Source organism: Amphiura filiformis, chromosome 9 (genome assembly GCF_039555335.1).
Source record: "Amphiura filiformis chromosome 9, Afil_fr2py, whole genome shotgun sequence".
Taxonomy (NCBI): domain Eukaryota; kingdom Metazoa; phylum Echinodermata; class Ophiuroidea; order Amphilepidida; family Amphiuridae; genus Amphiura; species Amphiura filiformis.
Genome location: NC_092636.1, coordinates 38,486,497 through 38,603,420, shown reverse-complemented (window position 1 = coordinate 38,603,420; position 116,924 = coordinate 38,486,497). Strand labels below are relative to the sequence as shown.

The following is a 116,924-nucleotide window of genomic DNA, read 5'->3' as shown; positions in this document are numbered from 1 at the left end:
ATTCACTCTTTCTTAACATATCTATCACTTACCGGTGTGTGGGGGTGGTGTACTCTTCCTCAATAGCTATCACTTACCGGTGTGTGTGGGTGGTGTGTGGGGGTGTGTTGTGTGTGAGGGGTGCGATTGCGTGTGCAAGAGAGCGCTGCTATATAGAGGTATGCGATTTGAAGAATGTCAAGTTGTGTTTGAAACAGTATAGAAGTGGGCGTTTGTAACATCATGTAAACGTATGTCATGGGGACAATCTGACTACATAATAGATTATTATGACATATTCTCATCACTTGACATGTTATTGCAGTAAGTCATCATCTACTCTTGTTGTTATTTTCATAATGTATGAGGATATAGCATACTGCGATAAGATGCTAAGCTGATAGGTTTGGACACTAGTTTGTCGAGAAATCTATCCATGATATGAAATGTGCACGGAATTATTAAATAAGCGTATATATGGTGAGATTGCGCGCGTGTGTGGTGTGTTTGTTGGTTGGAGTGGGAGGGTGGGGTGCAAAAAGCGACAGAAAGGAGAGAAAAGATAATGGCGATTTATATGAATGTAAGGAAGGAGACATGTGTGGGGTGTGTGAGGACATTTCGTATAGGAGTTAACATGTAAGTTGTACTTTCTTTGAAAGGGAGGAGAAAGAAACGCAAGCTAGATAAAAGCGAGAAGGTTGATGGTTGGTTTGAGGTACATTGAATGAAAACAAGATCTTTGTCTGTGTGTGGGGGTGTGTGGGGTGTGTGTTGACTGTGTGTAGGGGGTGTGTGTTTGTATGTGACCAATAAAGAACGATGTGCCATGTGTGCTTCAACATTAAAACTTGTATTCAATGATTGTATTGGAGTGGTTTGTGTAAGGCAGAGTGTAAGGGTGTAGATGTGAGGGGTGTGTAGGGGTGTGTTTGTGAGGTGTCGGGTGTGTTCGTGTTGAATGGATATGTGGATGTTTGTAGGTACGTGTGTTATGTGCGTGTTTGTACGTAGTTATGATAAGTCTGTTTGGTATGTATGCCGTGTGATTGCTTTCAATTGAAAAAAGTGAGCACACAAGGAGATCAGTCAATTGACCATTTGCCCATTCCCATAATGCAATGCATCTTATAGAATACTATTTTCGGTAAATCCCACAAGCCTTTGGGTATTTATCCTTATGACGTATCAGCAATGCACACATCCTCTACTACGCATGTTGAACATCGATGACACGTCATTAATTCTTATTGGATTTATCGAAAAGGTGAATACGTCACTCATATAAAGTGGCGGACGACATGTCACTAATTTACAGGTTATTATTTGAACCAATATCAAGATGAGGTCATCAGAAAATATTTTCATATTGAACTAACACCTCAGCTATTTGGCACTTCACGATAAGACTGTAATGACAGAAAACTGCAAATGTTGTCACACATATTTTAAATATTTGACAATATGAACATCAATCTCCTACACGTTTGGCTGCACAATGAGTATGCAGAAGTCAAAATCAAGATACATTATTATTAGGCAATGGGCAAATGGTGAAGTCAAGAAAAGCAACATTGTTCAAGTTTTAACGGTCAGTTTCAATGGTGCCGTAGGTATATGGCATATAGCAATAAGTCAAATACAATTAAACACTGAACTTTCAATGTATATTAGAATCTCAAATTACCAAGCTGCAAATGTACGAGCTTATTCAAATAATTAACAATTGCTTTGTTATTTGTGGCTCGCGGTACTCGTTTTAGAGCATTGTATGACTTCATGAGACAGAGTAACAACTTAGTTATTTTAAGAAAGCAAAAATATCCGGCGATAAAAATTAAAAGAAACAATCAGTCATGTCAAAAACAAAAGTATTTCAAGATGCGTTTTAGTGTAAGAGTAGGCGTGTAAGATATGATGATTGTTCATCAAGTGCCTGATGCTATCAAAATGTATTAAATTGCAAAAAGAAGCCATACATTTTGGAAAGTTAAGAATAAAGTTCCTCATAAACTGGGGCAATTTCAAAGACAATAATAATCATCAGTCACAACAGGTGTGTTCAAGAGATATAAGTGGACTGTTGTTAAGGGGGTACTACACCCCTGTGGTAAATTCGTGACTATTTTTGCATTTTTATCAAAAAATAATAACACACTGGTAACAAAAGTTCTGTATATTATTGGGGCAAGGAATCCAATTACTACACTGAAATTTCAGTGACTCAAGACAAGCGGTTCAGTATATATGATAGGAAATGAGGTACATTCTAGCGGTACCTCTTTTCTTATCATAAACAATGAACCGCTTGTCCTGGGTCACTGAAATTCCAGTGTAGTAATTGGATTCCTTGCCCCTATAATATATATAACTTTTGTTACCATTGTGTTATTAGTTTTGAAAAAATGCAAAATAGGAACAAAATTTATCGAGGGGTGTAGTACCTTAAATGAGACAAACGAATTATCTACAAGTACTGTAACAGTAGAAAAAAGATCAAGCAAAACGTGTTTGCGATAATAATTATGGAATTGTTTCTTCTTTGTCAAGGTATTGGACAAAGCTATTAGATATTACAGGTATTATATTGAATTCACTTCTCATTAAAATAAAATTTAAAAATCAAGAAAGAAATTAATAATTTCTACCTAACTGGAGAGGATCTCCTTTTAGATGTCTGCATGAGGCTGCATATGTTATTCGTCGCCCAAGTTGACAGATGAACATCCAGATATTTTTCAAATATACAATTTCCTCTAAACAAAACCAAATTTTACTCACTAATTTGACGGTTTCGCTTTTCATGGTCGCAAAAAAATCATCAAAATATTGATTGTTGATCACTTCTTCCGGTTGGACGATTCCCGACCACAGAGGGTGTAGAAATGTCACTCAGTAGAGGATCATATACGTGACTTAGATAGTGTGCCCCGTCGTCCCTATTCATTTCTACACCCTCTGTGGTCGGGAATCGTCCAACCGGAAGAAGTGATCAACAATCAATATTCTGATGATGCTTTTCGACCATGAAAAGCGAAACCGTCAAACTAGTGAGTAAAATTTGGTTTTGTTTAGAGGAAATTGTATATTTATTTATCTTCAAACCTGATGAATCTATTGAGTGAAGATATTTTTCAGTTTTAAATTGGTTTGAAATGCTGATTGAGATCTCATGGAGTTGATTTTTGTACTTGGTTCGGGACAGCACGTCTTGATAAAAAAAACCTCATTACGTTTTCTAACGTTATAACAACAACTGAAGAGGGCAGTGGAAGAAATACCCAGGTCAAACAAATTGTTATATTGAAAAGGAAGGTCATGCTTCAAAACATTAACTTTTTTTGGTTTGAAACTTGTAACATTAACAGTTGTGCATTTTTATTATGCCTACAAATATGTTTAAAAAGACAAATTTTGTAACGTTATACAACTATTTCTAAGCACTACAATTTATTCGTCTCACCTATGTGGTATTTCTTCCACTGTATTCTTCAACTGTTTTATTTCTTTGCAATCGTAATTCATATTGGTGTGAGGAAAAGAGGCTTTCTATTTTACAAGAAACAAAAAGAATTTCCATATTTGATATACTTTATTACATAAAACAATCTTCTAACTATTTCTCTGATCTAGCCATCAATTCCGCGCCAAAAACATCGACCTTTTTGTCGAAATATGCCAGGTCTGAACACAGTAAGCAACACAGTAATAAAAACCTCTTTGTTTCCAAGTATGTATGCGATATTTATGTAGTAACCATTGTGCAATCTGTAATATTTTAATTTTATAAGAAAATGTAAAAAAGTACAAAAATATATATAATGAAACCGCTGTATATATTGTTTTATTAATTTTTATCAAATTTATCAGATGTGAAGATTTGAGATGCATGTGTAAAATATATTCCCACATTGGGCCGTAAAAAGATGTGTTGCGTGTGTGTGGGGCGTGAGGGTGTGGGGTGTGTGTGAGGCGGCGTGTATAATTGTAAATTTCAAATATTCTATTAAATGCTTTAAAAAGTGTTTTATCCATCTATATTATATGTTATGATTTTATTTGTGGTGCTGGATTACACTACACATACAAGATAAGTATACTACTATGGTATGGTAAATTTGACACTAAAATAATTCAAATCATCAGTCAAAACCACCAATTTAAATAATGTTTGTAAAGTGTATAGAGTAAACACGATGCTGTTTTAAAGTTTGAACCAATACCCGATATCAGTGTAATATAATACTATATTCAATTCATAGGGTGTTTCTGAAAGTAAATTTGATGATTTCAAAAGGATAGTATTGGTAAGAACCTATACTTCGTGTTTCTGTTTTTTAATTTGGATACGTATCCTTGTAAGTAAGCAAATGAACACCCTGTAGTGAGAGCATTATTCAAAACCAGCTTCAAATCTATATAACGCACCTACAATCAATAAGCCCAATCGGCATTGAAAGTTTGCAATGCATTGTAGGACAGTTTTTGCAGTTTTAGGACACTTTGTCCTTTGACCTTTCAGAAAATTCAGAAATATTCGGTTTTTGTACGTAAAAAATATAATCTAAAATGTTTTACAATATTTAAAACAAATATAAAAAATATTAGTGTTTTATAAATTAATTATTTGGTAGTTTTAATGATCAAAATTGTGACAATAATAAGAAAATTAATAATAATTACGTAAATTATCCCGATATGTCAGAGGTCAAAGTGTCCTAAAACTGCTCTCAAAAACCGGAAGTTAGAATGGCGATTGGGCTTATTCTACTAAATTAAGCCTAATTTGATCTGCAGTTTAACATTTTAATCCTGCAACGCAACCAAACAATAAGGGCACAGATCCCAGCTCATATATCTAATACCTTTATTTTCATAAAAGAAATTTCAAATCTGGCACTACTGAAGGATTTAATGGGTTATTTCAATCAGGTTTGCCATACAACTTGAACTTGAGGCACTTTAACTTCTTACATGCACTTTTGAATAAACCTCCTCAATCAAATGTATACCTGTTTTAGAAGTAAGCGTTCAATCTCCGAGTGATTCTGTACATGTTTTTGCATTTGTTGTCTTTTTAAAATTGTTATGTATGTAATTGTTTCGTATAGCAAAAGAAAGTTTGATGAAATTGTCATTTGATAACACAACTTTACTTCGAGTGCAAGCGTTATAGCTTTGATAATTATGTTTTCGGAATGCCTTGGCGAACAAATTCCTGGAACTGAAATCTGAATTTACAATCGATCTTAATTTCGACCGATCACAATCTTTGTGGAATTTACCCAAGATTTCCCCAGAGGGAGTAGATCAACCTTGTTTGAATAAAATTTAAGACGCAGTCCGATTGATAAATGAAGCAGTCCGATTGGTAAAAGAGAGACACTTCATGGTATAATGATAAACCAAGGTTCCCACCAAACACAAAACGTTTTCTACATTATATGCATAAGTTTAGAAAGGTTGCCAGAAAACTTTTAAATGTCGGTTTATATAAAGGGTGTATAAAGAGTATAACACGTTTTCATAACATTCAAAAACAAACTTACAATAAAACATTCTAACATAATGTTATTGCAGTGTTGACAAAATATTTTGCCGAAACATGTTTGCAAAGAATATTTTACAATGACATTTTGACATCATTTTAAAAAGTTGTTGTAACGTTTTTTCATACAAACGTTTTAAAACCTTTATCAAATCCGACCTTTAATATGTTATCAAAACGTTTTGACCAAAAACTATACCAGTGTTGTGTTTGCATATGTTGCATATGAATGAAATTTTTTATACTGAATATTGAACATACAAAATATTAAGCGTATAATTAAGTAGACATGGTACCATACCGACGCCTCTTGATGGGTACCTGATTCCAACTTGATAGCTTTTGCTCAGTTCTAATATTGCCAAGTATTGTCAATTGATTGTTCAAATGAAAGTAGTTTTCAGTGGCGTGCGCAGCACATTGAAAGTGGAGGGGGGGGGGGGGGCAGGTTGTTCAGTTCCCCCGAATGGAGTCTGATTAGGAGCAAATGTTGACGTCTTTAACGTTTTTCCCCCGAATCCCCCGAATGACCAACAAAAGTGGGGGCCATGGCCCCCTGCCCCCCCACTTTGCGCACGCCACTGGCAGTTTTACCACTTTGTCGGAAACCCGCAATTGAATATCGCACTACTTCATGTAGATTTGCAATGGGTAGTTTGAAATCTAAGTCTAACACCCGGTCATTCAACACATTGGCCGATATTAAACAAAAAAGAAAACTACTCTATTGCAAGTGAATTGTTTTTCAAAACAGAATTTACAATGTACCGTCAGTATGAGGTGAAAACGTTGTGGCATGTGTGAGGGGGTGTTTATGGTACCATTTCAAGAGTAACCAGCATAATATTTTGTATGTCCAAGGTAAAGGATTTAATACCCAGGCGTGGATATGCATCCAAGGAAAGGATAAAGACATTGTTATATCTTAATATTTTGAAATGATTAACTACAATTGAATTTTGTAATATTCTCCGAGCACCATAATTTTTATTAAATAATATTTATCTATAACAACGCTAGGTGGTCCTTGCCTTTCCAAAAAACAGTATTACTGGCACGACCCTCTGGTAAAAATATCTCTATTTCTTAATCTACAATTGACAGTACCATATATTATTTACATGTTTACCACCTGCACTATGGACCACAATAGCCTCATTCCAGTGGCATAGTTCAATAACCTCAATTAAACAATCATAGTGCAAAATTTGGACTCAAGTTGCAGAGTATGAGTTTTTGTACACAAATTTTCAAAGGTCATTCAATGAATGTACAAATGTATTGGGGGTTAAAGAACTGTGCCTTGATAGATGAGCATGTTGTGGATCCTAATGCTGGTTATGATAAACAGACACGGTTGTATTTCCTTGTATTGGTAAAACGTGATCATCTTCCCTCAAAAATATCTACTTCACATACAATCTGAGCAAAGTCAGTGGCTTCCTTCCAATCTATGCGTCAATGCCAACTTATTCAAATGGTTAAGCAACCACCTAGTCGAATCTATGATCCATTTGGTCCTATCTGCCTTTGGTGTGCAACCTAAGTAAATGCTATTGAATTACTATTGGCATTCGATAGATCCCCCTCTCGTGCGATAGATAATCCATGGAGAGCAATTTTTATATTAAATACCCTTGGCAAACCACGATCCAACGAGCAATTGTATGGTTTGTTTATTTATTCAAATTGTATATGCTTTCCGTTTTCTGCTATCCAGGAATACAATCTTATCACATGTACAATTAAAAATGATTTAAATTCTAGCACAATTATTATAATTCAATACTAAATAAACCTAGTTAGCACTCGTTTTAAAAGAATTAAGTATAATAATCATTTCCCATGATACATGAAGCAGAATTGACGTGTGTCGTTCATGAAAAAATAATTATGTGAACATATAAAACAGAAATCAGACAAATGATCAGAGCGTGTAATTAATAAACTTTATTAACATGAAACTTTACGGGGAAATTGTATCGATGGGATTTTAGAGCAATTTCCTGGTTCAAAGACATACCGTAGTATAAGTATTATATTTTAATGAATTGTTCGCATTTTATTTATTTATTTACATTTACAAAAAATCATTGCCATTTTTTAAAGATGGTTATAATACTAAAAATCCGCACACGCTGTACTCGTATGATAAATTGTATTGACAATCCCTGGCCTGGAATGTGCACTCTAATTGCACAATAGCTTCAATATTTACTAATACAAAATAAATTGCGCCTTGAGCGTACCCTATTATTATTATTATCATCATCATAATTATGATTTTGTTGATATTGCTCAACCTATGAGATTTTCGACATTATAACAACATAGGCGACCCTGGGTTTTGGAAAGCGTACACTGCTGCCGCAATTGTTTTCCTTGGCCTGGAATTCTTACCGCAGTTGTTTTTCTTATATTTACGCGTGCAAAGTTTTCGGTATTAAGAGTACCTTATTGTAAAACCTAGTCTTATTATTATGATTATTATGAATAATATGATGATGAAAATAATAATAATAATAACACTAATAATAATAACACTAATAATAATAATAATAATAATAATAATAATACCGAACCGTCTTTGTCAATTTAAACAAAAACATGTTTTATATATTCTTTCCAGATGTTAATATCATCGCTAATATTAGAAACAAATCACAATATTAATGGAAATGTCTCTAATAATGCTTTTTTATTTCCAAAATGTCACGTTAATAAATCTTTTGCACCAGATGTTGTACTGGCTGTATAAGCAAAATACGTCAATAAATGGCGTCAAATATCCATATTCAATTGATACCACGCATGTACTTTGGGTTGAATGTAACTTCTTCCATTTATTTACCGTGTTTCTTCTTTTTTATTAGTTTATTTGCCTTCCGACACATGTCTGGAATTGGTTGCATTGTTTGTATTTGAGTGTAATCTAATGTCGGCTAATCCATATTTATTTTTCACTATTTATCTATTTTCATTGGTGAGTATATATAGTTCAAAGTATTATTATTTATGAAAGTAGCTTTTCATGTACCATTTTCTTGATTTATTACTTTTGTGTTTTCAAATCAGCTATTAAGTGTGCCGAGAGATAATTGTCGAATATTAACAGTATACACGTTGACTACAGGGTTGTACCAGTCTCAGTGATAACTCACACCAGTACCTGTAGTTTCTTCACGATATTGTTGTACATTACGTAATCTGAGACTAGAGAAATGATAACGGTTTGATTTTTAATAACTTAACGTAAAACCTCAGTTGCATTTGAATTAGCACAGGCATAATATAAAATCTCGCCATGTGCAAGCTATGACCCACCTTATGAGTATTTGTATAATTTATACGCAATTTTAAGTATGAAAACTGTTATTTTCCGTTTGTTTATCATTGAAGCTATTTCTTACATTTACAGCAGAAAAGAAGGCAAAAAACCGGTGCGTAAGAATGTGTCAAAAGGGTTGATCTGAAGTAGATATGAGCTGCAAAAAGTTTGAATAGAATGTATAATAGGTTGCGTGCGTTTATGAGGTAGGATTTTGGGGTGCGACGGTTGTGTGTGGGTAGAGGTTGTGTGTGCATTACTATGTTGTGTGAATGTGTGGGGTGTGTTATATATAGATGGGTGTACATATGAAGCTGTGCATTTCTGTAAATGGTTTGTGGATGGTGGTGTGCAAGTACGTGCCAAGTGATATAAAGAGGAGTGTGCTGAGTAGATGATGACTAAGGGGGGGTGCGTGGGTGTGAGAAGGCAATGAAGCGGAAGAAAGAGCAGTTTGGCATGCAGTGATATGATAGCATCATGATCACATAGCATGTGTGATTTTATGGACTAAATCGTAGTTGTAAGAAGAAAAGAAGTATGTTTTGAATGTAAGGCACGAAAAAAAACCTGTTCTACGTTCGGACAGACCTTTCAAGTAGGGTCGGTCGCTCAGGCTTTTTTTTTTTGCAAAGAAGACGATCCAAACAATTATCAAAATACGTAAATATTTTGCAATTTGGGGAAAAACAAAAAATTGTTCCTGATATTTTTCGAAATTTGGGTCGGCATTAATTTGCACAGGCAAAAGTTGATTCCCAATTCTGGTAAAATCTGGGTCTGTCGGGCCCGTAGAACAGAGTTTTCCTATTTCGTCGTCTACAGAGATTTAGTTGGGTGTGTGAGTAGGTATCTGGGGTGCGTATGTATGGGGTGGGTGCACATAGGGGGTGTGTGTACAGTACATAATGTACATTTGGAATGTTAAAATGGAGATTTGAGTGCTATGAGATGATGTAATGTGCATTGAGTAGATATGCGTGTAAACCACAGAAAATATATGTGAAAGTGTTCATATACGAGTGGGTGTGCTTACAAAATATGATAAGATACGGCATTAGAAAAAAGGCTTCTCTTATAACTGCTAATTGTATGAAATAAGGAGGGTTGAATCAGCTGCTGAATAGATAATTATGAAAAATTAATATAAAGAATATAACTTATTGAAGAAACTTATGTAGAGGAGCGAATGAACTAGAATAATTCGATGAAGGAAACCAATATGACTCCTAAATTGAATTTTTTACTAATGAATTTTCAGTTTATTTTGATTGCTTCTACGTTGTATGAAATTTAACAATGTACTAATTTTTAGTGGAAATTATACGATTAAAATTGTCTTTCGCACTGTTTTGTACCCACTTCTTAGTTTGTTATACTTACAAACTGAAATGTGGGTGTTGAATCTCTTGCACACTTAGATACAAAACGAAATTCTGTATCCATTTTAAAAGACAACACTATTGTAAAACAGGACGAATCCTTGAGACCTGGCTATTCCAGTTGAAATAAATCCCTTGTGAAAGACACGACCTTCCACACAGGGGTGTGAATTTCAAATAAAGCCACCCATTCAGGTAACCCCATTTGAAATGCACGCCCCTGTGTAGAAGATTAGGGTCATGTCCTCCATAGGGGATGTATGGATTTCAAATTGAATAGTCCATTGTATCAGCAATGTAAATGTGTTTTCTGAATGTATTTTACGTGATTCGTACTGAAATCTCTGCACTGGTTGTATTCACAGCAAATCTAATGACTGGATTTTTAAAACTAAAACAGCCATTTTGATGTTGCTTTGCGCTGATAAAACACTAGCAACCTGTTGTAGCTATTATAGAGAAGAGTTTCTTATAAGTTGGAATCACTAGAAACATCATTCGTGTATTCAACTAAACGTTTCTTCATTTTATCACTGTTCTCGTCATTCTTTATATACTTCAATAACAAAGTATGAGACGTAATACTACTACTAATGATAATTCTGGCAAGTTCATGACAATACTTATACTGGAATAGTGTATCTATGAAGAATGTTATAAATGTGTTTTCAATAAGATGAAATAAACTAGTTGCTTTTTGAAGCAGATTTTCTTAATAATTTGGTATACTGTGAATTTGTCTATGTTAGTTTGAAAAAAGAGAGGTTATGAGCCGCGCACTACAATCCGTCTATTTCCGTTCTTTGGCATCCGCAAATTTACTTTATAATGTTGCGCAAAAGGAAATAAATGAACCGAGAGCAATGTATTTTACGTTTAAAACAACCCATCTTAGCATAAACTATCTACAGCGGTAACATAATCAATCGAAACCATATATGTCCTTATGCAAACTATAGAAAGGTGACATTTGCATTTGCATGAGACGTGCACCTGTTTCGTGAAAAAGACGGCAAAATGGTAAAAACCTAATTGATCAGTTTGTGGCAAAGTGTTTCAAGATTTGTTTTAATATGTAACAGAAGAGGTCTCGCTTTTTTCTTTAACGCCTAGATCGATAGGCGGCGGCTGATATCAGATATGCATATCCCATAGCGTGTTCCCACTTGTAAACATGAAACAAAACCTCTATTATTTCACTTGGTATCAAATACATCGCCAGACAACTAAAGCCATGAAGCAGGCCCTTTCTGTGCAGGGTAGATGACCAGACGTTATTTAACTTCCCGTCTCATTCCCTTTTACGCAGAACAAAATCGACAATATGGCAAACTTTGTACACCCTGCGCTAGGTTGAAATTGCTTTTAGGTATTTGGACTTAAAATAGCTAAATACCGGCTCCCAGTCCTCGAAAGGATGACCCAAAAGACCTCCCTTAACACGCCGTTGGTTACTATAAGGTCATTGCCATTTTAGAACACAAATTAATTTGCTAAATGTTTTATAGCGCATGCTTAGAATTGCAAGATTCGTCTTAAAACATTATGTAACACCTCCAGACAGTTGGATACATAAACTGTGATTGTTCTAGAGAATAGAGAATACCCCTGAAATCATTTGCCAATCATTTTGATGCCTAGAAAAACATTCTACTATAGCATTGGCAGAGGTTGAGTAACCGCTAAATGACGTCAATAACATCGTGACACTTACTGTGAACAATGTTGCTATCGAATGCTCGTATTATAATTAATGTTCCTGTCTCACGTCTTCCAGAATAATGTACAAAAGTGATATTTGGTTCAAGAGTCCTAATAATATGAATTGAAATTATCTGGTGATACTATATAACTATTATAACCAATAATGTACAAAAATAATTTGAGAGTAACATCCGCTGGACATCGATTTTCCAAATTCACTGATGTGTTTCTTTCAGGTCACAAAAAAGAGGGCGCACTGTAAATGTGTTGTCTTTACACTTCAGTGGTTTAAAATAAGAAAAAGTCTCAGTTTATCATAATCATTTGGGGATACACTCTTCTAACTTGATAATAATGTCTCTTTGTGAGAGTTCCATGTATCAGAAATTCATACTTGAAATTACATACCGTATTTCCATTGAAAAATATGTACTAGAGAATAATGTGACATTTAAACAACCTGGACTCTCTAATATTCAGTCTAAATCGCACTGAATCACATTCGATATTCAGTCTATATGAATATACCACATAAATAGCGCCCTCTGTTGAGGTTCAACTATGGAGTTCAGCTATTAAACGTTAATAAATAGAATATAGAAACTAATATTTTGTTAAATGAAATAGCTGGATAAGGTATGGGGCTAGTTGGGGTGGCTACTAGACGTTAAAACAAGAACCATTAACCACGAAATGGGCATCATTAGGTTTTCACTGCCTGAACTTGTCTAACCTTCTTTTTCAACCAAATTAATGGTAATAATTCTTGTAGTAAGCTACCACCATTTAACCACTTCCTGGGATCTAAATACCACACAAAGTCATTTTATGTAACTCAAATACCCATGTGTGTCACATACTACCTCAAGCTATAATGGCAGCCTGGTGATCTTGTTAATTCATTGACAGATACTAACCACAGGAGGTAATTCAATTTTTGATCAATCCTCTTCAGGTAGTGAAACGTAATGATATCCAACAAGTTTGCCACGCAGGGCTATAAAAAACCACTAACCACAAGATATGGATATCCAACTAGCTTAAATTATGAATTATAAATTACCCGCCCCACCCCACCTGAAGAACATGGCAATTTTGGGGGTCAAAAGTAAAAAAAAGTAAAAAGTATGAAATGGGTGAAAAATACCATTATTGTTATCGCCAGCCCGTCACCCAGTAGGTTACTATTGCTTTCTTGCCATGCGTGGCCCTTCTATTGAAGTTCCACTTGGACCGTTAAGTCGTTGTATGGGAGTCGCCGGCCTCGGGCCTGCCGGCACTGCAGCCTTCATGTTTTTTGTTGATCCTGGGCCCAGTGCGATATAGACTGAATATCGATTATGATTCAGTGCGATATAGACTAAATATTAGATAGACCAGGTTGATTTAACCTACTTAAATGGCTAAACTGGAAAAATATGACTCCTGCCATTCCACTCACTCTAAAAGCACAGATTTGTTTGACGATGAATTTTCTGGACGTATTTTAATATTTTTACTCGTTCCTTTCACTCTTTCTTGCAACGTAAATTGTAATATTGTTTTATATATACTCTGGTGTGTCGAGTTAATGTTTGTATTTCTTATATATAAATTACCTATAAATTCACCTAAAATCTTTAGGAAGTGATGTGGTGCTTGTAAAACGAGCTTGTCGTATAAAACGAATCTGTCGTACGCGCGTGTGTGGGGTGAATGGGAACATTTTCTGAGGGGTTGTGTTTGGTAAACGTACGTTGACTTTGCTTAAATGTATGTCATTGTCCCCTCTTCTTCCAAATGTCGTTCACTACAGCCTGCCCCGTTGGGGTGTGTGGGTGTACGTATACGTGTTTGATTGGCGTTTACTTTAAATTACTTTCAAGAGTAAAACCTACCAAACTAAGAAGCTAAATGAGGTGCTGATCCAACGAAAATATTTGCATTATATAAAAACAATATTTACACTGTCAGGGAATGAATTTGTTTTTGTTCGTCCCATCTCTTTTGGTAGTATCAGTAGCAAGTGGCGATGAAAATCATCTTTGTTTCTTTGTAGTCTTTTGATTGGTTTTTCTTCTTCTCCCTCCCCTCTCTCTCTTTCTCGAAATTCTTTCTATCTCTTCTATTCTTTTCATCACCCATATTCTCTATCTCTCGCTCGTTCAATGGTATGTCGTACATGGTATCTGGTAGTTCCTGCCAAGATTATACATAATATTGTAAAATTTGTTGAAATTTATCATCCTTTACATCGAAATTTGGAGTTAAAACTTCATTATCAGTGACGATCGGCAGATTGCTACACTATCTTAAGTGCAGTTGGACAAGTTTACAGGAGCATATTTGTGTTTTGTTTTGTTTCCAAGTTGCCATAATTTTAATAATATAAACTGTTAAAGATAATAAACAGATGAATTATTTACTGATTTAGATGTCTTAAGTGCCGCATACGACAATGTTGTACTCAAACAGAAATGAGTGTAGAGTGCAATACTATCGTATGTGCACATATGATAAGTGTAGCATCCACTGCGAAGTAGCATATGCGTAATATCGGTTCAAATGCCCATTATGTTTCATTTTATGTTACTTAACAACTGTTAATTTTATTTTGGCACATAATATTTTGGCACATATTACATTTACACGAAATCTTTTTGCACTCTCAAGATTTATTACTGAATCTAATAAAAATTAAAGCACTTGTCGTCTCTATTACAAGTCATGGAAGCTATGGAAACTTAGCCAGCTTGGTGACAACGTCTACAGCCGTCAGCGTTACAGTTAGTGATGTATTAGAGACTGTTTTGCACTTACGATGGTGTAGCATTCCGCGATTTTGTTATTTAGATCCAAGTAGCGTATGTGGAACATAATTATGATGTTCTTACAGCAGATGAAAAACAAAATTAGCTTGCAAGACTATCGTAAGTGGCACATACGATAGTCTTGCAGGCATTAAACTGCATTGCACTTACGATATATTATTTTATTAATTAAAAACAATTAAGCAATTTTGAAGCTTAAAACCTGGTTTAAAATGTGTCAAAATGTGTCAACATCTCAAATTGACCACAAATGTCACTTACATTGTAGCGTAGTGATAATGATAATTACTTTCTGCTTTTCAAATAATATACATATTCTCAATTACTCTTTACCTGTCTTTACAATAATACACTGCAAGCATCACATAAGCTACAACATATATAATGGGGTCCAAATTACTTCAAAGAAATACATGTAGTACGCTCGTCCGGGCGCTCTATTATCTGAAGGTACTGAATGAAAACACGCCTGTAGAATAAAACTTTGTCTTTTCCGACAAATTAAAACAGGCTCCTCGAGCGCTTTAGCATTAATTTAATTACTTCTTTAAAGTCGACCTAGATTTTACCTTTTCTGCCAAGGACAATTTATTCTAAATATTTATTCTCAGGCTAAGTCATTTTCTTAAATCATGAGATAATCAGATAAGAAAATGTCTTGGAGTAATAATGCTGGAACTGGTCGTGGCATGCTCGATGTCGGAGATTGACCACTGTGATAATAGAGCCATTTATAAAAGATGAATAATCCTGAAAACAGAGTTAAAAAGAAAAGGATGACAATACCGAAAAGCGGACAGGATATTAATCTTGTTTTTCTTCTTCGCATGTTCTGGTATGGAAATCTTCAATTGGGAATATTACATGAGGGGAACATTATAATTGATGACCTTTATGAACAGTCAGAACCCAGGACCAAGATAAGTTTTAATCATCATGTTTGCTTTCATCATAATCAAAATAAAGTTTATAACTCGAAAGTTTAATGTATTTTCTTTCTTCCTGCATTTTATTAGTTAGTTTACTCTGTTTGTTAGTATACAAATATTACATGAGTGTGATAGTACAAAATATATCATGAGGTCAAATTTTGACTTTTCTATTTCACGAGGCGCAGCCGAGTGAAATAGATCAGTCAAAATTTGACCGAATGATATATTTTACTATTACAATATTAATATTGGCATGTAATATTGGGAGCGATTGCCGAATAGGGTGCAACTCTACTAGTCTTATTACAAGACTGCCCTACCCCAACCCTAAACCCTAACCCTATCACATGGTTTCTTTTCATGCCATGTGATAGTATACAAATATTACATGCATATGAGTGTGATAGTACAAAATATATCATGAGGTCAAATTTTGACTTTTCTATTTCACGAGGCGTAGCCGAGTGGAATAGATCAGTCAAAATTTGAGCGAATGATATATTTTTACTATTACACGAATATTGGTATGTAATATTTGTTTTATATCACACGGCTAAAGTCACTGCAATCATGATATAATTTATTCTATCACACTCATAGACATGTAATATTTGTATATTAAATTGTCCTATTAGGTAAATGAAGTGTTTTGTTGAAAAATGTTTGCCCAAAATATTTTCAATAACGTTTTAAAAACGTTTTCATGACCTTTATATAACCCGACATTTAAATGTTATTAAAAGGTTTTGAAAAAAAAACCATTTAAGAACATTTCTGGTGTTTGCTGGGTTCATATATTTTAACATAATGTTATTGAAGTATTGACACAATATTTTACAATAACATTTTTTGAAAACATTAAAAAATATTGTTGTAGTGTGAAACGTTATCATGACCTTTATATAACCCGACATTTTAATGTTATTAAAACGTTTTTACCTAAACCAAAAGCCAAAATATAACTTATTATAAACGTTTTTAAGACGTTTTTGTGTTTGCTGGGATAACATAACTTTAAAAATAGATACTTCTAAAATGACAGGTAGTGTACCATTGGCATTTTTTGCAATTTCTTAACGCATTAAATCAGAACCGGTTAATTAAAATGTCACCATGTACAGATACAGCATCAACGGTAGATCGCACGAACACATTTGGCTGCTGTGCCTCATATCGACCTGCTATATTTGTTTCTTTTACTCTTGTATATTTATACTCTTTACTCTTGTATATATCGAGGGTTGACAAACAGAAGGCCTTAACTCACTTTTGGCCATGTTGAGATTTTGGTACCAAAATAATCTGTAATACCCACAGATTCTTAAAATCATAAGCCTTAACTCAATTCAACTGCCTATTGCATCTATAGCACATTCGTAGTCAGTGGGAGTGGTCTAGTTCGTAGACACATTTTTGATTGGACAATCGCAAGATTTCGGGTGCCGTTTATCAGGCCGTAGACGACCCCACGTCATCATGCGTCTTGATAATGCCTTACACGCTTGTAGAGGTGCGCGTATGTATTGCGCTGTAATGCGTAGACTAGTGCGGAATACGCGACGCGCTAGCAGTATGCGCACAGGACCGCGACACTCCGGCACTTGTTGGAAGACATCTAGTACAGCAGACAGTACATGTACAATGTGATTCTTTCATTTATAATTAGGATTACGTCATTGCCAGAGCTTGTTTATTTGTTCATTAGAATGATTGACAGCGGTGGGCGGACTTATACGCTTTGTACCGCTCACAAAACAAAGCTCTGGCAATGACGTAATCCTAATTATAAATGAGAGAATCACATTGTACATGTACTGTCTGCTCACTCTGCTGTATTATATGTCTTCAGCTGCGGTATAGCACGGTATAGGCAGTTTGCAGAGAGTGTCGCTTCTCTACCTATTTTTCTCGGATGCGCAACAGAATACGTGAAGTTGTAAACAAGTTTCGTTCATTTTATAATGAGGGGAGTAGTGCACTTGAGTAGTGGATGCGCCGGCATCCACTACTCAAAATATTGGACCTGCCTGTCGTCTATCACACGGTAGAGGATAGGAAAAATAAAAATTCCTATCGTTTATTCTCTAAATAATACTTGGTCACATCTCAATGCAAAAATATTATTTTACTCATTTTTCTCAAAAAGGCACTTTTTGAGTTAAGGCCTTCTGTTTGTCAACCCTCGATATATACTCTTGGATATTTAAATAATTTTGTTCGATATCCGATAAAAAATTTCCATTTAAATTTTTCGTGACAGATGAAAATAAACTATTTTTATACGTCGTGTTTCCGGCTTTGTTTATTTTATGTAAAATCTATCAGCATTTATCGCACGAGTCTCAGGATTAAGTAGCCGCTTTGAGCCAAGAATGATGGTTTCTAAACCATTGTGCGTTGATCAATATAATCAACCAGTTACTTTTTGTTACAGTTACTTTTAATTTTACTTACAGTTACTTTTTGTTCAAATATTAAAGTCCTATTAATTTTGTAGTCATTCTTGTTTATTAGTTTATACCTTGTAGCTGTAAATTATGACACAAGACAGCTATTATCATTGAGAATAATTCAATCAGGAGGTATCAATTAGGCAAGCCACTCTTGTAATACCGTATTTCCCATATTATTTCTTGATGTTTTCAACGTTCAGCGTTATCCACACACGATTCCTCTAAATGTTACAGTCATTTTATTCGAACGTGGTGCTCGATCATTACCACTGCAATCTACAGAATACTTTAGATGGGGTACATACCTCTCTGGTTTCTGTCCCGTGCACTGAAATACTCAAATAAGTCACCAAATCACTTTGACTACTTGTGAGACCACCCATCCTTCGCGTTCTGCACCTGCTCGATTTCTGGCTGGCTCTGAATTGAGTAGTAAAGTAACTCTGAGGCTGACCATTAACCCTTGAGGGTTTCGGTGAAGCCAGACGGTAAAAACAAAATATCTAGATGATTTGGCATCCACAATTAGTTTTTATAATAGTTTGGTTTTCCCTTATTGGGATATAACATATGTGGCAAAGAATGATTGATTATTGTATATTTGGACGAAACAATTAAAAAACAAATTTCGATGGACTCAAAGAATTCGAATACCGTACTCTTGTGGTTCTTCAGTTAAGATCACTATTATACTACAAGAGCTGAAATAGTTGAACGTTGAAAAGAGTTGAAAGTGCATTGTTAGAATTTTTCATAGGAACCAGTAATATTTTCCTAGTGTAAATATGTAAATCGACGAACTCATAAAAATTAATAATGATTTACATTGGATTGGCCAAATCCACAAGCCTATACACATTTACAGATTGTCGCTACTTTGGCCCAAAAGCATTCAATTAACTACAATTACATCTAAGATTCACATACCCTGCAAAACTACAATAACCCATCGCAGCCAGGATAAGCTTCCAAGGATCTTACGGGTACACAGGGATAGTTTACAGTCAATTCTTTCTTCATGATGAGAATTTCAAGGCATACATAATTTTTAACATCTCGACACTGTGAGGTACAGCAGGTACTTTTAAGGACCAGATTCTCACCAATTGAGATATTTTGACTGCTTTAAACCATTTTAAACACTGGTTTTATACTGTCCTGTCGCTTTGACGACGATTTTCCTTCATTGAGCAATCACATTAGAAACGATAGCGATGACCAGCGGCAAGCCGATATATCGATCACTCCACCGTTTTGCCCAAAGTGGCAGATCACTAGGAGTTGCATTCAGGTCAACTCAGGAGCGGTGCCGCTCTGACGTATGAGAACACTATAAACATCTCAAAAAAGTAGCTAACCCCCCTTAAATAATGACCATTATTCACAAACGGGAGATTGTATTACAAATCTGTAAAATGCGTTGGAAGCAGAATTTATTTCTGCACATTTTGACACCTCATTTGTAGCAATTGACTAAATATTAACGGCACAGCGTACATTTAAATCAATGCCCCAAGATTTGAAAGTTGCAGTAAATTGTATTGATTTTGTATTCAGTATAATGAAAGGAAATCTGTGTAATGATATCTGAGTGTTTTTGTACGTAAGTGCAACTTTCAAATCTGGACCTTACTACATTAAATCGATCGGTGTTGTATTGTTTTCTAAGCTATCAAATGAGGTGTCAAAATGGGCAGAAATAAATTCTGCTTCCAACGCATTTGTACAGATTTGTAACACAATAGTCTCCTTTTGAAAAATGGTCATTCTTTAAGGTGGGTTAGTTACTTATTTGAGATGTTTTAGATATTTTACGGTGCTGAGCGGTAACGTTGGCTTTCATAGTCATGCCGCTGCCACTCAGAGGTGTGCCGCTCCACTTATAGAAAAGAGCAAGCGGCATGACGAAGCGTCACTCCGCTCAGCGGCAAGCGACAGCAAATAGCATCTGTAAGAAATGCATTTGAAAGTTTGATTGATACATCAATAAAAAAATTTGGGCAATTATTATATCATTCCTGAGCTATACTACAATTATTAATTAATGATTCATATCAAATACGTTTTAAAATTTCATCTTTTATTTCAAATCAAACATTGTGGATAAAAATGTGATTTCATAATAACATGCTTACGCCAAAATAAATTATAAATACATTCAACTTATTTGGGTGGCTAGAAATATTTGTCCTCTATTTAAAGTGACATTCTGGAGATCCGTTACTCCTAAACTACACTATCTCTACACGTGCAAGTTTTGTATCATTAGGATGTAGTAAATAATCGAATAAACGAATAAGCTAGAAAGTGTGTTTTAAGATGTATGTAACACTATTTATTGTTAACATTATTTTTGTTAATATTTCTGAGAACAAAAAGACGATTTCAGTCAATTGTTTAGTCTGCAACGGATCTCTGAATGTGCAATGCTAAATATGATTTGATTTTACATACGGTATAGATATACAAGGAGAAACACCAAAATGTCATTGTCTATAAGCAACAAATATGTAATAATATACAGAAGTATATAAATATATGTGTTATACAGTGTGGTGGCTAACGGGTAATAATGTACAATAGGAATATTTTGGTATACAGTATGGCGTAGACTGGGGGATGGAAGTTGGCTCGATCCCAGAATGACTTTCCTGGAACAAAACCCGCGTGGTTTGCCATTTGAACTTAAAATGGATAAATATGCCATTTAATTCTCATATTTGGAATTTATAAAGCTAAAATTGTCAAAATGAGGTTAGTTTGTACAACATCAAGGGATGGGTGGATAAATTATTCTATGGTTTAATATGGGGGAGGGGCTATCCCCCATTCCCCTGGATCTACGCCTATGTTAACTCGTATTACTAACACTAACTACTTGCTTTCTGTTATTTACAGGTGATAACTAATTTCTACAGTATATTTTAAATATTCATGTACAGATAGTAATTTATATAAATCCTTTGTTATTTGCAACATAAAAAAACTACGTCACCTAAACCAACCAGCAGACAATGAAAATGTTGATATTGATGGTATCAAATGGGGATGACCAATGAATATCTACAAACTACATTAATTTGTGCCAACGAGATGGGGTCCGCACGAATATGAGTACACAATTTATCAGTGAAGGCATTAAACTTTAGAATTTCGAAATATTTTTGCCCAAAATGAAGGTAAATTTTAGTATTTCAATTTGGTGAGCAAATGTGTATCACGGTTGTTTGATGGGATCATTTATTCATTTTTCACACAAAATTTTATATAAGTCTCAATCTGGATAGATCTGGATACTACCAGCATAGCAGCTATCATACTAATATACACATATATTTTTTAGCTATTTATATTTTTATTTTTCTGCCTTTTTGTGGTAATTTTTATTGTATGAATTGCACATTTGTGTGCAAATTGAGGGCGCTATTTACATATATTTTAAGTTTAATTTGGCCCACTTATATGAGTTACTCCCTTCATTTCATGATAAAAAAAATGTTTAAAAATGTCCTTGCTATCTGTTAAATAAATGTTAAATAAATGTTGGTATTTATACAGCGCCTTTCACATGTGAACATGTACCAAAGCGCTTTACATTTATTCCGCCGTCATTAGAATATGTCAGCTGCCATACAATGCCCAAGGCATGCTCATACCTTTGGGCGGCGCTCAATGGACAGTATTCATAACAACTCCCCATTTCACACCTGGGTGGAGAGGAGTAATCGAGATAAAGTGCCTTACTCAAGGGCAAAACACGATGGCGTCGCCGGGGCTCGAACCCGCAACCTTCCGATTATGAGGCCTATAAGTGGATTATAAGTGTCTATCCCTTGTTCTATCCATCAGTGGTCAACTTTGCTTAAAAATTAATAGAATTCTACATTACATGCCATCAAACAACCGTGGTATTCCTTCTTGCTCCCCCACCGCTTCCACCGCCTATGTAATTTATGCCGCATTTTAACGTGTCATAAAGCGTTGAAATCAAGAACAAGTTGGTCAATGAACATTTTCATTGCAGACTTTGGCCTTCGTTTTGAACAAAATGGAGTTTCCAAGTGAAATTGCCATTGACATGTTCGCCATAATGCTGCCTATTATAACATAATATTGCCCAAGGGCCTATCGCGCGTGTTCTGGGGCCAACATGTCAAATTAAATACCCCCCTGAGGGCTGCATATAATGAGAAACTAGTATTAACTAGTATTTATTATTGTTTATTTACATTCATATCAAAATGCACATGAGCACCACAATAAGCATGTTTTCATGATTAACCCATTTTGAATGTCACCCTCATTAGTGACCAAGGGGTGTCCTATGGTCCCAACCTTATTAAACTGTCTATCAGTGAAATCAACAAAAATTGTAGTTTTATTCTGATTTATCGAATGACTCTGATAAAGCCTTTAACGCATCATGCGATTTTACGCGGAATACCCACATGTTGGATCCATAGGAACCACCCCTCGGTCACGTTTATTAATTTACAACAACAAATATGAAAGTAGAAGACAGGATCTTGTGGTGGGATTTCACCATCCACCATGCTATAATTTTATGCTTTAAACATCGTACAAGAACCATAAATGCATTTATAAAAACCGGACTACTCTGATACTCTCAATTCTTGATTTGTTTTATATAGATATGGATGCGGCATAACACTTGACATTTAATATAAAAGTTGAGATACATTTTGCCAATTTGTGCTTATTGCCTGAGCCATTAAAATACATAGTTAATGGTTTAGTAAAATACATCATGTTCTTCTTTTATTTGAAAAAAAACCCCATTTCTTAACACAAATGCACAGAAACTAGTTTTGATTTTCACGATTATATGACCTGAGGTCCATTTCACTAAACTTTTAACCTTCGTAACACAAGTAAAACCATTCGTAAAGTTACAAATACCCAATACTGGATGTAACTTTATGAAGGGTCCCTGTAGTAAATTAAATCCCTATTACTTACGAAAGGTACCGTTCGCAAGTAAGTTTAGTGAAGTTACGAACGATTTCGAAGCTTCGTAAAGTTAAGTCAAATGGACCCCTGTTTCCACAAATCAACATTGGGAAATGCTCTGGTAAGTCATAGAGACACCACATCTTTAAACATTAAAAAACGACGCAATTTGAGATTTGAGGATGGGGGGGAGAGGGATATGATTTACATGTTCCCTTTTAAAGAGACCTTTAAATAGGTCCTACAGATATGTTCCTGAGCAGGTCACACATTCTATATAAACTGTATCAACAAAATAAAATGTTGCCATTTAAATGCTGGGTCCATCATAAAAATACAACATTTAATTGTCGGAAAAAATAACTTAGAAGTATAAACCAATTACTTAACGGATTTAACTGTTATCACAAAGTAAACGGTACCGCTATACATGATTGCGCATCATGATTCGACTGTCAAAGGAAAACTTTTAAACACATAGCCGAAAAATGATTTGAAAAATTTATATTAATCATTTTCTGATACTTAAAGGGAGCAAAGAAACATTTTTGAGGTTTTATTGTTGACATTTGAATTTATCACTATTTTGACAATTGATATCAACATTTTTATTTAAACACCTCAAAAATATTCGTCTTCATCAAGAAATGCATGTTTATATGGTTTACTACGACACACAGCGATAATGCCTGTAGAAATTTGCTTTTTTAATTGTCCGCGTATGCGCCAGTTTCTACCCATTCTGCGACGAATCAGAGCTTTACCAACTTGGCGCTATTTTTAATTTTTATTTTCAATTTACACCCTCTAAGGGGTGCGAGGTGTCGTTAACCCTGCGCAGGATACACGCTTACCTTCATGGCGACTTCTTAGGTAGTTGAATGATCAAAATCGATACAATACATTGTACGTTTTGACATTTTATTTTGTATATTCACTGATTTTTTCCGGAAAAAACTATATAAAAAAAAATTTTTAAATAAAAAAAATGTCCGCATTTCTTTTTCTTCAAATTGTGCCATTTTACAAACGCGCGCGCAAGCTTTGAGACAAACCTTAAGTTTAAAATGATAACATTATGACTAAAAGTTAAGGTTATGTGGCATAGCAACGGGGTTGGGTCATAGGTCAAAAATGTGTCGATGTATATCCAATTTCGCTGCGCACGTAGTCAGGATGAAGTACGTAGACCTTCTGACCCCGACAATCAATGCAGAACAAATTTCTACAGCGTGAATTCGCCGTAGAAGTAGTGATGTAACAGGATTAATTACCATAGCAATAGATGAATGCAATTTTTGAATGTTTTGCCCTGCACTCATCACCTGTTATGTATGTGTATGTGTGCAATCATAGATTAAATACAATACGGATCTTTTCAAAGACACTAATCGTACAGGTGTGAGTAATGTCAGCATAATTTGAAATTGGTATAGAATTACAATCCAGGTCTTTATGTCTATTCTTTGAAAATTAAAGGTGCGGGGGAATATCGCTATGGTAAATAATCCTGTCACATCACTACTTTTACGGCGAATAGGGAAGTTATTGCTGTGCGGCAGATATGTATTGCTAATATGCCCAAATATGAGCTCGATGTACACTGTTCAAGTAAAAGTGCAATAACTCGTGTTTGGTAATATTTTGGCAAAAATCCGACCAACTGCTTTCTATTCGTTCTTCCTTGATACCATTCCGTACCCATTACATTCATTGCTATTTTCCCGCTCAATTCAAGTCTTCTTTATATTTTACTCAGAGCTATATTTCCTAGATACTTTTTCCCTGTTGCAAACTTAAGCCCTGATCACTCCAAACCGTATTATTTTACGGTCTTGCACAAGTTAGAAACAAATCAGACTCAGAATATATGGATTCTCAAAATAAACACCGTTGTGTTGATTTTAGTATTTGGGACATTAAGACATCCGTCGATCCTAATATTCACTATCCCCCAAAGTAATTTTGTTGTTCTTGTAGAATATTTACTGATGTATTAAGTACCTTCTACATCATGACATGAATAGCCTGCAGACACTGTTGTTTTCATTTCAAGACAAACAAACAAAGGAAATACAATCTAAAAGACCTATCCATTTTGTTCATATTATGTCGATATATTTTAAAAGAAAATTGTTTAAAGGTATTATCAACTATTTCTAGTGACTTCAGAAGATGTTACAAACTTTTGTGGTCTCTAATTGTCCATTTAACACCATAATACTTTTGGTTTTCTTGAGCCTTGTTTTGTGGTGTTCAACATACTACAACACGATCAAACAACTGTCTGCTCTCCTGCTGTTTTCATCTCCGAGCCTTCAGGACGCCCTCGTATTACCTGAATAGGACAAGAAAACTGAATCAAATAGCATAAAATTAGCATAGATTAAACAACAAACATAACAAGAAAACAAACACCAACAGCAACAACTTTATACTGTACCATTATAGGTTCCGACAATATTTCCAAAACAATTTAGAGCCATTCGCATTTCATACATACTAAGCAATTTTTCCAATTTCATAAAAGCTAAGCAAGATGCATCACAAGTCCAATAAAATGGCTTTTCGTCCAATAGCCCATTATCTGGAAAGTTGTCACGCTTTCATTAGGCGTGGCATTGCATTAATTAGGAATGGAAAGGAACGATCTTTATACTGTAACTGTAAGGTACGGTCGTATTCTGATTGACTATGCTCTGATTGGCCGCTGCAACTTTGTTCTGATTGGCTAATTGAGCTGCGCTCTGACTGGCTATATTTGAATGTGCCTGGTGGCTGTCTGAGTAGCTCTTTTCAGAGCATCCAAAAGTTCGTTGCTGGCTAATCAAACGGCTGTTTTCAGAGCTACCCATCATACTTTTCTACATGCGACAAACATCTTCGTTTATCCTGTTTATGTTATATGTTCCAAAAGTTTCTAGGTTAAAGGATTTATTCGATATTTTTCATTCTTTGAAATAAAAAAGAAAATGTACTTGTGGTCATAGGTATGCAGTCATATGTCATATTAGTTTTACTTCGATCTTGTTTATTCTTTTACCTTCGATCTTCGATCTTGTTTATACTTGTGGTCATAGGTATTCATGCATATATCATATTAGTTTTACTTCGATCTTGTTTATTCTTTTACCAATTGGGGTTATTTTTGTCTGATCGATTGTATAATTTCTAAGTCGGCATAAATGTTTGCGTTGAAGCAAACACAGGCGGACTTAATACTTCTTCTAAACCAATTATTATATTGATAAATCGTTTTCCTAGAGATTCTAGGCTCGATACGTGGAATAACTTCAGAGGGAAATCATATCGCCTGCACTGAAAGCTAAACTGGAGTCAGGGTGACTCTAGAAGCAGAGTCCAGCCACTCTGTGACTCTATGTCTAAACTAAAATGACTCCATATTGGGAGTCATCTGACTCCCTTGAAGAATCATAATTTGTTGACTCCGATAAAGAGTCGCCGTTGATGACTCTACATAGGAGTTATTTGACTCCCAATATGGAGTCATTTTAGATATAGAGTCACGCAGTGGCTGGACCCTTCTTCTAGAGTAACCCAGCTTATTATTATCAGCTTTACATCACCGTCAGGTTAACAAATTTCTGCTGAATCCAGCTCAAGACTAGACTTTTCCGTAGTCCACTTGCCCATTTGCATACTTGGCTATTATATTTAAGCATAAAACTCTATTTGTATTAATTTGTGTGCAATTGATAAATTTTCACATCTGATCTTTTCAGTCACCGTACTCCCTCTGTTTGTTAGCTTCCCAAGTGGATTTTTTACTCGGGCTTTCACGAATAAACTGGTAGATTCCAAAATCAGAATTGTTCAGTATTAAAGTGAGCCATTATGCAAGATAAGTTGCATTCAATAACATTTATACTTACTTTTACTATCACTAATTATAAAAACTCTTTATGACCATTTTACTATTAATTACAATACACATCAGTATAAATTTGAGTTCCGACATGATGCGTTTATCATGATTAAAAATAACATTTTTTTTAAAATCAAAATTCGATTATGCATAGTCTAGCTCAAGACCAACACACCGTGCGAATGACCAGCATGCTAAACAGCAGCAAACATCAGCATAATGCAAAATGGCCGCTACCACAGCAATACACGTGTACCGCGTCGATGACTCTGAATGTAGAGTCAATTACCTCCACGGGTAGAGTCAATTGACTTAGTAGTGAAAGTCAGGTCCGATTCCATTTAAGAGTCAGTGTCAAATAACTACCACGTCGTGTGCGACTCCACAGGTAGAGTCGATTGACTCCACGGGTTGAGTCAACTCTCCTTTTGAGAGTCAGTGCTAGTTTACTCCACTTTGAGAGTCACTTGACTCCATTCTGGCTATCAGTGTGAATATAACAAGAAATCTGAATCAAATAGCATAAAATTAGCATAAATTAATTAAATAGAAACAATGACAACATATCAACAGCAACAACAATAGTATCGGCGACAATTTACAATGACAACAACAATAGCAACGACAACAATAACAACTTCATAAAATACTGAGTAACGTCAATTCTAATTTTATTTATACTATTAATACGGATTGAATCACAATTTCAATAAGGCGCCAGAAACAAATTTGTTCGATCTTTGGATCGACCGTCGATGCTGCTTCGATGCTTGTTATTAATGAATAATCAACTAATTAATCAGAATTAACGCTAAATTTATATTGGACAATATCACTACATGCACAAAGAACTATTTTATCGCAATTAATATTAGTAAATTAATTGATTTCAAAAATAATAAGGATCGACCAAGCATCGATGGTCGATCGAAAGATCGAACTAATTTGTTTCTATTGCCTAAATTTGTATTTTTGCTCACTCTACCATCTGAGTGTTCACATTTCAATGTTTGAAAAATGAACACTTTTCAATTGTATTTGAAACAAATGTTCTGCTTTTTCATATTGATATAAAGAGCACACGTTTTCAATTTAATAAATTGCATTTACTTTATACTGATACTATCGGGTGAAGACTTTTTTTGCTGACGACAAACTGTATTTTCAAGCAAACAACGCAGTCTCTCATTGAAACCGTTCCAAAGAGAAGGTAATATGGAATCCAAGTTTTGAACTTACATTACCTAGTAGCATTTTGTTAACGCGTCTCCTCATGGTTTAATGGCCTGATACTCCGAAATAACATGGTATGTAAAAAAACGCTAAAATGAACGCAAAGAATGGTCCAGCAATTACTTCAAGTCATTTGGTGGTATTTGAAAGCGTTTTAGCATGTCCGATGGGAAACCCTAGGGGTGGGGCTACAACCGCCCACTCAGTCTCTTAGACTCGGATTAAACATACAAAAAACAAATATTCAGTAGAGAGGTCTCTCACCTTTACTTTGATATTGTATTTCTTATACCTCCTTACGGTTAGTTCTGACGCAGCTGCAATGACAGCGAGTGATAAACCTCCCAGTAATATGTAGAATATCCCTGCAACGCTGCTCATCGTTAATTGATGTGCTTCCTGTTGATGTAAATTAAATACAACATAGTAATTTTACTGATGGCTCTTGTTGTCTGATTAAAGACGGTAACATCTGGGAAAGTTTGGATAAGATGTTTATATCCTTTTGAATGTAATAACGATGAAGTCGCTAAAAGGCGTGTAAAGTTTCTAGCTTATGGGAAAACATCAATAAAAGCACGTTTAGATTACACTCAAACATATGTTATCATTATTCAGTCTGTAATTTAAGCTACGGAGTGATTTAAAATGAATTTAGTAGTTGTACAAAAATGTATTACACCTATACTCATGAGTATCAAAGAGATCAAATGGATTTAATAAAATCATACAGGATTCATTTAATTCCGTCATAAACTGATTATTTGCGTTTGATATGCAGAGGGATGTAACATCATCCAGCCGAAATGAAGTTAATATGCGAATCACGATGATAGCGAAATATGCAATGAAGTGATGGCGCTATCATTAAAACCAGTGTGGAATAATGTGAGAAATGTTTTCAGTAAAATGTCATTCACCTATAAATTTACAAATCTACAAATGCCTGTAAATGGTAGAATATACCATGTATACTGTAATAATGTTTTTGAAAGAAATTTACAACAATTTTGATGTATTTTGAACAGCACTCTATAAGATTTACACGCATTTGTTCACCAGTTAGCTAATGACATTTTATGTTAAATGTTAAATAATTTGATATCATAAATGACAAAATTTAAAAGAATAGTTTGCGTATGACGTCCAAAAGTCAGCAACCAATCACACCGTGCCTTTGCCCTGACGTCAGACACAAACTAGTCTCTTCAATTAAATAGTTCGTTTTACTCGCGGGTAAAGTGTAAATTGAGATTACTAAAATCATTAAAATTTTTTTTTTTTATTTCAAAATGAAATGTAATTTGTTTTAAAGTTTTTCATGGCCTTACATAACCCACCTCCCAAACCTTACTATAACTATACAGAGCCACCCAAGCCCAACTAACCTAACACCCTTGCACCAAACCCAAAAGGGAAATTAGAGATAAAATTCAACATTAGTGTTCAAATTTCTAACCCAAGAAAATAAGAAGGAATTTGTTTTGAAATTTCGAAAATTCTTTGAAAGGATTGTCTTTTATTTTATTAGCAATAAAAAAGTATCAATTTCGATGAAATGAGGCAAAATAAAGTAATTAAAACGTTATTAACACATTCATGCATTTAAAAACATTAAAGGTCCAATTTTCAGGTGAAATAAATTTCTCCCCCTTTCCCTTGTCGGGATAAGGGCAAGAGTTTTGGGTTACATTAAAGGTTAGTTGGGCTTGGGTGGGTTTGTATTGTAAAATCTTCCCAGCATTAATTGCTATAAAGCATGAGAACAAAAGTTGGAACAATTTCCACAAATAAAATAATATATATATCGACCTACCGACCCAAAAAGGGCTGAAAGGGCAAACAGACCTTTTTCTTTGGCCTAACTATGTGTTAACTAACACATAGTTGTCCCGAAAGTATGCGTTTGTATTTTCGGGACAATTATGTGTTAGTGCAATATAAATAGCCAAGAAATTACTTTTACCAATTACGAACCGTTTTCCAAAAGACAATTGACACCTATGTTGCCCTTTCATGGCAAAAGGGCATAACAAACACTTTCGTCAAAATGGAGTTATGACCACTAGTGGGTCCAGGAACATAATTCCTACACATAGAATGTCTAAACTATCCCAATTTTAATTCCCAAACCATAAATTTTACCTTTCCGATATTGGTTTACATGTACAAGTCTATTCTGTCGGTCCGTGTCACGTCACTTCCGGTTGATGATGTTCGAGTGAAAACAAGTCCCTGATTTGATTTTTGTTGATGATTTCTGTCATTGGTGTTATGTAAATTTCGACCGCAAATAGTGGAATCACACAACCGTTTCTAAGTCTTCAGAGTGGAAGAAACTTACTTGATTTACCGTTTATATACTGACAAACTTAAAAGTAAATTCCATGGTCGAGTGTTGTTTTTTCCGAAATTGAATATCACTCCAACAACATCGCTATGTAGCCTCCTTCACAGTCGGTTTCTGTTGTTCATAACAAACCGTGAGCCACATGCAGTTTGGGCCCGAGACTAGAGATAGCCCGGATGTCCGACCGACAGAATGGGAGCAATCAACAGTTTTTGTCAATTATCTCAAAAAGATCAATATGTAAGTTATGCCCTTTTGCCATGGGAGAGCAGTATGGTTGTTTGATTGGATTTATATTGTCATATAGGCACTGTGGTACACAGGTCTATTCAAAGTACGTAGCATCAAGACAGTGCAACAAACATTTCAGCCATTTGTTCACATATTTCCAATTTAACATTAAAGACAACACGTGTTTTCTGGCACCATAAATACAGTAACTAGTATCAACTTTTTTTTTAACAAGTTCATTAGGAATGTAGATTTCAACTGTAAATTGTGTTCATTTTGAACAATTCCTAAGTAAAAACGAAGTTTTTGACTCACGTTTTAGTAACGTTTCACCACTACACTAGTGGCTTCATCAGACTGGCAACTCATCACATCTGACTGTTTCCTTTTATGGGTAACAGTAGGCACCGTTGAGGGCGCGATGACACTCTAAACAAGGACGAGGGGGCCTACGCACTCAACAACATCTTTGACCAACTCATCACGCCCTCAACGGTGCCTATTGTTACCCATAAAAGGAAACAGTCAGATGTGATGAGTTGCCAGTCTGATGAAGCTACTAGTGTAGCGGTGAAACGTCACTAAAACGTGAGTCAAAAACTTCGTTTTTACTTAGGAATTGTTCAAAATGAACACAATTTACAGCTAGTTTCAACTTGTTCATCTTATTTAACCGATATTTTGGGTATAGATGTGTTTCCATTGGGGAGAGAGGTGGCACAGGAGAGGGAGAGAGAATAAGAATAAGGAAGGCACACTAGAATGAACTTGTTTGATTTATAAAATTCATTGAGTTGCAAATATAAATGAAATGCCTGTAAACCCCTAGGAATAGCAGAGTTAAGGTTTGATTCCTCAATAATCACCTTGCAGTACATGTAGAATGCAAATGAATGTTATGTAATACACCGAGATCAAACAATGGGGTCTACAAAGTCATTTAAGTATGCTCCACATATCATAATTTTCTTAGAAAGGTTAGTTATTCTTCATTTCCGCAAGTGTTTGCATAACCAGCAATTTTGGGAAATTAATCCCAGCGAGGAGTTGTCTTATTCTAGTTTTTTTGACGATCATCACCGGGAATCATAAGTTTCTACTAGAATATGTTGTATTGTTTTTACTACTTTGGGATTATTTTATACTAAAACTGCATAAAATTTATCAAACAGCTTTTTGTCTTTCTTCATCTTTTTTAGTTTATTTAAATCTAAATAGAATGCAAAATAAAACTTCTGCGCTACCAAAATGTTGCACACTTACCGTACCGCTTTCATCGACTCATCCGACGTCTTCAGCGTCTTACAACATCAATGTTACTAGCAACAACAATATTCAGAACAATAACATTCGCTAAAGACGCCGGCTGAGCCGGTAAAAGCGCCCCGGTGAGTGTATCAAATTTGAGTAGCGTAGAGTTTAATTCTGCTTTTTATTTACATTTACCGCAGAACGCTTTATTTTTGCTATTTCTAGCAAAAAAGACTATTGATTTCGTGCGAGTGCCCTAGTCCATTTTCAATTGTGCTAACTCACAGCTACCCTGGCAACGCTGATACACGCGCGCGTATAGCGACTCGCCATTTATTATAAGCGTGGGTGTTGCTTCTAAAATAAATATAGTCTAGATATTGTAAAATTTGTTTTGCTTTCCTGGTGATTTATAGAATTAAATGAAAGAAGACAAATTTATAGATGATTTAGTTAAAACAAAATATTGAGTGTTTTTATTTGTTCAACGGAAAGAATATTCTCATTCGGTGAAATATGAACTGTTCCATTCAACTCGGCAAAGTCTCGTTGAATGGAACAGTCCGTATTTCACCTCATGAAAATATTCTTGCCATTCTACTCATGAACTATCAATATTTATATACTAGTTTAGGCAAATAAGTTAAAAATCTTTGAGCTTGACAATAATATTTCGATAACCTACACAGCGGGAATTAAGTCGGTTTCATATATCACATTAAAAATATTTTAAACAACTCGAGTTCACAGTATTTTGTGGGACATGAGAGCACATATCAAATTGTATCTGAATACGAGGTATGTCCTTCTGATATCAAATAATTCGCGATATAATACAAATTTTATGGCAAATTATTAAAAATTTGTATTTTTTACATTTAACAGATATACTTTTCCCCTTCCCCAAAAGAACTAAACATTTTAGCTATTTTGGGGAAAAATGTAAAAACGAAAAGTCAAAAGTTTCAAATGAAGGGCGCATTTAACTCCCTTCATACGCTTTCAATACATGTTATTAGATTGATAAAGTTTACTTCGAAGACTGTTAAAAATGAAAAATATAAAAAATATCAATTTTTAATAATTTGCCATAAAATTGGTATATCGCGAATTTCAAAAAAATCAAAATCCGATTCCTTAGGTGCCACATTTAAACAATAAAACAAGTTGTTTAAACCTGGAACTTGAACAGCCTGGTATTTTAAAATTATTTTTGCTGTGATATATAAAGGGTTAACCCCCCTGAAATTACAAAACATTTCTTTGCATAGCTTGACCTAAATTTTGTTAATTTGAAAAATTAAAAAACCTGTGAATAGAGAAATGTTCTGGCTACCCTGCCAAAGTTCTTCCTTCTCAATATAATTTTTTCCACGAGTTTACATTATGGTGTTCATAATATAATGCATTTGCATAAAAAGGCTTTCGGACATTATGCAACATTGTTATGTTATTATCAAATTCATTGGGGTTTGAGGTGACATTTCCTAAACTTCGTCAGCATTCGTGAGTGCTGCTTGCAATGTACCAATTTTTTTGCAAATGGGAGGAGCTTAACATCTGGTTCTTGGAACGTACTCAGAGAGTTTGAATGCCCCCGGTCAAATGTTATAAACTTACGGTACACAAACAACTGCGCGAATTCTTGGTTGTCCAATGAACTCACGCTGTTTCTTTGTGTACAGTAAGCTTATAACAAACGTCAATATATTGAAAAAATCATAACAATTCTGCCCAAATTCAGTTATTTAGCCCCACAAAACTCACATTCAGTTTCCTTACATCCGCCGTTTTAGGCTAATTCATTACATTATGAACACTAAAGTAACTTATGGAACGTAATTATCTTATTGCCAGGCGAGGTGCACAACACGTCGGCGCTACAGGGACTCGAACCCACGACCACAAGCTACTCGTGGTTATGATTCGAAGCCTTATCCGCTGCGCTACAGGGCCCTTTATTCGTTAGTATATTAATCAATATTAAGCTGTTAATTGTGTTAAGTGAACCCTTCATATTTGTACGTATGAAAACAAGAATTGTACCTACTTTCTTTTCTGTTACAACTGGGCACTGACTTCGTTTGTCCCACCACCTATCTCTTAGTTTATCTAAGACGGCGTCTTCGTTTAATTTTAATATAGCAAGTGTAAGTTTCTCTCTGAAAAAATAAAACATAGTAAAAGAAGGTACGATTAAATCACATACTACTAAAACCCCAGCACACACAAAATGTTTTCATAAAGTGGCTGTACGAAAACATAAGGTTACTTACTGTCTTTGCGTAGATAAAATACTTCGGATAAACGGAGAAGGGATAAATTGACATCACTGTTACCAAAATACCCAAATTTACACAATTGTATTACAGCTATAATGTCAAGTTATTGCAGCTATTATGAAACATTTTCATTAAAAACATTTTTCAAAAACATAATATATTGTCAACATTTGATAGTACAATTGTTTTACAGTTCTCATATGGAGGTTTTTTTTTCACCGACGGAAAATGCAAGAATTTGCTTCAGAAATTTATGATGAATAGATTGGATTATGTTTAATAATCATATTTAATTTCTAAAATATTGCAATAAAACACATACCCTTCTGAGACCGGCGTTTGAAACAGAATAGTCTGCTGGAGCAGAGCCAACATGACCCGTGACGTCATCATGTCGAGACGGTCAACAACAACACCGATCGCACACGTTGTTGACTACATACAAAATGGGATAGCGCAAATGTTACCTCATGCCTTTGCAAAACACCCTAAAAGCAGCAATATCACAGAGGTTCGTAGGTTTTGGATGGTACTACATTTCAGAAGTTCATTGTAGCATATCAAAAGAGTAGTTCCTGATAGATGCACAAATCCACTTGAGTGTGAAATTGATTATTTGCGCATTTTTTTGGCACACATTTATAATGTAATAAAAGATACCGGTATGTCATGATTTGGTCTGGCTGAAAACGGTAAACTTTTACGTATGTGGCATGTACAGCACACTATGTATTCTGGGATGATGTGAAAAATTTCTTTGGGTGCGAGTATTTGTTTCTCTCGCATAATTATTGTTAAACTAATCGGCTCGGATCCTGATTGGACCAAGCCAAATGCTAAAACTAAGCTTAAATGCTTAAAAGCATGCTATAATGAAAGACAAAGATAAAAAGACTAGTTTGCGTCTGACGTCATCTGTCAATCAAACTCCGAGCACGGTTTGTTTACAAGTGTCGTGATGATATGAGTTGCTGAACACGGCGGTAAAACCGGGCGCCTTATTGTTAATTTTGCACCTTTAAACATACAAACCATCTCAAAAGTTAGGTCTTTATACTATGAAACTTTCTTTGGTGAAGGCACCATGTCAACAATGCCTAGAAAAGTTGCTTTTTGCCTTGTAAGAGTACGTAATTTTTCGAATTTTTCGCCATTCACTGCTATTCCTTTTCTCCGATCGGCACCAGTCAGATGAATCGACCTTCCTTATACGCGCTATTAGCCAATCAAGGATCGTAGAGAATTTGATTGACAGTGACGTCAGACGCAAACTAGTCTTTTTATCTTTGTCTTTCATTATAGTATGTGAACCACGAACAGATTGGTGTGGGAGGGAGAGGATGTTGGAGAAAGGTGTAGGCTTCACACCAACGTAGACCTCCATTTTAGCAATTCCAGAAATAAGGCCATAATAAAAGTGTACGTTTTCAATTATTAGTGTCACAGCACACTTTGACGAGGAATGTAGGGCAAACAACAGTGTGTCTCTATTATTTAGGATATTTTCTGCTTCTTAACGTCAATTCCACAGTATAACCTGTACGATCCACCAACGTTCATATTTACACGACAATGTATTTTTGCAACCATGATGGCGCTCGTTATATTTTGTGTTAAAACAGAGCGAGCCAGACGTGATTTAAGAAAATGTTCTTGCTGCTTTACCAGTGTACTTCAGTTATATATATAAATGCGCTTTTATAAATGCGCACGTGACCACCTCTGCGCTGCCATAACAGCTTATAGACAGTAAGTCTCGAAGTGACCTACATAGCGAGTGGTCTTTCTATACATTTGAATGCAAAGGCGGAACAACATGAGACTGCTGTGCAGCAAAACTGTCTATTTTTTCAACTTTGTGATTATATTGTAAACGTTTCCGTCGTTGAATATTTTTTCAAAATACTTTCAAAATTTTTGTTTTTGACAACATCTTATAAATTCGGATTTGCAAAATGTGTAATAATTTTGCAATTCAATTAATACTTAAATTTGGTGATATTTATCTACAGAGTTCATATCCTTTCTGTATAGTGGTCAATGCAGGGGGATGACACTCTTATTCACATTTTCATTTTACAACGCAAACCTATATCGAATCCCGGTGGTTTGTGAATAATGAAATGTCCGCATCCCAGATCAATTAAACCCTGGTATGAATTATTTATTAGCTTTCGCCACGATCCGTTTTGCAATAACATAAAAGCACTTCAAATAACAGCCCGTTGAGTTCAATGAACTACGCCCTGAAACCGATAGTGCCCCGTAAAGAATCTCTAGCTCCCATTGACCTCTATACAGGTCAGTGAGCTCTCCATACACAAATGAACAAGTACAATAGGACAAGGCCAGCACCTATGACCTGCTTAGTGACATGTTATTTTGAAGTCTTCTAAAGCTTAATATCTTGAAGATTAGTATTCGTTTGTACATATGGACTGCGCATTTATGATGCAAAATATTAGTTCTTATATAAAATTACAAAATATTGGTATTATAACACACGGTATAGGTGATATAAAACGACTAATAAAATCATGTCATCATGGCGTCATGTCAAAGGTTCATTATATCCCGTATGTTTGTCTAAATTAATTAATATTTTCAGAACAATTTCTACACCCATTTAATATGTACTCAGGTGGAACCCGACTTTTTTAAATTTTCATTTCTTTTTATGTAACAAATTCAGGTTTTTCCATTGCGCGCGCTGCCGGGCAATACAAATTTAATGCTAACATTGAATAAACGCGGAATTAAGAATATGCGTTTCTAGTATATACAGCGTCTGACTCTACCTGAGGACCTAGCCTGAGTCCCATGGGCTCGAAGAATGGCTCTCCATACACAAATGAACAAATACAATGAAGGGTCGCCATTGCTCTCCATACACAAATGAACAAATACAATGGAGAGTCCGACTGCCATGCAAATGAGCCAAGTGTCCTCTCAAGGTATGCTCTGTGGTCAATGCATGAGGATTTAGTCACGCTTGGTGGTCTTGGTATGTCGTGCCCATGGGTCACGTGCGTATTTAAAAAAGCGCATTTATAGATATAACCGAAGTACACTGTTTACCTTAACTCGGTTAGATGTTTATTCACACCAAGTCCATAACCATGCGATTCCAAGTTTTCCCCAACTCTCGCAGTGTCGCAAGGTTGTTGTGTATTCTCGTAGTCATTCATTACACTCTCTAGAAGAAATAAATATTTCCCGCCACTCTTTCGTACTCGTTGTATACCTTCTCTCGTCGTATTTGCGTACGGTGAGGGGTCCCTATTCTCCATAAATTGAAACATCTTCCGATAGACGGGTAATGTCGATGCCTGTAAAACGAATAAAAATATTTACGATTTTATCTCTTATAAGCTAATTACAGGTTGTCCGTAAAAAGAACTGTATCGTCAGAAACTTAAATGCTTAGGTATTTTAACGCCACACCCAAACATTAACTGGCGTGGTTGAGGAAGGAATCGGCTATCATACATGTATTCAAAATCTTCTTTTGAATGTATGTATAAAGCAATATAAAATTGTACAGGCCAAAAATACTTATCCCAGTGCTTGGCCAAATTGAAATCGGGCTAGAAGGACTCAAATCAGAGCAGAGGCTTTCTGGCTAACTGCAATTGGCTATACTGAGACTTAGCTAAGTAGAATTGTGCTATATCTGCAATATGAAGTTTGATTAGGTGTTGGTGATTATTTTGGTCACTTTCTTTGTTATGATGTACCAAAATAAATCGCCCAAAATTCACTTTCTCCATTATTGTTGTTTTTACGAAAGCAATTTAGATTCCTTGATGCCTTTAAAAATGTTTATTCTCATTATGACTTGCGTAAATATCTCCCTTGAATACTTAATCGATGTACTTCGGTTATATTTATAATGCGCTTTTGTAAATACGCACGTGATCACCGCCGCGCTGCAATAACAACTTGTAGAAAGTGAGTCTCGAAGTGACCTTCTACATAGCGAATGATCTTTCTATACATTTGAATGCAAAGGTGGAACAACATGAGACTACTGTGCAGCAAAAGTGTCTATTTTGTTCAACTTTGTGATTATATTGTAAATGTTTCCGTCGTTGAATAAATTTTCCGTCGTCAAATACTTTCAAAATGTTGTTTTTGATAACATATTACAAATTCGGAATCCCACCATGTGTAATAATTTTGCTATTCAATTAACACTTTAATTGATTGATATTTATCTACAGAGTTCCTATCCCTTTCTTTACAGTGGTCAATGTATGGGGATTTTTTCACGCGTGCTGGTCTTGGTATGTCGTGCCCATGAGTCACGTGCGTATTTTTTTATTTGATAAAAGCTCTTTATAAATATAACCGAAGTACACTGTTAATAATATAAGTAATACGCGATCCACATGCCTTGAATTATGAACAGGATCTTTGACGTATCTCCATCTTAAGTGAAGGTAAGATAGATAAGACCACTTACTGAAAAGAACGTCATTGTTGATCCGCCTTTTCTGACACCATAAGTAAGATCTGTGCGTTCTACAAGATCTTCAGCTGATCCTATAGGAGAATCCATGCGAGCGTTAACTAAAAATGCAGCCAAATTCGCAGTATACGAGGACACTATAATGAGAGTAAATAACCACCAAACACCACCGATAATTCTACCCGATGTTGACCTGTAACAGAAGATTGGTCAGTAAAACAGAGATACACTAATGGAAATTTATATTCAATTGTAAACAAAAACAGTAAAACTCATACATGTATTGTATCTTTGACAAAAAATGCGATACAATACATCAAATCAAGAATCCTCAATACATTTGACAATATGCGTGAATCGTCGGCGCTTTCGGAACTATAATAATGGTCGGACATAAAACGAACTACTTGTCGTCTGACGATCCTGTCAATCAAATTCACGCCCCATGATTGGTTTATAAAAGGCGGTTCATTCATCTGATACCTTCATCGGAGTACCTTACAAGGCAAAGAAACAACTTTTCTAGGCATTGTAGACATGGTGGAATCAGCAAAGGAAGTTTCCTATCATGTGACCTCACCCCGACTTATTCTAAACACAAAAGGCATAGGCGTACCAGCCCGGTGAGGGCAAGGCAACATTTTCAAATCGTCCCGCTAATCCGCAACTAAATTGACTCGCAAAAATATGCAATATTAATGCTGAAATGGGCTAAAAGAGGATAAATATTGTAGCTTCAATAAAAGGAGATTTACATTACAGCTTGAGGTTAATTTTGTTCTAGTATTTGGAGTCCGGGATATCTACAATCCATCCATGTGGTGGAGGATCGTACCAGTTTGATATTCCAGTTGAATCCATACACCCCCTATAGAAGACATGTCCTTAATCTTCCATATGCACAGGAAGTTTCATACATGAATGGGTGATGTCATTTGAAATCTACGCCCCCTGTGCATGCTGTGTGTGTGAGCCCAATAAGCCCATTTTATGAGGATTGCACTCTATATTGGTGACAGATGTGATGGAAATTAGTGAGATTGAAACCATGATGATTAAAGGAAACCCAATTGGGAAATTAATATTACACCCCTGATGATGGAGCATGGTTACTCTGTAATTATTCGGACAAAAACATGAGTGTTTTTGAATAGCCAAGGGGATTACTACACGTAAAATTGATTACTGACCTGCTATAATAAAAATTACTTAGCCGGGATATTTGCCTCAAACTGGAACATAGTTTGTGTCAGTTTTACTAGGACATTTTTAAATTTCAGACAGATTTTAGTACAAAATTAAGGTTTTGTATTTGGTAGACCAGTGCAGCGCAAAGCAGTCATAATTGTTGCAATTTTACTCATTTTGGCCCAAATTTTGGCCCAAATTTTGGCCCAAACCACGATGTCTTTTAGGCTTAAAAAGGACGATGCACATGGCAATAAGTATTTTATTTAGGATTTTTAAGGAGGACGTCTCCCCATGAAAAAAAATAGGGAGCACGTATCCCCCGCCCCCTCTTTCGCCACCTATGATGCACATAACAACATTTGATCAATTTTGTCCCGGTATTTCGAGCCAGGGAGCGTCTTGTACCACTACCAAACACCCCAGGCTCTCCTTTCCTAGAAATGGATGAGAAGCGGACCAACTGTCGGCGTCGCCTGAAAATTTCGACTATACAAGTGGCGTTGTGAGCCAATTTGCGGTTGAATTTTAAACAAATATTATTTACTGAGAGGAAAACTACTAAATACCATTTTTGCATAGGGATTGCGATCTTACTTTGCGGAAGGACTTCATTTCTTGGTTAGTGGACCGGTTGGAACTTTAATGACATAGAAATATTTTAAGCACGGATTTTCAATTCTCACTGCACGGATTTTTAATGTCACTGCACGAACAGGCAGATATGTCCGGAGATTGTTATCTGGTTTATCTATCTATGCATATTATGTTTCCATTGTAATGTCATTTTTTATTGTGCTAGTGTGCGATGCGTGAGTCTTCTTTCCCCTGTCTATCGATATATGGTCAAGTATAAATTTGATCTTGTGCACTAGTTTGTAATGTTCGAATGTTTCTATGCCCCAGTGTATGATGCATAAACCTCTTCCCTTGTTTCATGCAAAAACCCAAACCAATATATAATACTAATTTGTAAATACCTTGGGCATATCTCTACTCCTTGCTGCATAAGGGCACCCAGGGAAAACCAAAAGCTGTTGAATATTCCAAAGTCATTAGTCTTTTGATTGGCTAGTTCGTATTCGTCTCGCTCACTTTCTTTGGCTGAATTAAGTAAAGGTTGATCGTCGTCTAAATGCCATTCTTGTATACTAAATCGACTAACCTGAAAATAAAATTATGAAAGACAATAGACCATTCCTGTAATTTCAACATTCATGCCATTTATGAAGTGAGCATCGATATCACGCCCTTCTTGGCCTCGTTTTTGTTATTTTATAATTACGTGATATACTTCTTGTACTTGCTTTTGTAACCACGTCAACAGCAGGAAAATGTCATTTATAGAAATGGTCTATTACTACTTGAAGTAGTTATGAAGCGTTTACATAAATTAGTATCCACTTCAACATGATTATGAAATGGTGTGGGATTGGAAAAAACATTGTTGTTGTAGCTTTTTGTATTGTTGTCTTATACCTGTCCTGTATTTCGATTTTACATCGACTTACACCACCTGGGCGCAGCCATTTGCAGTTGGTGCCAGGATGTCTGGCTTGTGGCTTGAAGCTCTGCGAGTGGTCTTCCTGTAGTTTTCAATGGCAAGTTAGTAACTGTGGTCATTTTTCTGCTTAGAAAATTGTATTTTTTGCTACTTTATAAAACTCTTTTACAGACAATCCTCTCGATAACTTTTAAAATCTCTCGATAAAGTTTTTTAAAATATTGTTTTGTGCATTGTATGTGAAACTCAGAATCACCCAATGCTCAAAATGTTTGCAGTAAGTTGTTTATCAAAAAGTCATGATTTATTTTCATAAAATATCATTCAAATCATACAGTCATCTGACAATGGGTGGTCTGCTACCCCGGGGTCTGCTAATGGCTGCCTCCATAAGCTGCACTCATATTATCGACTATGTAAAATCGAAATACAGGACTCTGCTGTTAAACAAGTATGCAGGTTTGTACCCAATTTGTTCATAAAGATGAATGTTAAGGTTAGTATCTATTTTAACTGTTGTGATTTGGTAGTTCACAGCATCTTGAGAATTGTAGTGAGCTTTGGCAAAAAGCATTGATCAATTCATAACGAGTGTGTAGAAGAATTCAAATATCATAGATATACTTTTATAGGTCATGTGGTTCTTGAGTTATGCTGTAAAGAGCTGAAACAACAACACTTTTGTAAAACATACATAACTCATTAACAACAATAAATCAAGCAAGTTTTCGAAGTTTATGATTTGTAGAATTAACATGGCACTGTGAACTTTTTTGTATGGCGCTGATGCTTAACACTTTATTGTGAGAGCGCCACCAATATCTTTATATTAAATTTCATGCGCGATTTAAGAGTCTGTTTGTTGTTCGTTTTGTGTGCGTTGCTATAAACGCAATGGACTATTATTTACACTACTGACATACCTGAAACAAAGCCACGCTTACTCCTACCCATGCAAATACGATACTCATCCAAATCTCTTTGGCTAATGGTAGCATAAACGAAAACACACTGGGTTCTTCTACTGCGGATTTCTTCACCATTATACTCACTCCCGTTGTCATGTAAGGCTTAGTAAAGCTTATCACACGTTCTCTTTTAGCATTTATCGTCAGAGGAGCTGCTGCTATATCTGCATTCTTAAAAGAGAAAATATTCTTTAAATAACGTTGAAAATGTTCAAAATTGTAGATGAATGATTGCACTCGCCTGCTAATATAGCTCGGGCACTTATATTACCATATCACCTTGAACATGTGCATCTCTCTGAAGGCATCGTGAATTGTTTAGTTTCATATTGAACGAGCTAAAGATTAACCTTCAGGATTTTTTTTCTGGAAGTCAGTTTTTCCGAAGTAAAAGGTTCATTATGTGCAGTTACGCTCCTCAAAAGAATTAAAGGAGCGGTTGAATATAATCAGCATTTTTGAAAACATTGGATATGATGATAATATTATTGATGCTTGTGCTTGATCTTTCGTTACATCACTTGTTCCCTAGGCTGCAGTCAAAATCACTCATTACAAATATCCGCCATCACTCACATCGTGAGGGGAGGGAGCCAAATCATTTAATTCTTTTGAAGAGTGTATTTAACATGCATTACTGTCATATAAATGAAAATACAACGTCATAGACACCATTCACTAGGAGACAATAATCCGTGATCGCTTGAAAAATTCGTGAAAATCGGTAATCCAACACAGATATTTCGCGGACCTTTCAACCAGTCGCAGATTTTTCACAGAAAAATGTCTCCAAGTGATACAAATCAAAACACCAATTGACACATGGTACCTACCCCATAAACTAGCTCACCAATCATTCCTTGCCACCGACCATTTTGATCATGGCCCCCGTATTTGTTGTCTGAAACGATTTGAATATCATATTCGAAATCACTAAAGTCTTTAGTCTGTTTTATTTCATTTAGCATGTCCATGATGAACCCTTCGTATCTTTTATTTCCCGTAAAATTACCACCTGTTCTGAGCATTACAAATGGTGATTCCTGTGAAAAGAAAACATGTACAATGTACAAGTAAATACTAGTCGATTACCCGGCTTTTGCGATTTGATATCGAAAAGAGTACGGCCTGCTACACGCTTATGTCAGAAATTAAGATTGCGTTGTTTATGAAAAGTAGTTTACAATTTAAAGCAATTTCCGGTTAAAAGCACACTATTTTCTTGTAAGCAATTTGGTTTAACAGGTTTAAACAGAGAAGTATAAGATCCGTTAACTATTTAAAAGTTAAAGCCTTTAAGGTAGCATGCAGAATCACTCAAAGTAGGAAATTTTAGACATTGTTTTTGCATTCTATCTTTAAAAGTAATAATGATAAGTACATAAAAATATACATTTTTGAATTTTTTTCTTCGCTTTCAAAATATAGGTCAAAAAGGATCAAAATATGTCTTTTTTTTCAATTTTGACTAAAATGTTGGATATTTAGTCTTTAGAACACAAATAGTCCATTTACGTTATTTTGGATATTTGGGGTAAGTTGTTATAACGGACCCATAAACTTGGCATGGAAAATAAATGTTGGCGTTTTTCTTCTCAAAAACTGCTCATTTTTACTTTTAAAGATACAATATAAAACAAAACAAAACAAAACAAAATAATGTCTAAAACTTCTCACTTTGAGTGATCTTGCCTGCCCCCTTAAGCAAGTGGGTTTGTTACGGAAAAATCCAATTATCTGATACTGTCGATAAAGTAACAGTCTAAATTTTGAGAAAGCCTGCAATCCTAAGAAAGGAATAGTACTTTACTTGCAATCATTTATGTGCCAAACTTATGAAGTTTGTACACTATAGGGTCGATCATCTTTAAGGTTTTTTGTTTGTTTTGCAAACATTGAAACAAAAATATACCTAAATGCCCCTTTGCGGGCACGTACGTAAAGGTTGATCGTGTAGCGTACATCCTCCTGAAAGTTCATTCAAATAGGTAGGTTTTGAGTCATTCAAGTTAAACCAAACTCGAGATTCGTGCATGGACTTCTTTGAAAATTGAAGGATATTTATGGGTTCATTTGCTACATTTAGCGGCCCGCGAAGAAATTGAGTTGTGACCCTTTTTACCCAAGTTGAGTAAATAATCTTAAGAGTTTAGGTCCTGGAGCAAACGATAATGATTGGACTATTATCAATAAAATGTGGATCTTAAGATTACTTTTTGTAGTGACAAAATGATACTCCAACAGAAGTTGTCTTTAAATGCCCAGAAATATTAAATTTTGGAATGGGAACATGGCGCACTTACCAGAATTGATGTTATAACCCATGTACGACGTAATGATGGGGAAGGGTCTGGTTCGCCTTCATCAGAAATCACTGGTTCCATTATGATCCGATTGGGTCTGCTAGAGTACCACGATCCGACCTATTATGTAGCAAAATATGATCGATTTTTGTAATGATAAATTGATGAACTTCATAAACGTTGAAGTACAAGCAAACCCATTTCTCAAATTTCTATAGAAACGTCATGACAAATGTGCTGAAATTTGCTTGTTGAAGAAGCTTCACAACAGTAACACACAAACCAACGTGTAAAAACAATGGTATTGTCTGCATTTTTAGTCTAGATAGAAATATCTCCGACTTTTGCATCAGCAGCATTTTTAGTAGGTTATAAATTTCGACTTCTCTTTTAAACACATCTGTTGCATACTAATATTCAATTCATTTTTTTTTTTCGGGCAATTACTTTACCTTATTTAACCTAACGTATCCGTCAGTATCTGCTCGTAAACCAAGTACTTCCAATGAATAATTAGTTCTTTCACCTTTTTCGTCAAACATTATTCGACCTGTTAGTCCAGTCATGTTAACCTGCAAAAGTAGATTTTAAAAAATAAAGCTCAAATAATCACCAGGGCAGTTAAGATAGCTGACGCGGTAAGACTATAATCAAAGCCATAATGTACAATCTTATAGATGGAATTGGTTTCTTTCAAACCTACACCTAAATGGAATAGAACAAATTTGCTATGTTTGTAGGTCAACAGAGCATTTTTGACACACAATGTTAAACAACTAAAATAGCCTGCGGGGTTTCTTTCACTTTGCGTTGTTACTTCTGCTTAAAAGGGGCAGAAATTCTGAGAGAGAAACAAGTTCTCGTCTGATGTCTCTGTCAATCAAACTCAGCGCAGCCTGTGATTGGTTGAAATGGCGTACCTAGGACCCACCCTGTATCTCTCTTGTTATGATGCCGTAACTAATCACGTACCGCGCTGTGTTTGATTGACTATTATTTCTCTCTTTTATGTTGTGCATATTAAATGATATGACTAAGCACTATGCCTGTCCAGTGAACATTAAACAAGCTTGAATTTACAAGGAATTTACTTCAGAAATTGTTCCAGTTTACCCATTAGAGCTAACCCTAACCATTAAAAAAAATCGGACCGATGGTGGGTTCGGACTGACGGTATTTCGGACTGACGGGGAGACCCACTCCAGTCAGCATGTACTTAATACATTGGCGAATGGAAACGAGATACATGACAGGTAAAGGGTGTTCCAACATTTTCACACATGATTGAATGTTTACATCATCTTCCTTGAGCTCATTTTAAATACTTAAATCTATGCTAGTAATATGGGTAATATTAATTATTTTGATTTGATTTTGGGATATGTGCTATCGCGTGTTCACTTGACAAGCTTGGTATTTTTTCTGAGCTGATCGTATTTTCATTGCAAATAAGCAAGCATTTATAGCGAATTTAACTCTCAATTCAGTTTAAAGTACTTCGATTAACCACTTAACTGCTTAACATTGGAACTAGGTTAGAGCTTGTGAAGATGAATATTTTGAATATCCAAATGTCTTATTTCATGGAGATATTGGGAGTATAATCTTTCATGATAATTATTGTGTAATAGACCGTTCCATGTAATTACCATACTTTGTTTTGGATATCCCCAGCACACAGCACATATTATGGAGTCATATGGTTCCTATTAGTAGGTATGTCACAGTGGCTGCACAATAATTCTGCCACACTGTGCATGCAAGCATAACAGTGAATTAAAAAGCGCGCGCATCAAAGTCGGCTGATTTTTGGAAAACATCAATGTCAAAAATGAATTTCCTTAGTATGTTCCATTTATCCCAATTGTTTGAATTTTTAATATATGGTAAGTGAAACCTTTCTGAAGCTACCATTGAATCCGACAAAATTAAATTTTGCTTTGTTCAAGAATTACTGCCTGTTTTATGGATTTTTTGACGATCGCTCATAAATCATTAAATATAGGCCTATTGAAATAGTCTGACCTACCACCAGTTAGCTAAAATACTAATCTTTCTTAGCATGTAAATTATTTCCGTCGACATTGAATGAAGCACTTGAGGAAAACTAGTTAAAACATTATATTGTCAACGATATTCCATAGGGAGTAGTTTTCAAAACCACAATAGCTTTAAAGCTATTGTGTGTGTCCAAGGCCATACTAGTTTTGTATACGCGCTAGAGTGCAATGGTGATTCCTTTTACCATTTGCCCTCCCACGTTAATCCAGATAACAAAATGTTAATTTAAAGTCTCATTGCAAATGAATTTTATTTTTACTTTTCGGATTTGGCTTTGAATAATGGTGACACATACCATGTTGACAGTAAAAAAGAATATTCTATTCCAGACACCATCAAAATGTCAAACTTTGTATTTTTTTGTATTATTTTTAAGTAATTAACTGCAGTTTCTTTATTCAACATCGTAACAGGTTCATACTTGACAAATTTATGTTGAATGAATAGACTTTCATTAAATATTTAAAAAAACACCAAAATTACTCATGCCTAATTTACATAATAATATCATGAATACATAATTAGCTGTAATTAACTAATTTGCATAATTAATTACTTTTTGTGTATTTTTTGTTATCAATTGAAAGAACTTTGTGTACATATGTGTGCAAAAAACCGCACCCTGATATCATGTACGGTTTGCTATTGGCATCAATTTTGCATATTAATTAGCCTGACTTGGTCATTTTTTCAGCTTTAATTTGTCTGCAGATTGGCCGAAATTGCTAAAATAGTACATTTGGTTAATTTATTATAATTATTCAATGATAGATTTTTTTAATTTGTTTTCTTTAACGAAGTCAGGAAAGATAGGCATTTAAGGGATCTAAAATGAGCGTTTATTGCGTTTCGACAGTACTTTTTGTGGGACATGAGAGCACCTCAGACCTATCAAATTGCATTCTGAATACGAAGCAGGTCTTTCTGATATCAAGTAATTTTCATTTTTTGAAAATCACAATATAATACAAATTTTATGACAAATTATAAAAATTTGATATTTTTCAAATTCTCGAAGTAAATTATATAAATCTAATGACATATTCTTAAAGTGTATGTAGCAGGAGGAAAAGCCGACGGTCAATTGAAAATTTTGACCTTTCATATTGAAGATATGGATTTTTTCCCAAAAGACCTAATTTTTTTTTGGTGTTTTGGGAAAAAAAATCCATATCTTCAATACGAAAGGTCAAAATTTTCAATTGATCGTCGGCTTTTCACCCCACCTACATACACTTTAAGTATAAATCATCAGATTTATAAAGTTTACTTCAAGTACTGTTAAATATCAAAATATCAATTTTTAATGATTTGCCATAAAATGTGTATTAAATTGCGAATTTCAAAAATCAAAATTATTTGATATCAGAATGACATTCTTCGTATTCAGAATGCAATTCGATATGTCTGATGTGCTCTAATGTCCCACAATAAATACTGTCCAAACGTTCATACCCCATCCCTTAACCTGCGATACTTAAATTAACGCTGCTTTTCAAGCAAGCGTCCAAATAAACCGTCAAAATCTCGGAATGTGCCAATTTTGTCATTACAGCCATTTTGTGGCAGGTTTTTATTCCATTTACGAGCATCTTTAAATTGACACTACATCACAATGCATTGACCGATTTCAATTTCGTTTTTTGATTTTTGATGCTTTAATAAAGCCCATTCATGTAGACACATTAAATAACGTGTTTCTGCTGCGCTTATTTTTGAGGTGATATGCCTACAATTAGTGTTAGGGGACAGTCAAGCGCAAGTAACTATGTTTTTATTATGCCGATAACTAGCTCGCTGATTGTGTCCCGTTACTTAAACAATACAAGTGTACAATGGATTGGTAAAAATGTAAAAAGTCCGTGTAAACAAAGAATGTGTAAGAACAGATCTTGTATAAGAAGGAAAAGAAGATAGTAGAAGATAGTAGTAAGATTTAATAAGATTTAGTGAGGTTTAATTACTTGATACTAAGATCACCGTTTAAACGGGTATTAAACAGGTGCTTCTCGATCCTTTTTTATTTTTGATCATTACCCTTTTTATATAATCCAAAATTCGACGTCCATATCTGTAAGGCCTTAATTCCGGGTCCATACACGTCCTTGTCTTCTTGTCGATTGGTGGGACGAATTTGTCTAGTCTCATCATATTTAGCGCTTGTAGTGAAACTGCCATCATATCTAGAGTCATAGCTGGTGCGCTCTGAAAATAGGTGAACAATTTAATGGCCGTGAAAACTCATACATATCCAGCCCAATCCCTCCAATAAAGTGCTAATATTAAGCATTGTACAGCATATCTTAAAGTGCTAATATGAAACATATTTTAGTTCAGTTACATATATTTAGAACTATCTATCTAAATTTATGAATGTGCGACTTATTCTATTAAATATATCCCCTTCCGGTTCTGCCCTTTTTACGACTTTATAATGTACTTGACGAATTTATAACCTTAACCCGGTTAAGGTAGCCATCCACATATACTTCTTTGGCAATCTAATCATATTGCATTAACAGTTTTTGTTGTATTCAATACTATTACGAAATCAGCTACATAATAACAACAGAGGACTATTCCAATGCCTTGATGATCTAAACTTATTTTATGAATAAATTTTCTATTCAATGTTGAATAAGCTACATATGATAACAACAGAGGAATCTCTAGCTATGTGTACTAAAGTGCTTAATATTAGAACTTTTCTTTCTAAACAAGTTGTTAGAAATTGAGAGAGTAAAATTAATATGTCGCTGGTATTACGTGGTTGTTACTTTCTCAAATACTATTAACTCGTGTATAATTAGCTTACATTTTGTATAATATAATCGTTTTTATGCATTATTTGTAAAAGCGGAATGAGGTTCCCGCCTGTGCGCACTGAGATGTATGTCTTTTATAAATATTTTGGATGAGTGAAGACAACCTGTATTTTTAACAACTTAATATCCACACAACATACCCGATACAGATCTTCTACCTCTGCGTATGTATCATTTGTTATTGCAGAGCGCCATCCTGCGATGAAATCCACATATGGGTCGCCATCTTTATCAACCAGACGAAAGCCACTGATGTTTAAACCCCACAGTGGGTCTGCTATTTCCATTTCTCCTATGTCCTGTGGTTAAAGTCAAAAACTACGTTATTTTAAAAGAATTGAAATATATTTTCAGGGCTCTGACTGTACTTGACTTGGCTGGTCGTTTGCTAGTCACATGGAAAATATATAGTGCCGACATTTCATTTTTTGTTTTAAAAGAATGTTTTTTATTTTATTTAACTCAAGCATTGTCGTTTGTCTTACCTAAACGTATAGTTGTTGTTCTTTCATGTGAGAAGGTATAATGTGTTTATATGCATTTTCATATTTAAATATCAATTGAAAATTAGTATGTGGCAGTCTCTACATAGTTGATTTGTTGATGGCAGGCAAATAACAAGATACATGTTTCGTGGGTGACCGGCTGATAAAGAGCACTGGGATATTGGTACAAGCGTATATTTTAAGTCACATTGTCCATATTGTTGGTGCATGTCTTTTCCTGATAATAGATACTATAAAATAAACTATTGGGCCAATATGGGATAGTATGAGGACGGTCATATTAGAAATAATTCTACCCCTTTGTATTATCATTCAATTTGTCCTAAGTATGATTTACGTGCGTACTATCTACATAGAAAGCAGGACGGTGACTGAACGACCACTTCAGTCTAGTCCGTTGTGCTGCTTAACCGGGGACATTAAGAAATGAGTAGTGTGCATTATCATGTCCAGAGGCATTATTCCAGGGAATCATGTCTAACGTATGTTAACGGATATGTAATATGCAAGAGGAGTTTGAGTGTATGAATAGTTTGACTGCACTAGCATATAGCATTAACGTACAATTTGAACAAATACCTTTATATATTTTCTATTATTAAAAATAAGATACCAGTAGTTATGGTAGTAGTGCAAAATAACTGAATAGCTCTTAAAGCAAAACGATTAAACGATTCATTTGAGAAAGAAAAATAAGTGATATTGTGAAACAAGTATGCAAAGGGGTTGAGTGCAGGAATAGTTTTAGTACACTAGCTTATAATCAGTATCGTATAATTTGTACAAATACCTTTATACGTAATATTGTTACATGCCTGTGGGCAAATATCCTACGTCATAGAAAAAACACAAAAGATGCACAAAAGGGTCTCTACCAGAAGCCATACCACCAATACAGATTATATAGATTTCATTGATATGCAATCAATTACTGTACAATCAACGTATACAAAGAAGTCTAGTATTAGGCATAGACGCAATCATTAATGCGGAAAATATAAAACAATGTCGCCAGTCGTGCACTTTTTGAGATATTAATACAGCACCGAAGACTACATCATTTCCGAACGTAGCCACAAACCCTATATCCAGAGGTAAATTTTGATGCTGTTACAATGAATTTATATCATAAAAACACCCACCGAGAGAATTCTGTTGCCAGAAATTTTAAAAGGAGCATGGCCAGATATCGGGGTTAATTTCACGGAAAGCTTAAGACGCATAGTAAACGCCAAAATGCAGTTACAATTTATAATATTCGTAAATCCCCAAAACGAATTGTAACGTAGGTTGCGGAAAAGAGTTGTATTATCAATAGCAAAGCATGTGCCCAACGATTTGTCTTTGGCATGTAGCTTTCTTGAAATATCACCAAAAATATCAAATTTTGGAAAAATGCCCCAAAATTTAAAACAAACATGAACATTCCAAAATAAATACAAATTCGCACTCGGTGGCCCGGTCATTACCTGGCGCTGTGATTTGGGGTAGCTCATTGCTTCCCCTTTCCAGATACCTCTCCTTTAAGTTTGCCCCTGCTTAATTGTTTTCACAATATCACTTTTTGTTCTTCGAAATGAAGCGTTTTTTCAATCTTTTTTGTTTAAAGCTATTCAGTTAATCATTTTGTTCAGTTGTTTCCTGTTGTGGATGTTGTTTTTCTTTTTTACAGATGATCTCATTTTAAAGTTGTTAAAATGGTTTTACCAAAAACTAAAACCCAAATATATACAGTTAATGTAAAAGCAGTCGAAAAATAGCCTTTAAAGTTTCAACCACCTTGGAATAGGCAAGATACGTATGTATTGGTCGCGTTATAAATTCAACCTGAAAGCCCTCTATAAGAGGCACCGTCTTCTAGTGGGCTCCACAGAATCGGCAGCGTATAGCCTTATTCACATGCATTACAAAACATTGTGCTGAGATAATATAGAACGCACGAACTTGCTTTCTTATTCGATCAAGCACGTGCATCTCACACGATTGAATACACGTGTGAAGTAGAATCAAAATTACAATTCAACTCAACACCTACTATGACATGGTTTGTAATTATGACGAGCAATATTTTATCCATCAATTCAAAGGGTGATGCAAGTAGTACCTTTGCACAATACCACGATGCCCGTTCCTTTAATCATGTTAATGTTGACATAATATTACCCAAATTACACCTCAACTTTGAAATGCCATGTCACCTCATTTTATGGGCAGCCTGTGATAGCGTATACAAAGCTATTCCCACCGCACCGTCATTGATAGTTAACAGAGCAAGGCCTTAATTATAGAGAATTTTGTTACATGACAAGTTTTCAATGCTTGAACTGAAGATAAGAAAATATATTCTTTACACACACACAACGACAATAAAAGGTTAAATTTAAATCTTATATTGAAAATTGCTCTCATGAAGGTTAAATATCGATAGCTTTTTTGTTTAAATAAATAATACGAACTTAAGTTCCGCCAATTTCAAGCGCATAATGAAGTTACAACAGCGAGTTTACATGCATGCTCTTTCCCGTGGTTAACTAGCCCTTTAAAGTAAATCTTAATTGCTTTCTTACCAAATCCATAAATATATAATGATATGATGCGGTAACCATTTGAAGTTCTGTTGCCTGTAAGTATGAGCACAAAGGAAAATATATATAAGTCATTATACATGACTCGACTAATATGGGATGATCTAATGTCTTACCGTTCACCTAAACGGCAAAGCAAAAAGTAATATCATTATATAGAACATAATACATCTAACTTATTCTGTGTACACTTTACGTTAAGAATCACGTCAAGCTTTCCCTTAATGTCATATTTGAGATTCTGATGCAAAGATGAATAAATGATGACAAGGAGAAGCGAGTGAAGAGCTCTAGACTGTATAAGGCATTCATGACCCGATGACAGCAGTATACTTGATGTCATCTATTCGATATACCAGATGGTGAATAGCTTGCAGTGATTTCTTTAAATTTTTAAACACAACTTCAAAGTTTCATATAAAAGAGCGTATGATAGTTAAGGATTACGAAAATCCCTGTATACTATATATAGTTACTACTCATAAAACGTCATTTGGTGGCCCATTATTATTTGATTTTTTGATGTATTGGTGACCCACTATTATTTGATGTTTTTATATATTGGTTGAGAGTATACATTTATAGTGAAATAGATAAGGAATAGGTATATTTCCGTTTGATACTATGACATGTATGTTGTGATATATTTCACCCCAATGAATGCCAATCAAACTTGAGGCTGGTGAGGTTGTTTCAATTTACAGCCTCATTCCTACACCAGCGCAATTTGTCTTGCCACATGTAAATTTCATAATTTTTAAAAGCCGATTCTGGACCTTAGTTACCAAAAGCCCACGGTTTTCATCATCTTGACTAATACCTTAACATTGAACTGATGAAAAAGAAAACAAAAACAAAAACAAAAAACTTTTATGGATGAAAATTTATTTGTTGAATGAATCTGACAGTTGACAAAGATATGATCACCTCAAATAAATGTAATGAATTATGTTGTAAAATAACAAAAAAAGCAAAGAAAGCTCAAACCCCACATACACACCGGCTAGTCAAAATTATTGCAACATCGCTGAAAAAAAAGAATAATTCGGCAAACTGCAAACTTTCATAACCACTTGCCCGATACTTTACAGAAACAACTAACCCATTTGGCGACCATTCTAATGGCATCTGGACATTTTATGGACTAACGGTTCACCGTCTCTGTGTTAAAACGGATACCCATTATTCCGCTATTGCAAACACTGGAACATGCGCATGATGTCACTACATTAATTAGCCCCATCGTAATTATTTGCAAAGGACATTACCACCTGATACATAATATGAAATCGACATCATTGGATAAATGTTCATACCTTACAATTTGTCGAATTCGTCTTTTTTCAGCGATACTTTGATACTTTCGGCAAGTATGTGGATATTTTAGCAATTTATTGTTTACATACTTGACATTTAATATGAAATATCATTTCGCAAAATTCCAAGACTGCATCTAGTCTGGAAGGGGTTTGCATAATCCACACGGGCTAAATATTAATTGGGATGTGTCGGGAGATGGGGTAAAATAATTGTTTGAAAATGTGCTTTCCATAAGTTTACATTATGGTACTCACATTGTACCAAATTTGCCAAAATGCTGGATTTTGGGAGGCTGAATTAGCTCTGAGAGGGACACAATTTCGGACTTTATGCAACATTGTTCTGTTATTATCAAATTTAGGCCCTATAGGGGTTTGAAGGGGTTCTTAAACTTCGTCAGCAATTAGCATTCATCATCACAACTGAAATCCACTTGCAATGTACCAATTTTTTGGACATGGGAGGAGCTTAAAAATAGGGCTCTTAAATGTGGTACATACTCAGGAAGTTTGAATGGCCCCTGGTGTCAAATGTTATAAACTTACGGTAAAAAAACAACTGCGCGGATTCCTGGTTGTCCAATGAACTCACACGGTTTCTTTGTGTGCAGTAAGTTTAAAACATTTGGCCCAGGGTAACATTCAAACCTTACGAGTGCGTACCACTTTTAAGAGCCATATTTTTTAAAGCTTCTCCCACTTTCAAAACTGGAGATTACAAGTGCAATTCAGTTCTGACAACACTTATTGGTTTTTAGGTTCAGTAAATATCGCCTCAACCCTCAATAAATTTGACAATATCAGAATAATATTGGTCAAATTCAGAAATTTTACACTCACAAAAATCAAATTTGCGTGCGTTTGGCCCATTTTCCCTAAAATTTCAAACATATGAAATTTGGACTTTTATTAACTAGAGGATTAGGATTTAACCGTATTTCATTTGACAAAATAGGATAAAAGGGCTTAACGGGGGGCGCATGCGCAGTGACCGTTAAGACCTGATTAACACGTAGACAAGCATAAACATGTACACTCGTGTGTGTGTGGCACATGTGTTTTGGAGTTCCGACCGTTTGGTTCGCTAACGACTTTTCATTTTAATGTTATTTAATCCCAAACAATTACTGCTGTATTATTGTTGAATAAGGAGTAGATGCTGTACTCGATTGATACATGTTGACATGAACAAAATTCTTTTGAAATCATTTTAAAATTCATTTGTTAAACGCAAATAATAGCAGAAATAAGAGCAATTTTAGTGGACAAGTTTGTTGCTTTGCGTGTAAAGATACTGTTCTCAATTACAAAGGTGGGAAATTAAGGTAAAGAAAATAATACGAAAATAAGTAATGAACACAATATTCCTTTAAGGTTAGCAACAATTTTAAACTGTTGCGATTTGGTAGTTCACAGCATCTTCCTGTGGTTCTTGAGTTATGTTGTAAAGAGGGTTGAAACAACAACACATTTGTAAAACGTACATAACTCATTCACAACAATAAATCAAGCATATTATCAAAGTATATGATTTGTAGAATGAGCTTTTGCAAGACATCAAAGTGTTATTTTTTAATAATATATTGATTTAGATAATGAAAATCGATTTTTTTTGGCTGCGCTTCGACCAACAATGTCTACCCTTAAGGAGCCGCTGCCTGTTAATTAATGATTTGTCAGGTTACACTATGTAACACATGGGTCTTATTACAATCTTCAAGAGGCTCAACAGGTCTGATAGTTCGTGACATATGTATCAAAATATCATTAAACAATCCTTGACCTTCACATACAAGGCAACGGTAATTTTTTGATCTTGAGTCAGAAATTTAACCTGACTTTTAAAGATTATCAATGCATAATTTCTTTTACCAAGTGACCATTGTAGTTAAATGGTAATCCCTGTCTGACAAGGAGGCTCTATTCCCCTGATGGGACATTAATCCCATCTATATTGTTACCGTCAATACCGTTATATAAGCAAAGAATACTTTGATATAAGCGTGTGCAATCTATAAATAGATCATTGGGCCAATATGGGATAGCAAGAGGACGGTCATATTAGGAAATTATACCTCTTTGTATTATTCATCCTGTTTGTTCTAAGTATGATTTACGTGTATATTGTGTAAAGGAACAAGCAGGACGGTGACTGAACGGCCATTTTAGTCTAGTCCGTTGTGCTGCTTAACCGGGGACATTAAGCAATGAGTAGTGTGCATTATCATGTCCAGAGGCATTATTCCAGGGAATCATGTCTAACGTATGTTAACGGATATGCAATATGCAAGAGGAGTTTGAGTGCAGGAATATTCAGGGACGGTTGTCGACCTAGAGGGTATGCGGCTGGTAACAAGGAAATACTATGATGCGTAATTTTGTTCTGCACTCACCATGCTATCGTATATATATATATATATATATGGTCGACAGTTGGGTAAACAAAGTTTGGCACAGCGCCTGATAATAATGTAAAATACATTAAATTACACGACGTTTCGGGTCTAACCCTTTTACAAGTGTGAGCAAATGCAATGATACCTTACAGAAGCAAGCAAAAAATGTGTGAGGCCATGAACAAAGGGAAGAAAATAACCCATTGGTAATGACCAAACACTTACATAATGAGATAAAGAAAGAACTTCGACCTCTATATATATATATATATATATAGCATTCACGTATAGTTTCGAACAAATACGTTAATAAATAAGTTCATGTTAATGTTGATTTACTGAGGGCACACAAATTATGGAAACTGAGTCATTAGAGCATGCTCTATTGTTTTTTATTGCTGCTATTGTATGTCACGGGTTCTTTTATACCTGCAATGAAACCTTTAAAGATCATAAGGTAAAAATCATGTTTTTGCCACACACACACACTTTGAAGAGTGACAAAATGGATATTATTTTATTTTGGAGAAAAATATTTCCTATGGTGTTTACACTATGCAAGGATGTTTGGTTTGTGCAATTTTAAAGTGTCACTTTTAAGTTTTAGCAAATGTAATTTTTCACATTTGGGCCACGCTTTGTGTTTGCAGCTGATTTTCACTCGTCAGTCAGTATCAATATACAATTCTGTGTCCTTGAGTTAAAAACATTTATACACAACTTGTGTCCTGAGGAGGCCCTACATACATATTATAAAACCTATTTTGAAACTTTTTTCCTTTAGTACCCTACAGATCTCGTACTTGACTGGGGCCGGCTGTACACTAGAGTATATAAGTTAGGTTGTTATTATTCTCTTTGCATCAGAATGACCTCAAAATATTTCCAAACAATATCCTAAAAGTGACTCACAGACTACCATACCTTCCAATAATTATAAGTAAGTTTTATGAGTTCAAAATACAGTCTCAGGTGTGGCAAAAAACCCCACTTTTTTAACGGATCGACTTGCAACTCTCGGAGAATTAATTTTTATTAGGGTACATACACTGCGAAAAGATTGGGATTGAGCAAAACTTTGCCCAACTTTTCATCAATCGTGTATTTTCCAACATTGGGCTTTGATCAATGTCATAAATTCCGATTCGCATTTGTTGAATGTTATTTAAACAACAAATTAATAAAAAGACGTCGCCAAACAATTTTGTGCAGTGTACTGTGCTGAAATATTAGCAATATTATTTGCTATTACTTCCTGTATAACTCTATCTAGAGAAATCAGTGAAAATTAGATTCAGATAACATCATAGCCAATATCTTGATGTATCCAATTTGTCCCTTATAATTTGGCTGATCCAATTTATGGGGGGGGGGGGGGATGTCTGTAGGGTAGTGTTTGTGGAGGGCTGATAGTTTGGATGTGGGTGTATGTAAGATGTGGAGATGTAATTGGTGTGAGCTGTATGAGTGTGGGTGTGAGATTTTGTCTCAGCAAGTGCAATTAATTCCTTTGAGCAATTTTATTGTGATTTTATGTATATTTTATGTGTTTTAATGTCTTTTAAAGTAAACAATGGGAATGTAATGTTTCATTTAATTTGGCCAACAGGGCACGAATTTGAAATAAATTTAATCTGAATCTGAAACTGAATCTAAATATTAAGCACTTTGGATAGTTTGTTTGCACCGTACAAAACACCACCAGGTAGTAAATAGGCTAAACTTGGTTTCAATTCTTGTTCGCTACAGATAGCATGTAGGTAAATATCTATGGTATTAGAGTTGCTAAATTAAGGGGTATTATAGTATTATGGATAATTTTCCCAGTTATACTTTGTCAATTGCCATAGTTTTGGTATTTTTGCATAGATATGAATTGCAAAAAATAAATGAGATGATTTTAGCGCAGCTCTGACTTGACCAGGGTTTAAAGGGTCATATTTTTTGCAGTAATTTTCAAGGCCATGTGACCTTTTGACCTATGGTCAAGACATAGGGTATATTGCTGATCCATTAATTATCCTTTTCTGGTGCATTGTGGGATAGAAAAGGGAGCAAATTAGCGATCGATTTGCCCCCTTTTCTATCCCACAATGCACCAGAAAAGGATAATCAATGGATCAGCAATATACCCTATGGCTAGCCGAAAGTCATATATCATTTATTTTTGCTAATGCCGCAGTTCATATCGATGCAACAAGACCATAATGCTACCCCTACCTTAATTTAATAACTCAAATGTCATCAATATTTAACTACATACTTGTCTCTGGTAAAAAATAATGTTAGCCAATTTGAGTCTGCTTGCTATCTGGTGATGTTATATGAACATCCAAACAAACTACCCAAAGTGTTTAATATTGGCTGGGATGTCATCTGAATGCCCACCTTTCCTAGATTGTACTAGATACCTACATTAAGAAATCGCAAATAAGTAGAGATATTGCGAAAATCTACCTGGGTAACACCTGCTTCGATATTACTAATAATTCAGCACAACATGTATGAACCCCAGTAAAATTCTCCGAGAGCTCCAACCACACTCTAATTACTCCCTTAAATATGTAAATGTCCCTTGAACCCCCGAAGTGGTTCTAATCCTCCTTTGGTTAAAATGGCTATAAACCACCCAAATGCTTCAGCTAATCGTGGCGCCATCAATTGTGCTTGCTATACATAGATAATGCCGCCAATAAATTTTCGCTGCGCACTGAGGAGTATACTTGATATAGTCTTTTTATTTACGATCGTAATTACAACATTTTCTTTTCCGTCAAAGGAAAGACGATCTTAAAGTTTATGTTCAACCTATGATCTGTGTTTCCGTAGGTTTCCAAAGTACTTCAGGCTCAGAATATGATTTGACAGATAATTTACAACTCATGAATAAAATGAGAACCATGCATTGGTAACAAATTATAACAAATTAAGACGCCGCAGAAGGTTTCCTTCGGTTACAAGTGTTGTAAAGAAGGTAGGTTAAACAAATTATCGCGGGATTAACATAGTTTACTCTGTGAAATTACTCCAGATTTTCACTTATTCCTAATGACAAATTGACTCATTTTATTCTGAAACACGCCTCCTTGATTTGACTCTTTCCTACAATTGATATAAATCATTTTGTGTAAATATCTGTTTTCTTAGGGAAACGTTACTATTTCATACAGTATGCATTTCTACGTATTCCACAACAGTACATTTATTATGTTGTCTTATTGTCTTTTGCAATATTTGGTTGACTAGCCTGAAAGAGTATAAACCGGAATTTGCGGAGGTAAAAAAAAGCTAATTTGAATCCGCTTGTTGGAGGCAAATTCTTTCATTTGATTGGAAAGTTATGATGCAATATAATACGGAAACAAAAATCAATACGTAGAATAATATTGATATGTTCCACCAGAACGAAAGATTTAAAACAACCCATTGTACACCCGATTTGTTTTCAATTAATTCTTGCTTCCCGCTAAGATCACTTTTGTTTGCAACACTTACTTAAGTTACTCTTTCTTCCGTATTAATTACCCTAACCCTAACCCTAACCCTATTAATTATAAAAAAAAAGTGTTCTGGGACTAACCACTAGTATTAAGGTTGGAAAATAAGGATCATTAGTCCAAAATAGTTTTTTCTAGTCTCTGATTTGATATTTGGGTATTTGATAGTTTGCTATAGTGCGGTAGTTAAGGTGGTATTGGATGCATTTTCTAGAAATTAGAAAATGCTTTGAGCATATTTTAAACAGATTAATTGAGTAGGGTAAAGTACACTGATCAATATGCCTTTTGTTTGAGCAAATCGGACATACGGTTTCCAAAATACATCAATTTATATTTTCTTTGTATCCTATTGTTTTTGTCAATAATCAATATAGTTAATGAGCTAAAAGGACTGGAAAGGCTCATTAATATGTAATTTTGCCAATATTTTGCTAAAATCAATGCATAAATGTTCAGGGTACTTTTATTTTGCATACTTTTGCCCTGAAACTTGGTCAAAGTGTTTCTAATATGTTCTAATGTATTATATAGTGAAGCCGCCCTCTAATTTGCATATTTGCATAATTAATGAGCTAATTTGCATAAATGCTAATTAATTATGCAAATATGCAAATTAGGGCGGCTTCACTATATAATATATTAGAACATATTAGAAACACTTTGACCAAGTTTCAGGGCAAAATTATGCAAAATAAAAGTACCCTGAACATTTATGCATGGATTTTAGCAAAATATTGGCAAAATTATATGTAAATGAGCTTCTCCAGTCATTTTAGCTCATTAACTTGATTGATTATTGATAAAAACAATAAGATACAAAGAAAATATAAATTGATATATTTTGAAAACCGTATGTCCGATTGACTCCAAACAAAAGGTATATTGATCAGTGTACTTTGCTCTACTCAATTAATCTGTTTAAAACATGTTGGTTAGATTTAGTGTTAGGGTATTAGCGAACCGTTACGACTAGTGGACCTTCATGTAGATAGTTTGTTCTAGGTCAGATAATTATATTGCTTTATGAAAATGTTATTTTCAGCTCATTGCCGGTTCAATTATCTTAATATGATAAAATTAAAGGGTACCCAAATATTTTACATAATACAATACCGTTTTACACTATCTGTATTACAATGAATTACCTTTAACAATACCAGTTTTGCTGTCTCTACACTGGTATCACAGACAACATGATGCAAGTTATTTTTGCGAGCGGTTTGTAGAATAACAGTCATTGCTGCTGGATCCATACTTTGTATTCTAGTATGACCTACGTCGAAGCCAGAACGGAGAAGAATTCGATGTAATGTCATAAATCGTAAATATCCTAGAAAATGAAGATATGATGAAATATTAATTGGTGAGATGAAAGAGAAGATTATGGTTGGCGTGAACAGCTCGATAAACATAAACCACGAATCAGATTAAGCATTGCCTTTTACTATACACTATTTGCTGAATTAAATTTTGATGGTAACCCAGCAAACACAAAAACGTTTTAAAAACGTTTTAAATAAGTTATATTTTGACTTTTGGTTTAGGTAAAAACGTTTTAATAACATTAAAATGTCGGGTTATATAAAGGTCATGATAACGTTTTAAAACGTTTTGTATGAAAACACACTACAACAATATTTTTAAATGTTTTCAAAAAATGTTATTGTAAACTATTTTTGCAAACATTTTTGCCAAATATTGTGTCAATACTTATATAACATTATGTTAAAATATTTGAACCCAGCAAACACAGAAATGTTCTTAAAATGTTTTTTTTCGCAAAATATTTTTTCAACCCCAAAATAACACTTTGTTTAGAATGTTTTTTAACAAGTTTTCAAGAATGTTTTTGGACTGTTATTAAAACGTTTTTATACCCTTTATATAACCCGACATATAAAACGTTTTCTGTAAAACATTTTTGTTTGCTGAGCAGTAGATTATCAAAAATGTTTTTAAGGTTATGAAAACGTTTTATACTCTTAATATACCCTTTATATAACCCGACATTTAAACGTTTTCTAACAACCTTCTATAACCTTTTGCGAATGATGTCGAAAACGTTTTGTGTTTGCTGGGAATGTATTGACAGTAAATATGTAAAACTGTGTGCAAGAAGTGGCAACGTTTTAAGCAAACTGATTTATTGATAGTCTCAAGTTAGTATTGGTTGGGCTATATAGTATGTGTAGAGTCTCATTCATCTGGCAAAGTTGAAATTAAAATTTGATTTAAATCTGGTCAACCAGACATACCTATTTTATTTTACGGAAGAAACAAACGTTGCGACTGTAACCTTCAGTATTCAGCTAGGTTGTGATGCAAATGACCTTGCTTACGGATAACTTCCGGTATAGATAAACAATTTATGATTTTCCTTTATGATTCTGTCCCCGATGTGCCCGGATCAAAATATTGATTTTTGAAGACAAACAATTATGCTACCCTAACTTGCTTTGTATGATTTTAAAGGGTAAAAAATGAAGATTTTAAATCTGGAAGATCTCAGAAATTTATTTTGTCAACTTTATGCTCATTTTGTGAGAGCTGGTCATTATTAGTTCAGGCTTACTGGTTCTCAACCCTCGGTTAGTATGTCTGTTTGTTTGACCAGTTTTAAATAAAATATTTACTTCCAAACGAGCCCCCCCCCCCCTCCCCCTTTTTTTTTTGTCATTGTGTTTGTCAAATGCAAACAACAGAATAATGAATAGAAAAAAATGGAACAAGCATACAAAAATCATTACACATCAATCATATCACAAAATCACATCAAACACACACAAAAATTCTGTGACCAAACATAATGGGATTGAACCATGTGAAGATAATACACACGACTTGCCTGTCACCACAAATATGCGGGCATACTCAAATTACATGTACAGGAAGAGCATGTAAATAGTGATTAACAAACAATGCTTCCAACCAAATAGTGAAATCAAAAATCAACACTCCATTTATGGAAGTGTTGAGATAGTTTTCCCCTTTTCAGAGCAATTTGATACTCAATTTTACGTTTGATAATGATAAAGGATTTAAGACTACTAGGAGAAGCATTTTGGTATTTACATTTGTAAATGACCTGAAACGATTGCAATTCAACCGTCCTCTATTTTGTCAACTTCGTCAATCTATGACGAATGGTCTTACAATACCCTATTCAATACCTATATAATACCTAATCCGATAAAAACCACAAATCCTACGCCCCTTCAAAGGGCGGAGAGGGTAACTTAAGCAACGTCCCCATCAAAACCACGTAACAAAACAAATCTAAAGTGTTAGAATTAAGAAAAACAACCCAAAATGTTGTGTTCTGGATGTAGTTCTCGTTTGATTCGGTCACCGAATGAAACATCCTATGAACAAAATACATACATAGCCAGCTACATTTTAGTACATTACAGCCTTATACACTATTCATCATGTTCAGTGACTATCTAATTATCAGATCATTAAGGCTAGTGCACACGAAAATGAAAAGCTAGCTACTTAAATTATCATTGGGTGAATGTCCTTAGGAATACAACATGGCAACATTGGGCTGAGATTTGCAAACTTGTCTTTCTTAATTGAACTCCATTAATAATTTTATTTAAACAATGTGTGACTATATATAATGTTGTCCTGGGTTTGTGCTTAGTCTGTATGGAAAAGAACTTATGCATTTTAAAATGTATGAAGGTGTAATAGAAGTGCTTCAAAACACACATTCAGATAAAGTAATTGATCCCAAAAGCGTGAAGAAAATAATAGAGTAAAGAGTATAATAACTACTACAATATGGGCTAAAAGTTGATGGACAATTACGAAAAAACCGAATACCTTGACAAAAATTATAAGACAAAAAGCATTTGCCATGAAAAGGATGCTGAAAAATGATTTCACACAATATTTGGAAGTTACATTCACCATGGGTTCCTTTAATAGTGCTTATGGTATTAAAGTTGGATGATGGTTACTCTGTTTTCTGGAGTACAGCACTCCTTGTTATTTTTGTGAATATTTTTAACATGAGATGCTTTTAGAGTACCGCATGTTTATTACATGCCCTGCTAGATATAGATTAGGTATGGCATTGGCAAGAAGACGCCTTGTATGAACCGTTGCAGCATTTATCATTTTCTAGACAAAGTAAAGCAATGCCGATTGTTTTTCACATCTCTGACTCAATTATATAGAAACACTACATTGTTGTTAATTACTTACCTTCCTGAGTGTCAAACAAATATAACAAATCATTCCAATTTAGATACGTTATAAGGTCGATAAGCGGTTGCAGTAGAGATGGTTTCATTGATATCATAAACTTAGCCGATATATCTGGATATAGTTCATGAAGTGAAACACTTGGTGTCAAATACGGTATATTTAATGTTTCACTGGTTGAGATGACCGCATTTAACGTGCGCAACCCAAGTTGACCAGTTTGGATAAGTACGTTACGGTTATATGAGGAACACACTGTTGAGAGAGACATAAAACATTATGTTAATTATTAAAGACCAATACAAAGCTGTTTATGGTAAAAATGTGTTAATAAAAGAAGGACACAGTATTCGTACGTGCAACTTTTCCATGAATTTTAGAAACATTAATCTGAAACTCATTATTCTATTAAAGCTGTTAAGGTTCAATTTGACACGGTGTCTCTAGTTACGCGTGCTGTATAATATATTTCTGTGCTTGCTGTATACTGTTAAATAATCTATTAACATAAAAGGTTAATTCTATCACAACAACTTAATAAATTGTACTGTGGAGTAAAATGAGATAAGTAAGCAACAATTTTGTATGATTAGTGTTTAATTTGACAAATCACATTTTGAGCAGTTTTGTTCTGACTAATCGCCTTTGGCGAAATCAGAATATAAGAATACCCTTGGAATTAAACAGCAATGGTGTCAAATCTTCTACCTTTCCACTTTGATAAACCACGTAGAGTTATGAGCCATATGAAATATACCCAAATTATGTGTCATACGTATAAAAATTCTCACTGGTAATCTGTTTGCATCCATCAGTCAATATGACACTGTTTGCTTTATTCTTTCTTGATTTCACGCAAAATGTGAGCAAAAGGTGTGGATATTATGTGGTACACTCGTAACCAGATATCTATACCCAGCTCCTGGCGCAGTGTATTATGATGTATATAGTATATGGTCAATTCCAGCGAAAGCGGGACAAAATTCTCTCTATGTTAACTTTCCACTTTAAAATGTCATTAATAAAGGAAATCACGTTATTGATAGAGCATATCATGTCACGTCCAATGTGCTCTCTTTGTGCATATAGGCCTTTACAAGCAAGTCAAACCAGGGGACAAGTTATGATGGCTTAATTGAATTGGCGTTACCCACGAATTCAAAGATAAAGCACCATATATGTCATTGAATGTCCTTCAATCAAAATGAAATTATTACCGTTAGAAAGACGTTTGCATGATCTCTCATCATATGTAAAACGATTGAATTCCACCAAAGTTTGTGGACTCTAGAGGCCATTAAGTCAATTTGGCTAATAATTTTGTTACCCGCGTATCAAAAATAAAATGATCGTTCTGAAAAATGTTAAGTGAATATGCCATAAATGACTATATCATGAAACGAAGTTTCGTTCTATAATTCTGAGGTCCAAGTGATTATTTTATGCAAATACGTTTTACCCATAAAATTCCATAAAATCAAATTTGACGTTACCCACGTATCAACTGTTACCCACGAGTCCAGCTAATGTAATTGCCATAACTTAAATTAACATTTAATGACTTTGGACACTGAATTTAGTTTGACAAGCGCTTAAAATTGTAAATCGTAAAAATAAGTTCACCGCTTTAAAAAAGAATCTACGACGTTTTAAACTTTTGTTACCCACGAATCCCGAATAGATGCTAACCTTGAAAAACAAGGAGATTGTTTATTTTAAGTTTAAATCAGCACATATTCACGCCATGGGTATGCTATAATTTTTACAGTACTTATAGTTTATGCACCTAAGAAACACAAACCCCAAACGGTACTACAGTACTTATAGCTTTACCCACGAATTCGGCGTTACCCACGAATCCAAGGATTTACTCGTAAATTATATGTTTCTTATGCATCTTAACATTTTGAAAACATGCGAAATAGGTTCCAAAACAGTCATGTTTAATAGCGTCCTCTTGAAGGTATACTGAAGCTGTATCATGAAGTTTTGATTGATTATCCTAAATTACCATTTTTGGGTAAATGCAATTGGTTAGAGAAACGGGAATCATTGAAACACAATGGAGGAATAACCGCATGATGGTTTCCAACCTTTTGTAATATTTTCTATTTTGCCGCTTACCATATACATACCTTCAAATATGTGTTACCCACGAACATTTTGGTTACCCATGAATCCCTACTTAAATTGTAGTTAACAATGTATTGATAGTGTTTTAGTTAATAGGAACTGTCAAACACGAGCTAATAGAATATTGCTGCATGAAAATATGGAATGATTTTACTAAAATAATAATATAAAACTGTTTGCTCTGTCTATTTGAATTCGGCAACTTCATTATTCTCAAAATTTGTATACCCAAAATGCCATAATGATCCATTCTAAATATTCCATGTAGTTTTTATTTTGATTAAAATTCATTTTAGTGCCATTGCAGCCTGAATTATTGACATACGGAAAAGTATTTTTTATTTTTATTAAAAAAATAATAGGAATTGCTATTTTCAGACGCTGTTACCCACGAATCCATCCGAGATCCTCATCCTGCGACGAGATACAAAATCTAACTTTATATTTATATGAAGCATTTATTCTAATCTTTCGAAATAATACAGTAATGTTAAATGACAGCCACTTTGGAAAGAGTTCGAAGAATTGACACAATCTTAACTGTTCACCTGGTTCTTTCTTAAAATTTGTAATAACCAAAATATTTCTTTGTAGATATATGTAATAAAATTTTATTTTACGTTCAAAGTCTTCACCGATTTTATAGTGTATATGAGTCACACATAAAATATTGAAAGATATTAAAGAAAGTGAAATTTTATGGCGTACAACATGTGAAAAAGGCTTGAATTCGTGGGTAACATGCATATGCGCATTTAACACTTTATTTGGTATAGCAAGAAAAGTTATTCTTCAATCCGATGGCACTTCCACCTGATGATTCACTGGATGTGATCGTCTCATTTGATAAGTCTAGAATTGAAAAGGAAATCATTTTCAAAATGGCCCCCAGAGAGAATTGTGTCCCGCTTTGGCTGGAATTGACCATATATATAATAATTACCATACTCTTCATCGGAGAGTAAATCCGGTGAGATAGGATATAGTTAATCTTCATCAATCATTATCAAGTTAGAGAGAAAATTATCCTCTAGCTCATTTGGTTCCCCAAAAAGGGAGCATTCATGACTTAGTAATTTTTGAAATCTCGGCATTGAATAGGTTAAGCTATTTTATATTTATTTCATTTTTGTAATCAGTATAATTTGAAAAAATAAAAAAAGTGTATTGGAATTGAAATCATTTCAACTTGATGTGAATCCGTCAAGGTCATTATGTATTGTTTTTGATAATTACTGTTTGAATGTGTTGATTTTAGTTTTAAAGTGTTTAAAAATACTACAGCTAACATAGCCTTCCACGAGCTATTGCAATGCTTCTTCCATTATACAGCGTCAAAGTTCGTCAATCGTCATGGGACCAAGAGGTACAAGATTAATGACCAGTTTCAGGAAGAAGTCATGATATAATTCTGAATAAAAGATAAGCCACTATATTGCCTTACTAAGTCGATGTCAAGAAATCCGTTATCAAACTGTCGAGGAGTTGCTCGATCAAGTGGAAATCGGTAGAGTTATGTCGTTCAGTTTTTCTTTTAAATATATTAATAATGCATAGTTGCACAACTTTAAGCAAACATGTCCATATTTTGTTCCATTTATTTGATGCCACGTGGTCAAAATTGTTAAGTGATTATTGAATGATAATTACTATTTGAATGTGTTGATGTTAGTTTCAAAGTGTTTTACTGGTAAAAATACAAAAGCTAACACAACCTTGCACGAGCTATTGCAATGCCTATTCCATTATACAGCGTCAAAGTTCATCCCTCCCAAACACGTCACATGGGACCAAGAGGTATAAGATTAATGACCAGTTTCTGGAAGAAGTCATGATATAATTATGAATAAAATATAAGCCACTATATGCCAAGCAATCCGTTATCAAATTGTCGAGGAGTTACGCGATCAAGTGGAAATCTGTGGAGTTGTGTCGTTCAGTGTTTCTTTCAAATATATTGATAATTTATATTTGCACAATTTTAAGCAAACATGTCTATATTTTGTTCTATTTGTTTGAAGTCTCTTGGTCAGAATTGTTTAATTTATTATTGATTAATGAATATATTATGTGTATGATGAGATAATATTACTATTATACATATTTTTTTATTAACAGAACTAATCTTGCATATACAAATACCAATAATATTGCATTATTATTTGGGCCAAGCTTTAAATAATTCAAAGTTAATTCCCTACAAGTGTTGTTCTACCAGGTTAAGCCTGAATACACCAATGGAAGTGCACTAATTGACTAAACAGATTTGTTATTGAGTTTTGCGTTAACATAATTATATATTATGTGGTGGTGATAATGATGATGATGGTAGTGGTACGTGGTGATGGTGATGGTGGTGGTGGAGGTGGTGGTGGTTGTGATGGTGGTGGTGGTTCAGATTCAAATTTCAGATTTAGATTTATTATATATTTTACTCAATATGATAAAAATAAGACAATAATGATAAATTACAAATAAACCATAACGAGCTAGTAACCCCCAGTTAGGCACTGAACCAATATGAGAGAGGAAAATAATGGATATTAGATAGAAAGCAACAGACATGTTGGAAGGATACGATTAAATAATCTATAAACATATCTAAATACAACAACTGAGTAAATCTACTATTATGAGACAAGCAATATTATGTCTTATGGTCAGCAGTGTTCCATACGTCAGATCGCATCTCTGTGTAGTTTGATTTTGAAGAAACGTCTTTGGAGAAAACCATCCGATCAGAATATGTGTTTGGTAAACGATTCCTTTCAGAATTAAACAACACTGGTGTCAATTTCTTAACTTTCCGCTTTGTAAAACTATGTAGAGTTATGCACCCTATGGAAAATATCAAAATTGCCTGTCATACATATTGCAATACTCAGGGCATGCTATTTTTATACCAATCATACAAGATACTGTTTTATCCACATTGTTTTATTCTGTCTTGATTTGACACACCTATGCAAAGAACAAAATATGCGCACAAGGTGTTGAGATTTTGTTCGTGCACTCGTAACCACATACCTATGCGCAGTCTCTGGCACGGTGTATGATGTATATAATAATTACCATACTCTTCAGAGGGGAGTGACTCCCGTAATCGTTTAATCTGTCTTTGTAATAAAGTAATTTTCTGCTTGTTTGATTGTGGGAAAATAAAGTTGAAGTTGAAGTTGACGCTCAGCCTCTGGCACGATGTATGATGTATATAATAATTACCATACTCTCCTTGGGGGACTATAGTGAGACTAGGTTAGATATTATGTGGCGGTGATGGTGGTGATGGTAGTGGTGGTGGTGGGGGTGGTGAGGGGTGTGTGTATGGCGTGTGGGTGTATCGGTGTGAACTCTTGTTATAATATACACCAGGCACAAATAGAAACTCGTCAGTTATAGTCATCCTTGTTGGATTATTCTGAAATATACATTCTGTTAATTAGATTTTGCTTTCTCATTTGACATCCTGTTCGTGAAAATCGAAAAAGAAATGAGCAAGATATGCGCTTCCAAACCCTCACCCCCTAAAATCAGAAGTTGCAATTTAACGATTTTCAATGGGAACGCATCGTTGACTTGTATTGCACACAAGCACCACGGCCAATCAATAAAGCAGACAATGTAACAGGCACAATTGAATCGTTAAAACTGCAACGACTTAACGTGTGATTTTGGGGTTTGAGGGTTTGGAGGCGCATATATTGGTCAATTCTTGCTCGATTTTCACGAACAGGGTGTCAAATGAGAAAGCAAAGTCCAATTAGCAAAATGTATATTTCAAAATAATCAAATATTATCAGGTTATTGAACAGCATGGATGACTATAACTGTCGAGTTTCTTTTTGTGACTGGTGTACAATGATTCCATTGCTGACAATAGGTTTGGAAAGTATACACTAATTGCATTATTGCATTTGTTTTATTTTTAGTAGTGGGTGCAATTAGAATACTGCTGTTTCAGAATCAGATTTCAGATTTGGATTTATTGTATTTTACTTAATATAACACAATAATGATAAATTACAAATAAAACAATGAGCGAGTAACTCTCAGTAAGATACTGATCCGATATTATATGAGGGAGAAAATAACTGACATTAGATAGAAAGCAACAAAAATGTTGGCTGGATACTTTTAAATAATCTCTAAACAAAACGCTATCTCTTGATACATGCAACAACTGAGTAAATCGTACCGCGTATTGTTAATCACACTATTGGAGTACATAACGCAGCAATGTCTCATGGTCAGTGTTAAATTTGTCAGGTCTCCGGAAACAGAATCCCTTCGGAATTAAACACCACTGATGTCAAATTTGTTAAGTTGTCGCTTTGCTAAAGCATACAGAATTCTGCATCCTTAGGGCAATATTCAAATTGCCTGCCAGACATATTGCAATGCTCAGGGACACTCTTTTTTTTCTATTCTATTTTTTTTTCATACAACGTGACACTTTTCTAACCCGCATTATTTTATTCTGCCTTGATTTCACACACCTATGCAACAAACAAAATATGAACACAATGTGTTGACATTTTGTGGTGCACTGGTAACCACATATCTACACTCATAAATTGTTCGTTGGCATTACTCAGTAAGTTGATGTAAGTCGTTGCGTCAACTTTCCGAGTAATGCCAACGCGTACAAGTAACGCTGACTCGATATCATTATGTTGGTCGCACTCATTTGCACTTACTTTATTGAGTTGTTACAACTCAGAAAATGAAACTAGGTTAGCATCATTTTCTAGAGGTGTGCTATAGTATACAAATTTTGCACTGATTACAAAAATAAATATTTGAATACTGCTAATTGTGCAGAAAATGATCCAATTACGTGAATTAAGTAACAAAGTACTAAATTGGAATAACTCAAAACAATAAGTACCCAGCAAACACAAAAACGTTTTTAAAACGTTTTAAATAAGTTATATTTTGGGTTTTGGTTTAGGTAAAACGTTTTAATAACATTAAAATGTCGGGTTATATAAAGGTCATGAAATCGTTTTAAAACGTTTTGTATGAAAACACACTACAACAATATTTTTAAAATGTTTTCGAAATGTCATTGTAAACTATTTTTGCAAACATTTTTGACCAAATATTTTGTCAACACTTAAATAACATGATGTTGAAATATTTGCACCCAGCAAACACAGAAATGTTCTTAAAATGTTTTTTACAAAACGTTTTAATAACATTAAAATGTCGGGTTATATAAAGGTCGTGAAAACATTGTAAAAACGTTATTGTAAATGTTTTGGGCAAACATTTTTTGCAAAATATTTGTTCAACCCCAAAATAACATTCTGTTTAGAATGATTTGTACCAAGTTTTCAAAAATGTTTTTGGAATGTTATTAAAACGTTTTTATACCCTTTATATAACCCGGCATTTAAATGTTTTCTGTAAAACATTTGTGTTTGCTATGCAGTAAATTACCAACAAATGTTAATTAAAGTTATGAAAACGTTTTATACCATTAATGTACCCTTTATATAACCCGGCATTTAAACGTTTTCTGACAACCTTTTATAACCTTTTGCGAATGATGTCGAAAACGTTTTGTGTTTGCTGGGTACTAGTAACTTAATATGAACGAGTTACATCAACTTACATGTTGAGTTATAATAACTCAACTAATTGGTTCTTTGAACCTTGTTTATTTTTCCCTGAACTTGAATTCAGAAGTTGACATTACTTAAAAAGTTGACACAACAACTTACATCAACTTTTAAAGTAATGCCAACAAAGTTGATTAGTTGACGGAACTTTTTGAGCTTTTCAGCATTTTTTAAGTTCGGATAACTAAAATGAATTTTGTTTTGGCAACTTTTAGACTATTTTTGAGTTGTCCAAACGTACTCCTTTTGAATTGCGCCAACAAGGCGAACAAGTCATTTCTATGAGTGTACGCTCAATCTCTGGCACGGTGTATGATGTATATAACAATTACCATACTCATTATGGGGGTGGGGCGTAAGTCTAGATGAGATAGGATGTAGTTAATCTTCATTAATCATTATCAAGTAAGATAAAAAGTCAACCTGTAGTTCATTTCATTGAAAAAAGGAAGAAATCATGACTAAGTAGTGTGTTGAATGTCAGCATTAAAATGTTAAACCACTATATATTTACTTGATTTATTACGATATACAAGGATAAAGAGTGTATTGGAATTTAAATTATCTCAACTTTATGTGAATCCATTAGGGTCAATTATGTATTGTTTATTATAATTACTGCTACAGTGACACAACCTTGCACGAGCTATTGCAATGCCTATTCCATTATACAGCGTCAAAGTTCATCCATCCCAAACACGTCACATGGGACCAAGAGGTATAAGATTAATGACCAGTTTCTGGAAGAAGTCATGATATAATTATGAATAAAAGATAAGCCACTATATGCCAAGCAATCCGTTATCAAACTGTCGAGGTGTTACGCGATCAAGTGGAAATCTGTGGAGTTGTGTCATTCAGTGTTTTTTTATATTTGCACAATTTTATGCAAGCATGTCCATATTTGTTCAAAATTGTTTAATTGATTATTGATTAATCAACACATTTTATGTATGACAAGATGATATTACTATTATACATATTATTTTATTAACAGAACTAATCTTACGTAATATAAATACCAAGCAACATTACATTATTATTGGGGCCAAGCTTTTAAATAATTCACAGTAAATTCCCTACAAGTGTTATTCTACCAGGTTAAGCCTGAATACACCAATGGATGTGCACTAATTGACTTAACAGATTTGTTATTGAGTTTTGCGTTAAAATATATATTATGTGGTGGTGATGGTGATGATGATGATGATGATGGTGGTGGTGGTGGTGGTGGTGGTGGTGGTGGTTCAGATTCCAATTTCAGATTTAGACTCATTTATAAAAATAACACAATAATGATAAATTACAAATAAAACATAATCAGCGACTAACCCCTGGATAGATACTGATCCGTTATGAGAGAGGAAAATAATGGATATCAGATAGAAAGCAACACAAATGTTGTATGGATACGTTTAAATAATCTGGAGTAAATGAGGCACGCAACAATGTCTCATGGTCAGTAGTCTTCAATACGTCAGATCGCATCTATGTGGTGTAGTTTCATTTTGAAGAATTGTCTTGGTAAACGATTCCCTTCGGAATTAAACAACACTGGTGTCAATTTTTTAACTTTCCGCTTTGCAAAACTATGTAGAGTTATGCACCCTATGGAAAATATCCAAATTGTTTGTCATACATATTGCAATACTCAGGGCATGCTATTTTATACCAATCATACAAGATACTGTTTTATCCACATTGTTTTATTCTGTCTTGATTTCAATGCAAAGAACACAATATTCGCACAAGGTGTTGAGATTTTGTTTGTGGACTCGTAACCACATACCTATGCGCAGTCTCTGGCACGGTGTATAATGTATATAATAATTACCATACTCTTCAGATGGGAGTGACTCCCGTAAGACCAGATGAGATAGGGTGTAGTCAACCTTCATTTATAGTCATTATCAAGTTATATAAGAAAGTTAACCTGAAGTCCATTATAATAATAATAATAATAGCTTTATTTATACACGGTAAAACATGTTCAATACAGTATTGTTCTTCCACATGTCCGTGTGGATATTAAAAATATTACTAACAAACACAAGTTAATTTAAAATATAATATATTAGTGTACATAGACTAAAAACTAAAATTAATACGATCTTTTACTAAAAGACAAATATTATAATAAATAAAATAGTAACCCTGCATTCTTCCTCATACAGTCACACTCTCACATGCACTCCTCTCTCACCCTCTCAACACACATCCTCCATACATCTTTCACAATAAAACGTTATAATATGATTTATTACAAGTTATATTTAAATTATTAAAACACATCATCAAGACCACTATTGCACAAAAACATACAAAATGATAAATTATTCAAAAATATTTTTAGGAAATAAATTATTAAAACACATCGTGATAATTTGCAGGCCCACTATTGCACAAATACAGAAATTTCATATTAATATAAAATACTATAAAAGTAGCACCTACGTTCATCTTCATACAAGCACACACATTCCCACCATGAAACAACATACACTCCACTCACCCCTCACATACACGCACACCCAACTCACCCCCACCCTTTCATCCCCTCAACACGCGCATCATCCATACCCAAGATCCATACATCATATACGATTTATATACAAATTAAATTTAACTTATTAAAACACATCAAGATCACTATTACATAAATAATACAGATATTAAACAATATAAAATATACAAAATGATAAATTATTCACAAATATTAAGAAATAAGTTGTTTAAAATGTTTCACATTGCACATGCTTCTAGCATTGTCATCAATCGAGTTCCACAGTTGAGCACCTCTATAACTAAAGCTACGCTTCTTATATTCAGTATTTGGCTTATCCATGATAAAAACATCTTTATTTCTGGTGTTATAACAAGTTTCTTTTTTAACAAATCTATTGCACAGATATTTTGGTGCTTGATTGTTTACAATTTTATGCATTGTAACTGCTTCGTTTATGTATAACTTTCCTTCAAGATTTTTCCAGTTTAAAACATTTAAAGCTTCTGTACTTGACTCATATCTACTTACACCTGTAATAATTTTGGCTGCTCTGTTTTGTAAGACTTGAAGTTTATTACTAAGGGTTTTGTTACATCTTCCCCAAACAACATTGCAATAGTCAAAGTGAGTGGCAACAATGCTTTTATAAAGTAGACACTGATGGTGTTTGGGGATAAAATTAGCGGCTCTCCTTAGAAAATACAAACCAGTTAAAACTTTCTTTCTCACTTGGTCAATCTGATTGTTCCATAACAGTTTATCATCAACTTCAATGCCAAGGTGTTTACAATGATTAACCCTTTGAAGACGAGTTCCTTTTATGTTTACATTAAGATCATCATTACATAAATTTGCAAGTTTTTGTGGAGTACCAATTAACATAAAATGGGTTTTGTCAACATTAAGACTTAATTTGTTACTTGCAAGCCAGTTGTCAACATTGTATTCCCAAAGGGAACAATTCAGGACTGATTAGTGTGTGCAGCTTTGAAAAGGTTAAATTACTATATATTTACTTCATTTTTGTATTTAGATATAAAAGAATAAAGAGTGTATTCAATTTGAATCCTCTCAACTAGATGTGAATAATAACTACTGTTTAAATAATTACTGTTTTCTACATGGACTATTATATTGTACTATTGTGTAATTGTGTTTTACTTTAATGGTGGGTCCAATTCGAATACTAAGTACTGCTGTTTAAGATTTGCAGATTCAGATTTAAGATTTGGATTTGTTAAATATACTCAAGTGTTCAATATGTCAGGTCGCATCTCTGAGCATTTCATTTTGACGAATCGTCTTTGGAGAAAACCATCCTATAAGAGTTTGGAAACAGAATCCCTTTGGAATTAAACAACACTGGTGTCAATTTCTTAACTTTTCGCTTTGCAAAACCATGTAGAGGTATACGCACCCTAAGGAAAATACACAAATTGCCTGACATATTTCAATGCCCAGGGCATTCTATTTTTATACCTATTATACAACATGACACTGTTTTATCCACATTGTTTTATTCTGTCTTGATTTCACACACCTATGCAAAGAAAAAAATATGCGCAAAAGGTGTTGAGATTTTGTGGTATACTAGTAACAGCATATCTATGCTCAGCCTCTGGCAGCACGTGTATGATGTATATAATAATTACCATACTCTTCACAAGAGAGTAGAACCTCACCTAGTCTTAAAAGACTAGGTGAGATAGGATGTAGTTAATCTTCATCAATCATTATCAACTTCGAGAGAAAGTCAACCTGAAGTTCATTTTGCTCTCAAAGGGAAGAATTCATGACTAAGTAATATGTTGAATCTCAGCATTGAAAAGGTTAAATGGCTTTATAATTACCTTATTTTGGTAATTAGATATAACAGAATAAAGATTGTTTTGGAATTGAAATCAGTTGATGTGAATCCATTAAGGTCAATATGATTATTGTTGTTTATAATGTTTACATGTACTGTGTTTATTTTAGTTTCAAAGTGTTTAAAATATACTACAGCGAACATGACATTGCACGAGCTATTGCAATGCTTCTTCCATTATACAGCGTCAAAGTTCATCAATCTCAAACTCGTCACATGGGTCCAAGAGGTACAAGATTAATGAGCCGTGTCTGGAAGAAGTCATGATATAATTATGAATAAATGATGAGCCACTATATTGCCTTACTATAAGTCGATTCCAAGCAATCCGTTATCAAACTGTTGAGGCGTTGCGCGACCGATTGGAAATCGGTAGAGACATGTTGCTTAGTGTATGTTTTAAATACATGACAGTACGACGGTAACTCCATGCCCTCTTTTGCTCGATGGAAAGTTATTACGGGTTGTGTTAAAAAATATGTAATTATTATCATTATTATTATTATTATTATTATTATTATTATTATTATTATTATTATTATTATTATTATTATTATTATTATTATTATTATTAGCGCAAATGTCATGTCAAGGTCATTATGGCCCAAAACGTGTTTTTCACTTAAAATGCTACTCCTTCCCCATATTACATAGCACCGTGACATCACTTGCACACATGCATCATCTATAGCCAGTGTCTACAAGTTGTACACAGAATTGGGGGCAAAGGTCATTCAGGTATGTAACCAAATACCTTAAATCAGCCATCGTAGCCATATGCTTTCTGCCATTTTGACCATAGTTGGTCACTAGGACCATTGGGTGGTGCCACAAATGTCACGTGATCATTTGCGGTCAAAGTTTATCCACTTACGGTCAATGGCCAACAATGTAATTTTCACTCAAATTGACTATGACCCCCCTCCCCCATGATAGATTCATGCACACAAATATGTCATCCATACAGCAATGGTATATAGAGTCAATGAGCCATGTATAATTGATAATTGGGCTGATCAGTTCACATTATGTTTACTTTAAAGTAGACATAGGTAAACAAGCTTCACAAAGCCTTCCAAGGAAATTTCTGTGTATTTACGTAGCTGAACTAGGTCCCGTTTTTCTATTCGATTCTTTTTCTTTCTTTCTTTCTTTCTTTCTTTCTTTCTTTCTTTCTTTCTTTCTTTCTTTCTTTCTTTCTTTCTTTCTTTCTTTCTTTCTTTCTTTCTTTCTTTCTTTCTTTCTTTCTTTCTTTCTTTCTTTCTTTTTTCTTTCTTTCTTTCTTTTTCTTTCTTTCTTTCTTTCTTTCTTTCTTTCTTTCTTTCTTTCTTTCTTTCTTTCTTTCTTTCTTTCTTTCTTTCTTTCTTTCTTTCTATTTGGGGCTAAAATAATCTGAAATTGGAATAAACGAGCGCAAATAAAGTCACAGTAAAACCGGAACAAAATATGCTTGTCCCACAACCCCCCAATAAATTTGAATGTGTTTCTCGTCATTTGATAGAGTGGAAAGATCTCAATAAACTTCTAATGTTTTCTAACACTATGGCTTTATTGTGTTATTATTAAAATTACGCAATCATTTGTACCTGCGTTCTTAATACTTGATATATCAGGGCAAGGACGGATAAAATTTACATGTCTGCGGTGATCTGTAATGACGGATTTCATTTTACTGATTCGGGAGGAGAATAAGAGATGCAAGATAAAACCTGCATCCCAGTGGATAGAAAAAAAAATATATATGCATTCAGCGACGATCATCGCCTTAGCGAGTGTAATAGCAATCTTATATATCAGATTTCGCATAATGCATGGGTCATGTATTTTTTATCACATTTTTGTATAGTATCTGACAATGTGCTAAAACACCTTATATAGGAAGCCCCGGCACTACAAAAACACTTCGTGACATCATGTCACCAAATAGACAGGGTAAAGGTGGTCTTCTGAGAATGATGAAGTTAAACATGTTGAAATCAGCTGCAAGGAATACGTGTAACAATACAAAGCTGTCACACTGAATCAAAGATCAAAGATGCGCTTAAGGTGTAAGAAAGACTGTCAAAATAGATACGGATTGTATATCAGAGGATAAAAGCGTATGCAAATATTGAGAAAGATTCAACAAATTTTAACAACAGGCAAATATTGTATAGATGAATCTCACGAGCCAAGTGATGGTTAGAATTTTAATATAGTCGGCAATGACTGGGTCCCCGGCGCACCAAACCGGTGTTGTGACTACCCAATTGGGTGGATTAAAGCCGCTTAAAATCAATGTTACGTTGTATTGTGTTGTAAACTTTCATCATTCTATTGTCTACGTGTAACACGGGTGATGAAATGCAGTTTAAAATCCCCGCCAAGGACGTATCATTTCATATTTAAAGTGAAAATTATCCGACGGGGACCCAGCTATAGCTGCCATTGAGGTGTAGGAATGCGTGAAATGAGATTCGTCTATACGAGTATTCATGTTTGAAAACAATGTATTCGTTTGATTTGCAAAATGATGTGGTAGAAAAGATGCATCCTTACTCCAAGGACTATATAGCAGCGGTTGTATTCGTCATCATGACAAGCCATTTGTTTGAGGCATGCGACTTAAAACTTATCATTAGAAGTGATTTGTGGGGAATAAAAATCATAAAACAGACGTTCCGTATACAACAACACGTTTTGTGTATCCTCACGTTAAGTTTTTATTTGAAACTATTAAGGACCGGACAAGAGGCCATTAAAATGTCTATGGATAATCTATAGGGTTATTACCACTCATTCTCTTTTCAAACACAATTTTCAATGGAAACATATGTAATTTCAAGTACGATTTTCTCATGCCTGGAAAATATATTTTTATCAATTATACAGGGTGTCCTTGAAAGAACTGTATGGTCGGAAACTGAATTGTTTGGGTATTTTAACGCATCAATCGAACATAACTAAATAACTGATGTGGTTGAGAAATATATCAGCTATCACATACTTTTTGAATTTTGACAATTAATCGTTCCGTTTTTGAGATAAAAGAATTTTATGAAACAACCTAATTTTCAGCCCATTCCACAGAGTCAAATATGATAATAGGCGCCTCGTGCACCGATGATGCGCAGTGATTAGTACTGCAAATACAGATCATCGATTGATATTTGGATCCGTGGAAAGGTTTGAAAATGATGGAGTTTCGTAAAATTCTTATATTTCACGATCGGTGAGGTCAATTGTCAAAATTCATTTGTGATAGCTGATTTATTTCTCAACAACACCAGTTATTTAGTTATATTCAGTTGTGGCGTTACCAAACAATTTTAATTTTAACAAACTTAAAAGTTTCCGACGATACAGTTCTTTCAGGGACACCCTGTAGTAGAAGGTTGAATCCTCATGCGCATCGGCGTGACGTCAAATGACGACATCTGGGGTCTAACCACAAGGATTTATGGGATTTTCCGAAAAGGTCAATAATTTTACAAAGAGAAATGTTTTACTCAAAAAGAAATTTACACGGTGAAAACTCTTTACATAAATCGTAATTATGTAATTATGTAAGAGTACAGGGTGTCTCAAATGTCTTTACCATTTTGAATTATGGTAGGAAAACTATTAGTGTGATACCAAACATATTTTTCCTCATTGAAAGCATTATTTCACAAGTTCCATTTCTAAACTAAACATATTAACTTTTAGATATCCAAAACAGGCTGCTGTTGTTTAAAAACTTAAAAAGTATCCAAGTTTCAGCTAAATGACCATGATTTATCAAACATTGCTTCAATGGCAAAGCCTCTCTAGTTTTTCATGTTGGACCTTATCTTGTATACACTTATAAGATTAGGTACATGTTAGCATGTATATTTGAAAATATTTCATATGAGACCAAGGAAAGGTACATCTATCAGAGTACTTGATTTCATTTTACTCATTATATGAAATGTTTTTCCCTTTTGTTGCAATGAAAAGCTACCCTGCCAATTTTGCGATACATAAAATTAAGAAAATGTTTAACCTGGTGCCAATCTTGTAGTTTTTATTTTATTTTATAAATTGATACTCATTACATGATTCATAAGTATTTGTTCTGAACATCAAATTTGAAGTTTCTACTACATTTACTTTTATACTGTGTTTTACTGTCTTTATAGATCATAACAATTATAATGTGTACAAGAGATGTAGTATTTTAGAATGGTAAAGGAACGTTTGGGACATCCTGTATTTATATAAGATAAAACATGTGTAAAAGCTTTACAATCGTGTACAACTTACACATCTTCTGTTATCAATAGAATTCTCAGGTTTCATATAATATATGTATAATGTATAAAGTGTATAATTTCTCTTTGTAGGCGGGATAAAACTAAACGTTTTATTAAAATAAATATTAAATCAGTTTGTTAACGTTACGATTCTTTTGAAACGTATCATTATCATCAAAAACAGTTTGTGAACAGGAAAATGACATAAATTGATATTGATAAACATGAAAAGATGATCCTATGATAACAAGGGGTTCTTAACATTCAACTAAATAGTTTACAATTTTGTCGTGTAAACCATTCACATAAACTTTTATATGTAAGACAGGTGTCTACTGCCTTCTCGAGACGAATATACGATTATCACCGCCATATTTTGATTTAATTTACTCAACAATCCCTGCGCTGAAGTCAATTTCAAACATCATGATTCCCTTTAACCGGCTCATTACGGAATATGAAATCGTAATGCTGGTTTCATACTACCCTGCCGCTTGCCGCTGAGCGGCGTGTCGCACGCGCATTGCAGACAAATGGACACAATCAAGGCTTGTCATTGGTTGAAACGCCCTGCCGCTTGCCGCAGCGGCAGGCGGCAGGAAAGTATGATGGGGGCATAAGAGTATAATGTTTGTGTCTTACCTTACCATATGATATAACAAATAATATTTTAGAAATACTAAAAGAAACGATGCGATCAAGGACAATAAGTCTCATGTCGAATCAAATAACTTTATACATTTCAATATTACCGATGTTGTCCCTTGATTTCACTAACCCCATATTTCTATCACCTGTTGTTATTGACAGTTAATCAATGTTTAATTATTATCATAAGAACAAAGGAATTATGTAGGAAGTATTTATACATTTATCCTCATACCGGCAAACTAGAGTTTCCGACTTCCGACTCATTTTTGCTTGAGCACATTTAAATTAAGGTACTTAAAACACGACTTAATGACAAGAATATTACTTACTTTTAGACATAATTTCTACACTGTTGTTCAAGTTCGCTGTCTCTAAGAATCCCATTACAGTAAAATTCTTCTCTGATGAATTGCTGTATATGTTGTGTCGTAATAATGATTGTCTGAAACTCAATCTCACCGCATCCGGCGGAGGGTTGTCACTAAATATTCCAGCTGAAAAAAAGGTTGGTAATAGAGATAACTTTAGATGAAACGTGTATTGACTATTGATGCATAATTAATTTAATATTATTGAATTTAATAATCTACTAATGTGCGTGCCATATTACTGCAATATAATAACTATTAGTCTACTACTATGTAAATAGTACTCTTAAACTCATTGCAAAGTTTCCAAGGTCGTGTATATCATGATTAATACATTAATATGTGCAAGTGAGAATCCTTTTGTTTTTGAGATATTTTGCAGCCAAAGTTATCCAAGTATCTAAAAGAGCTTTAGGTCATGGTGGTATTTTTAAATCACGAAATGAGTCGACTTCATGTGAAGCAAGAATTAATTTTGAAACGTCGCAAGCTGAACGCGAAATTTTAGCCTCAGTGCTCACACTTTGATTTGAAATTAATGGGAGTTTAAAAGGGAGATATACGTCTCGTTAAAATCACATAAGACAAAATTTGCCTGATTTTATCCATGTAATACTTGATTCAGAGGTTTTTTTCTGATGGAAACAACACCCGGAAACAACAACACAATGCATTCTATGCATTGACTGTGTTGGCCATTCTCTCACAACGTTCATATCACAACGTCACTGTAGTTTCACGGACACATCTGTCACGTTCGAAGAAACTCGCTCGCTTAAAGTGGGTTTTTGCGGAATATCAATTTTAAACGACTTGTTTTCTCAAAAAAGCAGTCATTTTTATTATCCTCATGTTATTAGTTTTATTATATATGCCCTTTGATGCAAACGTATATTTAATTCGTGCACCCAGATATAACAAAGCCAGACAATGGAGAGTGCTAACATTAGTGGTGACCTTATACTGCCCGGTAAACATGTCAGTAAACCTTAAAGTAAAGATTAGAATAAACCCATCTTGTAGCTATGTTCACATTGAACCATTGTGAGGGAAAGTCCATAAACACCCCAAGCCCCTGTCCTTCATTTTTCATCCCTTACTTTCCAAATATTATGTTTGCTTGTCTGACTTCCGAGGCTTGTTGACAGCGTCTGCTATTTCCTTTATCAATCATAGAATTGTAATGTGCAAACCTCCGGTTTGTGTCTTGACATCCCGTGGATGAGAGGAGAGGGGAGAATAGAATTGACATCCCGTGAATGAGGAGAGTGAAGAGAGGAGAATTTACATGGATACGGAGATAGGGGAGGAGAGAATTGGCATCCGCGGATGAGGAGAGGAGAGAATTGACATTTGTTGGTGGGGACAAAGTTCAAACAGCTTGCCAATTATAAATGAGCATTCTTTGTTTCCAAAATGCATTCTTTTGCATTATGTTGTCATTAATGCAAAGTTATGATTCATCTTTGGTTATGATTTTCGCATACTGTTACAAAAAGGTACTTTTAATATCATTATATAGAAAATTATTCTTAACAAGGAGAACGAATAAAATTGATTTTTTTTTACCAAACTGCAACTTGTCATGGATGTATAAAAAGTAACTTTTTCAAAATAGTACATCTTAAATGATTATGAACGGGGATACACTGGTTTAGTTAACTCACGAAAGATCTGTGTTTAGCCACTTATATCCAGTGCGTTTTTATACTATTTTTGCCCAAAATATAGGTAACTTTGTGTCTACCAGGCCAATTTTAAATGTTGCATTGTTTTAAACAGACAAGGTATTAATTTTTTTGGGTTGGTGTTAGAGGGGTTGAAATGTTCTTTTTTTGTTGTTGAGATATCCATCTGCTGAAGGTATGATATCACTAGAATATGTTGTTTCAGAACACAATTCTGCACGGCCGTATAGTACGAGTGTAGCAGTAAATCATATAATTACGTAATATTTACCAGAAATAAGTAGCTTGTTTACTCTATAAAAGTGAAATTCGAGCTTCAATATAAAGCAGTTCTACTTTCTCTCATATGTGACCGTACAGCACGAATGAGCCGTAAATGTCCTCAATTGTATTCTGAGTTACAGTGTAAAATGGGCATGAAGGTCATATTCATAGGTATTTCAATTTGGTGCTACGTGTATCTCATTAAATGAGGTACACGTAGCACCAAATTGAGGTACCCATGAATACGACCTTCATGCCCATTTTACACTGTAACTCAGAATACAATTGAGGACATTTACGGCTCATTCGTGCTGTACGGTCACATATTATATCATTATCAAATGCAGTCTCAAACGCGACAAGGTTAGTTCGTGATAAATTCTCAGAACGGGAAAATTTTCAATCAAATATGTTTTAGAGTGGTTAAGTATCAAGTATATGATATCTGTAAGCGGATAGACTAACTGTGAGGTACCAAGACTGGTGATGCATAATTTTTCCATGCATGCCTAGCACGCACCTGTCAAATACCTTTTGCATGAATTAACATGGCAGTATTTTCATTGGCAGTATGTGACTGATTTCTCACCTTTACGTAATTGATTTTGGCAAAATATCTTTAGAATGAATGACTTCGGCAGATTTAGTGTGAAGAATGCATATTTATACTGAGGAGGAAATCACGCGCTATTACTTTGAAGAATACACCTCCACTACAAGATAAGAATCTTGATTAAGATGAATTACAATATATTTGTCAATTGTTTTACTTAGAGACCTGCAGATAAAAATCTCCTCTATCCGAAATGAAGATCAATTGATTTGAATAAATAACAATTTGAAAAGTAGCCTCAATAGCTGTCAACAAATATCCCCAAACAAGTAATAGATACCTTATATTACAATTGAATAGAACGAAGACAAAACAGAGTGAGTAAAGCTGTCTTCAGATGCTATCTTGATCTTCCATTAACTAGTTTGTGTCTTTGGGGATGACACAACATGTTCTGAATATAATGAACAACTTTACCGCCACGTACCATGCGTATATAGCCACTGAACAGTAACCTTCACCATTCTAAATCAGCAGACACGAATATACGCATGCTTGAAATAGCCTCACGATAGCGTCAAAGTAATGCATTCAAAATTAGGTTTTTGAAACCGTTTATATACCAGACATGCACACATGGTAAGTTGAATTGTATAACTTACATAAAGCGATGAATCAAATGCTACAATTTCCGATTGTAACATTTATTCTGGTTGTTTATTTCATAACAGTACTTATATAATATAGAATATGAGGTGGCATGCAGCGACGGCATCAGGTGTTGCAAACTTGCATTTACTTGGGGGTAAAAACAGGAAATGTTACACTACGTACAAGTTTCAGCCAACAGCGATTTTATACTGTAATACCACCTTTGACTGAAGCAAATGTAACTTAATTTACTCACATTATGAACCCATTAAGCACTGAATTGGTAATTTGTTTTTAATATTATGTTATGGGTATTTTAGATAATATGTTCCTTTTTTATTGGTAGAAATCATCAAGGTATCAGATACGTTTGTTGTTGTTGTTGTTGTTGTTGTTGTTGTTGTTGTTGTTGTTGTTGCGTGATTCTCTTTTTCTTGTATCATCTTTTCTATACCATTTTTTCACACTGATGTGGCAGTAACGTCAGTGAGTTCGCTCAAAGCGCTGGTGTACACACGCGTTCACTTAAATATCTGCTTCAACGCGTTGACGTCACTGCCACATCAGGGTGAAAGATAGTATGTACAATTTTTTATTGTGTTATATTTCATTTTCTAAATTCACTTTTTAACCATTATAAGAGAAATCCAGAAGTACTACTAAGCCACACCTTTCTTCCTTGTTGTTCGAAATGTAATGTTTGCTTGTCTCACTGCCGGAGCTTGTTGAGAGCGTATTTTATTTCCTTGATCAAGCATAGATTTGTAATGTGCAAGCCTCCGGGTTGTGTCTTAACATCCGTGGATAAGGAGGGGAGAGGGGAGGAGAGGGGAGGAGAGGGAATGATTGGAGAGGAGAGAAGAGAATTAACATCCGTGGATAAGGAAATGAGATAGAAGAAGAGAAGAGGAAGTTTAAAACAGCATACCAGTTACATATAACCGCTCTTTATTCTTAACAAGGATAAAGTATCAATTTGTAAATTGGTTATTTTTTTACACACAAGCAAAACTCCGTCATGGATGTATAAAAATTACCATCTTCAAAACGGTCTGATACTGGATGGATTATAGGAACACGGATACACTCATATAACAAAACCTATTTTTAGTAGCAATGTATATCCATCTGCAGAAGGGAAACTGTGATATCACCTGAATATTTGTATCAGAACACAATACTGCACTACAAAACAAAATGATATTATATAATAATTGGAGTAACTGATATGCAATTCCGTTGTATTTGCCTGAAATGAGTACCTTATTTACTCTTATACGAAAGTGAAATTTGATCTTCGTTATGTAGCAGTTCAACTTTTTCTCATATTATATAATTACCAAGTATAGTCTCAAACACTGTGGAATTTAAAGAATATTTCTTTTTTTCTTGTATTATCCTGTCTCCACATTTGTTTATGCTTTTATAATTAATATGGGATTTTATACATGTCGAAAAGTAAAACCAGTTTATAAAGCCTGGTGTTAAATCTTCATTTGAGCGAATGTTGTTGTGATAGCAAAGCATAATGCCTGGGATGATTGAGCATTTCAAACTATCCATATGTCTCAAACAGCAAGGTTGATGCAGAATAATTACCATTGCATCTTTCCTACACTGTTTTCTTCTTTTAAATTTTTAATGACATCTGCGGAGTAACGAAGGTATAAAGGCCAAAATGAAGGCTATTGCAGTCGAAATCATAGAATATTAGAATCATACTGTTCTGATTCTTGAAAGCAAACAAGTTTCAGTGATATCTAATACCTTGGTATTCAGGGAATCATCATTGACGCCTTCATGGTCGTGGGCTTCAAAATAAATGTTATAACATTCGAAAATCGATTCGGTATTATGAATTAATAAAATCACAAACGACTTTCGCGACAGGGTGATTACTTGGTCTAAACTCCAATTATAATAAGCTGGTGACATACTAAATGTATATTGTAAAATGAACATTAACATAGCTTAGCATTGTAGCGTTAATGTATGGACTTCACAAACTCGCCGCCAACTATTATAATTGAACTCGGATCAAATATTATGTTGCAGTAAAAAGAAAATCAGAAGCATTCCTTGTTATGTAATATTTCTAACATGATTATCAACTCTATATTCAAATTGGATTTTAGTCCCAGACTGGTCCTTAATTAGACATTCAATATTTCAGTGCTTTAAATTCACCATGGGATATTGCTAGAATTGTTTGGGTTTTTGTAAGTCAAATTCATCAGAATTATATGACATTGAGATAGTTGCCGCTACTATACATCGAAATACTAAAATGACATATTTTACGAATATTTGTGGGGCTGTGGATGCATGTGAGACCTGAGCGCAAGAAGACCGTACGTCCTCTTGGCCCCTCAACATGTATACACTAAAGTTGCGTATAGTTTCGTATAATTTGGTAATGTTTTATACATGTTCAGGGGCCAAAAATAATCTTTCACAACCTTTCATGATGTTTTCACCCTGGAACATGTATTAAACATTATAAAACCCTAAGAAACTATACGTAACTATAGTGTATGCATGTTGAGGGGCCAAGTGGACTTACGGTCTTCTTGCGCTCAGGTCTTCATGTAGATGTGGGGTAGGTAATGTGTGGATGGGCTGTGCGTATGTGTGTATTAAAAAGTACACCCTAGCTGTACTCATATACAATTTCGGTATATTATAGCATTACCAAATTGGTCTTAACACAGACAGAAAAAGAAAAAGAATCAAATTGGTATTTTTTGCAAACTGAAATGAGTAGGAACACGGATATACTCTTTTAAATATTATAAATCACAAAACCCATTTTCATGATTTTAGTAACAGTGTATATCCATCTGCTTAATCACCAGAATATTTTATATCAGAACACAATACTTCACCACAAAAGACAACGATGATATAGTAACTGATATACAGTTTTGCAATATGTGCCGGAAATAAGTAGCTTCTTTACTCTATGAAAGTGAAATTTGAGTTTCGTTATCTAGCAGTTCAACTATCTATCATATCATTATCAAATATAGTCATAAACGCGGGCAGGTCAGTTCGTGATAAATTTAAAGGATGGGAACAATATAAGTCAAATATCTGTTAGGGTGGTTGATGCAGATATCAAGCATGATCAATGTCAGAAGGATAGACTAACTGTGAGGTACTTATTTACTCTTTCAGAATGACATTGTGAATTTGATCTTCGGTTCATATCATAATTATCATATCATATCATATCATATCATATCATATCATATCATATCATATCATTACCAAATTGTTTCAAACGCGGCAAGGTCAGTTCGTGATAAATTTACAGAATGGGAACATTATCAGTCAAATATCTGTTAGCTTCTGTTAGGGTGGTTGATGCAGATATCAATATGATAAATGTCAGACGGATAGACTAACTGTGAGGTACCAAGACTGGTGATGCATAATTTCTGTCATGCATGCCTAACGCTCACCTTTTGCATGAATTAACATGGCAGCATTATCTATGGCAGTATGTGCCTGATTTCTCACCTTTATAAAATTGTTTTTGCAAATTATCTTTAGATGAATGACTTCGGCATATTAAGTGTGAAGAGTGTATATTTAAACTGAGGAAATCGCTCGCTATTACTTTAAAAGAATATACCTCTACCGTAAGATCAGAATTTGTTACGATATATTACGATATTTAGACTTTTTATAGTGCCTGAAACAAATCTCCTCTACCCAAAATGATGATCAGATTTGTAAAGGTTTGTTTCGAGATCATGACAATTTGAAACGTAGTCTCATTACCTCTAGTATTTATTTTAATTCGAGTTAACATATTTCGCTTCTAGTTTGATTAGATTCCTGTATATCTTTTTGTTTTGTTTTGACACATTAATGTTTTCTTTTGTCAGCGTTACCGTTTCGTCAGCGTTATTTCCTAGATTTCAGCTGTTAATGCCTAGATATGCTCGACATAAAAAAGAAAAGAAAAAAGAAACCCTGAATTTGGGAAACAAATCCAATGATGCAACCAAAAATGGCAGAATTTTGCCCGCTGAAATTCACAGGATAATAAAGCAAGATTATGAAATAGCACACAATGTAAAGATTCCCAAACAGTAATAAATACTTTATAACAATAGATTAAGAACAAAACGAAACAAAAACACAAAAGCTGTCTTCAGATATCTTGATCTAGTTTAACTAGTTGCTCTTCGGGAAAGGTCAATGTTACGGTCACTACAGCCACTGAATAGTTGAATTATATAACATATAGCAAGTGATGAATCAAACATAATTTTTTTCTTATTGCAATATTTATTTTGGCTGTTTATTTCATAACAGTACATAGAATATGATGTAGTATCTGGCGACGGCATCAGGTGTTGCAAACTTTCTGGGGGGGGGGGGATAGGAAATATTACACTACGCGGTGCAATTGTCAGCCAACAGCAATTTTGCCTACCTTTGACACGTGGATATGTCAATCGAAATTATGAACATACCAAGCAGTGTTTTGTAAATTTAGGTTTTAATATTACGTTTATTTTAGATGATAGGAATATTATTTTCTTATTGGGTGAAATCGATTCGAATAATTCACATTGCATTGAAAATGTCGAGAGGCCCTGTGAACAAGAAAATAAATCAAAGTTACAGATGCAATCGATTTGCTAAAATGCAACTTTCCTGTGTCTTTTTTTCTTTTTTTGGCGTGGTTCTCTTTTTCTTCTTCTTGGTGTTCAATCATCATTTGAGCGTTATATTTGCAATAGAATACCATATTGGAGATAACTGATCATTTTATCCTAACTCTCCATATGTCTCAAAAGGTTTCTTCTTTCCTATATTAATTGTAGGAATTTTTACTGACGTCTGCGACTCACCAAAAGTACAAGGTCCAAAATTAATAAATAATTAATTAATCATGATTTGAAAAGCCAAAAAAAATGTCATTAACAACTTTGATATTCTGGGAATTATCATTTACGCCTTTATGGTCATTAGCTTTAAAATAAATAAAAGATTCCAAAATCGATTCTGTATTATGAATTAACAAAATCTCAATCCTGTTGTTTTATGACTTTTGCGACATTATTTGGGCGACATAATAAATTTATACTGCGAAAAAACCATTTAGCCTAGCAATGCACTCTTACGGTATGGACTTCTCAAACTCGTCTCCCAATGTAGCTGAAGAAAAACCTTATGTATCAAATCTCATGCTATAAGATAAGCAGAAGCATTCCCGATTAAAGGACCGTTTTGACATTGTTCTAATTGGATTCTAACCCGGGTACTTAATTATAGGGTCCACAACTTCCCCCTAATACTTTTTAAAATAAGTCGAAAAATATTTTACGAAATGTAAAAATGTATGTATAGCCCTATTTGTTTTACACATGTGGACCAATTTATAGCGTCACACATCATTGCGTTCAGTCACAATGGTAAATTGTGTAAGAAAATAAGTCGTTTTAAAAGTTGCACCTGAGTCCATACATGTAGTTGTCAGATTTAGCATTACGTTTGGGTTTTGGAAAGAACCTTCTGATAAATCATGCATGACTCAATTACAAATCTCTACATCCCTTTCTTCTTGTCTATTGATATTTTGAATAGTGTTTATCTTTCCCTAATAGATAGCACCCTGATCGATTCTTCCTGCATATCAATATGCTTCATTTACATTACATTACAGAGATCGGACACTAATCCCTACCATAACAAACCATGTAAAGGGGATATAACAGGTCTATATTACAGGATTAGATTAGTAAACTATGATCTATTTGCAAGTATTATAATATATTGATTGAGCAGGAAAGATGTGATACTATTTTTTTTGTATAGTAGTCTAGTTGCCGGCGTGCGATATTTTTTTTCCTAGTCAACATTTGCATCACATAATACATTTACATGATATAGGCCTATGAGGCTGGATTGAGCTGTGTTCAGTTTTATACGGCGGATTTATTGCCATAATTATTACCTCTTACCAGAGAAGATGTAATAAAGAGGAGGGTCAACGGAATTATATCCTTGAGATAATCCCGTAGGTAATCCTGTCGCATCTATTCATAGTCCTTTATTCTCAAGTAGTTAGACATCCACTTGAAATATCCTATGATGTTATGTGTGTGACCGCCCATGGTTGACCAATTTTCACTTCAGAATTGAAAATATTTCCCATGTTTCTATAAAGAATTTGTTAAAAAGTATGAAACGTGTGTGTTAAGGACCTGCTGCTTGGATGGGATACCACATGTGGGTAATACAAGAAAGAAATCGAGTGCTGTAAAATTTCCCCCAAATCCACCGTTTTTGTAATTTCTAAAGAAGAAATTTTTAGGATTTTTTAGAGAGGTGATGATTGTTGATCATTTCTATTTTATTATTTTATATATTTTCCTGTCATTTCCTGCCAACCTAATAAAGATATTCTGATAATTGTGACCCGTTACAGCGAAAGGTACCTTATGTCGGCTGCTACAAGTGTCTCTTTTTCCCCAATGTTGGCAGAAAATATCAAACAATAATGACAATCTGAAGTGGCGGTCATTTCAAATCATCTACAAGTCAACGAGGTTCAGGAATGTCCTCTCATTGTTAGTGGGTGGCTAATACATACCTATACAAATACATTACAATGCTTTTGTAACCCACCACTCATGCCACTTGAACAGATATTAGCCATATCAAATAAAGACTAGAGCTGTATAACAAACAGTTCTATAGACAGGTACAAGCTTATTATCCTCTACAACAATAGGATTAATGATTGGTTTAGAATGCATTTGTTACTAGCAAAATAAGGCATATGTAGCTCCCGACTTAAGGTACCTTTTGCTGTAACGGGTCACAATTGATAGCATTCTTTATCTTAAATAATAGAGTCTGAAAGTGGCAACAAGTAGCAAAAATTATAATTTGCCATAGAACTTCAGTCATATTTTATCTGAAATATGACTAGATGACAGGGTCTGCATGCATGCTGTGTATAGCATGATGACATGCACACACTGACCTATCCCTAAAAGCAGTTAGCTGCAACTTGTGTATCACACCCATCCTGGGTTCAAACCCTATTGTGGTATTCTATTGTTAAGCAGCTAAATAGGGTGATTCATCATTTACTTTGAGTGTAACGGTCTCACACATATTTTGTTTGAGGATAGCTTGATCAACCTCCTCTTTATTACATCTTCTCTGCTCTTACTTAACAAAAGAAAAACAAATTTATTCCAATTAAAATTCTACCAGGGTTCGAACCCACAACCTTTTGATTAACAGTCGAGATCGAATACCACTACGCTGTGAGTGCTTCTGCCAGAAATGCGTTTGTTCATCATACTTATTGATTACGGAATAAATCGCAAACACACGATATATGGTCGAATCCAACCAAAAGTGTACACGGCATGTTCAGGGCCACAACTTAAAAGTATTAATCAATTGGCATTCGTTTTTATATTGTGTTTATTCGGCTTGATCATACGCTTCGCGCCATATATAATAAGACCCCCTTCTGTGAAAAATTTGGACACAGAGACCCCAAAACATGCTATTTTTACCCATTTTTTCAAAATATTTCTTAAGGTATTTTTAAAAACATCTAAATCAGTTATGAAAAGAAGTCATTGGATTGAATCTAAATTGATTTCCTGAAAGGTGTGTATTCAAAGATTGCCTGTTCAATTTTTCACATATTTGTACATAATTATGAATTTTTTGTGATAATTTTTTGAGTGGTATTTTTTACATTACCTACGAATACAATTTTTCATAGCACTAGATATATCTTTTAAAATGGAAATCACTAATAAATGCGCAATTGATACAAGCTTTGATATGTCCAATACTGAAATGCATTGCATTCGGACATCTTTATTATTGTGTTTAGCTGCCAGAAATTCTAAATGGCACAAAGGTAGGTTTGGTAAAAATATGCATTACCTCCGAATACATGTTAAAAGCTGTGTCATTTCCACAAAGTGAGAGAATAGTAAACAATAGTTAAGCAATAGGTGCAGGGTAATACACTCTTTATTTCTACCAAGTTTCAATAGCCTGCGTTTAAATATTTCTGAGATGTCAACAATAAAAGCAAGTATTCGTAGGTAAATTTCGGTAACCGAATGTTACCTACGAATATAATTTGACATCATGACAGTATTGTGAAACACCGCCATTCATGCCAATGCCCATATTGGTACATAACGAAGGCCTGTATGTTTGCTATCAAATCATATGTCAATGAAAGTTGCGAATTCACATACATGCCCACCATGCAAAACTGAATACGGCTTAATTGTTGAAAATGTGTACTGAAATAGACGACGGTCTGCTCATTTGAAAGAAAAATCAGATTCAAAGAAGATTAGAAGGGATAAATACTTGGATTTGTCAACTGTCATGTGTGCTTCATTTTAAATGTTTACCGACCTTCTGGTTTCTGAGTAATTTGTGTCCAAATTCATTTATTCGAAGGTAACTTTTGACGTTTTCGCTAAGGTTACCTACGAATACCATGGAAAAAACGACTGTTCTCGTTGTCTCATGATCTAGACAACACAGTGATGGACCCTGGTATAAAGCTAATTGTAGTTGCCCTCAAACGAAAGGCCACAAGACGTAACTGACTCCAAGATGGACTTCACAAAATGAACTTTTGATTGCGATATCCACCAAAAGTCTAATTCTTACCTACAAATACTGAAATGTTACTTACGAATACAGCATAATACATGACATGTGTAATGAAGTGTCCCTACCAATGGAAATTAATTGTCAAAAACTTTAAGCGGTACCCCAGGACACTATTATTACCCATATACGGATTCATTCAACAATTATTTATTATGTAAAATTGCTGATTAACTACTTGTATATCAAAATGAAGTGGTCAAAATCTTGCTAAAAGCATCAAAATTTTTGATCTAAGGTAATAGCATTTATTCATTTGGACGTACCATCTGAAAGAGATCTAAAACTACCATTTTATTAATTCATTACCATAATAGCAAAATTTAAACCTCTAAACTCAATATAGATTTTGTTAAATCGCTCATGTTACCTACGAATACCCGGGTTTCTTCACCTTTTCATTGTATAAAGCGTTAGGTGTACGCGTATAATTCCTAATATTCTTGAAAACATATATCCTACTCGTTCTTATACAATGTGTAAATTGATTCATACTCATTTGATAAATAAAATACAGAAACTGACCTAAACTTCATTTTCAAAAATAAACTAGCATAAATTGACAAAGATCATATTGATCGCGTTATAAAAATAAAAACAAATATTTTCTGGTTGAGCTGGCATTTTCCTGACACCCTGTGGTCTACATTACACGAAAAAAGCGTTAATGGGAATATTCCATTTGTTTTAGGTTGATTAGTATTGCGATAGTGAAAGCATCCTAGTGGTATTCGTAGGTAACATTGGGTTTTGATATCACATTTACTATCACACGTCCTGGATTTATTTTTCAAGATTAGTAATGGCACCTTTGGTTCCTATAAGGCCAATATGTCATCAATCAATGGGCAAAAGGAAAAAATTGTGGAGACATTTTTATTTCGGACTTTTATTTTTGCCCCGTGGACACTTTTGGTTGGATTCGACCATATATATATTACTTGTCTATTACTAATAAATACGTATATGGTCAATTCCAGCGAAAGCGGGACAAAATTCTCTCTATGTTAACTTTCAACTTTAAAATGTCATTAATAAAGGAAATCACGTTATTGATGGAGCATATCATGTCACGTCCAATGTGCTCTCTTTGTGCATATAGGCCATTACTAGCAAGTCATACCAGGGGACAAGTTATGATAGCTTAAATGACTTGTCGTTACCCACGAATTCAAAGATAAAGCACCATATATGTCATTGAATGTCCTTCAATCAAAATGAAATTATTACCGTTAGAAAGACGTTTGCATGATCTCTCATCATATGTAAAACGATTGAATTCCACCAAAGTTTGTGGACTCTAGAGGCCATTAAGTCAATTTGGCTAATAATTTTGTTACCCGCGTATCAAAAATAAAATGATCGTTCTGGAAAATGTTAAGTGAATATGCCATAAATGACTATATCATAAAACGAAGTTTCGTTCTATAATTCTGAGGTCCAAGTGATTATTTTATGCAAATACGTTTTACCCATAAAATTCCATAAAATCAAATTTGGCGTTACCCACGTATCAACTGTTACCCACGAGCCCAGCAAATATAATTGCCATAACTTAAATTAACATTTAATGACTTTGGACACTGAATTTAGTTTGACAAGCGCTTAAAATTGTAAATCGTAAAAATACGTTCACCGCTTTAAAAAAGAATCTACGACGGCTTAAACTTTTGTTACCCACGAATCCCGAATAGATGCTAACCTTGACAAATAAGGAGATTGTTTATTTTAAGTTTAAATCAGCACATATTCAAGCCATGGGTATGCTATAATTTTGACAGTACTTACAGTTTATACACCTAAGAAACGCATACCCCAAACGGTACTATAGTACTTATAGCTTTACCCACGAATTCGGCGTTACCCACGAATCCAAGGATTTACTCGTAAATTATATGTTTCTTATGCATCTTAACATTTTGAAAACATGCGAAATAGGTTCCAAAACAGTCCTGTTTAATAGCGTCCTCTTGAAGGTATACTGAAGCTGTATCATGAAGTTTTGATTGATTATCCTAAATTACCATTTTTGGGTAAATGCAATTGGTTAGAGAAACGGGAATCATTGAAACACAATGGAGGAATAACCGCATGGTGGTTTCCAACCTTCTGTAATATTTTCTATTTTGCCACTTACCAATACATACCTACAAATATGTGTTACCCACGAACATTTTGGTTACCCACGAATCCCTACTTAAATTATAGTTAACAATGTATTGATAGTGTTTTAGTTCATAGGAACTGTCAAACACAATTTAATAGAATATTGCTGCATGAAAATATGGAATGATTTTACTAAAATAATAATATAAAACTGTTTGCTCTGTCTATTTGAATTTGGCAACTTCATTATTCTCAAAATTTTTATACCCAAAATGCCATAATGATCCATTCTAAATATTCCATGTAGTCTGAATTTTGATTAAAATTCATTTTAGTGCCATTGCAGCCTGAATTATTGACATACGGAAAAGTATTTTTTTTTTATTACAAAAAATAATAGGAATTGCTATTTTCCAGACGCTGTTACCCACGAATCCATCCGAGATCCTCATCCTGCGACGAGATACAAAATCTAACTTTATATTTATATGAAGCATTTATTCTAATCTTTCGAAATAATACAGTAATGTTAAATGACAGCCACTTTGGAAAGAGTTCGAAGAATTGACACAATCTTAACTGTACACCTGGTTCTTTCTTAAAATTTGTAATAACCAAAATATTTCTTTGTAGATATATGTAATAAAATTCTATTTTACGTTCAAAGTCTTCACCGATTTCTAGTGTATATGAGTCACACATAAAATATTGAAAGATATTAAAGAAAGTGAAATTTTATGGCATACAACAGGTGAAAAATGCTTGAATTCGTGGGTAACATGCATATGCGCATTTAACACTTTATTTGGTCTAGCAAGAAAAGTTATTTTTCAATCCGATGGCACTTCCACCTGATGATTCACTAGACATGATCGTCTCATTTGATAAGTCTAGAATTGAAAAGGAAAACATTTTCAAAATGGCCCCCAGAGAGACTTTTGGCCCGCTTTGGCTGGAATTGACCATATAATCTCCAATCTATGCGGTTCCTATGCAAATGTTGACTAGTAAATTAATATAGGCTGCCGGCGGCGTCAGGTATACATAGAATGTGTTTTTTTTATGATGATGACATGTATGATGCAAACTCATAGGTTTTGTGCGTTTGGCAATTTGGGAGGGGTGGGGATGGGGGTTCAAAATGATCCCATAGGATTATAAAATCAAAATTTCAATTGCTCAAATACCTCTTTCAAATATATCAAATTATTTACATAAATAAACAAAAATAAATAAATAAATAAATAAATAAATAAATAAATAAATAAATAAATAAATAAATAAATAAATAAATAAACGAAAAAAATTGAACAAATTGTAGCGTAGTATTAAAATCATAAATATAACCATTGCTGGCAGGAGGACTCGAACCAACGATATTGACATTAGCAGTCTGATGCTCTACCATTGAGCTATGACAGGATCTAGTGATAAGTGTCGAATTTTTAGCTTATACAGTGTTTGTCAGTGTTTGTCCGCCTCATGAAAGAAAGAAATATAAAATCTCAATTTTTAATTTAAATTTATTTGATAATTTTCTAACCTATATTTTCTTTAGAGCAGGGACACATATTTCCCCTTTTATTGAATTTGACCGCTATATAAGAATCTACTTCTTTTATTACTGATTTAATTCCACGATTTGTTCCATTAAGCAATATCAAAGATTAATGTCACATCTCACAACAGATATTTAGTTGGCTTAGTGGTCTTCCACAGTGCTGTTTAACCTGGAGGTACCGAGATCGATTCCCACCTCTGCCTGCAATTTTTTTAATGACTTTTGAAATAATAACCTGACATTCGCCGCTGACATTCGTACTTCAGTTATATAACTTCGAGTTATAACTTGTTAAACTTTGCTCCTTCCGTAAAAGGGTACATTATTTTGACACTACATTATTTCTTTTCTTTTTTCACATTGCTGGTATTAAATATCAAATGGTCATAATTGGCGGTCACTTCAAATCATCCCCAACTGAACTAGGTTCAGGAATTTCCTCTCATTGTTAATTGTTGGTTAACCCACCACTTGAGAATAAAGGACTATGATAGGTGTAACAGGATTACCTACGGGATTATCTCAAGGATATAATTCTGTTCTCCATCCTTTTCTTACATCTTCTCTGATATGTGCTAGTGTCAATGGTTATTGTTAAAAGGCAATAAGGTGTGTAATTGCAATATTTCCTCTGAATAGGAAAGACTCTCTACATCGAGTTATGTATGCTGGTGGTTCGCAATACTGTTATTTAAGAGAAGGTATCATCCAAATCCAAATCCAAATGGTTTAACAAACACATGAATAGACCTGATTTACTGTACATAAGTATTGTTTGAGAGTTGACTCCTATGGACTCAGATGCAATTTTTAACACTGTTTAAAAGGGTCTCTTTTTTACATTATGAACCATTGTGACTGAACGCAATGACGAGTGACGCTATAATTTGGCCCATATGTGTAAAACAAATAAGGCTACCCATACATTTTTACATGTGTGCATTTCGTCAAATATTTTTCGATATGTTTTAATAAGTTGTGTACCCTATATTTTAGTCCCTTCAAATTCAGCATGGGAAAATGTTAGACTTAATTTCGTTTTGTGTTTTGTAATTCAAATTCATCAGGATACACGTTTTGCGAATGTGTGGGGCTTTGTGTGCACGTGGATGCGGGGTGGGTATGCATTAGGTAATGTGGATATGGTGTGTACGTAGGTATGTATTAAAAGTACACCCCAGCTATACTTCAATTAATTTTATTGGCTATTTCAGGCTTAGAAAGCGCACACTATTGCACATGTAGTGCGTTAGAATACATGTAATACATCGTCTTGCATTATGATTCGATACCATCAAATAAAAGAAATAAAAATGATTACAACTACATTTATTAAACTTCATCATTAAATGTATCAACATGTTTTCTTACTCGCGTTTGTGTATTATTGGTAGATACATTACATACAATATGCAGATTTGTCTGCTCAACTGAAAGCAACAACATTGATACTGACGATTACATACGCCGTAATTCTTTAATAGCGTGATTATTTAATGTAATGAGAAGCATAATTTTCTTTAATCACGGCTAGGTCCTTCAGCGGTCTGCCGATTTGGCGCAGTAAACACGGAAGTGGTGTTCGGACTGGATAATGTTATACAAAATGATATTAGTAGATTATGGACTATGCTCACTTTGAAACATTTTGAGGGAAAGTCCAGAAACACTCCTAAGCCTTACCCAAATGTAATGTTTGTTTGTCTCACTGCCGAGGCCTGTTGAGAGCATCTTCTATTTGAGAGTGAAATTGTATATACAAAATAATGTACGCGTACTGATATGTTGATGCGTCTAATGCACAAGCTCCGCAGGGGGAGTTCATTAGTACAAGTGCACTATTTTGTACAGCCTCTCGCGCAACAAGTGATATGCATTTATTAACTTATTACATACAAGAGAAAGAAAATGATTTTTTTGCTATTTTTGTAACAATTTTTATTACCCGGAATAAAAATGAACGATGCCGAAAGAACTGCGCGTGGTTGGTTCTCACTATCTCGGAGTGTAGGAATCCCAGATCAATCATAGAATTTTAATGTGCAAGCCTCCGGTTTATGTCTTGATATCCGTGGATGAGTGGAGAGGAGAGGGGAGTAGAGAATTGACATTCCTTGAATGAGGAGTGAAGAAAGGATACGGGGAGAGGGGAGGAGAGAATTGACATCCGTAGATGAGGAGCTTGCCAGTTATAAATAACCGTTCTTTGCTATTTGATAACACTCTTTCTTAAGGAATCGGATAACAACGTTTGCACAGTATTTTTAGTGGGACACGAGCACATCAGACATATCGAATTGCATTCTGAATAGGTCGAATGTCCTTCTGATATCAAATAATTTTATTTTCTGAAATTTGCAATATAAAACACAATTTGTTGAAAATTAATAAAATTTATATTTTCTATTTTCATATTTAACAGTAAAATTTATAAATCTACTGATATGTACCTAAAGTGTATGTAGCTGGGAGGAAAAGCTGACGATCATTGGAAATTTTTGACCTTTCGTATTGAAGATACACATTGGTTTTTTTAAAAGATTGTTGGGTCTTTTATGGAAAAATGTATCTTTAATACGAAAAGTCTAAATTTTCAAATGATCGTCGGCTTTTTTCTCAGCTACATACACTTTAAGTAAATATCATTAGATTTATAAAAATTTACTTCGAGGACTGTTAAATATCAAAAATATCAATTTTTAATAATTTGCCTCAAAATTTGTATTATACTGTATCGCGAAATTTAACAAATCTAAATTATTTGATATCAGAAGGACATTCTTCAATTCGATATGTCTGATGTGCTCTCAAGAACTAAAAAAATACTGTGCAAAGGTGGATGACAGAGTCCTTAAAGGAAATATTTTATAAGAATTGGTCTTAACCAGGAAAAAGTATTTAAATGAAAATTGGTATTTTTTACCCACAAAATAAACCGTCATAGATGTATAAAAGTAACTTCTTCAAAATGGTCTACAACTAAAATGATTAGGAACACGTATACATTCATATCACAAAATCCTAAAATCTCAGAATCTTCCTTCCTATACTTTGTACAGAGTTGAAGAGTCCAATATAATCAACGCTTGGACTCAAAACTTGGACTGTGTTGGATAGGCTCACTTTTCCCCAAAAAATTTTGTTTTCTACAATTTTTGACCAAAACTCATTTTTGACTTGCTCATTTGACGAAAAATCACATTTTTGACCAAAAATCACATTTTTGACCAAAAATCATATTTTTGACCAAAAATCATATTTTTGACCAAAAATCACATTTTTGACCAAAAATCACATATTTTGATCATAAATCACATTTTGGACCAAAAATAACATTTTTGACCAAAAAATCACATGTTTTACCCAAACTCTTGTTTTGACCAAGAAAAGATTCTGAAAACATAATAATGATAAAATTTAATGGTTTAATTTTCACCCAATACAAAATGTATTGGTCTCGATATGAGTTTAAAAATATTGGACTCGACAGTAAACGATACGGCGCTGCCAAAATAAACGATATTATATAAAAGCTGCAGTAACAGGGACTGTGATATGCAATTATGCAGTATTTACCAGATATGAGTAGCTTATTTACTTACTCTTTGAAGGTAATATTGTGAAATTTCATCTTCGGCTCATATCACATCATTACCAAATATTGTCTCAAACGCGGCAAGGTCAGTTCGTGATAAATTTACAGAATGGGAAAATTATCAGTCAAATATCTGTTAGCTTCTGTTAGGGTGGTGTTGCAGATATCAATATGATAAATGTCAGACGGATAGACTAACTATGAAGTACCCAGATTGGGGATGCATAATTTCTGTCATGCATGCCTAACGCATACCTGTGAAATACCGTTTGCATGAATTAATATGGCATCATTATCTGTGGCAGTATTGCCCGATTTCTCACCTTTATGAAATCGATTTTGGCAAATTATCTTTAGATGAATGACTCCGGCACATTAATGTTGAATGACCCCCTCACCTCCGGGCATGGACTCTGACCGAGTCCGGACTCGAGTCCGGACTCGGGTCTTATTTTTGCTGGACTCGGACTTGGCTCGGACTCGCACCCCCGGACTTGGACTCGAGTCCGGACTCGGACACAAAAGGACTCGGACTTGGCTCGGACTCGGATTCAAATGGACTCGGCTCGGCTCGGACTCGGACAAGCTGGACTCGGGTACAAGTCTGCAGACGGATAGACTAACTGCGAGGTACCAAGACTGGTGATGCATAATTTCTGTCATGCATGCCTAACGCATACCTGTGAAATACCGTTTGCATGAATTAATATGGCATCATTATCTGTGGCAGTATTTGGCCGATTTCTCACCTTTATGAAATCGATTTTGGCAAATTATCTTCAGATGAATGACTCCGGCAAATTAAGTGTGATGAGTGTATATTTAAACTGAGGAAATACACGCGCTATTACTTTGAAAAATACACCTCTACCGTAAGATCAGAAGATATATTACGATATTTAGACTTTTTTTTTTATAGAGCCTGATACAAATCTCCTCTACCCAAAATGATGATCATATTTTTACAGATTTGTTTCGAGATCATTATAATTTGAAACGTAGTCTCATTACATCTAGTATTTAATCTGATTCAAGTTAACATTAGTTTACGTGCTTCTAGTTTGATTAGATTCCTGTATCATTTTGTTTTTGTTTTGACACAGTGTTTTCTTTTGTATGAAACTGAATTTTGGAAACAAGTCCAATGATGCAACCAACAATGGCAGGATATTTAACGCTGAAATTCACAGGATAATAAAGCAAGATATGTGAAATAGCACACAATGTAAAGATTTCCAAATAAGTAATGGCTACCTTATAACAATAGTTTAGGAAAAAACGAAACAGAAACACAAAAGCTGTCTTCAGATATCTTGATCTAGTTAAATTTATACTGCGAAAAGAACATTTAGCCTAGCAATAATATTACGGTATGGACTTCTCAAACTCGCCTCCCAATGTAGCTGAAATAAAACCTAACGGATCAAATCTCATGCTATAAGAACAGAAGCAGAAGAAGTCCTGATTAAAGGACCATTTTTGACATGATTATGAACATTTCTAATTGGATTTTAACCCGCGTATACTTAATTAAATATTTCAGTCCCTTCAAATTCTGCATGGGAAAACGTTAAACTTTGCTCATAATTTTGTTTTGTGATTTGTAATTCAAATTCATCAGGATACACGTTCTGCGAATGTGTGGGGCTTTGTGTGCATGTGAATGCGGGGTGGGTATGGATGAGGTAATTCGTGGATGGGGTATTTCAGGCTGGGAGAGCGCACACTACTGCCGCGATTGCTTTCATGTAATAATGCGTTCATATGAAAATCGTCATTTATTATATATGATTCGATACCATCAAATAAAAGAAATAAAATTGATTACAACTACATCTATTAATTAAACTTCATCATTAAATGTATCAACATTCTTACTCGCGTTTGTGCATATATTACATACAATATTCAGATTTGTTTGCTCAGCTGAAAAAACAACAACATAGATACTGACGATTACAGACGCCATAATAATAATAATAATAATAATAATATGTACACTTGTAAAGCGCGCAGATCCGCAATAAACGCTCGTGGCGCATACAGAGCAAAACAAAATATACCAGCAGGAAAAATTGAAACAAGGAAAAAATGCAATCAACAATAGTACATTTCAAGATACATGAAGTAAAAAATAACATAGTAAACTACAAATTAATCCAGCTCATAAGCAAGTTCGAAAAAATGTTTCTTGAGTGAGGATTTAAATGACTCGATTGACGAGCAACTGCGAATAAAATTGGGAAGACTGTTCCATATGCGAGGGGCTGCCACAGAGAAGGCGCGATCACCCCATGACCGAGATGATTTAGGTTGAACAAGGAGGGTTTTATTTGCGGAACGGAGACCGGGGCGAGAAGGGTTGTAAAGTCAAGAAGTTCATATATGTATGGGGAGCAATTCCATTGAAAACACGGTAAGCGAGCAACATAAGTTTGTATTTAAGCCGGAAGTTAACAGGGAGCCAGTGTAAGTCAAACAAAACAGGAGAGATGTGTTCAGAAGGTTTTGTACGGGTGACCAGTCTAGCAGCGGTATTTTGTTTGAGTTGCAATCTGTGAATTTGATCTTTTGGAAGTCCAAACAGAATGGCATTACCCATGTCCAAGCGAGATGATACAAAAGCATGGACCAATTGTTCTGTGGCTTGTGGGCTTAGGTATCTGCGAATCTTGCCAAGATTTCTGAGTTGAAAAGAGGCAGATTTGATAACAGATGAGATATGAGGAACCAGAGTCATTGTACTGTCCATAATAACACCAAGGTTGCGAACTTGTGAAACGGGAGCAATAGTTGAATCACCCATTTCTATGTGTGGTATGATAATCTTACTGAGATTATGTTTAGAACCAAAGAGTATGAACTCCGTTTTATTGTCATTAAGTTTCAGGTAGTTGTCTTTCATCCAATGACGAATATCTTCAACACATGCTTCCATTCGAGAAATACAGTTGTTGGCAGCCTCTTGGTTTGGGTCAAAAAAAAAATATAATTCTTTAATAGCGTGATTATATAATGTAATGAGAAGCTTAAATCACGTCTAGGTTCTTCAGCGGTTGAACAATGTTATACAAAATGACATTAGATTATGGACTATATGTCCACTTTGAACCATTTTGAGGGAAAGTCCAGAAACAATCCTAAGCCATACCCTTCATCATTTTCATTCGAAATGTAATGTGTGTTTGTCTAACTGCCGAGGCCTGTTGAGAGCGTCTTCTATTTGAAAGTGAAATTGTACAAAATAATACACGCACGCGTACTGAGATGTTGATGCATCCAACATCTCAGTACAAGTGCATTATTTCGTACCATTTCTCGAGCAACAAGTGATACGCATTTATCAACATATTTCATACAAGAGAACAAAATCACGTGATTTTGTCTATTTCTGTAACCATTTTTATAACCCGGAAGAAAAATGAACGGGCCGAAATCACTGTGCGTGATTCTCACTATTTCAGAGTGTATGAATCCTTGATCAGTCATAGAATTTTAATGTGCAAGCCTCCGTTTTGTGTCTTGACATCCGTGGATGAGAGGAGAGGAGAAAGGAGAAGAGAATTGACATTCCTTGAATGAGGAGTGAAGAGTGGAGAATTGACATCCATGGATATGGGGAAGAGGGGAGGAGAGGATTGACATCCGTAGATGAGGAGCTTGCCAGTTATAAATAACCGTTAGTTGCTATTTGAGAATACTCTTTCTTTAGGGAGATATTTTTTAAAGAATTGGTCTTAACCAGGAGAAAGTATTTTAAAATGAAAATTGGTATTTTTTACACACGAAATGTATAAAAGTAACTGCTTCAAAATGGTCTACAACTGAAATGATTAGGAATGTATACACTCATTATCACAAAACCTATTTTTAGCAACAGTGTATATCCATCTGCTGAAGGGAAACTGTGATATTACTGGAATATTCGGTATCAGTAACAATATTGCACTGCCAAAACAAATGATATTATATAATAACTGCAGTAACAGGAACTGTGATATGCAATTTTAGAGTATTTACCAGAAATGAGTAGGTTATTTACTTACTCTTACTCTGATATTATGAAATTTCATCTTCGGCTCATATCACATCATTACCAATTATTGTCGTCTCAAACGCGGCAAGGTCAGTTCGTGATAAATTTACAGAATGGGAAAATTATCAGTCAAATATCTGTTAGCTTCTGTTAGGGTGGTTGATGCAGATATCAATATGATAAATGTCAGACGAGTAGACTAACTGTGAGGTACCGAGACTGGTGATGCATAATTTCTGTCATGCATGCCTAACGCTAACGCATACCTGTGAAATACCGTTTGCATGAGTTAACATGGCAGCATTCATTTTGATTAATAAGTTGTTAGTTCATTACTAACAAGCATCGAAGCAGCATCGACTGTCGATCCAAAAATCGAACAAATTTGTTTCTGGTGCCTTACTTTGAAGGAAATACCTCTACCTGAAGATCAGAATCCTCAATCAGATATTATATTGCAATCGCTTAGGCTGCTATCGCATAGAAGTATACTGTATACGGTATACGGTATTCGCTATACGATATACGCTCATTCGATCAGGTTGAGTTCACATAGTACATACAGTATACTTCTATGTGATCGCAGCCTAAAGAACAAACCACACGAAAGCTAATTACCTCTATCTAGTTCCTCTTCGGGGATTACATAACATATTATGAATAGAATGATCAACGTTACGGGCAAAGCCACTGTACAGGTGCCTTCACCATTCTAAATCAACCGGTAAGCATTATACGTGTATTTGACATAGCCTCACGATAAGTGTCAAAACAATGCATTCAAAATTAGGTTTTTGACACCTTTTATAGACCAGACACACATGGTAAGGTGAATTGTTTTACTTACAGAAAGTGATGAATCAAACACTATCATTTCTTATTGCAATATCTTATTTTTATTGTTTATTTCATAATACAACATCATAAAATATGTACATATAATATGATGTGGTATGCGGCGACGGCATCAGGTGTTGCAAACTTGCATAATACTTGGAGGTAAAAACAGGAAATATTACACTGGGTACAATTATCAGCCAACAGCGATTTTATATTGTAATGCCCACATTTGACGCAGGCAAATGTGACCTAATTTAATCGAAGTTATAAACACTGTATTGGAAATGTTTTAGCATTATGGGTATTTTGAATAATAGCAATATTCTTTCCTTATTGGGGGAATCGATTAAAATAATTCACATGACTTTAGATTAAAATCGGTTGAAGGGCGGTCAACAACAAAAGAAATCAGGGATCAAATACAATTAATTTGCTGTGCTGAAAACAAACCGGAAACAACTTCTACGCGCGTTTTATTTTTTTGCGTAGTTCGTTTTTTTATGATCTTTTCTCTACAATCATTTTGATGGTTATATATTTAATACGGATTTAAATAAAGTAAAACTTAACTCGCAAGATAGAACCAGTTTATAAAATCCTGGTGTTAGATCTACAGTGAATGTATTTGAAATAGAATAGTACATAATTGGAGATGATTGAGTATTTGAACTAATTCTCTATATAATTATCTAAAAATGGTTTTGTGATGCAGAATAATTAGCATTGCATCTCTCCCACACACTGTTTTCTTCTTTTGAATTTTTAATGACGTCTGCGGCACAGCGACGTATAACGGTTAACATGAAGGTTGTTGCAGTCAAAGAACTCTCGATTTGAGTCATAATATTCTGATTTTGCGAAAAGCCTAAGATTTAATACCTTGATAGCATTAACGCCTTCATGGCCACATTCTAAATAAAATGGTCAACGTTACAGTCGCATAACATGCCTACAGCCACAAATGCCAGAATATTTAATACCGGATTTTATATAGTCTATAAACTCTGGTGTTAGATCTACATTTGAGCGAATGTATTTGTTATAGAATACCATATGCTTGGAGATGATTGAGCATTTCAAACTATCCATATGTCTCAAAAGGTTTAGCGATGCAGAATGATTAGCATTGCATCTTTCGTACACTGTTTTCTTCTTTTGAATTTTTAATGGCTTTTGCGGCACATCGAAGGTATAAGGGTCAACTTAAAGGCTATTGCAGTTTAAATAACTATCGCTTAGAATCATAATGTTCTGATTTTGAAAAGCCAAAAGTGTGATTAACATCTAATATGTTGATATTCAGGGAATCCCTCGTCCTCCCGGGTGAGGAAGCAGCCCTGGGGGCATCTGGGTGGCTATGTAAGAGGTATGTGTGAATTTTTGGAAGGGGTGTGCGTATGCGTGTATAAAAAAGAATTCCTTGAGCTATACTCAAAAAAGGTCTTGGACTTTGAAAGCGCACATCACAGCGAAATTGTTTACATGTAATTGTGCAAGAAGAAACATATCTTCGCGTGTGCATCAAATAAAAGAAATAAAAACTATTACAGTTACATTTCAGCATTTATAATATGACACACACTGTACCTTATCAAAAATATGTTCCCTCTTAGCGTCTGGGCGTAATTGGTAGACACGTCACATACAATGATCAACGGGAAATATCCCCGGAAATATCAACATTAATACCGACAATTATTCGTAATTGCCCTTTCATCAGACGCGAGATGTGAAATAATCTTTCTAGTTTTCATGCATTGTATTAAAGAGGCGGAGATACTCATTATTCACAGTAATCTAATAGCGCTGGCATGAGCTGAATATTTCACACTGTTTTCCTTAGAGCTGAGAAGCGATTTAACATAACCAAAACAAAGTTGGCGACAGGTTGATCATATTAAAAGAATAATAAAAAATAGTTCTTTACATTATGGTGGTGAGCAATGGAAAATTACATTCATGTATCGTTATTTCGTGGCAAGAGTTAATAATATTATACAGATGTTGCATAGTCTGAGCACTGTGGTAAGAATATTTTCGTGAAATAAAATATTCTTTTCATTGTACGAATAAACACATTAAATATTTATCTTTGAACAAGTTCATTAGGAACAAAAAGCGGAGGCCATTTACGAGATCCCCTGCGCAAAAAGAGGTTGAGAAATTTGAGTCCAGACCATTTACACGTGCAAATCGCAAATCATCTGTCACAGATATTCACAAATCTGCCATCACTGATCATGTAGCCTCTACAAATCACCCCATCAATTGGGAGGAATCCAAAGTCATTGATCGTGAAGCTGATAAGACCACCAGGTGGCTCAAAGAAGCCATTTGGATCCGCAGAAAAGGACATGAAACTCTAAACAAGGACGAGGGGACCTACGCACTCAACTACAACTCATCACGCCCTCTATAGCGGTTCCTGTTGCCCATAAAAGGAAACAGTCAGATGTGATGAGTTGCCAGTCGAATGAAACGTCACTAAAACGTGAGTTAAAAAACTTCGTTTTTATAGGAATTGTTCAAAATGAACAATATTTACAATTATATATTTATATTATACATCTTCGTTTTCTTCCAGTTACTTTCATAATTCACCAGGACAACGAAATAAACAAGGACTATATCAAATATGTCTATTTTAAAAACAACACCAATACCTTTAATAGGTCCATTTCACTCAACTTTACGAATTTTTATAAGGCTCAAAATTAATCGCAACTTACAAGGCATGCCCCATGAGATTACGCAGCGTAATAAAGCGTACGCGAGTGTCATTACGCTCGCGAAAATTCACATAAACGCTCGCCGGTGACATAAATTACGCAAAGCGCAACTAGGGTAAGATCAAAAGCTGAAACGTTTTTTTTAATCGGAACATTTTGAAAACGTCCATTGTCAAGCCCAGGGGTATATTTCAATTTTTAATCATTCGTACCTCAAGTAACAGTTTGCATGTTACGAATATCCTTTTACTAGACGTAACTTTGCGAAGGATCGCTGTAGTAATCTCCTATTACCGATCGTATACGAAGGATACCGATCGTAAGTCATTTGAATGAAATGGATTTTACGATGCGGCGTAACTTTCGATTGATTTTGAGACTTACGAAGCTTCATAAAGTCTAGAGAAGTGGACCCACAGGTGGTCACCGCGAGCGAAAGTAAACACTACTGGCGCGTTTATTGGCAGTGCGTACGACCTCATTCCAGCCCTGATTATGCTGATTAAATATGTTCACTCACGTGGTATGGTGAACACAATACATTGATCACTCTGTGGATCGTGGAGTACAATGGAAAATAAAAAATGGATTCGCGCAGTCGTTTTGCAGCTGACGCTAGACAATAGACCAATGAAACTTGATGACCAGAAATCTTTGTATGAGTTACATAACACATTATTAGCAAGTATTACTGGATGTTGTTGTTGGTGCATGGTGGTTATGATTGTTGTTGTCATTGTTAATCTATACAATGTGGAAATGAACGGGCGATGTACGTCTCTGTTGGTGACCAATATCGGGATTAAAACACTACTCAAACAGCGTGTTCATAGTGGGAACAGATGTTCGGTACATTGACGTATAAATTCTATCCAGTCAGAAATTATCCGGCAACTTGCTTACTATAAACACTAGCCGTATTTCTATGTACCGTAAATTGATATCCTTCTCAACCAAAATATATTTTGCGCGAGATATTTGCACTATAAATACACGAGGATAAATAGTAGGCTGTATTACCGGTATTAGCAGCCTCTTCATGATGCGCGCAGGACATTCGGAACGCTTCTCACCTCCAAGAGTGATCAAAACAGAAGCTACATATTCGCCGCCATGATCACACTGTTGAATGGACTGTTTATAGCTCGCGCCATAATATTTTTACACATTCCCCGTGCTTTTCAAGTATGACCTCGGGGTCACTGCAAATTTTGGTAATATTAATTGGTACATGATTTGTGCGGTAACCGCGTGTGCCTCACTATTATATAAACAGCAAGAGTTTTGGTGTTCAAAACTTGGTGATACTGATGATTGTGTTTGCTGATATCTGTGAAAAATGTACATTTGCGATGCGATTTTGTTCTTGAATGATATTTATTTGAGCTTGAAGTATTTTATTTGTAAACATGATACACTCATTCACTTCTTTAAGCTCCTTGAGACAGCGATGTGTATTATAGAGCCAATCGCAGTGCAACCCTATGTATGATGGCACATGGGGATGTTCTGAAATGTCCGATTACCAGGTGAACCATACAATTGCTGGTTAAAAGCCATATTACAACATTTCTATAAAAACAGATAGTATTTCTTTTCCATAAAATGTTAGCTTTTACTAGTACGGTTGTTTGATGCGATCATTTATAAAATTTTAAAATAAGGCATTATTAAAATGTTCATTTGTTGACCTGGACAATACTAACAACTATCACACAAATATTTGCATAATATTTCCAGCTCTTTTTAATATTTAATAAAGTTTCGTTTCTTTTCCAACTTAAATTCATCTTTTGTGGTATTTTTTTATTCTATAAACTGTATATTTGTGTGCAAATTGAGGGCGCTATTTACATATATTTAAAATTCAATTTAGCCAAATAATATAAGTTATTCCTAACATTTCATGATAAAAAGTTTTTTGAAAATTTTGTTGTTATTTATAGCTCTTTTTCTGATGTTTTAATGCCATTATACCAGTGTCTACCCCTTAATAAACTACAACACCCAAAGTCTTGATTTTTGCTGAGTATCTTAGTTTACTAAAGTACGTTACAATCATGTAAAAACCACAATTTAAAAAATATTGACGATTGTCTGCCTCCGCAACTGTTACAATACCGTATGACTTTAAACAATAAAATTTTAACTAGCAATTATAGGATTCACCTTTTTGGTTAAACGTTTTACATGTGTAGTATGTGTTCTAACAATGTGGGGACCAAGGGGTCTTTCAGACTCACAGATTACGTTACTGAATGGGGTCCTTCATCGACAGAGTTTGAGAAATGAGGATCTTTCAGAGACAGATTCAAAAAGATTTTACTTAAAATTGGATCATCCGGTGATGTTTATTGATAAATATTAGTCGGGCGAAAGAAGTATCAATTTCCTATTCACACTGAGGCTTACTAGCAGGGGTACATGGGTATTTAAGAGCACGTTTAATTTTATTAACACATGCGAAATTGTGCGTGTATTTTTCGTACAACCCTATATCCATATTCTCACATTTAAATATTAAAACTTTTATATTAAAAGTCTTTTCATGAACCAAAAACGAATAACGTGTATGTTGACTATCTACACCCGAAAAAACAAACAAACATTGACAGTTAAGAAAACTATAAATCATAACTTACATAGTCGAAATTGTATAACTAGATCCACAGTTGGTACAAAGATAGCTAAAATTCCAGCAGTAAATATCCATGTTATGACAGACATCTTCGTGATTTCTGATTGACAGGTCACTTATGCGTAGCACAAAACTGATAATGTAGCGTCACGTTTTCAGAATTATGAATACTCTGAGTTGAAGATTGGAGCAAAGATTTTAGATGTCACATATGCATCCAAGCGTGTTAAACAGGTTTATGTCATCCAACTTTCAGTAGCGGCATACACTATTCAGATGATGTCGACTGTAGTAATGATACCGAAGCCATGCTGCTGATCGAAATCCAATTTACAGGTAATTCTGTCGCATAAGCCTCTCTCCGACAATAGAAACCAAGTAAAAGCTTAAGCTTATTTCCGTGCACGAGTGTTACATGACAAACATCATTTATTTGCGACGTTTGGTGATTATGTGCATTTTGGTCGCTTCACGCTTAACCATGCGATATTCGATCTCAGCAAATCACTATAGACTTCATGATTGTCATGTATTATTGACGATGTAATTTAGCCTAGAGCGAGCGCGTAGATGAGCATTTGGTCACTAGGGGTTTGTGTACTGCCACCTTAAGAGAGGTGCTGTTTACAGATGGCGCTATGGTAGTGTTCAATTATATTTGACTTCATTGTGCTGAAACATATAAAATATCTGCTAACGATCAATGAATATGTTTGAAGAAACACACCTTCGGCTCACGATATCTGTACTTTAACCTTTCCCCGTCTTTGCAGTTGTTTAAGAATAACACATTCAACTTTCATGTTACTCATTTATTTACTTATTAAAACAAAGAATTGAGGTGTTTTATAAAAGGTATAACTAATCTTGTATTAAGCTTAAAGGAATCAGATAAATTGGACGTTCTTTAGTTGTTCGTTCTTTCGGTTTGCTGATTTCCAATTGGCAAGCCCAAGAAAGTGTGAAATCTCATTTTAATTAGCCTAGGCTGATTACGTTTCATTTGATTGGTAAGATCCGATGCAACCCAACACATAAGCAGAAATCAATATGTATTACAAAAACAGGACAAAAGATAGAATGAGGTTGACTCACTGAAAGCCAGTAACCAATTTGCTCATCATAATATAAACACCTCAAAAAAAGTAACTAACCTCCCTTAAATAATGACCATCATTCAAAAACGGGCAATTGAATTACAAATATGTAAAATGCGTTGGAAGCAGAATTTATTTCTGCACATTTTGACACCTAATTTGTAACAATTGACTAAATATTGAAGCCACAGCGTACATTGAAATCATACAATGTAACCCAAGATTTGAAAGTTGCAGTAAATTGTATTGATTTTGTATTCAGTATAATGGAAGGAAATCTGTATAATGATATCTGAATGTTTTTGTATTGTACAGGGTGTCCCAAAAAAAAGAGGCCCCACATTGCGCCCTCTTTTTCTCCTATTTCTGAAACGTTGATCAAATATATTTTGGTATGTAAAGAAACCCTAAATCGTTAGCTTTAATAAACCAAAATAATTCTTTTAATCGGCTCACAATTTTTGAAGATATGCACTCTTTAAGAAATGTACCCGTTTTTCACTCTGTCCACGGATGAGGTTTGGCTACATCAAATATTTAAACGAAACACACGGTTAATGACATAGATAGATAATAGCATTAGTCTTGGGAAAGCATTCACTATAAGCGAGGATCACCAGTTAGCCTCATCCCGTATTACTGCTGCATTCGCAAGTATCCGGCGCATAAGGCCTTAAGGATGGTACGCAACGCAATTAATGCAATGAGAACTAGGGCTGAAACCTGTGTTCGTCATGGAGGCAACCAGGTAGAGGGCAGAGCAGCACAGTAAACTCACTTCAAAAGAACCAAAGACAAACTAAACAGCCCTTTTCAGGGCTACCTTTTATTCCAAAAAGAGAAATGACTTATGTTGTCAATAAAAAGAAAGCAAGAAACGAGAAAAACATAAATAATTGCAAGTATAGCAAAAGAAGTCCCATCCCACATCAATTTCGCCCAAATTAATGACACGTAACAAAATCCATAACCCATAAGCCCACCGGTAAAGCCCATTCCCTTAAATAAAGTTGTTATTTTATAAAGTTATCATCGAGGAATGTCTTATATTCATGCATGGTATATGCACTTTTCAATCTTTGAAGTAGCCAAACCTCCTCCGTGGACAGAGTGAAAAACTGATACATTTCTTTGAAAGGACATATCTTCAAAAGTTATGAGCCGATTGAAATAATTGTTTTGGTTTATTAAAGCTAACGATTGAAGGTTTCTTTACATACCAAAATATATTTGATCAACTTTTCAGAAATAGGAGAAAAAAGAGGGCGCAATGTGGGGCCTCTTTTTTTTGGGACACCCTGTATGTAAGTGCAACTTTCAAATCTGGACCTCAATACATTAAATTGACCATTGTTTTATTGTTTTCTGTTATCATATCAAATGAGGTGCCAAAATGCGCAGAAATTAATTCTGCTTCTAACGCATTTGTAATACAATAGCCCGTTTTGGAATAATGACCATTATTTAAGGGGGTTAGTTACTTTTATTGAGATGTTTATACAACGTCGCCCTTCGTAAGTTCGATTTGGAAGTTAAAAAATACTAAATTGATGCCAGAGTCTGTTCTTTATCAGTACGGACAGATTGAAACAACCGATTGTATAGAGCTACAAAAAGTAAGCACAGATTCTCATAATATGAATCATATCAATTGTAAGTTATAGACATTCCCTTTTCAGGAAGGCGTGAAGGCTTGTTCAAGAAAATAGTCCTGAAGATAGTTGTAAGGAACAAATATTATCTTACCATCCGGAGGATAGACCCACGGTACTTTGTATATGCCTTCACAGATTTGGAGTCGCATCATAGAGATCAGCACTCATATCTATATACAGTAAGCAAATGAATTAAGGTAGCAGTTGTGTTCACCCCTGTTTATTCTAAATAAAGACAAACGTGTCAAAATTAAAACAAGCAGCCGATGCCTGTAATTTTTTAGCTGTGATTTAAGACCTTATTTTTTTTAATTGGTTGAGAATTAAAGAAACGGTAGTCCAAAACCTGATGAAGATACGAAATAAAAAGTTGCACTTTTGTGATCTAATCAATGAAAGCACGATGCTAGTTTTTCGTGCTAATCAATGAAAGCACAGCGCCATTATCTTGTTCGCATACGCTTTGTGTACAGATCAATAGGGCATGCAATGTGGCAAACTGCAACTTTTATATTTGCATCTTCCTTAGGTTTTTGGATCGTTGTGTCTTTATTTCTTGGACAATGTCAACGAATGAGGTCTTAAGTTCGAGCTGAAAGATGCAGCTATTGGCTGTTGGTTCAAATTATGACATGTTTGCCTTTGTTCAGGATATACAGGGAATGAACGTAACTGGTACCTTAATTTTTTGGCTTACTGTATTGCGTCCTATACAAGTCCAAATAGTGCCCTCCAATCTTGGAACACCTTTTTGTACCGTCACTCATAAAAAGGAAACCTTTTTATGCAATAACCTCTCCCCTCCCTGCAGCTGTCAGTTACAATGCTAGACCACGAATGCCGTGCCGGATTAAATCAGTGATAGAGATTGAGAAACTACATACTGTGTTTCTAAAAGGCCATTAGCATTATATGAATAATATAGGCACATCTGTTTGACCTCGCAATAAAACCTCATTTGAAACCATCGTGATCTCAGTCAGTGTTACCGATGCCTTATAAGCAGTGAAAGTACAAAGGCATGGCGAGTCTTCGGGTTAAATAGTTAAATAGTGATATGCAGCCGTGGTAAGCGATCGTATGTTAAAAACTGAATTTGACGGCTTAAACGTAGTGTTGGCAATATTTTAAGCTATTGTGAATAATAAAGCTTTTGTCTATAACTGATCAAGATCCCAGTTGTTAAAATAACTAGCACTCATGTTCATACAATCCAATGCATTAACACGTGATTGTTATTGTTGATAGGCCGATGGACGAACAGAGACTGAATACGGCTAACCAGGATATGACAGATGAAACGATAGAATGAATAATAACCCGTAACAACCCCTGCATTAAAGTTTAAACTCCACCTTAACCATCTTCTAACAGACGTGTAGCCATCTCATCTCAGATCACTGGTCTTTAAATTTTAACCACTTGACATTTCACCGACTCATTATTTGCCTCAGAGAATAAAACAGGTAAGACCAGAATTTAGAGAGCCTGGGTTCGAAACCCAGCTGTTTCTGAATTTGTATTTCCCTCACGTAGTATATTATGCTGGATGATCCGAATTCGCTTAATATTCTTACTTTATTTCTCGGGTTTGCGTCCTTTATTGTGTTCCTCGCATTTACTATAATGTGTGGCATTGGCTTATATGTGATATTTTCGATTTGTTTGACAAGATGTCAGACGCAAACTAGTCTTTTAAATTCCGTCTCAGATTATCCTTCTAGTAATTTAAATGTAAATAACTGCCCCTGTACTGGCATTGGGATATTCCATTTATTATCCACACTACCCCTGTGGAAGATTTTGGAAACATCTGCCACAGGGGGAGTACGAATGTCAAATGGAATGAGCACATTAGGCAACTCCAAATGAATTTAATACACCGTGACCCTCTGAGAAAGATTCAACCTGAATCTTCCCCTGAGGGAGAATGGGTTTCAAACGGAGCTGCTAATATGTTCATTCAATTTGAAATTCATACTCCCCCTGTGGAAGATATTTCCAAAATCTTCCACGGATTGAGTGTGGATTTTAAATGGATTGCCCACTCGCGAATGTATGCAAACCACGGGTTCCAATTTCAGCAGCCCTACCTTGTCCATGCGTACTTATCAAACCATGTCTGGTCTATCAATGCATTGTAGCACAGCATTGCATTCAAAATCCTCCGATTAAAACGATCGCTTTATATTAATAAGAATCTAACACAATCCAATTCTGACGTCACAATTCATTCTTGTTATGCCTAAACAAATCGATCTAATTATGATCTAAATATTAAGTTTAAACTCAATATCAACTGTTTGTAAAAGCATAAATAAAAATCGTGGACCTCAACAAAACTTACCATAAAAGTATGATTAAAGTATTGTCTGCGTTGCACGAAGCATAACATAAGTACATGCGCAGTGTAGACGACTGATGAGTAACTGTGTGCTTTGAATAATTTAATTGTTATGTATACAATTGCTTTAACCTATCATTTGCCCCGTTAATTACACTTGTTCAAAAGTAGTTTAGGAAATTTAGAGTGTTCTGGAATTTTTATTCGAGTAAACCTTACTCATCTATAAAAATAAACAAACCAATTACAATGCATCTCTAAAATTGATAAGAAATGTGTTTAAAATAAAATATAGGTGGCGCTACATTGCCCTTTAAAACACGAGCAGCGGGTAGACTTCTATGTAGTCCACTGGCCCATACTGCTCCAAAAAAGAAACTTACCAGGTAAGAAATTTGTCTGTCAAATTCAAACGACAAATTGTGTTACACTAAATGGGATATGAGTGGAAGCAGTGTTAATTGACGCGAATTTTTACACCTCATTTGTTGCAAACGGATGAGTATTTTTGAAGTTATGCTTATTTAACCGAACCTATCCACTGGAATGAAAGTTGCACTCATACCACTTGAGATGGTTGGCAGTATACAGGTGTAATCAGTGCTCTCCTCTTCTTCTTTGCATGACTACCTTTCCTATTGCTTCTTGTGAGGATGAAGAATGATCAAAGTTCAATGACAATTGTCCTTATTCAATCATCTGAAGAAATTAAGTCGAATGAAAGAATCAATATGATGACCAGGGATTTAGGGGACCTTGGGTGTGTCCAGAGTATTGCGTTCATGTGGTCGTTGGTTCAAGACCTGACAAGACCAAGCAATATGCCTAAATTAAGTGAAAATCAGAGATGTGTCTGTTTATTGTGTGAATTCATTGGGGCGGACCTGCAACTTTCA

General features: G+C 34.6%; 1 protein-coding gene across 1 annotated transcript; it reads right to left on the bottom strand.

The window, feature by feature from the left end:
* Nucleotides 1–20,491: 20,491 nt before the first annotated feature.
* LOC140160965 (glutamate receptor 1-like) lies at nt 20,492–111,507 on the bottom strand. Its single transcript, XM_072184319.1, has 17 exons — nt 110,937–111,507; nt 81,545–81,709; nt 64,179–64,433; nt 61,112–61,296; nt 52,734–52,787; nt 49,801–49,959; nt 48,873–49,040; nt 45,227–45,346; nt 44,775–44,894; nt 43,305–43,514; nt 42,427–42,642; nt 40,980–41,164; nt 38,806–39,004; nt 37,419–37,669; nt 34,109–34,220; nt 28,491–28,625; nt 20,492–25,445 (listed from the first exon to the last, which is right to left on the bottom strand). Exons 1-17 carry the CDS (start codon nt 111,019–111,021, stop codon nt 25,383–25,385), a joined length of 2,682 nt encoding a protein of 893 aa, XP_072040420.1. The 5' UTR covers nt 111,022–111,507; the 3' UTR covers nt 20,492–25,382.
* Between the last annotated feature and the right edge of the window lie 5,417 nt (nt 111,508–116,924).

Bases quoted from the DNA above. Each gene is read 5' to 3' on its own strand.
- LOC140160965 (XM_072184319.1), bottom strand. From the start codon at position 111,021: ATGTCTGTCATAACATGGATATTTACTGCTGGAATTTTAGCTATCTTT. The intron at 49,041-49,800 runs GTATGTTGTGTG...ACCTATTTTCAG, and splicing joins AGGTAGAAGATCTGTATCGG to AGCGCACCAGCTATGACTCT. The intron at 37,670-38,805 runs GTAAGTGGTCTT...TTCGTTTTACAG, and splicing joins CAACAATGACGTTCTTTTCA to GCATCGACATTACCCGTCTA.